The 105,608-nt window shown below is 41.6% G+C and overlaps 1 protein-coding gene across 3 annotated transcripts; it reads right to left on the minus strand.

The window, feature by feature from the left end:
* Window positions 1-15,816: 15,816 nt before the first annotated feature.
* fbln2 (fibulin 2) lies at window positions 15,817-86,661 on the minus strand. Of its 3 annotated transcripts, none has more exons than XM_029432319.1 (17): window positions 86,438-86,661; window positions 82,828-84,726; window positions 60,889-61,006; window positions 58,004-58,130; window positions 56,614-56,800; window positions 54,391-54,600; window positions 52,081-52,215; window positions 50,098-50,199; window positions 44,782-44,916; window positions 41,618-41,755; window positions 40,394-40,537; window positions 36,235-36,363; window positions 34,267-34,392; window positions 25,960-26,076; window positions 25,528-25,656; window positions 22,680-22,803; window positions 15,817-16,707 (listed from the first exon to the last, which is right to left on the minus strand). In XM_029432319.1, the coding sequence occupies exons 2-17, from the start codon at window positions 84,617-84,619 to the stop codon at window positions 16,347-16,349; spliced, it is 4,074 nt and encodes a 1,357-aa protein (XP_029288179.1). In that variant the 5' UTR covers window positions 84,620-84,726; window positions 86,438-86,661; the 3' UTR covers window positions 15,817-16,346. The 3 variants fall into 3 exon arrangements, with proteins under 3 accessions (XP_029288179.1, XP_029288180.1, XP_029288181.1); XM_029432320.1 differs by lacking the exon at window positions 86,438-86,661 and adding an exon at window positions 86,285-86,415; XM_029432321.1 differs by lacking the exon at window positions 34,267-34,392.
* Between the last annotated feature and the right edge of the window lie 18,947 nt (window positions 86,662-105,608).

Consider the following 105,608-nt stretch of genomic DNA (forward strand, 5'->3'; position numbering starts at 1 on the left):
GTTGTTAAATGGTGGGACTTTCCACGGATACCAAATGTGGGCGATTACAAGTAGTGAGGCAGAGCAGCGTCGTAACAGAGGTATGTAAACCATTATGAATGTGTTCAGGTCGAGTCTTATGTGCGTGTTTCGGTGGTGAGTCTAATAGATATTAGATTAAAATATTAAAGCCCAACCACGTCTCTGGTGTAAATGCTAATATTATCTATATAACATAAAACAGAGGGGGAAACAGAACATCAAACACAGGAAAAAGCTCAAGCACTCAATTAACAAACACATCATACTGGGCTCCACAAAGGGTCCATGCGCACTTGCACCAAAAAAAACAAAAAAACAAAAACATTACAAGATTCTTGTTTTCTAATCCTTTCTCTTACATTTGACTTTGCGCTGATACCTGTCAGCTAGGTAGCTAGGCTACAGTAAAGTGGGAATAAAGGAAAGCAGCAGAAGTGGGTGCAGCAAACTAGAGAGAAAACAAGAAAAAGAAGAGAAGGAGAAGTCGTTAAACTAAATCAGGATGAAAAAGTTGAAAATGTTCAGCAGGATGACATGCAAGCTAATGCAACGCATCACAACCTGAGGCGAGCTGGAGCGTCTCACAGTCACAGCTGATTTATTAGGCGTCGTGGCGGGAAATTACCGAGGTGGAGAGAAGGAAATCAACAGACTGACACAGAGACCCTGGAGAGCAGAGGAGGAGCAGGAGACAGCAACAGGTGCGTGTGTGCATGTGTGTGTGTGTGTGTGTGTGTGTGTGCGCGTGCGTGTGCGTGCATGTGTGAGAGGACAACCTACATTAAGCTAAGAAATATCATGATGAAAAAGTAAAAAAGCTTTGGCTGCTTTAATATTAGATACTTTAAGGCTGTTAGTTAAGTTTTATTGTAATGGTTACTTTCAGTGGTTACGTTACATTTATGAATAAAAACTATTCTGTATATGCCCTGTAGTGGTGGAATAAGAAGTCTTTTACATATAGCTTTTTAGTTATTTTTAGTTTAGTTTTTATTAGCAGTGGCGGGCCGTCAGGGCCAGCAAGGCCTTCTCTGCTGGCCTAAACATCATCAGAATATACATTTAATTTTTATATATCTTTCCACAAATATGTATTAAATGATTCCCCATAGTCTATTCTCTTCATTTCATAGCTTTCCTCTTGGTTGCGCTGCTTCCATCCTCAGATCAAGATTTGGAGGGCTGGTCTTTATGTTAGAGCTTTTATCCAATCATATTTCAGCCATAATGTGTTGCCAGGGTCCAAGAGATCTGCCCTTAGGCCTTCAGAATCAACAGTGCGGGCACCTGTAGCTTAAAGTGAACGGAGACAAAACTGTGGCGTTAACCAATCAGATTTCGAGTTGGGGACACTGGGGCCAGCTAGCAGGCATACGATAACGTCAGCACGTCCACGTCTTTTGATTGGATACACACTATTGAGAGGCAGAGCTATGCAGAGCTAGAAAACTGAACTTGAACGAGCTAATTTGTGTAAATTTCTACAAGCTGTTTTTTTTCAACCCACAATGGCTGAAGGAGGAGAAGAGATCGATTTGGTCGCAGATATAATTACAACGCCAGTTTCAAGACTAACGTTTCAAGAAAAGCTAGACATCGTGAGAAGAGAATGGCCAACCCCGATGCTAGCGAGACTATCACAAGGTTTGTCCGCCACTTTCAAATCATTAACTACAAGCGGTACCCCTGGTTCACAGCCTCCGAGAGGCACTGCACATTGTACTGCTGGGAATGCCTGCTATTTACAACTGATCGATTTGGTGTTTGGAGCCACACAGGGTTTGCAAACTTGAGTTGTCTAACCAAGGCAGCAACGAGACACCAAAGCACGGCTGGGCAATGGTGCTTTTGAAAACCTTTAGGGACACCCAAGTGGATCTACAGCTCAACGAACAAGTGTGCAGGGAAACGGAGCTCCACAACGAAAGGGTGAACAAAGATAGGGAAATGCGGATTAATTGATTATAAATGCTTCGGAAATATTAATATAACTCTGTTGTACTTGACTATGTTAAGGTGATGCAACGCCCGGTTATACTGTATTTCTGTCTAAATGTAGTTTCTAGAGCCATGGCGTCATAATGATGGTCTTAAGAGGTGGAATAATTCAGGTAGGACTGTGTAGGACATCACTGAAGGCCTAGGTGTGAAATGTACGGCCCGCCACTGGTTATTAGTTATAGTTATTGGTTAGATAACATTGGAGAAAGTGCATTCAGAATCTTACTAAAGTAAAAGTATAAAAGTATTAACACAAGGATGTGGAACTGTCCCTAACAATATCCAGCGACTACTAATTTGTCCCTCGCAATATTTTGATAAAAGGAAATAAACAAATTAGCGAGAGAGTAAGATAAACCATAAGGTGGATATCTATTCCGTCAACTACTACGGAGTATTAGAGCCACTGTAATAATAATAGTAGTCAGAGATTTAGACAATTAAGTTATAATATTATAACATTACGAAGGCAGCTCTGTCCTGCTTGTAGACACCTTTTCTGTATTGGGGACTGTGTCTCTACTTCAGGATGCTTTCCACTGAAAATGTGATACAAGCTGCATGTTATGTGGTTAAGTTTAACATGTTTAATATAAACCACACAATGGTGAGATTTACGACTGATTAAATGTTCTATCTCCAATGAAGAGCAGCGCACAACAGCTTTCCTAAACTGTCTCATCAAGGAGAGCCAACCTGATGTCACAGAAATATGTGAAACACACATCTGTTAACCTCTTAAACCCTATCCTCGGAAAAAACACCTACGATAACCCAGAATGAATCAGGAATAGCTCCTCAACCATAAGGCTTTTATACATATGACAAAGGTAAGAAACTAAGAAACTTGAACCCATTTATTTCCAGAATAAATGAAGATGCAAGAAGAGATGTTTATCATTGCCTAGTTATAATCTCCATTATAGCAAAGATCCCATGGATGATGCATCTGGATGTATTCTCCTACTCTTTCACTACAACTGGGATTGTACTTTTTTTTTTTTAAATACACCAAAATGCATCATTTGTGATTTAATTAAAAAGATATACTCTGGTGGTCTCTCCTTGTTTTGGCCATGTTGACTGTTTACTTTGAGTTTTACTTCAAAATAATTATGTATTTCCATAAAGCCATGTTACAAATAACATAAATCTCCCACAAACATAGTAATAAACATAATGAATATTAAGCGATATTCCTATATGACTGTAGAGCTCGATGCTGTACAGGCAGAGAAGGGAGAGAGACGCCCCGCAGCGCGTCGATGCTGTCAGTGCTTTGATACAGTTACCAGGTGGCCATGAACAGCCCGAGGTCCCGCAGTGAAAGTCAGACCACTTCAGTCCTTGGGTGCATCCCAAGTCTCTTATTTGATATTTTCTCACTCCCCGATCCTTGATGCTGAAGTCGATCTGGTCCTATATCTTGAAGGCCGAAGCAAAGCTCTTATTTCTGCTCTGAAGAGCACGGAGGGATTTCTGAGGAGCCATGAGCGAGGATACACAAGAGCAGCCTTCACAGTTGTTCAGATGTACAGCTTGATAGGCAACATTTAATACTCCACTCGAACATCTGGCACATTTTAACGAGATGATTTAATGTGGTTCCCAAACTTTTTCTTCAGGGCCCCCCTTTTGTAGATAATAATATTTTCGAGCCCCCCACTACGACACACGTACACATCATTAGCAAACTCCACTAGAATTTATTTTATACATTGTAATTCATAAAACGGCAACTTATTACAAAACAAAAATAAATAATAAAGTGACAAGTCACCTTTACAGTGGAATTATTAAAAGTCTAACTGTGTAATACTGTGTAACTTTTACTGCGTAACAGCATTTCAACATGTTTTCTCAACATTACATCTCTGGCTTTTAAAACTTCACCAGCTCCCTGAGAGAAAAAAAACTAAAGCCTGTACAATTTCTTGATGACACCTTTAATCACCACATCCAGTCATCGCCATCAATGAATGTGACGTGCGATATCAGTAAACAGTCTTTGTTACAGTCGCTTCCGCCACCTGCAGAGCCGCGGCTGTCTCGTCACTCGCCATTAAGCTGCTCCTCTATGGACAGTTTACATCATTAATGCGCCTCGTGATAGTATTATAGACAGAGGAATAGCCTTTAGCTCGCTGGCTGTTGCTTCATCAATCATTGTGGAAACCATATCGATAGCAGAGGGAAGTATTAAGGCTATAGTGTGCGGCTTTTTACAGTGAGCAACTCTGTATGAGGAGAGTTGAGCGTTTGAAGGCGCAGATGCAGCTTCAGTAAAGTGACTGCTGTGCGCGACAGTTTATTTTTTTTCCTGAAGAAATGAACTGGTTTGTCTTTGTGCTCCGGATGTGTTGTCTCCAAGTGGCGTCTTAACTTGTTCGGTTTCAAAGTGTCACAAGTATTTTCAGACGCACAACACACTGTGGTCTCTCCTCGTTACCACCGTTGTACTGGTGAAGCTGAAGGTGATATATGCCGCCTCATACTTTCTGGTCTTGGCTTGCTTGGGAAGCTGGCACATTTGGTGAAGATTCATCCTCCGCTTTGCGTTTAGCTGGGAGCCCTGTCACAAGCGTGTCCATGTTATGCTAGCAGGGTTTAAGCACGCCCCCCACTTTGGGAACCACTGCGTTAATGCATCATGAGTTTACGTTCATTTAATCCACAACCCGTTTGATTCATTAAAAAAAAAAAGTGAGGATATTTTGGAGTTTAAAGTTAAAAAGGTCAATTTTTTTATTTTGGTAATGTTTTACAAAAATGTAATTCTTCATGAAAAGTAAGGTCAAATTTTTATTTTCTTATTACTTCTTTTGAAAATTGAGTTATTTTAAAAAGTGATGTGATGATTTTTCTAAAATGGCATTATTTTAGAAAATCTTCATTCCCAGGCTCCTCCAACAATGTAACATACAGTATACTTAGGACATACAATTAAATAAAGTATTAAAATAAAATTGTGCAATAAAAATTATGCAAGAGACATAATTGTGAAAGTATGCAGGAATAACTAGAATATATACATATGAAATAGAAGATAACAAAGACTGTACATTTTGAAATACTCTACAGTGGAATTAAATAGTATACTGTAATACTATATACATGTGGATATGTGGAATAAACATAATGTAGTGACACTGCAGTGCTCAGGAGTTCAACAGTCCTAGGGACTGTGGGATCAAACCGTCCCGGAGTCTGCTGGTCTTGGTGCAGATACTGCCAAAGGACAGCAGACAGCAGCGGTGAGGACGAGGCGAGGCTGCGAGTCCTTTTCTCATTTCTGCCACTTTGTATTAAACCTAAACAAACTATCAAAATGTGCAGGGATCATGGATGTAATGTTGACAAGCTCTGAGTCTGCCCGAGTCAGACAGCTGTACTTCTTCTCCCTCTGTACTAGGAGCAGACTGCAGCTCCACTGACTCACAGGACTGCTGGAACTGTCAGTTAGCATGCTAACTTCAGTAGATACCTCTGCAACACAACAGAGATGTCAACACTGTTACCTCTTCACACTCTGTTGATAATGTTAGTTCATTGTTTTAATATCTTAAGTTTAAATTCTGGCATATTTTACACATTGAATCTTTAGTGATCCTGTGTGCCTTCTTCCTGCACCTCTGGGTGTAGAGCTCCTCCATGAATGGCTGCTCCGCCCTGGTGATGTGCTGAGCAGCTTTCACCCTCTGTAGACTCTTAGGGTTGAGAGTGGTGCAGCTGCCGTACCAGGCCGTGATGCAGCCAGTCAGGAAACTCTGGATAGTGCACCTGTAGAAGCTGCAGAGTGTCCTGGAGTCCATGTTGAACCTCCACAGCCTGCAGAGGAAGAGGAGCCGCGGTCTCGCTGTTTGTGTGCGAGTCCAGATCAGGTCCTCACTGATGTGAACCCTGAGGAAGCTGAAGCTGCCGGCTCTCTCCACTGTAATCCTGTTGATGGTGACAGCTCACTCTCTGTTGTTTCCTGTAATCCACAATCAGCTCCTTAGTTTTGCTGTCACCAAGGGTTGGTTTACCCTGGGGGAATTGAGGGAATGAATTGTGTACTGCAATTTCTAAGTACCACATAAAATTGAGATTTGATTTTTCATTTCTGAATATTGATTATCATCTGCACTGCTGTCTGCGTCCACTATACACATTACCTCACAGACTATAATATATAGATTTTAAATAGTTGCTTTCATGTCGGTTGACATTTCATTCTGTTGTGGGTTGGGGGAGCAGGAGAGGAGTTGGGCAGCACCTATTTTATACAGTATATGGGCAGCACTTAAGACTGTGAATACAACTTTACAAGCTTTAAACAGAGTTGCAAAAACATCTGCTGCAAATAATGAGCAGCAAACCAGAGATGAGGATATGTTTCCCTTGTTCCCCTTGACCCCTGATTTTAATACAAATTTAAATTGTCACAGTTAAGTTCTGACAGGGACTGATCATCAATAATCATTTAAACACATAACCTTGTTTCTCACTGCTACTAGGCTACTTTCTTTAATTGCACTTTACTGACATGTTCTAATAACAGCCTTCAATCACTAAGGGTTCCACAACCAGTAATCAATATTCTGCTTTACATGACTTCTATCCTATACAGCATATATATATATATATATATATATATATTTAGCCACTACAAGCACAGCTCCAAAATTTACTCTGGATTTCTTTGTAACTACAATTATACTTTTAAGTGTCCCTGACTTGTTTGTATGCATTATGTACAATGAATTATTCTGTAATTAGTTTTTGCTTTGAATTTGTGTCAGATTCACGTGGACGGAGACGGACTAATCTGCAGAGGCCTGGTCCAGAATCACAAAGAATACACAAGATTCCTTATCTGTGAAGGAGTTGGTTCTGTCAATCTGGGTTACAAAAGTATTGTGAGAAAGGAGCCTAAGGGGGAAGGATTGTGCGTCCTAAAAATCACCAGGCAGCCTTTAAGCCAGTAGAAACAGCAGAAACACATATGTATTCCCTTTCAAATGTATTATTTGGTCCATCACACATAACTGCTATTTCTTGAAAGGTGTGAATTATTTTTGGGAAATTTAAATATTTTTCTAGATCATCAAATTAAATATTGTTCAGTTCATGAAAACAGAATTGTAGAAGGCTAATTCCTTTATATTGAAATGATCTCTGAAGGAGGTATGTTCTAGAAACATGGTGTCAAATTACTATTCAAACATCACAATCAATCCTCCTCACCCCATGCAGTCCTAATCTAATCATTATCACTTCTTTTGGGAGGGGTTTGTTTTCTTTCAGGCTGCTACCATGGTTATTATTATTATTATTATTATTATTATTATTATTATTATTATTATTATTATTATTATTATTATTATTATCATTATTATCATTATTATGCTTGTTAATGCAGTTGTTACAGTTTTTATTTTAGTTTTTTATATTGTGGTATTTTCATGTATTTAACTAAATGAAATCATGGGATGGTTATAATGAAATTACTTATTCTTTAAAGGGCCTACGAAATGATAAACATGAATTTCTACTGATGATAGTAAATGTTATTTGTGGTGTAAAATGATGTGTTATTTATGACACAATGATCGCAGTATTTAATAAACCATGATTTAGTATGTCGACCACCAATGTTTACATTGCCGCTACCGGAAACACCCGACGCCGTGTTGACGTCACAAGTAGAATACAGTCCACCAGCTGAATACACAGACAGCCCGGCAGAAGCGGTAGATGTGGCGATGTCGGACTCTGGCTCGGATATATCGATAGAATCGAGTGACAGTGAGTCATCAATAGACTTGTTGCACCTTCAAGAAGAGGAGTTTATTGAAGAGGATGCCGGAGTCATGGATTTAGATCATGCGGGTGAGTTTAACGTGGTGGAAACAGAGCAGCTTGAGACACAGTATTAAAAATGGAGACACAGGCGGGAGCGAACATGCGGATGATGGTGACGGTGATCCTAGATTTGGCGGAGATCCTGTGCGGCAACAGAACACAGACAGGTATATACATTTGACTATAGTTCATAGAACTTCCCAAGATATAGTAAATACATCATAATAAAACGTAACATTGTCCTCGATCGTAAATAGATCGCAAGCCATCCTATATCGAGTCGATAGCTTGGTTTCCTTGAATTGTTATGGAACCCAACTAGTTGTCCGCAAATTGCTCCATCGCTAAATATTCAATTACTTCTCTACTTGGACACATCGACGTCTGTAAAGCTTGATAACTTGATTCTTTCTCGAAGTTTCTGCGGTTGAGGTTCTATCGTTGTGTCTGATGTCAAACGTCATATATTACGAGCTGTATATAAAGCATTAGCTATGAGCTAACAGACAGACCGGAGGACAGCGCTGTTTTATAAAGAATAGTCTGTATACTGACCGTCTCACGGCTGCCTATAGTAGCCGGAACACTTACCAGATGTTCATGGACGTTACGATGTCGTAACTTTACGAGACTTACATGAAACGAGTAACAAGTTGCTACTAGATAGATCCGACCTCCGTACAACCATAACAGGCTTATGAGCTGCTTACGAGCCTGTCGTGAAACACAGGCTTATAAATAGTATGAAATAAAGATGACGTTAATATTGGCCTTTTTTCTGGATATTGCATATTGTGTACATGTCCTTACCACTCTTCCTATGTACAATTAGGTGCACGTGTGAAAACTGTACAATTATGGAAGCAATTGAAGAGCTGCTGCCAAGAAAAGGATGTCATGGAGGAATTCAATGAATATGAGGGACATGGTGCAAACATAACCTGCATAACAGATCACCCAGGATTCAAATCAAAGTGTCTGGATATTTGGGTGTTGCAGACAGCCTACCAAAGGTATTCGAAGAGGGACAGACAACAAGCAGGTGATCATGCCACGTAATGAGTAAGTTACTTGTGTGCACAAATGTGTAGAGCTCAGAAACTTTGATGTATTTATGGGGAGTCGAATGGTCACTCTGGCACAGTCACAGAATAAATAGATAAATAAGCAAATAAGGTTGAAGTGATTACCATTGACATGTATTATGTCTCTATCACCTTATCGTGGTGGAGAGGTTTGTGTGACCCTATGAACCTGAGAGCTGTGTTGTCTGGAGCCTAGTGCTCCTGGTAGGGTCTCCCAAGGCAAATTGGTCTCAGGCGAGGGGCCAGACTAAGAATGGTTCAAAAACGACTTCATGAAAAAAAGGGAAAGGAAAGGAGAGACCCTGCCCGGAGGAAGCCCGGGGCCCCCGTCTGGAGCCAGGCCCAGAGGGAGGGCCCGACAGCGAGCACCTGGTGGCTGGGTTTGCCACGGAGCCCGGTCAGGCACAGCCCAAAGAAGCTACGTGGTGCCTCCCACCCATCCATCCTGTGGGCCCATCACTCATGGGAAAAACCGCTGGGGTGAGTGATGGTCAGGGACCTCGACGGACCAGACACGGGCAGCAGAGGCTGGCTCTGGGGACGTGGAATGTCACCTCTCTGTGGGGGAAGGAGCCGGAACTAGTGCGGGAGGTGGAGTGCTACCAGTTGGATCTGGTGGGGCTTACCTCTACGCACAGTCTTGGCTCTGGAACCGTACTCCTGGATACAGGTTGGACTCTATTCTTCTCCGGAGTTGCCCAAGGTGTGAGGCGTCGAGCCGGGGTGGGGATACTCACTAACCCCAGCTGAGCGGCGCTACGTTGGAGTTTACCCCGGTGGACGAGAGGGTCGCCTCCCTACGCTTTAGGGTTATGGGGGGAAAACTCTGACTGTTGTTTGTGCCTATGCCCCAAACCGCAGTTCGGAGTATTCGGCCTTCTTGGAGACCCTGAATGGAGCCCTGGAGGGGGCTCCAGTAGGGGACTCCATAGTCTTGCTGGGAGACTTCAACGCACACGTGGGAAACGATGGAGACACCTGGAGAGGCGTGATTGGGAGGAAGGGCCTCCCTGATCTAAACCCGAACGGTCGTTTGTTGTTGTACTTCTGTGCTAGTCATGGAATGGCCATAACAAACACCCTCAAACACCGTGGTGGACCCCGGTGGTCAGAGAAGCCGTCCGACTGAAGAAGGAGTCCTCCCGGGTTATGTTATCCGGGAAGACTCCAGAAACAGTTGCAGGGTACCAAAGGACTAGAAGGGCGGCAGGCTCTGCCGTGTCAGAGGCAAAGCAGTGGGTGTGGGAGAAGTTCGGAGAAGCTATGGAGAAGGACTTTCGGTCGGCACCAAGGTGCTTCTGGAAAACCATCCGGCATCTCAGGAGGGGGAAGCGAGGAACCATCCAAGCTGTGTACAGCAAGGGTGGGACCCTGCTGACTTTAACTGAGAAGGCCGTTGGAAGGAGCACTTTGAGGAACTCCTAAATCCGACTAACATGCTAACCCTCTATGGTAGAGGCAGAGCTGGAAGCTGATGGGGGACCATCGTCAATTTCCCTGATGAAAGTCACTGAGATAGTCAAACAACTCCACAGTGTCAAAGCCGCAGGGGTTGACGAGATCCATCCAGAAATGCTGAAGGCTTTGGGTGTTGAGGGGCCTAGGGTCCCTATTTAAAAAGAGGGACCAGAGAGTTTATGCCAACTACAGGGGTATCACACTTCTCAGCCTCCCTGGTAAAGTCTACTCCAAGGTACTGGAAAGGAGGGCTCGGCTGGTAGTCGAACCTCTGAACCTCTGAAGAGGAACAATGCGGATTCCATCCTGGTCGTGGAACAACGGACCAACTCTTCACTCTCGCAAGGATCCTGGAGGGGGCCTGGGAGTACGCCCATCCGGTCTACATGTGTTTTATGGATCTGGAGAAGGTGTATGACCGGGTCCCCCGGATGATAATATGGGAGGTGCTGCGAGACTATGGGGTGAGGGGGTCACTTTTGAGGGCCATCCAATCCCTGTACGCCCAAAGCGAGAGTTGTGTCCGGATACTCGGCAGTAAGTCGGACTCGTTCCCAGTGAATGTTAAATGTCGTGATTCCAAGTGAAGGAGTTCTAGTACCTCGGGGTCTTGTTCGCGAGTGAGGGGACAATTGGAGCGAGAGATTGGCCGGAGAATCGGAGCAGCGTTGTGACGAAAAGAGAGCTGAGCCAGAAGGCAAAGCTCTCAATCTACCGGTCGATCTTCGTTCCTTCCCTCACCTATGGTCATGGAGGCTGGGTCATGACCGAAAGAACGAGATCACGGGTACAAGCGGCCGAAATGGGTTTTCTCAGACGAGTGGCTTGCGTCTCCCTTAGAGATAGGGTGAGATGCTCAGCCATCCGTAAGAGACTCGGAGTAGAGCCGCTGCTCCTTTACGTTGAAAGGAGCCAGTTGAGATGGTTCGGACATCTAGTAAGGATGCCACTTGGGCACCTCCCTAGGGAGGTGTTCCAGGCACATCCAGCTAGGAGGAGACCCCGGGGAAGCCCCAGGACTCGGTGGACGATGGATGGATGGATGGATGGATGTATTATCTCTATGTATTAATGCCATACCGCCAGCTGGTGAGATTTTGTTTGGGAATACTTGGTAAGAACCACAGAATACCATCATGTGTCATTCAAAAAATCTGTGCTACGTTTCCGTTAAGTATCAGCACTTTATTAGTCAATAACAAAACACAATGTCAGTTCAGTGATTGAATCTGCTTCTATACAGCACAACAGCATCCCTCTTGTTTGGTTCTTCCACCGACTGCTGAGTGGAGCTGAGACTTTGAAAGTTTCCTCATCAACATTGTCTTGGCACAAAGCATTGAGTCTCGGTCAAGAGTTCAGTAACATATTCTGCAAAAAAGATGTTTTATAATCAAGCATTATATATAATATATATGTATGTATGTATGTATGTATATATATATATATATATATATATATATATATATATATATATTGTTGGGTTTTGAAGCCCAAAGGGCGCTGTGATAGTCTTTCAATTGAATCCAGTAAACTTCTAGTTGATCAAGATACTTATTTATTTAAAGTGATGATGACAGCATTTCAAAAAATACCCTCAGCCGAGGACACTTTCACACACCAAGTCCACAGTCCGAATCAATAAAGAGCCAGTTAGCTGTCTGTTGGTAAAAGTGAAAGTGGTACAAAAACATCATGAAACATTTTGCTATATTCTCTACAGAAGGGTGTCGTCGTCCCTCATTGGTCCATGTTGGCGCGGTTATGCCCCTTGGTGGGCCATCTTGTTGTGGCGAGATGGAGGTAGACCTGAAACTCTTTGAAGAGAACCTACAGTGCTTCACATTCATAACTAATATAGTGCTCATTATACATTTGTGCAGAAATACATGTTGTGCAATAATACATTTGATTGAGGTGGACGAGTACATGTGATAGTCATTAAATGTGACACAATACAATCAGGAGTTTATTTACTTCACAATATATATATATATATATATATATATATATATATATATATATATATATATTATGATGCTGACCTTTGGAACAACCAACTTGGATTGGAACTTGCAGTCCAGCTGACCTGACACGTGGTCGCGCCTGCATGGACTTGTGGTGTGTCTGTGGAGGGGGATCCGTCTGCACAGCAATTTCTTTCTGACATGTCTGAAATGTACAAAACACAACTTTACTAATAAAGGGTGATTGTTAAAAGTTAGATAGACTCACGCTTTTAGTCAAACTACAGAATAAAATGGGGAAGCCTGTTATAAACATTGAATCTATACTTAATTAAGCTAATGAAGCGTAATTAGCTAAAGTTATTAATACTACAAACAATAACACACAGATATTGGCTAGGGCCTGGTGTAAACTCGTTACATACAGTAGGCCTTGACTGATTATGGCTTTATGCTTGAAACAATAAATACAGTAAACAAGGCTTACCTTTGCTCTCTCCCTTTTAGCGAATGCATTTCGTCGTCTCTTTGGTGGAGGACTATGCAACTGCGGACGTGTTTGAATCGGCGTGCTGGCTTGTGCTGGCTGGGGTCTCGGCAGTATTGTAGGCACAGCATCTGCGTTCAACTTTAAATTATTTTTGAATCTCATTTCCTTGGCGAGCATAGTTTGTTCGAAACACGATCTCTCAAAATGCTGCCCACAAATCGTCGGTTTCATCGATGCACTTGTCTTGTCCATAAACGCGACATTTTATCATCTTTTGGCCACAGAAAGCTAGATTTGGAGACGGCCCCACATCCCCATAAAACACATCGCTTCACAATTATCCTTGGCGATCGATTGTTGTCCATTCTTTCTCATAATAATTGACAGCAGTCTTTGCTGGACGCTTCAACGCAGACGAACTCTGGCGGAAAATACTTTCTCCCTGTGTTCTACTTGTGACGTCATTGCCCGAACATTGCCGAAGTGGATGCTCTCGGCGCAACGATCGATTGTTGTTAGCGGAAGCCATTTTTATGTTGTTATGATCGTTATTTATTACGAATACATCATAATTAAAAATATATGGCACATTTCACAATAGATATGCAACCTCTATCATATACCAAGCCCAATAACACTGACAAAATATAATTTCGTAGGCCCTTTAATGGATTTAGTTCACTTTCATATTGTTTGTTTCATGGTAGTTTATTGGTCATCTTGTGCTGCGAAAAACTGGCTGAAATTCCCCATTATCATCCATCCTCTATAAGTAAGGCTGGTCCCTGAATACATATCAGCATACACCAGCCAAGACAAATATCATTTTAAACCAACAGGTCACCAACAACAAACTCCACCATAGAAGGGTCACCAGCATGACCAGCAAAAAGGTACCCACAATACACTCTAAATTGGTCACCAGAGAGACCAAATACCATCTTAAACCAGCAGGTCACCAACATACACCAGCAAAAACCACTAGAATGGGCTGTTCACCAGCATGACCAGCACATATGCAAGTTTAAACCAGCAGGTCACCAGCATGACTAACAGAAAAGTGACCAAAACACTCTCTAATCTGGTCACCAGCAAATTGACCAGCAACTATGCTTTTTCAGCTTTTGTCCACGCTGCTGCATTCTGTTTTTTTAATAAGGATTTGGTGAGTTAAAACTATTTCTCTCTGTGTCAATTAGCATGCTATTTCTTTGCTTTTCAAGCTAAATGTGCAGCCGAAATTCCCAGCAGCTAAACTAAAGTAGTGTGAATAAGTGTTGTGTATTTTCTCTGTGTAAAAGCAGATTAAAAAAGCTACATATATAAGCAGTGTTTTTCCTATTTTAATTTTGCAGTAGTGCGCCGCTGCTTAAAATATCACACGATCATTAACCTGAATAATCTCTTGTTTCAGAGTGCAGAGCTTTAAAGTGCGCATGCACCCGAACAACCTGCCACTGGACCTGCACACGCCTGTATGCCCAAAATAACCCGACACCATGATAACGAACATTATTTATTGAACATTTTTATTGAATATTTATTTATTCATTTGATTTTCCTGACCAAAGTCTGGCTGCCTGCTGTGTGTGAGACGACGGTGAGTATAAAGTCAGCAGTAACGTTAGAGCTGTGAACGCAGTGTCACAATGTATTTGTTGGTGAATAAATGCTTCAACTCCTCATGTCCCCGTGTCTTGCTTGCCACCTGCTGGTGATTGTGAAGAATGGTCGCCCGAAGTTAGCAACAACTCCGGCTCAGGCTCCCTTAAGGTGGGATGAGCTTTAAGGTGGACCAGCTATTCGCATTTTAGACAAGCAGCAGAGTTTTGGTCAGCCACCCCCAATAATGAGAAGACAAAATCTGCATTCTTAAATAGACCTCAGTGAGAGAAATGAGAACTTAGAACTGGAAGCGAGAGAAGCGAGGAACTAAATTACCCTAAGTTGAAAATGATCTCTTGAACTGAAAATCTGTTTAAAATCAAACCAAAGTGAAATAAAACAGGGAGAAATACTTATTTTCGTGAAATTTAAGTTTTGTTTAAAATTGTTTCAGGGAATTAATGCACAATTTCCCTGTGTGATGTTTGGCCTTTATGATTTAGTACTAATACATACATTATGTATGTCTACTACTAATTGTTTCACATAGAAGATGGAGACTCGCACCGATCGCAAACCAATCCCCGTGCTTCCTTCTCCGATTTTGATAAGTGTACATCCGTCATCAGCCATAGACTACATGCTCCAGTAATAAAGGCAAAAAGACAACAAAATAAATGAAGCGAACTTACATCCCATACATCTAAATCCCCAAATAAATGACATAACTAACTTAAAAATTGTATTTTATTATTTTCATGTAATTTACACCTACACCTAAAATTGTACACCTATCTTGGATTAGGCAGGATATGTAGTCTCAGATGTAGCCTGACAAAAGTACTGCTCATGGTGTTGATTTTATTAAGACACTTTATCATCTAAATGAAAATGTTGAGTATTCATATACTTTAAAATCCATATATATTTTCTAAATGCCTTTCTGTCTCACTCAAAGCCCTTTGGATGCCGTGTTGTTGAAAGATGCAGTGGAATTAAACTGTCCTTGCCTTTGTGGCGAGGCCTTGGTCTGTTTCACCAGTAGATGGGGATGTTTGCACACAGTTCACACACAATGGAAATGAGAGGAAAGTACCAGTGAATAGCGTTGACCCTGACAATCTAGATTTTCGATCTGTACTATTATTGCGCCAATGACAACAGTTTGCTCATCATGTTTTGATTGGTTTATAGATACACACGTACAGGCTGTGTGAGACTGATTCATTCCTGACTGCACAGGAATCTGTCGAGTGTATACACGATGCATGGTCTTAACCCTGAGATAATTATAACATAGAGAGATACAGTAATAAAGGAAAGAATATGACACATGACAATAAAATGATCAATAATAACGCTACATTAATATTTTCAATGCTGATATTTACCATACATGACTTGTTTGTTTTCTAGTATGAATTACACTGAACATGTGATCACATCTTAAAAAAATTAAAATACAACAAATGCTGAACAAAATGTACTATTTGAAGGATCTGTTACTTCTGTCTGACCACATTAACTCATTTGGGTGCTGGCTAAAGAGGCCCAATGTGTGGACACACATGGAGAACGTGGAAATATGTGACCCAGAAGTGTGCAGTGACGTGTGCAGCAGTAGACCCTAACAATGGTGGTGCATAAAAGCTAAATTACATTAGCGATAGTCAAACTGAAAAATATGTTAAATACTGTAAGTACAGATACGAGGTTTCTCTATGATTGTCACAGAAAATCTGAAGAAACAAGCAAGATCTTTGTCTTTGGCAACATTTTACAAGATATTTGAATAATGATTGATTGTGGGGGGGACATTACAAAAAGAGTCTGCACAAATAAAAGGTTTTCCCCATATTAGGTTTCTCCATGCTGTTACATAGCACTGGACGTGATTACGACATAGATCCTGGCGAGGAACGAGGTGAAGGTCCCCTGCCGCAGCAGCTTCATCTCCACATGTATCAGGAAGTCTTTGGGCTCCCGGACTTTTCGCTGCAGGTAGACAGCGCCCGTGTGGCTGTTCAGCTTTCTGGTACTGAAGTAGCCCTCCTCGTTTCCTTTGATGATGTTGATGACGATGTGGTCACCAGAATAGGCGGGGGATGGTCCGATTCGGAAGATCTGGGCAGGAATGATGATGTTGGTCTGGAAGCTGAGTTGGTAGTAGGTGATGCGGACTGGGGAGTTCTGACAGTCTAAGGAGTTACTGGGACAGCTGATCCGCTCACAGCGTCTGAAAATGAGTCCAGAAAGAGAGAGAAAGGAAGAGGGTTGATGACCATGACGATATTTGGAGGCTAGGTGTGTTGATAGACTATACACTTAAAACATTAAACATGTTCATAAGTGTGTTTTATTGGTCAAAAGAAATATATTCAGTGTATTCCTCCTGTCTAGCTTGATTGTGAGTTCTGCTACATTTGTCAATATCAGTGTAAAATAGTTTTTGTATGTTCCTCTAGTATTATGTATGTGCTGTGGTTTTCTAATGACGTTCCCATGCTGATATAAGAGTCAAAAAGTTATTTAAAGAGATTTAAGTAATTGCCTTTTGAGTTTATATTTATTGATCGGCTTAACTTCATTGTTAATACTATTATTATTTATATTATTGTAAATATTATTTATCCCTTCTCAAATCTTTCTGTTTTTAGTACTTGCATCTTAAAAATATTTCCAAAATCCATAGAGACACTGAAACATACACACTTTATTTTCCTCACATTTATGTTATTGTAATGGTCTCCTAATGGGCATGAAACAGCAAAACATCTATAGACTCAACTCTATAAAAATTGTCAGCTAGTGTAATAACAGATCTAGATCTATGAATGACTTGTCCCTTATCAACCTGCACACAGTCTGAGGTCCACAGGATGGAACCGGTTGGCTGTCAAGGTCCAAGGCTAAAGGGGACAGAGCTTTTGCTGTTAAGGTGTATATAGATATACATCTATATACATATGTCTTTTTTTTACTGCACTTTGTAATCTATGTGTGTGTGTGTTGAATAAGTATCAATGTACATTGTATTGTGTATTAAGTTAAAAAAAACAGCCATGTCTGTGCCCTTATATCTCCCTTGTGTTTCCCTTTGTTCCCCACTCACATGTATCTTCCATGTCCCCGGGTGTGTGTGTGTGTGTGTGTGTGCAACCTACACGGCTGCCATCAATCTGCTACCTGTTCCCGATTAGAAACCCATAATGCCTGCCTTCCCTGAGTCCCCTGAGCCATCAATGAACTACTCTCCTGACCATTTTCACAGGATTCAGTAGGGGCCACAGAAGGTGTGGTTGCCATGGCTCCACCATTGGCTGTCTCAGCTGTCCAGTGCCCAGCAACTTGCCCTCATCAATTCTCAGCGCCACAGAACTTCCACCTTATTCTGATCTCTAGTTGGCGGCTCCGAACATCACCCGTTCCTGGTTCCCAGTAGACGCACCAGCCAATACCCCACCAGAGCCCCAACGGTCGACCACACATTCTGAGGGCCCTGCCAGACCCACAGCAGCTGGCAGTCTCTGCCGACAGCCAGACCTTATGTATGTTACTAGACCTCTCAGAATTCTCACCGGCCACCTGCTCTACTGTCCTGTAGCTGGCCTTCTGTTCAGCTCTCCATGGGTCAAACCTAAAGCTGGGTCATCAGTTTCTGGCTGCCTTTCCTAACCTCAAGTCCACTGGTTCATCCTCGAGTGGGGTCCCATCTCTGTGTCCGTCCTCCAGTGAGATCCCACCTGCCCAGCCGGCCTCCAGAGTGGTCCAGTCATCCAGCTCCCAGCAGTCCTCTAGGGGGATGCAGCCTTCGTCAACGACCTCCAGGCAGCACACTATAGCGGTCCTATCTACCTACTACCCATCCTCCTCTTTTGTTCTGCACATCTGGTTGTATTTATGCCCATCCCTCAGATGTGCTCCACCCATCTTGTCCCCCCTCTCCGTCTGCCAGAGTTGTTCCAGTATTCTGGTCGCCCTCCAGATCTGCACCACCCATCGCCCCTGTTGTCTGTTCGCCATCCTGAGAGGCTTCGCCCTGTCCGCTACGCCCTGTCCAGCGCCCGGGCCATCCGGAGTGGTGCAGATGCAGAATCTGTGCAGCAGATAAAATTTAGCAATGTAGTAATAAAAGTTATTGTTATGGTAGCATCGCCGCATGTAGCATTGCTAGTCCCTATTACTACATAGAACTACAAAGACATACAGTAGAGTGAAGAAAGCAGGTGTCCTCCAGTAGCCACTTGCAGGGCTTTCCCAGTCTGTGTTACGATGCTCTGTGACTGCTTATCCATCACACATTAGAATTTACAGCCTGGAGTAAAGCTTGATGTAGCGCACCTTAACAGCTCATGCCAAAACAAGAGTACCTTGGACCCTGTTCCAATTAATCACATGGTGGCAGTAAAATAAGAGCGCAAGACGTTTTAATCTCATCCCGGTGTCCATGGCTGCCAAGTCTACTCATGAATGAAAGATGTCTCTCCATGCCGAGCCAAGCCATGTCACACTGAGTTTAATAAGGTATATCTTGATAACATTGATACGACTCCCACTGTGTGCTGAGTGGAGGGTGTGTCGGCTGTTTCTGTCTGGAGGGCAGACTGGGGAGAGCTGTAGAGACATCCCTTGGAAGCACCAAGCTGATCAAAGCCATCTGACTTCATGGTACTGCTCCCCTACCGTTCACAGCTAAAAAGTCCCTTCTGTGCACTACACTGCACTGCATGGACACGGATGTACAGTACTTCTCATTGGATGAGCACAGCTAGGGGCGAACTCAGGGGAAATCTATCGAAAAATAAAAATAAATAAAGTCACTGTGTAAATTTTTACTGAATAGAGCTTGCACTCATCATAATGTAGGTCAATGGCACCTCTGTACATTAGCTGTAAATTATGTTATTAATTAGTCAAGCAGGACTGCGCAGCTAACGGCTAACGTTAATAGTCGCTCCTCCTGCCAAATTTAACAAAGATTTGTTGTTCACAAACATTATCAGTGAAAGAGTACGATGTACGGCTTCTTCATAATTCATCATCAAAAAAATAGTGGTGTTAAAACAAATAGTGTTAATGAGTTATTATTGCTCGTCAACATTGCGTGGAAGTCTGGGACAGTGCCTAGGGGTTGGCAGACCGGGGTGGTGGTTCCCCTATTTAAAAAGGGTGACCAGAGAGTGTGTGCCAACTATAGGAGTATCACACTTCTCAGCCTCCCTGGTAAAGTCTACTCCAAGGTACTGGAAAGGAGGGTTCGGCCGGTAGTTGAACCTCTGATTGAAGAGGAACAATGCGGATTCCGTCCTGTTTCGTGGAACAATGGACCAACTCTTCACTCTCGCAAGGATCCTGGAGGGGGCCTGGGAGTACGCCCATCCAGTCTACATGTGTTTTGTGGATCTGGAGAAGGCGTATGACCGGGTCCCCCTGGTGATACTGTGGGAGGTGCTGCGGGAGTATGGGGTGAGGGGGTCACTTTTGAGGGCCATCCAATCCCTGTACGCCCAAAACGAGAGTTGTGTCCGGATACTCGGCAATAAGTCGGACTCGTTTCCAGTGAATGTTGGCCTCCACCAGGGCTGCGCTTTATCACCAATCCTGTTCGTGATTTTCATGGATAGGATATCGAGGCGTAGTCGTGGAGGAGAGGGGTTGCAGTTCGGTGACCTGAGGATCTCATTGCTGCTCTTTGCAGATGATGTGGTCCTTATGGCATCATCGGTCTGTGACCTTCAACAGTCACTGGATCGGTTCGCAGCCGAGTGTGAAGCGGTTAGGATGAGGATCAGCACCTCAAAATCTGAGTCCATGGCTCTCAGCAGGAAACCGGTGGATTGCCTACTCCGGGTAGGGAATGAGCCATTACCCCAAGTGAAGGAGTTCAAGTACCTCAGGGTCTTGTTCGGGAGTGAGGGGATGATGGAGCGAGAGATTGGCCGGAGAATCGGAGCAGCGAGGAGTATTACAGTCACTTTACCGCACCGTTGTGACGAAAAGAGAGCTGAGCCAGAAGGCAAAGCTTTCAATATACGGGTCGATCTTCATTCCTACCCTCACCTATGGTCCTGAAGGCTGGGTCATGACCGAAAGAACAAGCGGCCGAAATGGGTTTTCTCAGACGAGTGGCTAGCGTCTTCCTTAGAGATAGGGTGAGATGCTCAGCCATCTGTGAGAGACTCGGAGTAGAGCCGCTGCTCCTTTACGTTGAAAGGAGCCAGTTGAGGTGGTTCGGGCATCTAGTAAGGATGCCACCTGGGCGCCTCCCTAGGGAGGTGTTCCAGGCACGTCCAGCTGGGAGGAGACCCCGGGCAAGACCCAGGACTCGGTGGAGAGATTATATCTCCTCACTGGCCTGGGAATGCCTCAGGATCCCCCAGTCGGAGCTGGAGGATGTGGCCCGGAGAAGGGAAGATTGGGGTTCCTTACTGGAGCTGCTGCCACCGCAACCTGATCCTGGATAGACGATGGATGGATGGAGTTATAATTGTGTTGATGTTGACAGCCCTAGGTAGGCTATAACCTTTGCCGAAATGATGATGGATTGAATGTAGTGTTAAATGTTGTTTGATTGTTGTTGGAGTCCCCAGGGATCTAAGTACCAATTTGAATAAAATCAAAAATAAATAAATGTATTTATACAGCCCAATATTACAAATTACACATTTGTCTCAGTGTGCTTTACAGACTGTACAGGATACGACACCCTCTGTCCCTACACCCTCGCATCACACAAGGAATAACTTCCTAAAAGAAACCTAAAGGGGGAAAATGGAAGAAACCTCAGGGAGAGCAACTGAGGAGGGATCCCTCTCCCAGGATGGACAGATGTGCAATAGATGTCGTGTGTACAGGATAAACAACGTAGTACAAATATAACATCCATGTGACAGAAAAGATGATGTGATCGTATATAAAAAAGATGGATCTAGGAGGATGTCATAAAAGCTTCCGTGAGATACCATGTGGTAAATAGTGTAGGGGTGTACTTTTATCTGCTGTTCAGGTTTTCTATGGATCTATTGTTATGTGTAATATAAATCAAGATCACGCAGATTGTTAACATCAGTGCAGTAGAAATTTATTTTTTAATGTATTTGTTGCCGTTTGTGTAGTTTTGATGGCAGGTGAGGGGCAGATTTTTTTTTTTTTAAGATTATATTCTTGGAATCTTTGCATTTTTTTAGATCAACACAGTAAACTGTAAAGGGGGAGAGAGCGAGGGTGACATGCAGCAAAGGTGAGGACTCTGGTGGGGTTAGTGGTGTAAATCACAAGTTTCATCACAATGCGATATTCTATTGGTTCTTTGGACAGCGCGATGATATTTGCCGATATCACAAAGTCTGCCATGATACGAGAAATTATATAATTTGCATATATATTCATATCAACTCACAAAAAGCAACTCAAATTTGATTTGAATATGAGCTCTTTCAGATATTTAAATGAAAAACAATCTATTATTTTTAATCCAGTCCAGCTTGTCACTAAAATATGAATAGAGCTGGTCCACCTTAAAGGTCAGTCCACCTTAAGTTGTTGTTGTTACTAACTTCGGGGCTGAACACCTTTAATCAGCAGGTGGCAAGTAAGACACGGGAGCTTAGCTTGGGGCTTACTTACTCTTGGGAGGAGTTGTAGCATTTATTCACTGACAAACAAACTGTACACACACACACTGCCCATTCACACGCCAGAACCCCCAACATAATGGTGACACTGGTGTGAGGCGTACAGTGTTCCAACAATGCTGTACATCGATGACTGCAACCCCCGACATGGAGAGAACTCTGTTGTAAAGTTTGCGGACGACACCGCCATTATCAGATGGATTACAAACAACGATGAGAATTCTTATCAGGAGGAAATCAATCTGAATAACCTTCTGCTCAACATACAGCAAAACCATAACACACACACACACACACACACACACACACCCCTTTCCTGAAGCTGTGAGACTCTTCAACTCATCCAACGTACTCCACTATTACAATTGTTTAGTTTAGTTCTTTCTTGTGTAGCATAAAGGGACTACAACTTGAACCTCAGTGTTGTAGAATGAGAATAAATTAACCTTCAACCGTGTTTAATGTATTCTTGTATTTTCATGGTATTGTTGTTGGGGTGTAGCCAGCGATGTACGAGTGTCTGTGAATGTTTATCGTTTATAAAACAACATGGTGAGAGAAAAACATGACTCACGTGTCTGACACCTTCTTGTAGTTGTGAGGGCAGTCGAAGGAGAAACACCTGAAGCCTCCCTGGAGGTTAAAACAGCTCTGTCCATATGAACAATTGTGAGTACCAGTTGTGCATTCGTCAATATCTGAAATAAATAAAAGGGATAAACAAACTTACAGTGTTAAGCAGTTTTATTTTGAACAGTATCCTTTTTGTTGTTCAAATTATATCACATCATTTGGAACATGACTCATTCATCTTTAGAAACAGATTTGACAGTTCGACAAAACAATCCCAACTCAAGGTCTTACTTACTATTTTTAGGGCTTTATTAACTTTATTATATTTCATATTGATGGCTTTATTGGCATGACTGCATACAATGTTTGCAAAGTCATGTTATTACGAACTACAGGATAATAATACAAAATAAACAAATAATATAATATATACCTCAGATGACATTAAAGTTTTAATGTATGTATAAATACTTTTGTTTAAAATGGTTTTCCAAAGTAAAAAAAGTTTTTAAAAACTCAACTCACTACATATTGTTTTATCTTTAAATGTACTTTCTTTTTTTTTGTTGCATTATTATTTTCTATATTTCTTTAGAGGTATTACATGTATCAGTCTTTCCTCTCTTTTCCCTATTTGTTGGCTCGGGTGGCCTGAAACCCAAATAACAAATGTATAAATAAAAGAAAACAAAGCAAAACAAGTGAAATGTGTATGTATGTATATGTATATACAGTACCATGCCTCTACAGATGCATCCACACACACACTTACACACACATCCTACTCAACAGACTGCCCTGCACCTTCTCTGATACACACACACGTTTCTCTTACACTGTACCCAATGCATGTTTTGTCCTGTAGTGTTGAGCTGTTAAAATATGTTTTGTCTTGTTTCACTGAATACAGCGTTAGTGGTTGACCATCCATCCATCCATCCATCGTCTACCGCCTATCCGGGGTCGGGTCGCAGGGGGCAGCAGCTCCAGTAAGGAACCCCAATCTTCCCTTCTCCGGGCCACATCCTCCAGCTCCGACTGGGGGATCCCGAGGCATTCCCAGGCCAGTGAGGAGATATAATCTCTCCACCGAGTCCTGGGTCTTCCCTGGGGTCTCCTCCCAGCTGGACGTGCCTGGAACACCTCCCTAGGGAGGCGCCCAGGTGGCGTCCTTACTAGATGCCCGAACCACCTCAACTGGCTCCTTTCAACGTAACGTAATGTAACGTCAGTGGTTGTGAAACATACAATATTATCTAGTGAGATTTTCAGTGGAAGCTCAGGGGCCGATTTATATGGAAAACCTGCACTCTACCATGTTTGCTGTCAAATCTTTCACTATACTACTCTGGAAACTCTCGCTGTCTGTATTGATGAGCTCGCTCTGCACTCCTTGCAGGTTTCTCTGCCGATGTTGTGTCGATATGTATCAGCATTTGCGTATTAGACAGAGATTGGCTTTCGAATGTGTGACGTACCAAATGTAGCTCGTTGCCCTTCGTACGTTTGAGTCTCAGATTTTAGATAAGTGCACAGACGTCTCCCCCTTCAGTAGAGGAAAGTGAAAACACCTCTCTAGTTACACATTTTGTTCAAATACTAATCAGTAAAGTCAAGGTAAGATATTTTAGGGGACATAAAAATAAGAAAAACCTATTTTGAGAAGTAGCCATAGTAACATACATGGTTGGTGCGTGGCACTGAAATGTTTATTGCACATCATGTGTAATCTCAGTTCAATTGTAAAAACCGGTATGAAAGTTGAGACACGTCTGGTCAAAGAATAATTATCTCCATCACTCAGGATGTGATTAGTCCCACTGATGGAGCATGTTCTCTGAATAAAACTTTGTCTTCAATTATTGACACTTTTCCCACTGTGACTCGAGCTCTTAAAAAAAAATAACTGTGCACAAATACTGGATATCTGCGACCACTGGAATAAAATGGAGGCTTTGCCTTTTATTTACCTATTGCCATGGTGAATCATATAATCAGAGCTCCATTGATGATGGTGTTTAGGTTCAGGTTCTACTCACAGTTGATTGATCTAACTCTGATCAGGTGTTCTTGAACTGAAAACTTTCGCTTCAGGTTAAATCAACTCAGAGTTCAGGATTAAGCTCATATTTTCTTAAAGCTGCTTTCTGGAGCGCCCTGGTGCAGAGTAGACAACCTCTCCATCTAGGAAGAGCGGCACCACTGCCCGCTCTGCTGCAGACACACACTGCAGTAACAGCTTCTCCCCTGATGCTGTGAGATTCAGCAATTGTGCATCTCAGTGAACAATTTGCTGCTATCCACTGAACCGACTGCATTACTACCATTATCTTTTTATTGTTATTGAGGGCCCACTTAGCCACCTTAGATCTTAGATTGTATAGTCTTTTAAAATATATATATTACTGTATATATTTATTACTGTTATATTTTAATTGTGTATTATTGCTTGCTTTCGGTTTATTACTAGTATCTGCACCAGGACCTGAGTTCCTCATTTTGTTCCCTTTGACATGTTCTGGAATGACAATAAATGATCCTTGTTCTCATCCCTAAGTATATTCCCTGTGAGACGGGACTGTGACATGTGAGGCAGAGTAATGGCAGGCTGCTACTTTTCTTGCAGTCCTCCCCGTCTCTCAGGAGGATCGTAAGTCTCGAAATGTCACTTGCATATAGACAACCATATAACATGGCAGTATGTTAGAATTCACATATTGTTACATTTGTTAAACTAATTCAACCTCTTTTAAATAAAATGTGTTTATTTCTGTTAATCCCTCGCGTGCGCTTCCCTTATTTGCTGTGGTTTTACAGCCGGACCATAACACTGTTCACTGAGGTCTCACCTCTGCAGGTGTGTCCATTGGCGGAAATGACGTATCCATGAGGAGGACAGGCACACCGGTAGCTGCCAGCAACATTAACACACTGGAAGGTACAAAGGTTCCCAATGCTCTGGGAGCACTCGTCGATATCTGTTAAGAAACACACACACACACACACACACACACACACACACATCTCAGCAGTCAGATTAGAGCCCTGTGTGGGAGCTAAAAGCAGGTTCCAATAATGTGTGTGTGTGGTGTGTGGTGTGTGTGTGTGTGTGTACCTGATAATGTGGTCACTGAGTGTACCTCTGACATATGTTATACCTATAACGTTGTATTTAATAACGTGTTAGCAATCAGTCACAGTTACACACGGAGCAGAGTGTTCTCCTTTTAGATTTGCTTTGATCTCCACCAACTCTACCGAGTAACTTTAGTAGAAAATACCTTCACATGTGTGTCCGTCGTCTTTCAGGTAGTAGCCTTGGCGACAGTAGCATTGATATGAGCTGTAGATGTTGGCGCACTCCTGGCTACAGGGTTTTTTGTCACATTCGTTTACATCTAAGCACAGAAAAGAAAAACATTTTTTTTTTATTAGAATAGTTAACAAATCCTATGAAAAGAATACATTTAAAAATGTGTTATCTGATAAGCGTTAGCTAACTCAATACCCACTGATAGCCCCAAGCCCATTGATTTCTACAGAAGAGAATATTCAAAATTTCAAAAACTGTTAGTCAATTTAGTTTTCAGCAAACGTTACATTGTTGGTTTTGATATTTTCATGGGTTTCTCAACTTTAATGAAAACATAAATAACTGCCAGCTTCATCCTTTATGTGATGAACACAAATTCAACAGAAACAGAAAGGAGCACCACCGACAGAAACATCATCGGAAGAAAAGAAAAAGGAGTTGATGTAGTGATTTCAGGGTGAGTGCGCTGTGGAATGACCACTTCAGACATTTTGAAGGTACAATGATGATCATGTCGTTCAAACAAACATTTATAATAAGAAACAAAAACCTGAGGAAATGCAAAGCTTCACCTTTGGATTGTGAACAGCAACCATCACAACTTGATTAAGTTCCCTGAATAATAGCTGTACCGTAATGTGTGTAGCAGGAACATCCTGCTTGTTTTGATATTTTATCCTCCACAAAAGGATGAGAAACATGAATAGTCTTTGGCGACCAGAACCCATCGTGATGTCTTATAGTTTAAAGGGGGGGGATGAAGCTATAAGTAAAAGGGCTGGAGGAGGTGGTGATGAGATGAAGAGAGTAGTGGACTTGTGACTTAATCACCTGATTGAGAAGAAGTGGGAGGAGTGAGAGAGCGAGAGAATTGTGAATGAATGAAGCATAAAAGATAGTCTTCCTGATTGAACTCATGCTTAGCTTCATTGCAATCAGGAGAGACTTCATTCTGAATGAAAGAATAGTTTTATTGACGTGCACAGAAGAATAAGAAAAGTAAATAGACTTTGGCTACTAGACCCCATCGTGACGTCATATATTTAAAGGGAGGGTGGTCGAATAGGGAACCCACCCCCTTCCCCAACAAAAAGAAAGAAAAATATGACACAGAAATGCTTCGATCCCCGGCCCCTGCACTCAGCATGTCAAAGTACAAGATACTGAACCCCAAATTGCTCCCGATGGTCAATGGTGTGTGTGAATGGTTATCCCCACGGATGTGCGGCTTTGTATGGAGCCTCTGACTCTGTATGAATGTGTGTGAATGGGTGAATGACATGTGTTGTAAAGTGCTTTGAGTGATTACTTTTTTAAAAAGTAAATGTACTGCATTTAGATAACGCTTTTCCAAATTTTAAAATAAGGCCATGAAAGAGGTCATATTGATATGATGCGATCAATTAGGTCCCAATAGGTCTGAAATTATAACTTATGGCCGCAAACACTAATATTGTAAATGAGATAACGGCAAATAAGTTAACCATCAAAAATAGTTTTACGGTCAGCATGTACTAAATAATAAAAGCTCAGCAAGGACCAAACTAAAATAAAAGGTCATGAGACTAAACAGAAATTAAGGTCTCACGACCAATCTGGAAATACTGCATGAGGTCACGATGACCATAGATGGTAGCACATACAGCATGATAAAATATCAGTAAGCACCAAACTGAAATAATAGGTCAAGAGACCAAATTAAGGTCTGTAGAGAACAACTTCAACAGAATTTAAGGTCTGAGAACCAAATCCTATCACATCACTTATCACAGCCCTGGCACATAGCTAAGCAAGAGTGTTTAACTTTAACATCTGTCAATGTACCTGTATTGATTTCATTTAATGTCATTCAGAGCGTTATTGTTGTAATGTTTGTTTATAGTCAGGGTTTTGAATAGACGTACTGTTAAGTCAATGTTAGTTTATGCTTCACGCAGAGACAAAGCCTTGCAAGAAAAACTGGAAGCTAGCGGGCTGTAGAAACAGCAACAGGCCGGACACAGGAACTAAAGAATAAACTAACAATTAATTTTTCCAAATAGGAATACAAAGTAAAAAACACTGGGAAACTAAGACAGGCAGAACGCGAGGAGCAACGATCCGACTTCCACACAGGGAATGACGACAAACAAACTGACAAAGAACTCAAAGAACGGACAGGTATAAATACACAAGGAGCTAATCACAAGACAAGGCACAACTGGGGTGGGCAGGGACCCCCGACGCAAGAACTGGCACATACACGAGGGTACCGGTCGATGTCAATCCAAATGAATAGTGTTGCTTTTATAAAACGGTCAACAAGTATGGCAATATGAAAGTTATAGACATATTTCGAATTATATATTTTTAATTAATAAACATTAATGTTCAGAATAAAATAGTCCTTCCTGGGTTAGGGTTAGGTGGTTGCTTTGGAACGCTGGCTAGCATTAAATTGATTTTATTATTTGGCTATTTATGTGTTGTTTTTGTTAGGTGGACGTCTCATGCCTGAGAGGCGAGGATGTTGCTTCACTTTCTCCGATTGCAAATAGAGAGAGGTTTCACACTAGTGGCAACTTACGGCCACAAACTCTCAAATGTCATAGTTTCTGAAACATGATGCTTCAGAGGCAGTGGTTAGTATTTTTCTGGTGGCTGCTTCCTTGCATATTCTGGGCAATGTTGTCGATCCTCCTCTTGACGTATCTCTGCATGTCGATAAGCAGCCGGATATTGTACTGCTCAATCCACTCCTCCATAAAAAAGTCACAGAATCTAGACTAACATTTTTCACCACCATCCCAGAACCGTCCTAAAATACTTTTTTAACCGTCCCAAAGTGAATGTAAACTGTCCCCAAAATGTGTGCTGATCTCTGACTGAGTTTGTAGTCCTACTCGGGTTAGATGGCCCGGTACTGCGTGAACGTTCCACATTCCGGGAATCTTCATATTTTTAGTAATATGTCTCGCGTACCGTGGTAGTAACTATGGTAACAACATGAGATGACGAGCTCCGGTGTAGTCAGCGCTTGGCTCAGCGTGTCATTTTCTATGCAGAGCAGCACTAGTTATATTGGCAAAACCCCTGTTGTTCCGGGGAAGATCTTTGTTCTGTGTTCTGTGTTGGCGGAAGTGATCCCACCGTGATACTAAGAGTGCAAAATAATTATCCAAGAGAAAGGTACAAACGCTGAATCTGGGTGAGAAGACAGTTCAGATATGACACACTGAACATTTTTAGGTATTAGGGGAGTTTTATCACATGACCTCCATGCCGGTTCTCCTGCTATGGAGGAATCCAGATGGAGCTACGATGCTGGGAGCATGCTGGAGACGGAGAGGCAGTGAATGAACAGAGATGAGGCCCCCGCAGGTAATGCAGAAAATGGCGTCTTCCGTATTAGGAGATTCAATAAATGCTTAATTAGAATAGTTTTTGGCTTCCCTCTGGATACCAGCTCAAGTCACTTAGATGCCGAAAACTACCAGAACTTATAAAGATGTTTTTCGAAGTGGTGTTTTTGATAAGGGCTTATTAGATTCATGGTTTACCTTAAAGTGTTTAATCGGCAGAGGCCAGTATTGAGCGGCTTGAGCGCAAAATGTATGTAAAGTGCTGGTTAAAGATGTAGGCATGCTGCAACATGGAGGCCTGAAAATAATCTCCTGGAGTAGCAGATGAGGCTGCTTGAAGGGGAGAACAAACAGAAGAAGAGATATTTATCCTCCCCCTACCAGTAGGGGATCGGACACACGCTTGCTGCTACCAACGGAAACTGGAAAAAATGCAATGTGGACGTTTGCCATACCACAAAGATTTCAACTAAAGGACAGTTGACAGCAGCACAAGGAGAGCAGATTTTAAGTTTGACAGCAATGACATGATTGGCTGATTAAGAAGAAGCGTTAAGAGTGAGAGAGAATTGTGAATGAGTTAAGCATAAAGATAGTGTTCCTTATTGAACTTACGCTGAGCCTCATTTCTCAACCAACAGACATGTGTGTGTTTCTTACAGATATTTGTGTCTCACAACTGAATCTCAGTGTTTTTTATTTTAATTGTTTTAATAAACCATGCTAAAGACTCATCCATTGGAACGGAAACTAACTTTTTCCAACTCAACAGTAAACGTATCAGGAAAGACACCTTACAGCCAAGGTTATATTGCTCTCTAGCTCTGCGAAAGAGACGCTAACAAAATTGACAGCAGAACACAAGAGACTTAGTGACTTCTGGGTCAGTTTAGCTCACAAATCCATTAGATTCCACATTCCAAATGGATCACAGAGGAACACAAAAGGGATTTTCTTCTGTTGAGAGACTACATTATATGCTCAGAACCAGAGCATGTGAGGTGAGTGGGAGGATTTTGGATGGCAGATGGCAGAGTAGATTTTTTAAATATATAGAGTGTCGCATTATCTCCCGCTCCAATTTTCATAGGCAGTGAAAAGATGCTGACCAAATCTCTGCCATAAATTGTGGATGCATTCTTTATTGACTTAACACTGTATTTTCTTACTTTTTTTAAGCCAAAGTATGAAGTAAAAGGTTGTTAAATCACTTAATAACTTCAGCTGATGTCAATCAGCACATGGTTTCTTGTCAATTAATCCAACTACAATGGCTGTGCCATGAAGAATGATAAAGTATGAAGTTTCGGGTTAATGCATTGTTTACCCTGTGATTTTCTCACTGTGAAGGAATACATTTTTATATTAGACCTGTAGTTAATCAAAAGTGTTTAACCCTCTCTGTTACTATAAGCCGTATTGAATATTATATTTTGATGATAAAGGTCCTATATACGGCATTCAAAGCATTTTTGTAGCAGCAAACAGCCATTTGCTATGTAAAGATATAGTGGAGTAATGTTTACCTGAGCAGAGATGAGGTTGCGCTCCATCTGTGTGTATTGTAATCTAAGTTTACTGAGCTTTGTTAATTTAGCTGGGCCGGCCGCATGTACATGTGTGGCTAGCTAATGGCCGCCGCTCTGCTCATATACAGCAGTTACAGGTGATAACAACATCCCTCCCATGGCATTGTCAGGGAAACTGCTGTTAGCACCGTTTGCGCCTAGTCGCTGACTCAGCCGTGGCCATGGTGAGAACCGTGTGGAGACAATCCCTCTGCTCCGAATTACGTATAGAAAACCTTTATAGTGAGAAATCTAATGAATTAATATCGCACCCAACTATGACGGATCAAGATTCATCAGACACGGTGCTTTCAAGAACTTTTGCAGCCCATCTGTCTTGAAGACCTTGCCTGGACATGCTGAAACATCTCTCTGGAGAGCTGTGAGACTCCACAGGAGCTGAAGCAAGAAGGCTTTCATACGCTGCAAAAGTAGGCAAAGGTTTATCTGACTGTGATAAGAGTTGATGTCATACCACTGTCTCTAGTCTTTTTACGACTAAAGCAGTGCTCGTTCGGGATGTGCTCGTGCAGGTGTTTACGGTAGCAACGTTACAGTGTATGCATCATGAGTGCAAAAGCTGCCATGAAAGTCTTATGACCTAAATAAAGTAAATGGTGAACGGTGAAAAGAAGGGTGAATACCTGGATAGAGTTAAAATAATACTTTACCACATGCTCTTTGGTGGGTTATGTGCTTGCCAAATTACAGGAGAAGCTCAGACAGATTCAGACAAAGATGGTGAATGTCATTGTATCCTTACATGTGTTCAGTAATTTTGAACGGTATTTTACTGATACAGACACCAGCTCAGAGTGAGACTGTAACACTAGTGAGCAGAGAGTTAGAGAGGCTTGGATGCTGCCAGAAAAGCCGCTGACTAAGATTACTCTGAGCAGCATGCATGGGAATAAATTACAATATAATAAATTTGTGTATATTTCTCGCTTTCCCCCTGATGGTCTCTCGCTGCTGCACGGCGCCTGCACCGTAAAGGTACAGATAAAGGTGTAACGTGTTTAACACGATAACGTAATGGCACGAACTGGAGTGTTATTTTGTGAAAGAAAATATACCTAGATGTTCCATAGTGGCGGTTAGCGGACGTTTCAGCTCTGTTTTGTGGATTCTGATGTGCGTCTTTTGCGCATGCGGGAACCAAAGTCTGGCCGGGCGGAAAAACAACAACACTCACAAAAGCGGAGCTTGCAGATCAAACACAATACAGTGTAACTTAAGGAAGTAAGAGAAGAAAAGTTGCCCAGGTTGACAGAAAAGCTTCTATTTTTGATGTGAACCAGTTCAAGGCAGTGCCATCAACACCAACCCTGTAGTGGATACGGCTACTGTAGAATAATCAGGATGGCACAGTCTGCAGGTTCGATAGAGAGAAGCAGGTCGTTGTACACTTTCACCAAGGCAAGTGTCTGTGCTATGGTATGCCCTAAAACCTGACTGAAATATTTCCAAGATGTTATTTAGATGTAGGTAGGGCAGCAATTGACTGAGAATAACCTTTTTGAGAACCTTTGAAAGGAATGAAAGTTTAGAAATAGGTCTGTAGTTACAAGGCAGGGTTGGGAATTGTTTGTTATCAAGAGGGGTTGGACAACTGCATGCTTGAAGCAGGTTAGAATGGTACCAGTGGCCAGAAAGCTGTTGATAATGGAGAAGATGCTGGGGCCAGTAATGTCAAAGACATCCTTCATTAGGGCAGTGGGGACACCCCAATGTGTTTGAAATAGTAAAATCTGGATGAACAGACCAGCAAGACAGCAAAACAGCTAGATCACGGATCGGGTTTGGAGGATGTTTATTCAAAAAGCATCAATCTTGCCAGTGAAAAATTGTAAAAAATGACACTGTGCAGGAGACATGTATGTCTAAACTGGTACTGGGGGCGGGGCAAATGACAGCTGATGGTGCTGAATAAGACCTTGGGAGAGTTGTTTGAAACAAGGTCAGAAAAGTATTTTGCTCTTGCAGCCTTAAATACTTCCTGATGTTTGAGAAGATTGTTTCTTAAAACTTCGAAGGAAATTTGAAGCTTATCAAACTTCTTTTTATCAAACTTCTTTCTGATTTTCTGCACTCCCTCCTTTTTGGTGGTCTCATTAAGCCAAGGCAAACCTTTAGGTTTAGGCTTTTTCAGTTTAAGGGGAGCAACATAATTTAGAAAAGAAGAGCAGGTGGTGTTTAATAAGGATGTAAGTTCTTCAGTGTTGAGATGGGAAGGAGAAGCCTCAATAGTGCAGGTATTAGGGACAGCTATGAGAGCCTCGGAGAACTAACCCAGTAAAAGAGTTAATGTAGCGAAAGCAACGTACCGACAGATGAGGCTCTGAGTTATAGGCAGCGATGCATCCAATATAACAGCACACAGTTAAAAAATAAACTCAAGCTTTTGCAAATCTAGTGGCTCATTTTGTTTTTGTGTAGGCTACAGTTTGTTCCCTGGTGAAATAAGTTACTGTTATTACATTTTAAATAAATTATTTAAAGTTGATCATATGGCCTTAGAGTGGTACATTCCCAAAGGCGTAAGGGGATGCATCAGTTTTATACCCTGTTGTCTATCTTTTTAAATCTAAATGACAATTATCAAGGCATAAATCCAATGATCTGTTGATCTTTACGAATCCAGGCTCGAACAATAGCATAGCAATCGAAGGTCACATCGAATCATGGATTTGGAGAATCCATGACACCCCTCCCATTTAAGATATTTTATTAAGTTGTTTAATATTATTACTATTATTATGTGTTTATTATTAAACATTTCAATATAAATATATAAATGTAACTATAAGATGTTTAATGTATGGCCTTGTCTGTGTTCATTTAAAGTAGAGACTAGAGATCAGTAAAGATCATTACAGAGATGTATTTAGGACTTACAACTTAGTTTTGTTTTCTTCTAAAAGAAGATTGTGCCCCAAACTTAACAAGTGCAAATATTTCATCTCTAAAAGTAGTCTTTAATTCCCCGATATGTGAATCATGGTCCTAGTCAGCTATGCTCTTTAAAGCAGCACCTTCTCTTCAACACACTGAAGACTAACGGAACCTAAACCTGGAAACCATTATGTATGCGCTGTCATACACCTCCGCATCCAAAGAGATGGAGACTTGATTAAATTCCAACAGACAACAGTGTTTACTGATAACAAAGACTTACTAAAGAGGACATATCAATATATATTGTGTCCAAAAATATGTGAAGGTTGCATTTGGCTTTTGATGCCAACGCTCTCCCCAGAGGCATACCTCTACGCCTTAAGATCTTTAAGGAAAATAAGACAGTCCATGTAACAAGGTGGAATTTAAATTCTCGTTATTTTAGAGAAAAAAAACAGTCTAGCTTACCCTCACAGTTCTTGCCATCAAATGCGAGGGAGAAGCCGTCTGTGCATGAGCAGTGGTAGGAGCCTGGGGTGTTTTCACATGTCTGGCCACACAGCCTGCCAGGATAGCGCCAGCACTCATTTACATCTGTCAGTGCAGGAGTAGGAGCTATTAGACAGCAGACAGATACCTCTAGGCCATTCAGGACTCAATGCCAGTTCCCATTCAGAGACACAACCAGTGATGTGTATATTCACTTTTTCACCTTGTAAAAGCCCAACTCACACTAGTAACATTAACTTTCAGAAAATGTAGTTTGGATGTATGAAATTTCTGCAGTTTACCATGAAAATATACAAGACATAAGTAATATGTCCAATGTCTTATTTAAAAGGTGCCCTACAAGGAAATCAAAAGATATCTATTGCCTCCACATTGTTCTCACCATGGCGGTGGCTGAGCAGACGGCTAGCAGCTAAAAATGCTAACAGTGCTAACAGTGCAAACAACGGCAACAGTGCTGGCACCGCTAACAGTATTAACCTGAGAGTGGGTGCTACATCTGCACAACAACACAGATGATTCGGACGACGTTATCAGGCGGCCATTAGCTAGCCACATGTGCACAAACATGCATGAGCGTGCGGACTGGCTACATAAAAAAGCACAGAGAAGCTTGGATAAAAACACACACAGAGGGAGCGCAACTTCATTCTCTGCTCATGTAGACATTACTCCACATGTCTGTGGTTTTTCTCTACCTCCTCTCCACCTCTGCCACCTTACCTTAAAAATATGTTACCTTCTCACCAGTTTCTGTGCAAAACTATCCACCACCTTATTACAATGACCAGATTACTATATGATCCTTTTTAATTAACTTTAATTAACTAACAGGTTTCCTTCTTGGGACATTGAATATTTGTCACCAACTACATTCAGTCAGTGCAGCACAAAACTAATGCTGTTCATACATGATCTCTCTCATTCCTCTCATTTTGGAACACACCTCCAACCTACTCTTCATCCTACACAAACTGGTCTACTGCCTCCCCCTCATACAGTGAAGGAGGTGCATTGGTCAATCAATAACATATCTTACATATCTTGGTTTTACCTTTGCTAATTATTGCTAAGAAATGTCAACAAATTATGTAAAAGAGACGCTCTCTAAATGTTATTTTTAATAAAAAGCTTCATGCTATTTTTGGAAAAACAGATGGTGATTAAGTCTTGGTTATAATCACTGCTCCACAAGGGGAGAGAAACAGTCAGGTAGACACAAGTTTCTAGTGTTTTGACAGTCAGAACTTGCGGCGTTGTAAAGAACAGGTTGTGCATCCAGGATCTGTTTTGTAACAGTTCATTGACAGTCTTACCCAGCGGAATGATTTCAGTGTTGATCCTTTTCAACATATCCATACAGATCTTTTTTAGTTTTTTTAAAGCTGCTATGTGGAACATTTCTATGTACACATTTTAAAATGTATCTAGTGGCATTATGTTTTTTTGTAGAAAAAAAAAACAAACCCTGATGACATTTTAAACAATCTAAAAAAAAAAATTATAATTCAAAATATAGTGCATTATATTTAAAGAGCCACATATTTAGCTAAATAGCAAATCTTAACAGAAAACAATGAACTCGGTTTCTAATGGAAAGACCAACTCTATTGATTGTGACATGGCTGTTTTGGTTCTGAAAGGTCAGCAGGTTAGTTAAGTAGCTCACCTACAAAGATATGTGTGGATTGTAGTTTTAGATACGGTATATAAGTTAATACATGTTTTTCTGTTGTGATGATTTCTGACCGATTCTCCTGTTGTATCTGCATTCTCTCCAAACACCCATTTCTCTTCATCACTCATCACTCTATTGCCTAGTTCCTGTTTCTATTCATGATCTTTTTCCAGTGCCTGATCCTGACTTTGTGATATTGTTCTTGTGTACTCGTCATAATCTTACAAATCTGTCACAGCAATACCTACCAGTGCAGACTTTGCGGAGGGTGTCATACTGGTAGCCTGTCTGACAGTCACAGCGGTAGCTGCCAGGAAGGTTGTGACAAATCTGACCCACTCCACAACGATGTGTCCCCATCTGACACTCATCAATGTCTAGACAGGACAGAGAGAAAGAGAAAGCAGCTCAGTATTTGTTATTAAGTAGTGAAACAAAGTGGTGATACTGTTGTCAAAGCATTACTAGTCATTTTGAACACCAAGGGGAATGCCAATGTGTGTATGGACCCACACATGTCATCCTCATGTTTAGTTTAGTTTAGTTCATTAGTGTATGTAACAGGGTCCATGCGCAATACAACGGTTGAGCCAGAGTTATATATTAGCTATATGTGGTCCCTGGGCAGGAAGATCTTAAAGAAAACATCACAGTACACTACAAACATAACAATACAAACAATTTGCAAGAAAAACAGCATGCACAATTTACAAAACATCACTTAAAACAATATTATGGTGGCATCAGAAAATCGTCTAGGGACCAAAGTTTCATGGGTTGTTGAGATATTTCAGTCTGAACCAAAGTAGCCTAAAGCATTAATAGCTAGTGTGGCTACACATAATCAACAGATTAAGACAACAATCTTACTACAGTATTAGCTGTTGAGAAGCTTTTGATCAAAACACATTATCTTTATCAGCAGATGGAGTTTCCCCAGTTGTCATAGAATTGTTCAATTTTCCATTTCTTTCCCCGGAGCCTTTTAAGGACAGCTTAGTAGCTTTATTAATAGACCATCACAGGCTAAACATCATGTCTGAGGCCACATTTCCAAATGCTTAACATCTTTTTTGCTCGCTTTGATCTCCTCAACAATTAGCCAGCTGCCAAGTATGTCCAGCCTCCAGAGTACCGGCCACTGTCAGTATCCAGAGTGGATGTGAGCAGAACTCTTCTGAGCATTAATGTGAGCAAAGCTGCTGGGCGTATAACATCCCTAGCTGTGTACTAAGAACATGTTCCAAGCAGCTAGTCAATGTCATTACTGATAGTGTGTTCCCCCATGCAGTCACCAGACAGCCACCATCATCCCTGTACTAAAACATCTGCAAGTTTCAGTTTATAGTCTTAACAACTACCTGTGGAACTCACCCCCATTCTGATGAAGTGCTATGATAAACTGGTTCTCCAGCACAGCAGAAACAACATCCCAGCTAGCTTTGCATACAGAGCCAACAGATCCACAGAGGATGCCGTCTCCACTCATTCTTCACACACCTTTAAAATAGTAACTTACACTAGACTGCTGTTTGTTGATTTCAGCTCAGCATTCAACACAATAACCCCCAAACTGATTTGCAAGCTCAGCACTCTGGGCTCTGGATATTAGACTTCTTCACAATTGGACCAAAGACGGTCCAGATTGGCGGCCACACTTTCTCCACTCTACTGCTGAACACCGGAGCCATCCAGGGCTGTGTGCTCAGCCTCCTCTTGTTCAAGCTATACACCAACTTTGTTGTGCAGTTTGTGGATGACTATCATCATTGGCCGGATTACAAACAAGAACTTGACATTGTCATCTTACATCTCCACCCTGGTATAGAAGCTCAGAAACAGATCTATTTGAAGAAATGTTCTTCAAAGTTCTTGTTAACTTTTACAGAGGAGCAATAAAAAGCATCCCGACTGGAAACATTACAAACTGACATCAGTATGACACCGTCCGTAAAGTCTGCAACAGAGGGTATTGCTGTATCAGTGCTGTTGGATGTGCAAAGACTTTTCAGTGGATGATTAAAACCGCCCAGAACATCAATGGTTCTCATCTACTGAGCATTAGGGTTATCAGTTTGGTCTCTGAGCAGAGCTCAAAGAACATTAAAAGACAATACCCATGACAGCCACCCAGCCACAACCTGTTCACCCTGCTGCCACACTACACCACTCCTCCGCTCCCTTCACTGGCTATCAGTGGCGGTCCAAATCTGCTTCAAGACTCTGGTGCTGGCCTACCATGCTGTGAATGGATCAGCCCCTTGATACATACAGGCCATGGTCAAACCATACACCCCAGTGGGTTCACTTTGCTCTGCATCGGCCAATCAGCATTTATTTAAGTGTAGTTTTTCAGTTACACCACAAGACGGAGTATCCATTAAAGCATATAGATATGTGTATAAAAACTCAATTAAAATCATGTTTGAAAGATCTGGAAGATTTTAATATGTCTAAACTCTGTATGTGTGTCAAATTGGCTCAGAGATTACACTTTTTATTATCAAAGAAGTCAGGATATGAATCAGCGATCCCGCAGTTCCCGAAAATGTGTGTTGATTTTTGCCAAGTACTGTACCCACTTTTGGTACTAATGGTCTAATTATTTGAAGAGAGACTAAAGTCCAAACAATCAGAAACAGATTAAATATTACTTTGAAACAGAAATGTTTTAAAAATACCACTGAACACATTGGGAACAAGTAGCAGAACAGTTGCTCACTGGCCACTTTATTAGGTACACCTGTTAAACTGCTCATTGACGCAAATATTTAATCAGCCAATCACATGGCAGCAACTAAATGCATTTAGGAATGTAGACTTGCTCAAGACGACCTGGTGAAGTTGTAAACAGAGCATCAGAATGGGGAAGAAAGGTGATTTAAGTAACTTTGAACGTGGCATGGTTGTTGGTGCCAGACGGGCTGGTCTAAGTATTTCAGAAACTGCTGATCTTCGGGGATTTCCACGCACAACCATCTCTAGGGTTTACAGAGAATGGTCTGAAAAAGAGAAAATATCCAGTGAGCGGCAGTTCTCTGGGCGAAAATGCCTCGTTGATGCCAGAGGTCATAAGAGAATGGCCAGAATGGTTCAAGATGATAGAAAGGCAACAGTAACTCAAATAACCACTTGTTACAACCAAGGAATGCAGAAGACCATCTCTGAACGCACAACACGTCGAAGCAGATGGGCTCCAGTAGCTGAAGACCACACCGGGTGCCACTCCAGTCAGCTAACAACAGGAAACTGAGGCTACAATTCGCAGGGGCTCACCAAAACTGGACAATAGAAGGTTGGAAAAATGTTGCCTGGTCTGATGTGTCTCGATTTCTGCTGCGACATTCGGACGGTAAGGTCAGAATTTGGCGTAAACAACATGAAAGCATGGATCCATCCTGCCTTGTATCAACGGTTCAGGCTGGTGGTGGTGGTGTAATGGTGTGGGGGATATTTTTCTGGCATACGTTGGGCCCCTTAGTACCAATTGAGCATTGTTTAAACGCCACAGCCTACCTGAGTATTGTTGCTGACCATGTCCATCCCTTTATGACCACAGTGTACCCATCTTCTGATGGCTACTTCCAGCAGGATAACGCGCCATGTCACAAAGCTCAAATCATCTCAAACTGGTTTCTTGAACATGACAATGAGTTCACTGAACTCAAATGGCCTCCACAGTCACCATATCTCATTCCATAGAGCACCTTTGGGTGTGCTGGAACGAGAGATTTGCATCATGGATATGCAGCCGACAAATCTGCAGCAACTCCGTGATGCTATCATATCAAAATGGACCAACATCTCTGAGAAATGTTTCCAGCACCTTGTTGAGTGAATGCCACAAATAATTAAGGCAGTTCTGAAGGCAAAAGGGGCTCAAACCCGGTACTAGTAAGGTGTACCTAACAAAGTGGCCGGTGAGTGTATACTACCTGTCTACAAGAGCTGAACATTTTGACATTTGAATGGTTTCTGTAGCTTAAGCATACGGGAGGAGTCGACTTATAGACATGCGAGAGACGGAATAAGAAATATTACAAGAACAATGCTGTGTCAGCATTTGCACTAATAAAGATTTGGATAACAATCATGTTGAAAAATGGCGTGTATGGTTAACAATTCAGGGCCTTTTCACCTGCAGTTACTTCATGGTTATTTTACATTTATTATATATTTTGTCTGTATTTATTCATATTATGTATTCAATTTTGTACAATTCTGGTCGCCATATGACTGACCCTAACTGGCTGATATTAAGGCTCATTCTTCCTTATGGCATTTTGTAACTATTCATTTGAGCTGTTGTGTCTGAGCAAAAACAAATAGAATAGCAAAGCTTTCATCACTTCTTTCCGCAGTGGCCAGCCTCAGTCAATGCTGTTGCGTTTAAAAGGTCAATCTCACCAACACACTTGACTCCATCAGGGCTGACGTGGTAGCCGTGGCTGCACGTTATGATCTTCTGCTGGCATGTGTAGGAGCCCACTGTGTTGATACAGTTAAAGCCTGAGCTGCACAGCTCGCTCAGGCTGCTGCACTCATTTATGTCTGCAGAAACACACACAGAGAAAATCACGCCTAAAGACAGCTGAAAACATGACAGAGGAGAACGATTGTTGGAAGGTTTAATCCTGATTGACAGGCCTACTTCCTAAGTCATTTTTACAGAACAATTATGGAACCGTGTATTTACTTGTTGAAGTTATAATGTCTTTTGAATACATAGTAGTCCAATACATGGGGAGCAGTGTTGATGCAGCAGATTATAAACTGTAGATCTAATACATGTGTATGTAGTCAGGTGGATGTTTGAAAATGAAAATAGTGAAAATAAGAGGTAGTCTGAAAAATCTAAATAAACAGTTTACAAAGCTAAAGGAAGCCTTCCATCAGGAGTGATAGATCTGTAATGTATGTGCAAACATCTGCTGAGTAGTAAGGCTTGATGATTACTTTGCTTTGCATGGCTGAATATATCAGTGTAAAGGGGAGAATCGTGGGTATATATAGAACACATTTGTATTCAGATATCTTGAGGTGAGAGGTCAAGGGACCACTAAGAATATGGCCATGCCATTTTTTCCCTCGTAATAAATTAGCCTGATTTTGGAGCTTTACTTAGCCCTCTTCTCGACAAGTTAGCATGACATGGTTGGTGACAATAGATTATGTTTAGTAGATTCAGATGTTCACTCTAACTTTAAAACTGCTACAGCCTCTTAAAGACTGCAAAGTTAGTGGCCAGAGGGTTAAAAACATCCTTGAAACTAGCAATTGAGACCATAAACTCATTAGGAAATAGTTACGGAGAGAATAAATCAAGTGAGAAGATAGGGTTATTTTCTCACAGACTTCTACACAATCTGGGCTTCTTTTGCAACAGTGGCGATGCTGATGCTGGCCATTGAAGAGAATACAGTATTAAGACTCTTTTGCATTTTATTGGACACTTTTATGATATAAATATTATGGCTATAACTCATGATATCCCCCAGGAAAGCTTTTAATGTTTAACTCATACAAAAGAGTATGTGTCGGACTGTTTCTTGTCAAGGCGGAGGAACTTCTTGGAGTATGATCACTGTGAGGTTACCAGGCAACCAGAGAGCAGCACTGACAGTGTCTTACCGATACAGTTGCCATGGGAGTCCTGTGAGAAGCCGGTGATGCACTTGGGTTTGGGATTACACAGGAAAGAGCCCAGTGTGTTCACACACACAAAGCCCATACCACAGTTATGGCTTTGCAGAACACATTCATCAATGTCTGGAAGAAAGAACAGATAACATAAATACAATATCATCTTGACAAAATAGTCCATACTTTATTCAATTGTTAAGAGTTCAAATGTGCTGTCAACTCTCTGAGCTTGTTAACAGTACAGTAGGTGGCACTGTGGGTCAAGCACAGAGTAAACATGAGCAGCTTCCCAGAAACATCTCAGTCAATGAGGAAAGATTCCCCTCCTATAAAAAATATCACAACTCCGCAATCAACAGTTGAACAAAACTTCTTAAATGACAGTTATTGAATATCATGAGCGATGGATAAAACTAAATGGAAGGCTTGTGCCTTGGATTCTCTGAGACTCGTCCTGTGGCACAAGCGGAAGGTCTTAATTTGGGTTTTTCTCTTCCAATCATCATCAGAGGGATATTTCCAACATCACAGCAGAGACCTTTACTTCCTTTCATGGAGCGAATTAGTTTTTCCCTGTTGAATGGTCGACTAAATATCACCTTCATTATCTAGCTCATGGGTCGGCAACCTTTACTATCAAAAGAGCCATTTTGCCACCTCTTCCACCAAATAAAATGTGTCTGGAGCCGCAACACATATTTCATAACACAGCTTAAGTTGTATATATAGTTATACTATATTTGTTGCATTTATGAAATTACAGAAAGACAAAGGAAACTGTTGAGATTGTATTGTTATTGTATTGTTATTAGGACAACACCAAACTCTTAGCGGTATCAACTCAATTATTTCTTCCTGCACCACATCAGAGTTCACATACCTGCATAACAGCGCTGTCTGTTCAATATAATTTACATCACTTGACTCATCACAAGCGATTGAATATGCTTCAGCTGAATTGATGTCCTCAATTTGCTGTTTGGTGATGTTTGTTGGCATTTTAATGGCACGGTCTTTGTAGAGAGAGACATATCTCAAACTTTGTTTTTGAAGTCCGAAAATAGATGTTCTGATATTTTTAAGAATGCTTCTTTCATGTATTCTCCATCTGTGAATGGCTTTCCACGCCGTACTATCTCCTGAGTGGCCACAAAACTAGCAGCAGTAGATGAGTTTGAAAATTTCATTCATTTCTTGAAAGATTGCTCTGCTCTGCTTTCAGCAGAAGTGCAGAAATCGCTTTTTATCGCGCATCTCCAGCTTGGTACTTTTCAGCAAATGGTGTGTGTCTGTTCTTGAAATGTCTTTCGACATTACATTTTTTGTTGTTAGCTAATTTCTCGCCACATATCAAACAGGTAAACCAGCATCGTTGGCAGTAAAAGCAAATGCATCTGTCCACGCAGAATTTTTCCTCTGAGATATTTCTTTTTTTAGTTGTATCCATTGTTAGTTTACCGAGTTAGCCGGGGGTCAGAAACTCAAGATTAGCCACCTGCAGGGAAAGGCGCCGCGCTCGTAAACGCAGGAGAATGTGATGCATATTTTAGTGGACGAAATGTAAAAATTAAATTAAATGTATTTCAGTGTCACAATATCACCTCAAACTCCAAGATAAGAGCTGTTCCGTTTGAAAGATTGTCCACTGTGCAACAAAAAAATACATAAAAATAATGTTATTTATTTCCATGTTTTTTTTTTGTCAAAGCTTCAGGGAGCCACTGCAGATGGGTTAAAGAGCCGCATGTGGCTCCGGAGCCTCAGGTTGCCAACCCCTGATCTAGCTACATTGATTAGTCCTCCCTGGTGCAAAGTGCTGATGACAAGAGGCAGAGAGCTTCAAAGTGCTTCACCGGCCGCACAATGCTTTCTCTCTGGATTATTATGTTGTCACATACTGAACCTGGGCATCTGCTGAAGCACAAACATCACCACTGGGGGCCAAACACATAAGCATACATCTTAATGAAGTCTCGCTGACTGAGCTGAAGTCATAACCACAAAACATACACATTGCCAAAGTATGTTAGGAATCTAAGAATTAAAACTATTGTAAGTAATCCATATAACTCACATCAATCTGAGGATTTGTGTAGAATTATATTCATTTAAACAGGGATGGAGGGTGAAAATGAGCTGTCAAAATATATCCTGTTCTTGTTGAAGAGTCTCCTTGAAAATAACTATCTGCCATCAATAATGCCAGCACACTCCACGAGCCTCAACACATATTCATACGCTACCACTTGTATTCAGGGATTTGTGAGTGCTTAAGGGGAGCATTAAGGACAGATCCTTCTTGGTTTTCGGAGATACAATTAGAAAGAGCAATACAATTACGCAGCGCCTCAGTCTGAGCCAAGGGTGTTGGACTTGTGTGCTGTTGGTTGTTGATCCTCTTTAAATTGCCAAGAAATGGGCAACACTGAGCAACACACTCCAACACAAACACCAGCCTCTTGTCAAGTGCCAAGTTGTGTTATGAAGTGGAAATACACTGAAGGTAATGTTTAGGACCTCATAACATGAAGGCTGTAAAAACATATGAATGAGTATTATGGTTTTCAGCCAGATGTATTGCAACCCAGTATCCCCAGGAATCTTGTGCATATTGGACTAATCTGCAGCTCATGATTTATGTCTAGGTTTATAACCATGGTTTATATGCCATAATCGCAGTATTTTCCTAACCTTAACCATATTGTAGTGGCAATGCACAGATATTGGAATAAGTGAGAATTTGAAGGAATAATTTGACATTTTGGGAATTAAATTAAATAAGCAGATCAAAACTACTTTCATGTCTGTACTGTAAATATGGAGCTACCACTAGCAACCGGTTAGCTTAAAGACTGGAAACAGCTGTACATTACAAAGGGTGCCTGCGTCCCATTTCAGAAATAGTCTTCACTGTGAGTCTTGCTATCATCTTGCAGGATCATGCATGGGTCGCAAGTATGGTGTTTATAAGTTAAACATGTCAAAATGAACATAAGAGGAAATTATCTCAATACATTTTTAGTAATTTTAGTGAGTGTCATATTTCTGTAGCATTCAAAAACAGTGAAAATCCTGTGTTGCACATCATCAGCATTTCCACCGACTGCTGGGTAAATTGGCCTTATGAGATTCATTAGGAACAATGAACTTACCCTCGCAAACACTGTTCCTCAGCTGGTAGCCTGCAGGACAAGTGACCTGCAGCTCGCAGACAAATGATCCCACTGTGTTCACACAGTGCTCACTGGGCCGACAACTGTGGGTGTTGGTTGCACACTCATCCACATCTGCAGAAGAAGAACAACAACGGTGACTGTGAGTCAAATGACAGGGGGGAGAGGGGGACGGACAGAGGGTGTATGACTATGAGGTGGAGGTGAGGTTGATGCCGGACAGAGCCTGTACATATTTCTCCCCCCCCCCCCCAACTGGCTCTGAATGCAACCATGATGGAGCTCAATGAGTCAGCAGCAGATGGACGTCAGCAAAAGAAAACTTACAAAGGAAGTCATTCGTACATCTAAGAATATGAGGCATTCCAGGAAATTACATGTAATGCTTTTGCCTGCATGGAGCTGACCAGCTGTCATGAGAGTCTCAGACTGAAACACTTGCTTTAACATACAACTGAAAACAGTGTGTGTGTGTGTGTGTGTGTGTGTGTGTGTGTGTGTGTGTGGGGAGGGGAGCCCCACCCTTCGCGAAACAGAGCAGAGGAGAGAATGTGAATGCGCAAAGCAACGCAGTAGACACTGAAACGTGCACAAACATTAGATAAATAACACAAGCGTTTAGTTTATTTAAAAGTGAATATTAAAAAACACCTTGAATTTCAGTGGGGGGGGCACGGAGTTCCGTTGGGGGGGGCGCAGTGCAATTAACTGCTCCAAGCTATTATTTTTCCATAGAACGTCGTCCTCATACCCATCCATCCCCATCCCCCAATCATTGCCACTGCCCACTTCTTTAACTAAAATAATTACTGTATACTATAGAATCACAGATTTATTTAAAACGGAAAGAAAAACAAGTGTGAGTACATGTTTTAGCACTTAAAACAATGTGTTTTATCCTGCAGAAAGTGAAAAAAGAGGTGCAGTAAAGGTATACTGTAGATGTAATGGACATTTTATTTAGCCTGCATGAACCGATTTATGCAGCAGTTCAAAAATATTATACACAAAATAGATTCATATTCTTCCAGGCAATAATGGGGGGAAAAAACAAGTTCTGCATCTTAAAAACTCCAGGAGAATGTTCTCAACTGCGGTTACTGTGAACACCAGAAGAAAACGGCCATGAACTCTTTCAAATAATCATATAAACTGATGGGTTTAGTAGCTGTGTTGCCTACTGAATTACAAATTGCACAACACTGCTGCTGGGCTCATGCCAAGACAGTGTAGTTGGCTGCTACAGTGCCTTATCGTGCTTCCCAGTGAATGGTTAGATTAACTGGATGTGCTGATAGCGTTGGACTGGAATTATTGTGCCTGTATCTGCGTGTTTGTGTGCATGCAGCAGCGGGATTTGCAGATCATCCCAAAATATGTTGCATTCCACAGGGAACCTGACGAAAAGGTCTTCTACAAATCAGCATGAAGGAGCCAGGGCTGAAAAGCATATTCTACTTCGCTGCCATTGTATCTAATGGCAGTCCCTTGCTGAAATACCTCTCAACTTTCAAAGCTACAGGGAATTTGAATGAACTTGTGTGCCTTAGAACACCTTCCCATGAGAGCCGGAGGAGGAAAACCACTGATCTGAGGTTTTCAGCAGCACCTGGTGTGTGAATAACACCCTGCAGCTCTTTTACCCTAAGGTTTTTCACCTTAGAACACTGCACAAGCATCACCTCTCACACCACAGAACATAGTTTATTGTAACATATGTGGAGCGGCAGCAAACACATTCACATTACCCACTAAGATGAACAATTTTCCCTTTGTGTAGTGCAGCAGTGACTTTGGGGCCTGCCTGTTGCAAATGTCCCCTTTTTTTACCCAACCGAGACACATCTGCTGTCTCCATTGTTTGGAGGATATTTCAAGGGCATATCACCTCGTCCACCTCGTCCACCTCGTCCCGTGGGCCCTGCTTGCTGTCATGCATAGGAATGGACGGGACTGTTTGCGTATCGCCAGTGGTGCAGAAAAACGCCTTCCACTCTGGTGGCCAGCATTATTCGGCATTGAAAGAGAAACATTGAAGCAATCCAATACAAGGTGGAAACAAAGGCTATTTTTTTGAAAAACACAAATGAGTCGTTGAACAGAGTGGGGAGTGTGGGGGTGGGGGAGTGTTAATATCCTCCATATTACTATATCACTCCTCAGCAATCCCAGCCATGTAAATCTAAAGATAATGTTAGCAATGTGACCACAGAGAGGATAGTGCACCCAGGATGACTATTTAATGCATCGTCTCATCAATAGGTATGTCAGAGCCCTGATTGACTGTCTCATCCACACATTAACTATTCATGTGGAGTATAATGCTCTGTTCACACATCGCATTCTGGTTGACACACTGGAAACGTCACCATGGGAACAACTGTGTGTTAAGTATGCAGCTGAATACACTATAGAAAGAGAACAGAGCAGGAGCTGAGCATCTAATCACTGAAAGCTAAAAAGGCCTGTGGAGTCGACAGTATCGTAAATGAAATGATTAAATATTCTTCAATTTATACATTAATGAATTTGAGATCAATCCACTGCACCTGGCCTCACCCTGAATGGCACAGAAATGAGGGGTTTCCTATATGCAAATGACTTGGTGTTGCTATCAACAACAAAAGAAGGTCTACAGCAGAACTTCAACCTCCTGCATACACGTACACTTACAGTTAACCCAAAGAAAACTAAAAATATTATATTTCAGAAGTCAGGAAAACACACACGATTTATATTTGGACATCACTAAATTACAATATAAAAAAAAACTACACATGACCTCAACATAAGGTCCAAAGGAAGCTTCAACTTGGCTGTGAAAGATCTGAGACAAAGCAAAAAAAGCTTTTCATGATATTAGAGATATACATAATACATTTGAAATTCCAGTAAAATCTGACTAAACATTTTCCAATTTGTATTAGAACCGATAATTCTTCACGGCAGTGAAATGTTGGGAACAAAATGAAATCATGAAATTGACAAAACAATAATGCAATCTTTGCACACAGTTCCAGTAAGTACATCCTGCATGTCGGCAAAATACTTCATATTGAAAATACAAAAAAGAGCAATACAATTCTACAACCATCTAAAAACTAGTGACCCCCAGACATACCATCACAAATCTCTAACCTGCCAGGAGCTAAAGCCAGAGAAGCCCTCAGCCAGCTGGTCCTGAGGCTCTGTCCGGACAACCTCGGGACCACGACACCAACTTAATCAAACCAAACCAAATTATCAACCAACAAAAAGAAAACTAGATCACACACTGCAAGGAAACAACCAAAACATTTTTTTAAATTGAAATGTAATCTGAGTCTAATTGCTCAAGGAACAAAAGACTGGTGGTCCTTATTTTCCTTCACCCTACTCGCCATCCTTGTCATGCGCCACAACCTGTTCTGATCTCAGTTGTTAAGTAGTGCTATTTGCTTTGTTCCATTCCAGTCGAAAAGCAAAAGTTGACCACCCACAACTCAGACATGTGGGAACACTTTTGGTCTTAAGTCTCGCTCACTGAATGGAAGGAAATCAGAGGGGAAACACTAACTCTTATGCATCCAGAGGTATTTTGACTGACAGACAGATTAAATAAACTCTGCCAGGACTGCACTTCCAATGTATACACTCAGTCACAAGTGCAAGGAAATCAAAGTTTCATTGCAGGCCAGTACTAAAGCAGCATGTGATCTGAGAATTCATACAAGCCAACTATTTTCATGTTAATATCACTCATTTCTGTACACTCAAAAGTACATGTGGTGTAAGAAGGGATTTGCATAAGCAACTTCCTTTCTCTCCCAAGTGTTTTGCTCTGTTCCGAAATCATGGATCAATTCACCGACTACTCCAGTATTTCTGCAAGACTATCAATGGAGAACAGTTTTGGCATGGTAACAATTACATTCTTTATTGGAGGGAATTTTAATATCTTTGGGACTTTTTCCACAGTAAAATCTTAAATGCTTGTCTCGTCATTTTACATGGATTTTCAGCTCCAGCACAACTTTATTTGCTGCACAGGGATCTTATATATCAAACGTTCAATGTTCACCAGCGATATAAGCGACTCCTTTAGAGTCGACTCTTTGGATCTTTGGTGTCTTGGATAGCAGTGTTGTGTTATATCAATCAACTGTTAACATCAATGGGGGTAGACTAAATACTAGAAACACATCTCAGTATAATGCAGCAATATTCGACTATCTATACACAGAGCTCCGAGGGGCATTGTGGGGGTCCGGTCCTTGCGGGCCTTGCTCAAGAGCACCTCGGCAGTGCCCAGGAGTGAAAATGAATGCCTGTGCTAAATGTATTTCACCAGTGTTTCTGACTGTGTGAGACGCAACTATGTCACGGAAGGTGTATTGCTCAGAACCCAAGGAAGCACAGTTTGGAGCGTGAAGTTATTTGTGTAAGCAGTTCTTGAGTAAGCTGCAAGAAGCAATACCACACGCCCATTGTGAACAGGCATGTTTTGCATGGGCACCACACTAGTTTTGTAGAAGCTAGAAAAAGCAATATTTTTGGGACCAATTTAAGATGCATGTCTTCAGTAGGAAGGAACTGGAATTTTTGCTGACTAAAATAAAAATATAGCTAAAGCAATTGACTAAATGTATATAGGAAATTGCGTACTTACAGGAAATTATATATTTTTGGTTTATAATGAGAATTTATGATACCTATAATGCTAGCATGTGTTTCTTAACACATTTGCAAGCACCAGGCAGCACATGCTTTATGATTGTCCTTTAAACTACAACAAAATGCAGTGTGTGTGTGTGTGTGTGTGTGTGTGTGTGTGTGTGTGTGTGTGTGTGTGTGTGTCAGAGGTGCACTCTTGTGTCCAGTTATCACAGAGAACTTTATGATGGGAAGGTATGTCACACAGATGGGAAGTTGTTGTTACTGCAGCTGGAGCTGCCTCAGAGTAATTGGCAATGGTTGACTAATTGTACAGTCTCCACCACCAGGAAGTGGGATCCCAATCAGTCGATGCATTGTTTAGTATCACAAGACCTGAATTTTCCTCCATCAGTGACAGCATCCAATTAAAAAGTGTCCTGATCTCAGGAAACTGCTCCAGTGCACTTTTGTTCTGTTCTCATGGCTGTATGTGTTGTTGATATATACAGCAGTGAGTGGTGTTGTTGATGGGGTCGTGTTATTTGTAACTTTGTGCAAACCCCTGCTTGAGGAAGACAGCTTAAGGGATTTATACGAGGATTGTAAATCGCTCCAATTACAGCGAGCAGTGCCACGACAAGAAGGAACAGCAGCCCTTACCTTCACACACGCGTCCATCTATCATCAGCGTGAACCCTGGGAAGCAGGAGCAGCGTGCCCGGCCTGCCATCGCTGTACACTGTTGACTGCAAACACCATATTCTGCAAGACACAAAGATGCGAGCGGCATGATCACAATCATCTCTGGATTCCATACGACTACGCCTCCAGGACAGTCATTCACTCATAATGTCTTAGATTTCTCCTCCTTGAGCTGTTTCTCTGCTGTCTTGCTAATTCATTGCACCGTTCTCTTGCTCCCCGAGGCTCCCACCTTCACACTGATCATCACTCCCTAAAAGAAGGTGCCTTTCAAGAGCCATCGCATTCAACACAACATAATCCATTATCTCTGTTTGACAGCACGAGGGTCCTGCTACAAAGAGGCATGGGCAAGGAACTGTTTCCCAAACAATTTCTCACCAACACATTCCCTGCTAAAGTGTCAGATCGATACATTGATTAGGGTATTCTTATAACTAACATTTAGAGACACTTTAAAGGAGCGAGTAGAGACTTGAGGGTGTACAGTGCTGATCTTCTCCTGACTTGATCAACATTCAGCTCAGGAAGCTGCAGCAGCACAAACACAGCGGGTCAACTGTGACTGAACAGCTTATCACTGAGAGCGCATGCAGCAAGGCAACTGTCCCTGTTTCTACTTCTGTTCATAAGGGAATTATTTACTTCAAGGCAATCAGATGGTGCACATCATGTCAGCCCGTTATTTACTTCAAGGCAATCAGATGGTGCACATCATGTCAGCCCGTTCCCAGCCCGGCCGGCCTGCATGCAGAGCTGATTTGCAGAGCAGATGCGTCCTGCTTACTGGGCTCTGCACATAGAGTTGGAGGCTGGAGACACGAGTGACTGCTTGTACACTTCACCGCCTAATTAAACACTCTGAAAAGCTCCAAACACACATTACACATAGAGCTGTACCACACAATTTTAGAGCTTAGAACACTGAGGTCAAACATTGGGAGGGTCTTCAAAAAACCTGTTTTTATTGTATTGTATTGTTATTTTATTTTAATATTTTGCATTATTACTATCATAAATAGACTATGTAGGCTGAAAAAATAGCTTGACAGAACATTTTGTATATCTAAAACAATGTAAGATCCTTTGAAAGTCCCATATTGGTCAGATTCCTTTTTTTCCTTTAAAGCAGGTCTAGGTGCGTTATAAATACTGTGAAAGTATCAAAACGCTCAATCCACTGAGAAATACACACAGTCCACAGAAAATGTTCCTTTAAAAGGACTTCCGTAAGATTGTGATGTCACAACTACACTATATACATATACAGTACATATACATATACATATGCGGTTGCACAAGACCCGGAAACACTGACTAATCAGAGCAGACTGAGCTTTTCCAGGTGGGGGGCTTAAGTGTTTCAAACAGAGAGTGAATATAGGAACATTCAGACAGTGATGAAGACACCGGACCCCCACACTGTCCGCCAGGCGCTTTATATATAGTAGCTGCCCACTGCTCCTAATACTAGGATGGGTTAAATGCAGAGCCTAAATGTCCCTGTGTGTGTGTGTGTGTGTGTGTGTGTGTGTGTGTGTGTGTGTGTGTGTGTGTGTGTGTGTGTGTGTGTGTGTGTGTGTGTGTGTGTGTGTGTGTGTGTTGCTGTGTAAATGTGTGACGATAAAAGGAGGATTAAAAAAAATGTTTTCCACTGAGTCAGACAGGGATGGTTGAAGAGCAGACTGAGATGATTCACTGAGTAATATATGGTATTATTTTACCTGAAATTGTAATGTACTGCCCAGAATGACAACAGCATATCCAGGATGCCCATCATCTTGCTGCACTTCAACACGTGTATTCTCTTTTGTGCCTTAAGCAGTCTGAAACCTGTCTGAATCTAAACATCAAATATGATGAATGTGGATTTCTAATAGAAATGCACAGATGCTGAAAGTTTGAAAGTTTACAGGCTTTGCGGTGTAATGTTAGCATTACCTGCACATGGATCTCGGCGGACAGGGCGGGTGGTGGTTGCGCTGGATGTATTTGGGGCAGTGGTGGTGGAGGTAGTTTGTGTTGGGATCTCAGCAGGACTGTAATCTCGGACTCTGTTGTCCTCATCAGGACTCACTGCACATAGAAACACGACAACAGACACCAGGAAGAAAGTGTCAGTTAATGAAGCATGGAGGCTCACTGAAGGGGTTAAATACAAAATGGAAACATGTTAGTGATATATGAACGTTTTGAAAAGAATAATATTCCACATAATATCGATTTCCTTATGACAGGACATACATAATCTAAAATCAAGAAAGATTTTGATGAGCCTGTTTCAATGTCTCTCACTCAAGTGCCACAAGTATGATGATGAAATCTGTTGCTGGTCTAACCACAGCATCATAGTTAAATGATTATAGATACACATACTATACAAGTTAAGATTCCTGTATTTAATTAAGCTTTTACTGAAAGTAAGCAGTATGTCAAGCATTTTATCTTAGTAAAGCACAAGGTCAAACAGGACAACATTTAAAAACACTGTGAAGAAGACTACACATACAGTAAACACAACTCTAGCAGCCCACACTATGTGTCATCATAGCTGGGAGCTCAGTAGTTTAGCAACATTAAAGGCAATAGCATTTTTGATTGTGTTTCATGGATTGACGAGCTAGAAGTATCGATGCTTAATACAAATACTGTACGTCACAAACACACTCGAACAAATATGTCAAAAATGTTAATAATAATTAAAGAGGTTGAGTTATATATAGAGATAGCTGAAAGTGTTTGTAGGCTACGTTTTGGTAGCTTTGCTAGCTTGTCTACTTGTAGTCTAAGAAGGTAATCAGTGCAGAAGTGCAGAATACAAATGTGCTTTAAAAAGCTTGTTAACCAAACCTCCTTGACAAAATAGTTTCTATAGTTGTGATTCAATATGTCAATGTAAAATCTATGATTATTATTATTTTTTTTTAAAGCTAAATAATGGACCTCATGCAGCAACATTCTCTTACATTTCTCTTATATTTGCTGTAAAGAGAACAAATAAGAGAAGTCAACAAATCTGCTTTTAGCCAGGTGACCTGAATGATGAATTGATGATAAATGCATGTTATTTATGTTTCTCAAATTTAAAAATGATGTTTCCTTGTTTTGGAAAGACTATTAAGAGAGGAGCAAAAACATCACAAATCAATGGGTACTAACAAAATAAGACAAAAATAAGAGGACATTTGTTTGTATATCGCGTCGCGCATGTTGCCCGATAAGTTGTTGATGATGTCATGAGGGTCCTTTTCAGATTGGAAGACTTCCCATTTTTAAGGGAAAGCGTGTTTTTCAAACTGGGACTTTGAAACATGTGGTTGTTTACCAAAGACGGTATAATTAAAGATGCTAGGAAGTTTCATTATGAGAAATGTGAGATCCAGTGTTTTTGGATGAGGATATCTCAGACTCTGCTGCTCCAATTTTGACAGATTTGTTTTAAATTGTCTCTTGGGAGTCCCTCAAGTTTATGGAAGTGCAATACTAAATCCCTGGGATACCCCGTAATATTAAATGTGCATTCACCAGGTACCTAGACTGTTATTTACAGAATCCCAATAAATGAAGTTAATTAGTTACATTAGATTTGGGTGCAGGGCCACGCCTGTAATCACCTCTAAACACATCCGGCCTCCTTTGTCTCAGAATTCTGGAAGCACCCCCCCCCCCCCCCCTGTCCCTTCATCCATTCTCTTTCATACCTCATCCTAACCCTCATCCCTTTAATCTCTCTTCCCTTCTCCCCTCATCCCTTCCTATTCAATCTGGTGCATCCCTCTCCCATGTCTCATTCTAAGTACCATCTGGGTGCTTGTATTCAGATCGGGCAGAGACACGCCTGAGACGGAACCTCCACACTGCGTATCTCGCTCTGCCTGGACTTTAGTACATCATCCTGACCGATATAACAGACGACATCCCTTTACCTCCTTCACCCTCTCCCTCTTGCCTGCATCAGTCCTCAACATCTAATACCTGCGGGAATTCCATCTCTCTTTAAAAAATCTTTAAACGACATGATGTTGTGGGGTGCTTCTTGCAGTAAAGAGAAGTACTTCTCACTGCCATATTTCCGTGGACATTAAAATGCATGAATGATGAGTTTATGCTGAAAGTGAAAACAGAAATGTAGGGGAGCAGTGTTTACATGTCACAGAAACATTGATAAATTCAGAAATGTACGACCAAAGCCAGATGACTACAGTGACAGAGTTCATGTGTGAATTAACCTTCCAAGTTGAGTCTCAGTACCTGGTGCACAGGATTGTCCGTCCTGCTGCAGGATGTAGCCCTGGTTGCAGCCACAGCGGTACGATCCCCAGGTGTTGGTGCACGTGTGCTGGCACAGTTGGCCCAGGTAGAGCTGACACTCATCTACATCTTTCTGCTCCTCCACTGCGTTGGCTGCTTCACCTGTGGCACTGATGGCGAAGGCCTCCTTGGCGAACGTGCTGTCTGAGACTGGAAGGAGTGAGAGGAGGGAATCATTTATCCCAAACACTTACCTCTTAAAACTGACTTAACGACAGAAAACAACATCTACTCCTCCTTAACATTTACATTCAGAGTTTAAGTGAGTTATTATCGTTACAAGAAACCACAAGTAACAAGCGGAAAGGTCAGAGCCTTAGTAGGACCAAAACTATACTGCGCCAAAAAGCCACAGCACTGTGCATTAACATGTCACTTCATTTCAGACACCCTTATTCATCAAGGGGTGAGGGCCAAAACTATACTGCAGAAGTAATGGATCCAGTTGGGGCTTTTAAGAAAATATTTCTCAGTCATTACCCGGGGTGTAAATTAAGGTGCCTCAATGTTTGCCGTTTTAATTAAAAGGCTGTATAAACATATCCCCCATGAAAATAATTACAGTGCATGTCATCCAGATTTTCATCAATAAAACAAAGTAAAGACATCCGTCGTCATGCATTCTGAGAGAGAGAGAGGCTGTGTGTGTGTGTGTGTGTGTGCGTGTGCGTGTGTGTGTGTGTGTGTGTATGAGAGAGAGTTATACACTGATAGCATGGACCGTTTTTACAGCTCCTAAACCTTTCACAGCTTTCAGCAGGTTATTTGATTCCTACTTCAGAATGACATCATTCAAATTTCCCTTTAAAGCAGAAGGAAATTAGCTGCAGTCGATGGTTAAAACAGAGCCCATTAAAAAAGGGGTGGTATTAAGAGGAATTCCTCTGAAGTTGTGAATGAAATAACAGGCTAAGGCAGTGAGGAGACTGACCTTACCTCACCATTACAGTTGGATACAACTATTCCTATTAAAGAACAACCACAAAGGATGACTAATAATGAACTGCAAATGCATGCCGCGTGTCTGGGCCCAATATACCGTATAAGCTAGCTGAAAAGAGGTCTACCAAATTCTAAATCAATGATTTGGGGAGAAGGTCTCAGCTCTTGAGTTCGGACCTTTCCTGGTGCTTGTCTAAGAGGGATTCAATGCTCTAATTGCACAGGAGAGTACAGACAGTTAAACACACTCACACATGCAGTGTCATCCTGTAATGATTTAGTCTTATTTCTCGCCATTGATGAAAAGCATGCAAGTTCCTTACAGCTTCAAACAAGATACATTAGTGATGTTCAGAGGCCAGAGCACTGAACAGAAGTGTTCACAAACAAACTGCTTCAAACGAGGGTTTTAATCTAGAAGATACAAATTAGTATTCGTATACTTTTGCATTGAGGCGTGCTATTCGTGAACCTCAGCTTGAAAACTCATTAATGTAAATGTCAGTGGCATTAGGTACTTGATGGATTAGAGATGGAGGAAAACGTTGCTGGCACACGTAGAGAGACAGCTTGAGCTGCCATCTGCTCCCGATTCATCACAGCTTGTATTCATCTTTTCCCATTACTCGTAATGGTAACGTGACGCAGTCAACCAAGAGCATCATCTTGTGGGAGATCAAACTTGGCCTGTACTCTACCTCTGACATAAACTTCAATGAGGATAAAATAGTGGTAGCTCAACTCAGAACAATTCTTTATTCCAGTCCAATACACGTTTGTTGAAGGTAGTTTGAGTAAAGTAAAGTAAGTAATTTTGAGTTGGATGCCAATGTCGCCGTTTGATTGACAGGACTGTGCAGAATCGATCCCCGCCCAATCACTGTACAATACACGCCGGTAAGAGTTCTGTACGACTCAAACATGTAAACATGAGCAATGATAATATCACAAGATCCAGGCGGTTGCAGTTTTTATCTATTCTCTACACATACACCTTAGTGCAAGATGGGAACAATGATGCATTGATGTATTTTATGTGGAATATCATGGAAGCTTACTCAGCTTGTTAGCTTCCTCTTCACTTGCCTCCTGCATTTTTTATTTGCGCTGCTTTGAATCCATGGTGTGTTTGTAACAGACAGTAAATCCTAACACAACTAATGTGTATGATGAATGTTTTCCATGTCAGTGAAACATTGCAGTGCCGCGGGTAACATTTACCTTTCCTGGGCGTAGAAGTTGCTCTGGGCTTCTGCTTCCTCCTCAGCGATATCTGGCTGGGCCCTTCCTCGTCCTCGCAGCAGGTGAGGAAGATGTGACCGCAGGGGTAGCCCAGGTACTGGTGGGCATCGCAACCCCGTCCTTCACTGCGCACCCGTAAACCAAGGGCACAGCAGCTGCAGCACACCTGCCCATCCAGACACAACAGCAGAGCCTATAAGGAGTGTGTCACTGTGGTGCCGTCTCTAATCACCTCCTCTCTTTACGGCCCTCCACCATTAGGCATGTTTTATAACCAGTAGAGACAAAACAGCAGTTCATCCCTGTGAACACACTGCAATGGATTTCAGCTGCGGCCTCAAGCTGAACCACATGTCATGCAAAGAAAACCAGACTTTCACATTTTAAAACAATGACCTGGCACAATGGTTTGTCTCAGCTTTCTCAAGACGTGAACATCTGGCTTGAGGGCCTGACTACCAGGTTTCCTCTTGGAGAAATGGGGAATGCTATTAGAGCTGACTCTGAGCAAAAGCATGATTCCTATTTCCATATGGAAGTATTCACAGGTTGGAAGGACGCGTACAGATTTGGGAGATTTAAGCAGTTCTTTATTAATATATTTAACCTGTTTGACAATAAAGTTTGTTAGTCTGACCTTTACAAAAGGCTCTTTGTTGGCATAGGAATCGGAAATTGTAATTGTACACTGGCCAAAACAACAGTGGTGATCCAGGGGATGTTCAAACAGTTTAAGTCAACTCAGTTTTCACAAAGTTATGGTGGTAGTTTGAAAGGATTCAAAGTACTTGACTGCTGCCTATGGTCTGTTTACATGGTCCAGTTTAGTCATCTTGAACAATTTGAAAAAGTGAGTCATACCTGACTCACAAAAACTGTAAATATTCCAGTCCAGAGCAGTGGTTCTCAACTTTTTTTGAGTGGCAACGCCTCAGAATAATCAGGTTGGCGTCGATGCATCCTGTGACTTCTTTTCTCCCCCTGACACCGTGAAAATCTCACTCTCACAAACATACTCAATAAAATATATTATAAAGCAAATTATACCACTAGTAAGGTCTAAAATATGTTATTTCTATATATCTCTACAACTATTTAGGACTGGGTTTGGACCCCCAGGTTGAGAAGCACTGGTCTCGAGGAGGACTTCTGCCTTTAATCAACTCAGTATTTGTTTTATGGAGAACTTGGTGTGTGCGCCATCCACCCATGACATCATGTCTTTCAGTCATGGCTCACCAATCTTCCTCTTGCTTCCTCCCGGTCACTTTCCACTCAGTGCTATCTCATAAAGAAAAGCCATGGTGCATGCCTCAACTGTTATTAACATTACTCTAAGAGTTCTCAGGGTGGCGAGACAGTAATGTACCTGGTATGAATCATCTGTGCACTGGTCGTCCTTCACTTCACAGGTGTCCCCTCCTCTGGCTGAAGTCACACCTGACTCACACTGGCTCTCCTTTACAGAGCTGAAGCAGCACTGCTTCCCTGCAACACTGACACACACATGCACATACATGCATTTATATACAATACACGCAAATCATGCTTTTCAGTCTTTTAAACAGACCAGACTGGTTGATTTAAACTCAAAAGGTGGAGCCAGATAAACAACTAATGAACATGAATTGTCAGAAGAGAAACTCTGTTTGGTGGTGACAAGTGAAGACAAATAGATCTATGATTAAAGGTCAGTGAAGTTATTGTAGACTCACCAAGTTTGATCAAACTAAGGTCTTACAATCTTGACTTTTATCCATAGAGCCCTTATAGTTGAATCAGTGTTATTTGTAAGGGTTTGGATCCATTGCTGTGGATCTGTTGAGCACATTTTACGTATTGTTTTGTATTTATGGAGTATGATTTATGGACTCAATAAAAAGATTTCTTAGCTTCTTCTTTTTACCCTTGAGCTGCTGTAACAGGTGAATTTCTCCGGTGTGCGATCAATAACGTTTTTATCTTATCTTAATTTATCTAAATTTGACATCTTTCAGAGAGAATTCTGACTTCTAGGTCAGGCTCAAGGAGGGTAGTAATGAAAGTGACAGGATGGGTCTCAAACTGACCTGAGAACTGTTACTGCCCCCCACATTTCACAATGTGGCCTGACTAGTCACACGCAGCACTATAAACTCTGGAAACAGAGAGCAGAGGGACTGAGTTTCCAATGCAAGTCTTCACACCCCTTTCAGGGAACTTTTCTGTAACACCAGGAAAACTGACCTGTATTGATCTGTGTTGACTAACGGCCATTACATTATTGTTACATATTTTTGTACCATTTAATGCATTTATTATATATATTTACTCACACCTTCCCAAAGTTGAATGAAAATCACATGAGTGGATTCTGAGACATTGCCTGGATCCATGTTTAAAGGACAAAAAGTGACAACTACTTCCGAGTACTTTATATAGAGCAGATTCAAACTGGAAATTGTCTAACAGATCAACTCCATCTCCGACAACAGTGCGTTTCCATACAACCTCACTGCATTCTCCTTTACGTTTCGAGGGAAACATATTTTCTCCCGGATTATTGTGGCAGCTTTAAACACGTGGTTAATGTTGTAAATCGGAAACATAACACAACTACTTTAAATAGGCGTTAAGTCGACTTGTGAATTGACAGGGGACACGTGCCGGTCTCCTGGGTTGGACCGACCCGTCCTTTCACAAATTAATATCAAATTAAGAAACATATTTTTGATATGTCAAAAACAAACTTTAAAAAGGACAAAATAAGTTAGTTTCCAAATACAATGTGGTTTAGTTGTATGGGAACATCATCTTTAGGAGACCAAGCTGAACAGGTAGTTTCGGGTTAAAGTCATAAATATTTCAGTCCTGGTTGATTTGGTGACACCTGTTGTTACTGGTGGCACATACGTTTTAATAATTAAGGTCCCAGAATTGAATTTGAAATTAAACATGCATCACCCACTGAGGGCAGCAAACACACCTTGAATAACTGCTCTGTCAGAGATGCAACAGAAGAGGAGCAGCTGCTGTAAGCTCACTGTTTACATCGCAACAAAACAAACTGAGGGTGAAGAAGATCCAATTCCTTGCGTTACTTTAATACAGGAGACTAAAGTAGACTGTCAACAACTGAAAAAAGGCTGAAAAAAGGCAAAGCATGAATAGTATCAAAAGTGGGGTTTAATTAAAATCTTAAAGATTACAATTTTAAAGGGTAATTTAGTATTGCACCTCCATAATGTAAGGTGCCTTGTGAGAAAATCAAAGAAGAAGATGTGGAGATTGTTCAGGAGTTTTGGATCTAGTTCTATAGCTGGACCAGGTTATAAAGCTATTCTTAGTATACATACTGTGAGTCGATATGGTCAAACCTCAGTCTCTGTACATATTTAGACGGTCTTTCTCATGGCAGGGCACATACAAATCATCTTTAGGTCAAAGGTCAGCCTACAGAATGTACCTTCTCAGGACCATCTACAGCTCTCCCTGGTTGTCTCCCCGGACCCAACAAACCACAGCTGCAAGATCAGAGTTGCAATGAGCCCAGTGTGTTCAGACTGGCCAGGTCAGGGAGATGCTCTTACTTAGAATGTGTCAACTTTGATTTGAGGAGCCATCTCGGGGATCTATCTTTAGGTAGACAATTGATGGAAGGCCTTGTTTTAGGATAAATGTCGAGAGAGAGCGGCTGTTCTCCAGAATGGATGGTGGCAGACGATGTGACTGCATCTCTGCATTAGCTTGTGTTGTTCATGATCTGTTCTCCTTGATCAAGATCTAATAAACCTTCAGAGTAAGACATCACTTCAGTCTCCATCAGCTCCTTTGGTTTCCAGTTCTCTGCTCATTAAGATTTCCTTCTGAGAGATATCTTGACCAGAACCTGGTTCCTACATGTGCCGTAATGCTTCACAAATAACTTGAACATCTTTGATTAGACCTTACCTGCCTAATAAACATACATACATATATCCACACCTTCAGATGTAAAGCAGGTTTCTGATTAGGTCAAAACTAATCCATGAAAGCTTCAGAAGACTAACTGTATGTTCATATGTAAAATTGGTGTGATATCCCTTTAAAAAGTTGTAATGAAAAAGTAAAAAGGCCTAGCACTTCTCCTAAAAATTGGAATTGTGGTTGTTCCACTGATGTTTTATCCATCCAATGAAATTATATAAATGTTATATACATGTCTTCCTCCAAAACAGCTTCCAAATATGTTTGTAAAACAAACTGCAATCCACCACAGGAAAGTGGGTCACCTACCTGCATATGGAGTGCTCGTCATTATCCAGCATGTGGTTGCAGTGGTGCTTTTCTGCGGCCCATTTCTGGCCAGCAGCACAGCAGCTCTGCAGCAGGTCTTCAGCAGAGACACCTGGACCTACAGCAAAGAGACATGCAGGTATGCATACATCAGCAAACACAATAGTGATGGAATAAAAACACTTCAGTAGTACTTAGCTTAGTACTTCAGCTATCAAGCTCCTCTCCAGTGGAACCAGCTTCCAGTTTGTGTTCGGGAGGCAGACACACTCTCCACATTTAAGAGTAGGCTAAAGACTTTCCTTCCTCTCATGTGGCAGGTTGCCACTGATAAAGTTTACGTCAGGATCATGAATCGTGACAGCGCCTGCTGACCTGGTCCTGCTGGACACCGGGAAGCCTTATTGACATTTTCCTGGATTCATCCATACTTTCTCTTTTTTTTCCAACACAACATCATTTCTGTCAAATGTTGTATTTGTACTATTTTGTTTATCCTGTACACACGACATCTATTGCACGTCTGTCCGTCCTGGGAGAGGGATCCCTCCTCAGTTGCTCTCCCTGAGGTTTCTTCCATTTTTCCCCCTTTAATTTTGGGGTTTCTTTTAGGAAGTTTTTCCTTGTGCGATGCGAGGGTCTAAGGACAGAGGATGTCGTAACATGTACAGTCTGTAAAGCACACTGAGACAAATGTATAATTTGTGATATTGGGCTATACAAATAAATTTGATTTGATTTGATTTAGTAAATCCTCTGTGTCTGCACAGCTAAAGTGAATGGAACAGACAGAAGCCTGAAGAGGAAAGTGAATACAGTAAGCAGTCAGACAGAAACATATGGTAGACTGCACCAGGCCTCCAAGGCGCCTTCAAGATTTCTACAGCTGACTAAAGAGGAGCAGTCACGTCCCCAGAATACAGTAGCTCATTTTATGATTGGAAACTTTTTTACTCAGGTCTGGGGTATTCTAAAAATAGTTTTCATAAGTAGAATGGCAGTCCACAAATAGGGTTGTGAACAAGAAGTGTGACAGACTGTTAAAGAGCCTACGAAATGATATTTCGTCAGTGTTATTGGGCTTGGTATATGATAGAGGTTGCATTTCTATTGTGAAATGTGCCATATATATATATTTTTATTATTGATGTATTCTTAATAAATCACGATCGTAACAGGATAACAATGACTTCCGCTAACAACAATCGGTCGCTGCGCCGGGAGCATCCACTTCGGCAATGTTCGGGCGATGACATCACAAGTAGAACACAGCCGTCAATGTTTGTCTGCGTTGAATCGTCCGTCAAAGACTGATGTCAATTATTATGAGAAAGAATGGACAACAAGTGATCGCCAAGAATACTTGGCAAGCGATGTGTTGTATGGGGATGTGGGGCCGTCTCCAAATCTAGCTTTCTGTGGCCAAAAGATGATAAAATGTCACGTTTATGGACAAGACAAGTGCGTCGATGAAACCGACGATTTGTGGGCAGCACTTTGAGAGATCGTGTTTCAAACAAACTATGCTCGCCAAGGAAATGAGATTCAAAAATAATTTAAAACTGAACGCAGATGCTGTGCCTACAATACTGCCGAGACCCCAGCCAGCACAAGCCAGCACGCCGACTCAAACACCCCCGCCGATGCAGAGTCCTCCACCAAAGAACTGACGAAATGCATTCGCCAAAAGGGAGAGAGCGAAGGTAAGCCGTGCTACTTGTTTAATTAATTTATTGTTACAAGCATAAAGCCATAATCGGTCTCGGCCTACTGTATGTAACGAGATTACCCCAGGCCCTAGCCAATATCTGTGTGTTATTGTTTGTAGTATTAATAACTTTAGCTAATTACACTTCATTAGCTTAATTAAGTATAGATTCAATGTTTATAACAGGCTTCCCCATTTTATTCTGTCGTTTGAGTAAAAGCATGAGTCTATTGAACTTTTAACTATCACCCTATTATTACAGAGGTATTGAAACATTGGTGAATGAAGCCACTGACAAAACTGAGGATACCTGTATGATCAGCGAACATCTATTGAACATCCACACTGAGGAGGAAGCTGTGTGTACACCAGTAAGTATACAGACTGTACGTCATCTGTACATTACAGTTGTAGTACCAGTAGACCTGCACATGACGTTCATTGCTCTCTCAATCACTTAAACCACATCTTTTATTATGAATGTTATTAGATATTTTCTTTACACAGACATGCAATACAATTTCAAGCTGGTTTGAAAGATTTATTATTAAGGTTGTGTTTTGTACATTACAAGAAATTGCTGTGCAGACGGATCCCCCTCCACGGACACACCACAAGTCCATGCAGGCCCGAACACGCGTCAGGTCAGCTGGACTGTAAATTCCAATCCATGTTGGTTGTTCCAAAGGTCAGCATCATAATAATACACACACACACACACACACACACACACACACACACACACACACACACACACACACACACACACACTATATAATTCTTGATTATAAAACATCTTTTTTGCAGAGTATGTTACTGAACTCTTGACCGTACCTTACCTTTGGTAGGCTGTCTGCAACAACCAAACATCCAGACACTTTGATTTGAATCCTGGGTGATCTGTTATGCAGGTTATGTTTGCACCATGTCCCTCATATTCATTGAGTTCCTCCATGACATCCTTTTCTTGGCAGCAGCTCTTCAATTGCTTCCATAATTGTCCAGTTTTCACACGTGCACCTAATTGTACAAAGAAGAGTGGTAAGGACATGTACACAATATGCAATATCCAGAAAAAAAGGCCAATATTAACGTCATCTTAATTTCATACTATTTATAGGCCTGTGTTTCACGACAGGCTTCGTAAGCAGCTCATAAGCCTGTTATGGTCGTACGGAGGTCGGATCTATCTAGTTGCAACTTTTTACCCGTTTCACGTAATTCTCGTAAAGTTACGACATCATAACTTCCATGAACATCTGGTAAGTGTTCCGGCTACTATAGGCAGCCGTGAGATGGTCAGTATACAGACTATACTTTATAAACCAGCGCTATCCTCCGGTCTGTCTGTTAGCTAATAGCAAATGCTTTATATACAGCTCGTAATATATGACGTTTGACATCAGACACAACGATAGAACCTCAACCGCAGAATCTTCGAGACAGAATCAAGTTATCAAGCTTTACAGACAGTCGATGTGTCCAAGTAGAGAAATAATTGAATATTTAGCTATCGAGCAATTTGCGGACAACTAGTCGGGTTCATAACAATTCAAGGAAACCAAGCTATCGACTCGATATAGGATAGCTTGCGATCTATTTACGATCGAGGATAATGTTACGTTTTGTTATGATGTATTTACTATTTATTGAGATGTTCTATGAATTATAGTCAAATGTATATACCTGTCTGTGTTCTGTTGCCGCAGAGGATCTCCGCCAAATCCAGGATCACCGTCACAATCATCCGCATGTTCGCTCCCGTCTGTGTCTTCATCTTGAATACTGTGTCTCCAGCTGGTCTGTTTCCACCACGCTAAACTCCCCGCATGATCTAAGACACCGGCATCCTCTTCAATAAACTCCTCTTCTTCAAAGTGCAACGAGTCTATTGACGACTCACTGTCACTCGATTCTGTCGAAATATCCGAGCCAGAGTCCGACATGCCACGTCTGCCGTGCAGTCTGTGTATTCAACTGGTGGACTGTTCTACTTGTGACGTCAGAACAAGGCGTCGGCTGTTTCCGGTAGCGGCGATGTCAACATCAGTGGTCGACATACTAAGTCGTGATTTCTTAAATACTGCGGGCATAGTGTCATAAATAACACATCATTTTACACCACAAATAGCATTTACTATCATCAGTAGAATTTCATGTATATCATTTCGTAGGCCCTTTAAAGAGGCGGTGTTCATGTTCATAGGCTGCCACAGCCGGCAGGGCAGGGCAGTATGGTGGGATATCTCCCACCATACTTTTGTAACGATGATTCAGGAGTGTCTATCGACACTCCTGAATCATCGTTACAAAAGATGAACGACTGCGTTGGAAAGTATTTGGAGTCAAAGATTCTATACAGCCAATCAAAAACTCTGACGTCATCCTTACACACAGTGGTGCTCAGCTAACATACTCACACTAACAAAGGTCACAGGCTGATATTTAGCAGGTATAATATTTACCATGGTCTCCATCCTAGTTTAGCATGTTAGCATCCTAATATCTGCTAATAAGCACTGAATACAAAGTACAGCTGTGGCTGATGTGAATGTCATTATTTTTTGCATAAAATCTAAATGTTGACCTAATGATGGCGGTAGATGAAGAAGAGCGATTAGTATTACAGAGGGATTACTAATGTCGGTACCAAATCTGTGTGCCAATCTGTTTGGTAGGTAAGGTATTTCACTGGGAAAACTAAAAACTGGTTGAGATATAAAGTGACGGGATTAACAAAGTCGATATGATTCACCCCTTGGAGACATTGAGTTTTGACAGTACCAAATTAAATTCCAATCCATCCAATATTTGTTGAGATATTTCAGTGTAATATATTGGTGGGCCGAACGACCGACAGACACCTCCATCCCTAGAGCAACTCTGCCTAGCCTAGAATCTACAAATCCCAAAGAGAATGTCTGAATTAAAACTCTAAGATTAAAACTCTACATGGAAACTAATGTTTACACTTTGTAGAAACTAGAAAACTTAAGAGCCAGTGGCCATATGAAATATGGCTCTTGGAAACAAAAGGTGGGAAACTAAAACTGAGGGCCTTAACGGAGACCGAGAGTTGTGTTCAATTATTCAAGAGACTGCTATTGTTTGCTGAGGAACACTGACACTATCATCAAAGGGAGAAAACTGGGACTTTACAATACTAACAGAACCAGAGGCTCTTCCAATTTCACAACTCAATGAGTTTAAATAAGAGGTTTGGGGAAAACACTATGTGGAGCAGAGACATTGTTGCATTCACTGACACTAAGCTGATGGGGCATCACTATGAAAATAATATTGGTTAATGACATTAGATAGTCTTATGAATGGCTCCGTAAATTCAATTAGCTACCATTATTAACTGGCCATTTTAGTCATTTAGTGAAAGAATATAAAAATAAAATACCAATAATGGCACTTCCTCAAAATCATTTCCACTTTGTCATAAACTTATTCAGAGGAAGAAATGCATCAATCAAATGTCATCAACAGAGGGAGATGAGCCTAAAACATCTGTTACCCAATAAATACTCATAATTGAATTAATGCATTTCATACTTGTAAACCACATTTCTGTTAATGCTTAAAGCTTTTTAGCTTCCAATTAGCCGTTTTGCAGAAAACCATGACGACATCAAGATCACAGTGATCACTGACAGCAGTTCCCACAGAGACGTATGCTGCATGTCCACTGCATGGTACGGCACAGCTCTACTCGACTGTACTCACTATTTTTTGGTTCTCCATTAACAAAGGTTGTAGATAGTGCCTGGTAGTTATTTCAGTACCACCTCGCACGAAGATCAAAGCGAGCTGAGTCAATGGAGTTAAAACCCTGCAGACCTCTGATTGGTCGGAGAGAATCGTCACTAGAATGACACAAACCGCAATTTCTAAATAGCCAAGCTATTTAAATCCGCTGAGAATCAAAAAAAAAAAAAGAGAGAAGAGCACCTGATACCAAAAGTGAGTCGATAAATTAATCAAATGTTATAAAAGATAAAAGGTTTAGTTTAATATCGTTGAAGATATGAACCTAACTAAAAAAAACAGTAGGTGGTAAAATAATTCAATAACTCTCATACACACGATGCTAATCCCAGACTGCATTGTACAGGAAGGCTTGTAATAGATCTGCTTTGATCTTCTTTTTAAAAGTTATTTTATTCTTCACTGCATTTTGTTTCATCTCACTCCCGAGTCCTTTAAAGCTCAGTAAACAATCATTTAAAGCAAAGGCTGTCTACAGCTTACTGTGCATAATTCATAAGCACTGTCTTCAGAAAATAGTGTCGAGTTCAGAGAAGACAGTAAATGCAACTTCTTATTTTCCCCCAAAACATTTGTGTTTCACGCTGTAAAACATTATTCTTGTAGAATGAATGCCCTTGCACTTTAAAAAGACTTTAATATCAAACACAGTATTATCTGAAGCTGAAGTCTCAATGTGATCTGTGAGATCTCTCTCTAATCCCAACCAGAAGGTTTAAGGAACATGTCTTTTCATTATTACAGCAGCTCTGAGGACAAATGAATAAATACAAGAGGAAAATATTACTCACACAACATCTCTACGGGTTTGCTTTTCATAGATCTTCTGAATGTTTTAAGGAAGTAAAAACATTCTCTCAGTTTGAGTTTGTACAGAGGAAAACTGTGGGACTGTATTTGAAGTCACGACTGTCCAGGTTCATTATTTCACACCGACTCTAAATGGTAAAGTTGGAAAAAGTGTAATTCCCACTGTTAGGTGAAATATGTTCTAGGAGTGCTTGCTAACAGTGTACTACATGTTATTAAACTGGTAGTTTAACTACATTGTGCAGTAGCTTGACTCTTTTACTGTAGCTAATGACAAAAGGGAAAGCTATGAATATATGTCTCTGTTTCCATTGTTTGTTAGGTAACTATAAGGCTACTACTGACAGTAACTCTGCATTGGACCCTCCAGCTCAACCTAATGTTTGGCATTTGGCAAGCAGTGTTGAGGAAGCTACTTTGAAAGCGGAGCCTTGCATGCTACAATTTAATTCACACTGGAAATAAGTTGAGCTTCGCTCAGGAGAAACATCTAGTTTGCTTAACAAAAACTACTTAGAAATGTGATACAAAACTTTAACAAAATATAATACTAAAAAGTCACATGTATCCACACAGGTCATAAATAAACTAAGATTCTTTTTTTTAACTTGCACCTGCTAACTTGAGCACTGGTCTAAGAAAATGCACCCGTCTTACTTGTCATTTTTGTAACATCTGACAAATACAATCATAAACTAAATCACTCTTCAACTTGCACCAGTATGAAAAACTTGATCCCTGGTCTAAACAATGGGTCTATCTTTTTACATGTCTGAGCAGAATCAAAGAGGTTCAACTACAGGAGAGAAGCATGCAATGGTATAATATAATGGCCCAAAATAGTTTGTAGTTTCAGTAGTAAACTAATAAACGTATTAAACTATTTGAATCACTATAAAATGTAGTTGAACATTATGTCACAATGAGCGACACATTTCACGTTGTCATTTTAATTCATTGCAAATATAACATTTATTTCCCACTTTTTTCTCATCATCTGTGGAATTATTGGACATTGTAGTCAAAGTTGCGCTGACCTTTGCCAATGCAGCAAAATGCAGTAGGAGAGGAAGCCGTGATGATGGACATTGCTGTGCGGACCGGTATCGAACTCTGCAGCTTGCAGACTTCAAACTTCTCAGAGTGAGCGTAAGGTTTTACACTAAGCCAACAGGTCTGTACCTGTCCACCAGAACTCTACAGGAACCTATGCCAGGATCCTGTTTGTGGAGTTCAGCTCTGCCTTCAATACCATCATCCCGGGTCTGCTGCAGGACAAGCTTTCCCAACTGCACGTACTTGACTCCACCTGCACAGAGAATCAAGGAGTTTCTGTCTGACAAGAAGCACCATGTGAAAATGGGGAAACACGTCTCTGACTCTCGGACCATCAAAACTGGTTCCAGTCAAGGCTGTGTCATTTCCCCTCTGCCCTTCTTGTTGTTGGTGTACAGAGGTACACCAACAACTGCACATCCAGTCACTAGTCCGTCAAGCTCCTAAAGTTAATGGATGACACCACCCTTATTGGACTTATCTCTGGTGGGGTTGAGTCCACCTCCAGGTGGGAGATTGACCATCCGGTGACCTGATATGGACAGAACAACTTATGGCCCTGACACACCTCGCCGACGGGCAGCAGTCAGCCAATGTCAAGACTTCGGTGAGCATCTGTCGTGAGTTTGTGCGGTGTGTCCCGCACCGATGGCACTCGTCTGTGACTTTTTGGCCTATTCAGAATGTTGAATCGGCAGCGGAGCCAGTTAGCGAGAGAAATCACTCTGATTGTCTTTTCAGCTTAAGCGCAAGTGCTGTTTGGGCGTTTTCTTTGTGTTTGATTGAGACCTTTTGGCCAAGCGAGGCAACAGTTGGCCTCCATAGCTATTTCTTTGACGTCAGATTGCCGTGTCTGGACCTTTAGGTGTTTGTGGACTTCCTGGGCTTCATCATCACCTAAGACCTTACCAAGAAAGCACAGCAGAGGATGTACTTCCTGCAGCAGTTGAAGGAGTTCAACCTGCCAAAGTCAATGATGGTGCACTTCTACACTGCCATCTTTGAGTCTTTGCTCTGCTGAGAGGGTGATTGGCTGAAATATGCAGTGTCTCTCTGGACCAGTACGCCTCCAGGACCATGAGGAGAACAGAAAAGACTGTGGCCGACTCCTCCCAGCCCAGACAATCTTTTTGAGTGATTAAAAAAAACTGACTTAAAAAGTTGACTCTAGTCTGGTGACTGTTGACCTCACAAAGATAGTTTCTTCCCGACCACAGTGGGCTTCATCAACAGGCCCCGCTGACTCGATTTATTGCACACCCCCCTATCAATATTTCTGGACATCCTGCACTAAATTGTCGTATCTTTTTCATATTTTTATTATAATTGTTCTATTCTATATGTCCATGTGTATTTATTTGCTCTTAATAACGTTAACACTAAGGAAAATTCCTTGACAGTGAACTTGGTAAACATGATTCCGATTCTGATTTTACTGGACAGTTCTAGTGTCCCAATGTAAAGGGATAACATCCAGTGGAAATTCAAAATTCAGGGGAAAATTTACAACTTGCACAAAATATTTGCATTGGCAGCAAAAAAAAAAGACTCCTGATATATTCATAGGTTGTTAAAACTCCTGTTGGCCAAAACACATAGAGAGAAGTAACATTTGTGGGATGAAGGCATAAAGGGATGTAAAACTGCATGTTCTTACAATCCTGGCTAACATACCAGATGAACCAAGACAAAATAACACTGTCTCCATATTTGAATAAAACTAAATCCTTCTTTCCTGTTGAACTTTGACGTAAAACATGATGGATTCCATCTTTCCCGCCTCTGAGGGCTTTCTATTTAGACGTGTTTATTTGTGCAGCCAGAATGAATGGATCGACCGGCAATCAAGGCATGCAGGGAGTGTTGTTTTTACAATATAATAATACGAGCAGGCCAGAGCGAGTAATGGCTTAGAACAATGTGAGGATGCTAACTGCCTCGGCTCCCACTGCTCCGGCACAGTCACAAGCTTTCCTCGCCCACATAGAAACAATTTATCAATATGCTTTGTAATCAAATAAACAAGGCAGTGTGGCACTGACTCACACCTTCACAACAAAATGAGGAGACTGTCAAAATTATACACTACATACAATGCAGCAGGTTGGCAGGAATATTCTTCAGTATTCAGTGTCATATTGGATCTCAAGTTGCCAAAATACAGAGTTTTTGTGAAGGATGAACAACAATTAAAAAAATGTTTGACCTTTTCAGTGCAGACCTTTAAACAGACACTTGAAAGCCGCAACAGCAAATAAATACATAAAAGTATTGTTGTGGTGTTTCCTTTTAAATTGGCATTGGAAGATGGGTTGTTTCTGGTAAGGCCTTCTTCCATGGTTGGCACTGTTGCAGTTGGCCCGAAGTGCAACAATTATGTAGTTTAGAAAACAATGAGGCTGCCCCGCACAACCTGAAAGGCAGTGGATGTTTTTCTGCTTCAACATCATGGTTACACTTGGTCAAAGTGTAGAATATGTTAAAAAGAAAGCCAAGTTCATTACTTGCTAACTTTGGATTAACTTTTAAAATAAACGCTGAATCAGAATGACACCGAAAACCTAGTGGAGAGAGGGGGGCTCCTCTCCAGTCCAGTCACTTCTCAGAACCAGGTCAAGTTGAGGCTAAGAGCTACTCTCAGGGAGACGGAGTTGATGCGGCAGCTTCTAGCTTAAGTGAGCTCCTGGTTGGACAACGGAGCATGTGGGCGTATGGAAAGACGCAATGCTTGGCTTGACGTCAAGGCTGGAAAATGTAGGTGTTTGTGCTCCATTCTTTTTTAAGGTAAGATAGAATACTTTCTTCATATCTAGCCTGTTTGGTGTGACTGAATTGTGATGGACCTGCTATGCATAAGGTGAAAAGTGAGAGAGAGGCAACTGTGCTGTGTGGATTCTAATGTAAGGCATTGTTTTTATGTGGTTGTGTGCCTTATTGTTAATGATATTAGCTTTGGTGATGCGTGTATAGATAATCTTGGCTTGCATCCATGTGATCTATATTTTAATTTGCAGTGAGTGAAAAACTGTTTAAGCCATTGCAACCATTTGTTATATTTCTATTTGGCAGCCACTTTTTAATTGACAGGTGTGTTTTCACATAAACATTGCTCTTAATGTTGCTTTAAAATCAGCTGCTTGCTGTACAAATAGCCGGTCAATCAGAGCATTGTTGTTGAATTTCTGTATCTCCACCATGTCACCTGATGAACATTCATGACCAACAGACCTACTTTTGGAAGTCACACTTATTTAAGGTCAGTCCGAGGATTGTTGAATTTCCTGAATCTATACAAGGTTTTAATGTGAGCACATCGATATGCATGTGTCATCTGCCTTTCTTCTCACTCAGCCCCCCAGGGTCCCATCCGTAAAGCAGATGGGAATATAATGTACTGTAGGCTTGAAAGGACCGTCCTTAGACCGAGTCAGGGCTTTCCCTAAAATATGTGGTTTTACTAAAATAGAAAAAGAAAAGGCCTATACAGTACAGCACCACCTTCTTCTTTGTCTCACACTACAAGCCAAAACTAGAGTATTTTCCACTCACCCTTTGCTTCTTAAAAGAGGTAGAAGCTTTGCTGGTGCTCTCAACAATAATTGCTCTTTGCCTAGAAATGCTAATCTCCTGCAATGCCCAGCGTGCCCATCCGGCCTCCCACCACCAGTCAGACACCCGTCAACAGCAGTCTGTCCACCCTGGGCCCAGCTCCAGCTGCCTCGTGAGAGATGTTGGCTGCGGTTTTTTTCCAAATATGAGACAGCAGGGCGTCTCAAACACAAAATCTAATTCAAATGTTCTGAATTAGGCCTCAAAGCTTTATTTTACTTTTTGATAAAGACGCAAGATAAATGAGGTCTACATGTGATTAAGCTTTAAATGTAACATCACAAAATGCTAGCATGCTAACACGGTTCATAAAGACATTTGGCTGGTATAGGAACTCTAAGCTTGTTCACAGCAGAAGAGTAATGAGTAGTATCCTTTATATTCTGGGACATGCTCTCTCTGTCACACTTCATTATGCTCAAGGCTGCCAGCAACAGGCAGGATCATTCTGGTAGGAATCCACCAGCAGCAGCAGACTGGATTAGATCTGAGCTGTGGACCAGACATGGCCTTGAAAGCAGAGTTTGAAAGATCTGCCCTCCAAGTCTCACTTTCAAATCGACCTCTCACAACTGTCAAATTACAGCAGCCCCACCAGGGAGAGCTTTAGTCCGAATGTTGAAACCGGGAAATAAATCATTTTAAAACACTTTTTTTTTTTTTAATGCATCTTGCTTGTACTACCGACGTTTTGTGGTTTTAGACGGAACTGTGAAGAAGAAAGGCAGGTAAGGAAGGAAGGAAAGAAGGAAAGGAAGGTAAGGATAGAAGGATGAATGTAAAACTATCTGTCTGATTTTAATGAAACTTAGTGGAAAGGGGTAGCAAGGGCCAAGAAGCAATCCATTACATTTTGGAGCGGATCCGAAACACTGGACAGATACTGGCATTACTTCTGTTAACATTGCAAGAAAGGGCATTTGTGCTGCATTCATCATGATCATCGGAAGTTTCCGAATGGGAAAATTGACACAAACGTCAACTCAAGTCGAAACAACAACTCTGAAACAGATATCATTGTGTTTAAATGCTCTGACCAATAAAATAAATACATCTTCTTTGTAGTGTCCAAGTTGTTCCCACTTAATGACTTAAAGCTCATCACACGCCGAAGTCGGAAGAACAACTTCCCAACTGGGGAAACGAGACCATTTTTTATATTATTTCAATGTTTTTTCACCTCCGAGATATAAAAGGTGCCACATCATTTGTGTTCTGACGTACCCGTCTACATTTTTGAAGAAACCCAAACCTGACATAACTTATTACATAACCACATGAAGAAGAGTTTAAAAAAAATAACACTTTGCGCAGCGTACTGTACAAAGACACATTAGCCCAAGGCTAATATTCATAACATGTGTGGGTGTGACGTAGTCTATCGGGTGGTGTGGCACGTAGATCTCCCTTGTTCGTGTGCTAAAATCTAAAAGTGTGTGTGCGTGTTAAAACCAAAACGTGTGTGCGTGTTAAAACCAAAACGTGTGTGTGTTTATTCTAGTAATAAATATTGCAAAATCCATGCTGTGGCAGAACGTGACACTGGTGACGAAAAACTTATTACAAGAGGGCTTGTTGCTTTGATTATTTTCCTTTTCCCTAATTACCTCCACGCTTCCTCAAGAAGAAACAAAGATGTGTTTGTACTCGATAGCAGATCCAAGTGTTTGTTGACTCTGCCAATGTTTAAGTCCCACAAACGAACATAAATGCAATGTTTTTTTGCATGATTAGCTGCTTGATGTTTCACTTTACATCTGGCAGGCGGCATTGTAAGAAACGTGACTGGAGTCATAACAAAAATAGGGAGCCAGGGCCGAGCTATTTCTCCACATTCAGAGATAAGGAGAACGACCCCGGCGACAGATGAGGACCCACTCTACATCATCATCCGCTTTATTTAGACGATTTGCTTCCTGCCAACGAGTCCGAGCAAGTGGCTTTGACATTGGCTGAGAACAAAGCGGGAGATACCTCACGAGCGAAAGCTTTCACAGATCCACTTAAGATATGTAAAAGAAAGCCATCAAGCTGAGTTATATGCAAGAAATAACAGGAGATGAGAATCAATATCATCCATTATTCACGATATCTTTGCCAGTTGCTTTTAATATCGACATCTTAAAAGAAACTCTCCCCATTGTTGTGAATAACAATAAAAAAAGGGGTCTCAGATTTTCTACCCAGAGCAGAGCTTTGTTCTATTCAGAGCAATAGAAATAAAAGGAAGTATGTTCTTTAGTGCGTCTCACATTCTGCTCAGACAGTACAATACCAATGGGATCAGTCCGAGTTAGTATCAGTGATTTTTTTCCTCTGCATAATTTAAACAACCTTTTGGCTTGTGGAACGTGCACTGCAACACCAGCATACTGCAATGTGACATTTTCTTGGAGGGGCCATATTTCTTGGTCGCCATCAGGTTATGCTTTGCTGCAGAGAATGCAGAATTGTTTTGGTGAATGGGGTCATACAGTAGTCCTGGCTGAACCTGGGGCGCAGACCTTCATAACAGCAGTATTATCCAGGGACAGCAGGATACAAGAACTGTTGAAGCTGGAGAGGGTCATAATGACTCCCCAAAGCAGTAACAGAACCCTCCCATTTAATGCTGTTTTCACACCCAGACTTCAAGTAAAAAAATAAAAAATCCTTCAGGTAACTTGAAGACCTTGTGCTAAATTGGGGGATTGGAGGCAGCGCAGACGTAGGACACCTGAGGGACATCCATCTTGGAGCTGATAATCAGGTGGAGCTTCCACTGACGTCGTAAATAACTGGGATTGTGTCTCTTTGGTCCGTTTGCCTTCGAGTTACTGACATCCATTCTCGGGTCAAGTCAATACTGTAGGCAACACTATTGGAGAGCATGATGATTTGTGCCTGCTGCTGAGCCAGACTTCATTGTTTTCCCCTCGACCTTGAACGTTATAGTCAATATTTCTGTTCCTAGCACACCAATTCCCACAAGCCCAAGACAGGTTAAAGGTCACTAGCTTTTTAAATGCTAATAATCGAAGGGTTCAAATTCTAATTACAAGTATTGCAGTGATACAAATTCATCTTAGAATATGGATAATGAGCAATGGAAAATAAAATTCACAATTCAGTGCATACCTTAGTTTTGGGGTGCATTTTGGTTTGTGTTTGGTGCAGCAGGGAAAACCACAGAAACTCCCAACATGCATATTCTCAAAGTAAAATAAAAATGTTTTACCATATATATATATATATATATATATATATATATATATACACATATATATATATATACATATATACATATATATATATACATATATATATATATATATATATATATACACACACATATATATATATATATGTGTATATATATATATATATATAATATATATATATATACATATATATACATATATATATATATATGTATATATGTATATATGTATATATGTATATATGTATATATATATGTTTCTAACATATATCTTCATCATTTGTGCATATGCATGGTGGGATAAAGTTATAAATTAAAAGATCTAAAAGACCTAATAAAGTAGTTCCATATCCATGAACTGGTGTCAAAGTCACTGCTCCAACTGCTGACCGTGTTGGTAAGCAGACCAGCCTACAATACCTAACTTCCTGAACACACCGGTCACCTCATTTCTAAATAGTTTTGTCTGTAAGTATGTAAGTGGAGCCCTGTTTTTTGTGTTTTTAGCCATAGCTGCGAGCGTCACTCGTGCCAACTACCCAATTATTCCAAACAACTCGGAAAAATAACATTCTTCACCCTCTGTGCACCAGAAGCTTATTCAAAGAAGTCCTAGCTCACAGCGAGCGTGAACAGAAACTAATCAAGCTTCTGTGCGTCCCAACATTTGTTGAAACACTCAGTAAACTGACTTTCAGTTGAAGAAAAATGTCCAAATAAAAACCATTAAAACATTTCCCCTGTTTCAAAATGACCCCCCCCCCCCCCCCCCCTCTCAACCTCCAACTCTAATTAATTTGCCATTTTGAGTCATTATAAATAATCATTATAAATAATCAAATGCAAACAGCCCCAGACTGGTGTCGGAGGAAGCATTTGTGTGATGAAAACCAGGCAGCAGAGCCAAGGAAAAACTGCAAATGGCTTTAGTTATTTTTAGAATGTAAAAATAGTAATTTGCAAGTTAGTTTTTAAAGGTGACCTTGTCTAGATAATTATACTTTTTTAGAATTAGAAACTGGATTGAAGGCACACAGATCCAGGTGTCTGTTGGGACAGGAGAGTTTGTCTTGATGACGTGAAGCTGAGCCTAAAAACACTCAATGTGTTTCTCTAAGATCCATCTTTGGTTTGTGTGTAGAGATCTGTGCTCCCTAACTTTCACCGTGACTGATTTGTTGGCAAACTGACACTGAAACTCAGATAAACCACTTACATACAATACATACCCAATTTCCCTCTGGGGATCAGTAAAGTATTTCCGATTCTGATTCTGATACAAGGTATGGAATCATAGGTCTGTCCCGATAAAAACATTTCTATCTTGAGTGCTTAAAGGAAAACAATAGTTGGGGAGAACAGAACGTCGCTGTTTACAGCCTGACTTCCGAAATCCCAGCGACCGGACGGCCTTATCAACCAAGTGTGTCGCAGTGTGCTCCAAAAATCCATCAGAGTTTCAAATAATTTTCAATGGAAAGTATCTAAAGATTTTCTTCGATTCAGCAGCTACCCCGCTGGCGGGACAACACCTAACTGGAGGTACTGTTCCGCCTGGGAACCTGGATATGGCATACATCCCTGATTTGACGTCAGAACAGGGGACAAATATATAGATTTATAGAAAGATATATATATTTCTGATAGATGGAGCAGGAGAAATGGACAAAGAATAGTCTTTTCTGACACTTTGGGGCTCAAGACACATTCCAAATAATACATCACCTATAAATAAATGAAATCAAGATAAATTCAAAGTATTCTAACTTTGTCAATAGCTACTTTTCATCCTTCTTACAGCTCATCAGTATAAATCTTCCACTAATTTCATGACTGTGGAACTGAAGTGTCATGAAGGGAGAGGATCCACACACTGGAATAAACTGACTCCCGTACAATGGGGATCAGTGATTGGTGGTTGGGGTAAGCAAATTCACAGCTCATTTGTGTTCTGGTCGACTGAACGCTCTACAGCCCTCTCATTCCCTGAACAGTCAGTCCGGAGAGCCGTGTGAGAGCACATTCACTGTGACGTATTGTCGACTGTCTTTATGGGAGAGGAGTTCATGTGAAAGAGCCACTGGATTTGTCGCTTGGCTTTTTCAAAGGTGAAAAAACAAAACAGGTCTTGAAAATCGTCAAATCTAGCGAGAGAGTCGCTACGTCGGCATCACTGCAGTCTTAGCAGGCACTAAGTACACACTTGACCCTAAATATGACTATTTGGACAGACTGTCAGTCAATGGCATGAAGAACAAGTAAACACAGTGTGAGTTCAGGCTCTCCATGTGGTTTGAATCCCTTAATGTATGAGACAAGTGCTTCCACATGACACGACTGTGAGTGATGTGATGTAAGATAAATGTCCACTCAGCCAGGAAATCCAGTTGCAGTCACTTCAGCAAGCATCTGATACAGCCTTTCATTTCAGTCATCTTATAGATGGTTCTGTTTGAACCCATTGTGCGATAATTCCTTTGAAGGGTTAAATCATTTATGTCACTAATCCAGACGCCTCTTTTAGCGTTTGCTCTTGTATACCCCGAAGGAAACCGTGTGATTATAGGTGAACAGATGGAAACTTTTGTCTTGCATTCAACACATGCACAGCACCTCGACACCGACAGCCTGCTAGAGGAGCCCTCTTCACAGAGCTGAAAGAGATTCTGTGGAAATAATTATGTGAAATGTCTTTTTGTCTCTTTGGGGTGTAGCAGCAGAGACAGCCCTGAGCAGTCCAAATTGTGTGAATCATATCCCATGACCATCCTATCTGTCAGGGCCTAGGAGTGTGACTGGCATTTTGATTGCAGTTTTTCTCAGGGGACTTTCTATGGCCTTGAATCTGGATCCCACACAGTGTTTGTGGAGGCACATTGGATCCAGTGGGGGTTCGATTTAAGGAAAAAACATGTTTTCTGCTACGGAGAATGATAAACAGCTGTTTCCTTAGTTGTGTATGTTATTCTTAAAGGTGCAATAACTAATGTTTTACAGCTCTATAGCAGAAGACCATTTAGATTTTCAGTTACTCTACACTTACTTCAATAGGAGCTGAAGTTTCAGGCCTTTTAACACCAGGCTGTAAAGTGTATAGGAACAAATAGTCCCCATGGATTGCTAGCAATAACAATACATGTTGCACATACAGGTTGGAGGGTGATGTTTATCCTTGTGCCTTTCCAAATCCTGCCAGTTTATATTGATTACTTAAATGAGTGCGTTTTATTTCCTCATGTGATTGTGGGTTAGTCTTATCTTATTTTTACAGTTATAGTTCAGAGCAGTCGAGGCAGCGAACAGAAAGTAATCTCACTGTTTCTGTCCCCCTCTCTGTCTCCGTTACAGTTAGTTTCATAGGGAAGTCATTTTGAGACACCTCGGGTTATTACAATTTATATTTTAAAGCCTGCAATGCTGTTTTTCTATACTGCTCTTAACAAATGTATCGAGCTAACAGGATTTAACAAGCTAAAGCTGATCAAAGTCTATAGAAACCTGCTTTTATATAACTTGTGCCTGAATATAAGAACACATTCCATCATTGCTACTGTAAATTGTATTATTTGCAGTGCTAAATTGGCAAGCGTACTTTCATTATTTGATGTGCCACATCCATCAATGTCGTCTTTCTTGTCACAGTTACAGTACATGCTGATAGAGAAAGACGTGCCTGTTTATTTTTTAAAATAAATGCAATCAACATTCAAATTAAATGAAGTTTGAAGGATTCCTAAAAAGAGCCCAAAGCAGGCAGATGGAATGCATGGGAAACTAAGTGACACACCATCCTCAGACAGCTGTTGTCATCACGCCTGAGTTATTGTGTGACTCACCTGAGTGCAGGGACAGAGAGTGTGAAGCAGCTACCTGACAAATAAATCATCCTTGTTGGATTGACCAGCCACTCTATTATCCTGACAGTTGTTCAGAATATCTGACTGGCTGAGTGTCATTTATACAACTCTCAGGCAGGGGACAGGTGAAGTACTGTACAGCAAAAAAAAAAATCCTCTCCTTCAAACAAATACACAAAGGGTTAAACACTGGGGATTTGAGATTACTTGTTTCATCAACAAAATATACCTGCACTAACCTGGGATAAAGGTTTGTGTCAGCTTGTTCACATACTAAAGACTATACATGCTAGCACATGTAGCATGTCTTGTTTTTATGTAAAGTCAGCTAACTGCTATATATATATATATATATACACACACACACACACACACACACACACACACACACACATATACACATATATATATATATATATATATCTATATATCGATAGATATATATAGTGTGTATGTATATATAGATAGATATATCTATATATATATATATATATATATATATATATATATATATATATATATATATATATATATATATACACACTATATATATATATCTATATATCGATAGATCGATAGATATATATAGTGTGTATGTATATATATATATATATCTATATATATCTATATATATATATATCTATATATCGATATATATATATATATATATATATATATATATCGATCGATATATAGATATATATCTATATATATCTATATATATATATCGATATATATATATATATATATATATATATATCTATATATCTATATATATATATATATATATACATACATACATACATACACACTATATATATCTATATATCGATAGATATATATATATATATAGTGTGTATGTATATATATATATATACACACATACACACTATATATATCTATATATCGATCGATCGATATATAGATATATATAGTGTGTATATATATATATCGATCGATATATATATATATACATACACACTATATATATCTATATATCTATCGATCTATAGATATATATAGTGTGTATGTATATATATATATCTATCGATCAATATATATATACACACTATATATATATATCGACAGACATCTATCTATCTATATATATATATATATATATATATATATATATATATATATATATATATATATATATATATATATATATATATATAAAGTGCAAAGACCTGCCAAACTATTTCGACCAAACATTTAAATAGTAGTCCATACAGTTCAATACAATTCATCAGAAAGTCCTTTATGCTTCACTCTAGCATCTTTGTATATAACAAACTATTTAATTAAATCTATAGCCAGTTCAATACAACAATATGCTAATAATCTAGCAGCTGTACTGTTTAAAATAGTTAAAATTAAGACTTTAAAATCCAAGACTCACTTCTAAAATAAAACCATCTGAAGGCTGGAGGCTAGAGAGAATTTATAACCAAATCCAGATTCTCAAGTTCTCCTGTGGGAGTGTCGCGGCAACGTGCAGTAAAACAGTGGCGAGGTCTAGTGAGTGAGTGAGTGAGTGAGGGTGGTGACTGGTGTAAGACCGCTGTGAGAGGATGTTCACCACAGGAGGAGTGTTTGACTCCCTGCTACAGACAGACCCTGGGCTCACTATTTATGTTCCCGTTCAGATACCTTTGGACCGCCGGGTGTCTCCATTCCTTCTATGCGCTCATGACATATGGCCTGGCTTAATATTTAGAACAGGACGGAGAAAGGGAGCATTGTTCTGTGAGCACAATGTTGTATAGCTAAACATTAGGGAGACCAAGTTTTAAATGATTTATGTAGGATTCAAAATGGGGTACTAAATGCTGGAGTGCAGAAATAACTCTCAGAGCTTAAGCAATATAATTAGGATTTATGAAGTGCTACAGCATGCCACACAAGTATGTGCTATTTATAGAGACCTGTTTTAACCTTTTTTCAATCTCAAAAATCACAACAGTTCCTTGGGAGTGTGTAGCGCTGTGGCGCCGCCGCCCCATATAATGGGAAGATGAGGTGGTTGGCACCGGAAAACTTTAAAAGTGATGCTGAAGAACCAGGTTAATAAGCAGGCGGAGCGCAAAACAGAGGCGTTTATTGAAAAAAAAAAAGGTTACTACAATAAAAGGAAAGAATTCAACAAAACTAAATTAAACTGAAGCAAAGAGAACACCAATCTCTGCAGCCACACAGCAAGCTGCCAACGCCTCCCTCCCCGACTCTAATGAACAGCATTTCACCTTCTCAGCCTCACCGAGCTGGAACCTACCACCTACACCAGGTAAGTGTAGCGTGAGCTGAACACAGCAAGCATCCAAACACACAGAAACATTGGACTGTGCAGTCCAAACATTCTGTAAAAAATGACCCACCTTTAATAAAAACCCAAAAATAAAGCAGCTTCATTGAATTTTAAACCACAAATCTATTTAGCATGAAGAAACAACTTGTCCATCACTAACGATATGAATATCTGTTATGTTTTCCCTCCTCACAGTTCAGAAAAACTAAAAGGGAAACTATCATTCTTGTGATTTTTTGGGAAAAATAGTTTTATATTCTTATGTACTGTACAATGAAGAAATCAACAACAAAATACTAATCTTCTCCAATTGTTTACCATTGTCCCCACCCACAAGGTCTATAAAGAACATCAATAGATAAGAATAACATAATAGATACAAACTGTGAATAACTTAATGGTAGCACTGTCTTTAATGCATTATAAACATACTTATAATGTGTTATAATCTGTTTATAGCACATCATAAATATTCATAGCGCTTTATAACCATAATCATTACACATAAGAAAGCATTTCATAATGGCTTATAAAAAGGTCAAGTATCATAATACTTCATAATTGCTGGTCCCTCCCACGTCTACAAGTCATTACAAACATACTTAGAATGCCCTGTATGATTATACTGCATACAGGACAGGATTATAAAGTATTACAACTATTGGAATTATCATAACGCTATGATCCTTGAGAAAATAAAGTCAGTGAGTTCCCAGCACACATGGGTGTCATAGTGAGTGCTTCATAAATCAACTCTAATGTAGGACAGTATGCAAGACTATGTGCATGCTTTACACACGTATTTCTCACATGTGCAGTATTTGTTTTGCAGTACTTTACAGACATCGGAAAACAAAATCAGGTCTAATCCTGGTGGATGTTTGTGCACAAATGGCCTCAAAGAGAGAACAGAGAAACAATGCTTTATATGTGTACGTGCGTGTGTGTGTGTGTGTGTCTTTGTGATTTGTGTGGTGTATAAATGATTTCATGAATGACGGCTTAAAGATGAAAGATGACTCAACACAAGTGTTAAGCAGACACAAAAGCACAGTTAATGTTGGGGAACAGTTCCTAGTGAAGGAGCAACCCTTTCACAGTGCATATAAATAGAACACTAAAATAACAAGTATAGCATGACTAATACTGTTTGTTTTTTTACGGCAATATCGATATTATGGATATACAGTGTACAAATTCAACTGACAGTATCAGATCTCTCTAGTGGACAAAAGATGCAATAGTGACTGTTTTGAAATTACCTCAAATCAGGTTTGCAGTATATTTCTATACTGAAACCTCTTGTTACTCATTGGCCAACATAAACTGATCTAACTCGAATAAAAAATAAAAATATGTTGTGTTTATGCACTGAACGACAACCGTGTTATTCCTCATTGTCTAGCCTGCAGCAGGAGGGAATGTAATGTAGAGGAATATTCAAGCAATATGTTTCCATCAACCCTCTCTGTTTTGTTATGACAACTTTTATACAAAATATTTATATATATTTTGTGTTCCTTTTCTAAAACAAGATTTGACACCTAAATTGACAACCATAATATAGTCAGTTCATGTAGGTAACTGAAATCACTATCTTGCAAAAAACTTGACTTACCTCCATCAGGTTTGACGAGCAAAACAGGGGGGTCTGTCCTCTCCTCTTTCTGGTCTTCACTGTGAAGGTTAAACAGCCTCTGAAATGGCTTTCTGCTGGGCTCACTGCTATTGAGCTTGACCCTTACTGGTGGGTTGGTAGTGTTAATATTAAGGACCATGGGGGTTGTCAGGTACTCGGGCCTCCTGGGGGAGCTGTTGCTGGGCTCGGGTGTGGTCTTTTCATGGCGGCCAGTTGGGTCGCTGCTCTCTGACTCCTCATGGATTATCTCCTGTTGTGCTGACTTTATCTTGTCGGGAACATCCCATCCTTCAGGCCCAGTGACACTATGAAATGTTACTAGTTTTTCCTTCTCCTCTACCTCTTTGTACGGTGAGATTGTCCCCTGTAATTCTTCTTGACCATTTGAAATTGCCTCGGGATGGATCAGGCTGTCTGGGATTTTCAGCATGTACAGTGGAACGTTCACTTTATCTTTTCGTCTCTGCTGATTGGTTTGACTGTCCGTACCTCTCACTGGATGACTAATGTTGATCTGACTCTTTGAACCTCTGGGCGTCACACCATCTGATGCATTTTGGTTATGAGTCTTAGAGCTTTTCTGATTATGAACTGCACTCTCTGGACTCATATGTGGAAACTCTGGGTGTTTTTCACTCCCCAATCCCCGGCTTAGTGGAAATATGACACTAACTGAACTTTTGAGTGCATGCAATGGATTCTCCAAATCTGTCTGTGTTGTCAGGTCACTGACAGAGACACTTTGAGCACTTGTTAGACCCTTTGAGGGCTGCCAAGAGGTAGTGGCGTCCTTGTGCATAAGTGGCCTGATAGTCGTCTGCTCTACTCTCAGGGGACTTTCTGTCACTTCTTCTCTGTCTGCGGGGTGGACATGAACTATGTGTCGCTCTCTCAGCTCCAGCTTGCTTTGTCTGTCGAAGCTCAGAAAAGCAGAGGTTCTGTCAGGTCCGTCAGAGCCTCGAGACACAGAGATGACCTTGTTGGAGGAAGTGGACTGGGTGGGCAAGAAAAGAGATTGCGGGTTGGTCTCTGGAAAGTCTGTAGGATTGTAATCATAATCTTCTGACTCCTTCTTATCCAAGGGCGACGATTTGAAGAGAGGAAGATTCCCATTAGGAAGAAGGTCATGGGGTATTGAGAATTGATCCATGCTCCCTTGTTGGTCAAACCTGTAGAGGTGACTGTTGTGCCTGCTGGCTGTGACCTCCCCTGTTGGTGCAGGTAACATTGGTTTAAGGACCTTCTGCGGGTCACAGTCTGACACAGGGTAGCACATTAGCTCCCCTCCTTCGTTGGGGCAGTGGCAGACCCGGCAGGGGTCAGTGTGGAACGAGTGTCCGGCCTCATATTTTTGCTCGTCGTGGATGCAACCAACACGTTCGCACTGCATGCAACTGTCGGCAGGCTCTAAAACCTCGATGCAGTTGGGCGGTATTTCAGGACAGCTAAAGAAGTGGCAGCTGATTGGGCCCCCTCCTGTGGGGCAGGAGCACTCTGTGCTGCCATAGTCAACAAAGTAAGACTCTCCCTCAGTCACCTTGCCATTCTTGAAGCCAGCATTGATGCAATCATAGTATTGGTAACCCTCACATGTGCATCCTTTTTGCAAGCATGAAGCGCAACAGCTGCCACTCTCCAGCACTTCTTCGATGCAGTTGTCCAGCTGGGGACAGTCCACACCGGTGCAGTCACGCTGACACAAGCAGACACTCAAGTAGAGAAAGAGAAATGTACACTTTAGCAGTGTTACTTCAGCTTTTAGACCAGCCATGGCACCAGGTGTATGTACGACAAAGAAAAGAGAGCAGGTATCGTACAAGGTCTTCAGTTTATCTTCAAGGATTCTGGTGCATTCTGCCCATGTGAACCATCTCTACTCTGCAAGAAATAGGAAACAGAGAGAAAGACAGAGGCTTATTTCACAAAATGAAAGCAGACCAACATTTGGCTCAATAGTTGAGCTCATGAGAGTCCAATTATGACCGTCGACTAGTTGTCTTAACATTAAGACTATGTACTCAGCTGCAGTACAGTGTTTTCAATCATTATACAGACTGTCATGATGAAACTTGAAACCTGCCCAAGTCTTCCATTTCTACCACATCCCTGATTTTCTCCATAGGAACAATTGCCCCAACAATCTCAGTTACAATCAACCCTACAGTGCAACTGCTGAACTTAGAGACTTCATACTGAGTTATTTGGGAATTGATTACACTTGGAAAGTACATTCCCTGAAGAAATGAGTGAAGTTGAGACCAGTACACCATCTCCTTTGACAAATGATTCTTGTTCTAAATTATGTGTATAATAAGAGTTGCAGTTTCAAACTCAAAGTGACTGCTTTCACACAGCTCCATTCTAGAGTCAGTTCATTAGTACATTTCTGTGAAACGCAGAAAAAATAAGAATCGACTAAAGAATCAAAGCCTCAAATTTAACATAAATATTTTTATTTTTCTGTTTTTACACAAAACTACACATTATTCTATTTGCTGAAATGTTTTCAGCCATATTTATAGTAGTTCTTAGCATTTTATATAACTTTCTATAAATAATATAGCACATGTTTTCACTTCTGGTTAGATACTATCTGCATTTCATTGGCTTGTACCTGTACTCTGCACAATGACAAGTTGAATATAATATACTATAATATAAAAAGGCAATCAGCATATTTTCCCATGGCAATGGATCCTGGATAGCTTCTAGGTCATCGCTACACGCACCACATCAAACTCAAACTGCTCTACTCCTGGGCTGATATTCATGAAGTGTCTATGAAGTGCTGAATTCAACAGCAATCTGTCACAAATGGTACCGTCAGAAAGCACTACATCTGCTCTAAATCTGAGTCATGAGCAACAAATAAAGAGAGAACCAGAGAATGACCTTAGGAAAAGTTCACACATTTTACTCATAAGTATTCAAAACTGCTTTTGTTACCTCTGCCATGCTTTATACAGAAGGATCCAAACACATGGAAAGCTTGACACCCTGAGAGAATGTTGAGCTAAATGTATGCATTTCTGGAGAAATAACTATCATTCTAAATAACTAACTAAATGACTTATTAAATAAATAAATGTTTGTTATCAGTCTTCTCAAACCAGCAAACTGAACTGTAAAACAATTGTGTTTGAACATTAAAGCCTTCACCCTGCCCTATAATAAAGATGTTTTTTTGGTTCTTTCCATACCATTAAAAAGGCTGTTTTTATATACATTACAGAGTCAAAGCCAAGCAGTTTGAACCACAAAAAAACGTTGTGCAATATATTAGACCTAAAAGACTAAATAAAAACTTTGTATCTGCTTAGTCAAGTATTTTGCACATCAACCATAGCGAGCTTTCACTAACTCATCCAACTTACACACTGATTGTACAGTTGCAGTCAGCAGTGAGGACACATTTGAATTCCTCAATCGATCTTACGTTTTACAAAGTAGCCAACTGAGTAGTGAGCGACTCGACGTCTCCACCATCGCATCCGTGCACCAAACTGCATGTTGTAACAGGCGAACATAGCTGGAGACACTTCTGACAGTGTAACGAGGAGAACAGTTTGTAGAAGCCGGTTTGTGTTACCTGTCGTGGACGGACTGATGGGCTGTAGAGCCGCCGGCTGCCGGTGCTCTGAGCGTCAGTCTTCAGACTGTCGAGGCGCTGCTGGGACCACGCAGGCACGACACACCCACTGCACTACACGACACACCCCGTTACACTCACTTCTTTCCCCCTAACTTTAACCTAAATTCGGTGTATCCGCAGCTCCTTGCGCAGGCAGGCAGGCAGTGTTGGGGGAAGTACGATAAGTTTGTTCTGCCGGAGACTCGGAGCAGAGCAGCTCCTTGGGGCCGGCCCACACACTACAGCAGGGACCGATGCAGACATGGATTTGACTTGTTGAGCTTTAGCCATGGACAGGCGTTGATCAAGTTACTAAAATGACTGTATTGTAATGATATGTTCAAAGTACAGGGTGCAGAAAGCTATTTGTGCAAAACAAAATAACCAAGAAATCCCAAAGCAGACAGTGGGGGTTCACAAAATACTAATACAGTAGGCATATAGTCTAACGTACAAAACATAGCAATGTCCTTAGTGTCCTCGAAAATAGAAACTAGTTGGCAGACTGCATTCACAACATATCGGCAAATCTGGATTACTTTCCTGCTGGGATTTAGAAAAACAATTGTTACTATAAAGAAAACCTGGTTTGGGTATGAATGAGTAAAAGACTGCACCTTTTTAAATAGATCTGAGAACAACAAACACTATAGACTCCTTGTTTTACAAACATCAGTTCTTCGTGGAACTAGTAGAGGATTGGCCAAACTACAAGATACACTCCTTAGACATGTCTGCAAAACCAAACCATGTCACACAGGTAAAAACAGTATTGGGATTTACACACTGTATTTTCTTAGCCCATTGTTATTAGTGAAATTCAGAAGTGCTTGTAGGCATTTTCTTATTTACTTTTGACAGGCTAAGTGTTTCCTCCTGCTCTCAGTTTGTATACTGATATAGGCTTGGTTCCCAGCTCTAGCTCTGCACACAACACACAGTCATGAGCATCTGTCTTCTCATGTAGGCCTAGATCTTGGCAAGAAAGTGAATGAGTGTTTTTCCAAAAAGGTTGAACCATTCCTTTTAAGAAACAGGTGTTCACATTTGAACCTGGAATTTGGAACCGGTACTCAACGGTTCCTTTTTTTCGGTAGGCTACTGTACTCTCTCTGTAAAAACTAAAATGTAATTTCAGTTGTAAAAACATAAGTCAAAATGTCTCAATTACAATGCTGTTATTTATGTAGAACATGGAATACACCATAGACATAAAACCCATCCTCTCCATTCCCAAACCGCCCCTAAAACTCCAGCCTGTCAGTCTGTCACCAGGGCTAAGCCTGAGGAAGTGTTGTGTGTGTCTCAGAGGAAGCACATGTCAGATGCCTGCACTCTATTAGATTTCCTTGAGATCCACATTGTTGTCCCACAGAGTAAACTTTAGCTGCTGTACACTGCTGTGTTTTTAAGGATCTTGCATAAACCTCTTAAATGTAAGTATGTAACCTTAGCTAAACAAGAGCCCTGCCCTCACATCTTTACTCACGCTGCTGTCTGTCTCCTGCTAGTTGCAGTCCATGTATGATACAAGGCTCTCTCAACTACTGACAAAATAACAAATCTCCTTCTAAAACAGGCCTGTTTTTAATTAGCTCTTTGATCCCACACTCAGCCCTACTCCCTAGAGAGATAAAGATCCAATTCATTCAAGTGAGACTCTGAATTCACATATTCTATCATACATTTTCACCTTTCAGCGGGAGCATGACCCTGCAACAGAAAATACCTGAAGAGTAAGTAACCATCTTGTATCTCACGTTCACGACACTCATTCCTCTATTTGAAGAAGTATCATAAATGTGTCCCAACACAGCACCTCCAGAGGGTGTCTGAGTTCAAAGAGTGTAGTAGGAGTGTTGTTTGGAATGAAACATGGCATGCTAGATGTTTGAATAGACTCACTCCTCGTGTCAGAGTGCTGTGACCTGATCAGCAGTGGACTCCTCCCAGCAGCTCGTATAAAGGTCCTAATGAGGGGCTGTCAGGGTCTGGGGTGAAGTGGTGGTTGGTGATGTGATGTTATCGCAGATAAGACCACTGCCAGAGGAGTGGTCCGACTTTCAACTAGAGATGAGAGATGAGGTCAAACAATAGAAATAGACTGACATTCAGAGTGTTGACTGTTGAGGTCTGGGGCAGTGGAAGGACATGTCAAAACTTGCTTATTGACCTACATTAGTTATTTCTGCTGTACCGTTTTCACATATAAAAATGGACTTTGCTGTGACAGAACAACTCCCTGGAGTTAACTGTAGTTTTGTCCGAGGTTGCACACATGACAGTGTGAGATAACAAGATCAGAGAGGGGTCGCTATGGTGTAGTGAAGGAACTTGGATGTTGCATACACATAACAGGATCAGGCTCAGCCCTGCTATGAAACACTGAGGGGGACTCGACAACGCATGGGTGAGATTTGTAGAATCCCAGTGTGATCTCTGGGGAAAGCTGCCAGATGCAGACTAGTCTTTGAAATAGCAGGGGAGGCCTCAGGGACTCAGACTTCATGTGTGGGGTCACCAGGGAGCATCTGGTTCAAGACACACTGGTGTCCCTCTTGTATGGTTTATTGAAGAGAGGCCATTTTTTAGTTCCACTTGGAAATTGGCTGCAAGTAATATCTCAATACTGTACATACAATATGACCGACATACTAAAGATTGCTCAGGATGGGTATCAGTTCATTACAATTTTAGGAACATTTAAGTCTACAGGGAAATGGAACAATCTTTGAATAGCTTTTGGTTTTTAGTTTGGTTGGAAATTTAAATTACGATCGCCTTTTTCTCCAAAACAGCTGGAGCTTGAGCAAAATTAGATCATAATATGTGAAAGATGTACTTAAAGTTAAATATTTAATATCATTTGAGCAGCTGGAATGAATGTTATCAAGTAAAACGTCCTGTGTTATGGCTTCAGTCAACAGAAAACATCATAGTTCCGTTGAGCAGATGCTTAAAAAAGGGGACCTCAAAAGGCTTTTCAGTTTGTCTTATGAGACTCACAGTTTCAGAAAAAGGGGTTTGGGGAATAACTTTTTAGAGGTTATGTGCTGGGAGGTGATTATGTCATGCCTCAAGCTTTCAAGACATGCAAACACTTCATATCAATTAAAAATGCATTCATTGTACATTCACTGTACACCTGTCCAATGGTTTTGTGGTGTGCATGACTTATTTGGGAAAAAGTTACAAAAACCTTCAGATAACCCCACAACCCCCCCCCCCCCCCCATGTCAGAAATGTGTGGGAGGAGGGGGTTTCAAAAACTGTTTAACGATCCAACAAGCACTTCAGCACACTGAGGCCCTTATTTATTTTCACATAACACCTCTTTGTCCCGTCATGTAATGTGTTTGTCGTCCTCCTATGATTAGGGGACAAACACATGCTACATTATATCCTTGTTTTGTTTGTTTTTTCACTGTAAATGCAGAACTTTTGCCATACAAGAACACACAACACAGGATGTTGCAAGTACATACAACATACCACCTCCGTCTGCTGAGCAGTTCACACAGAGGTCACAAATATCCTGTTTGGCTGCAACTGAAATGATTATCATGCAAATAATCTGAGTTTTACATATGTATCACAATTGTGCTTTTTGAAAATAGGACACTGTTTATCATGCACCGTGTTAGTTAATTCTATCATGATGCAATGCACAACTCCTAGGATGTCTCAACTTACTAATTTGGGTTTGTCCTTGAATGGCACAATTTAATTGCGGGGGGAAGTAAACTACAGTGAAACACGATGGAGGTATTAAACTTCTGGAATGTTTTTTGATTCAGTCAGTGTGTTGCTGGCTAAAACGTTTATAAAAACATGAATAAATGCATGAAATTACTTCCAGACTAACTAAATTCAGACGGTAATGTGTACTGAAAGAATGAATAGAATATTTGGGGAACATTTCTTCCCATCACAGACTGACTGTGAAACCAAAGGTTTTGAAAATATCTGCCTCTCTCTGAGCGACTATGATTTGTGCATCATGTTGCAATTAACTTCTGGCACCAGCTCAACTGCAAATAGTTATTTCCTGCAGAACACAGAACGTTGAGGTACTGATCCTCTGTAGTTAGTGTAGAGTGGAGTAAGATGAGCCGATTTGTACTCATGTTGTCCTTGAGGCAAGGAACAATGAGACAGGAGCACAAAGAAACTACCCTTTTACCAGAGCGTCTCATATCCATTGAAATTATAAGAATGCTTGTTTGACAAAGGGCCCTAAAACTGTGACTTGAGAAGAAAAGTGTTCATGTGGCTCAACTTGTCCCAGGTTAGGGGTAGTTGAGCCATCTGGTGGTAAATTGACCATCTGACTTTTTAAGTTTAAAGGTTCAATGTGTAATTCTGAGCCACCTGCTCCAAAGGAATAAGGGGCAGTATTTCATTAGTATTGCATTCTAATGTATTCTTTATATTGTGTATTGCATTTACTCCTGTGTAATGCCTGTCAGTCAGCCAGTGACTCTGCTGTCTGATAATCTTCAGGTGGAGTTGATCATCTGTGTTTACTGGACACTGATGTTAACGAGGCTGTAGTCCGTGTGACTTTACGTTAGTTTGTTTATTCTAAATCCAAAGTGGCAGAAACTAGAAAACGACCGCATAGTCGTCTCATCTTCTCAGTGTCGGCGCAGCCAGGAGAGCAACCTGCCGGGGAGGAGAGAGGTCGGCAAAGCCGGCACCCGACAGCCGCCTCCGTCAGACGGAGCTCCGCTCAGCGGTCAGCAGCCGGAGAGACTTGAGCTCAGCAGAACCAGCTCCAGCCCTGCAGTCACAGCGCTGCTGGACCTGTGTAGTGGCAGCAACAGGGAGTCTGCAGTTCCCCGGTGCTGTGGCTGAACTCCAGCTAACTGCTAACTGAAGCTACGCTGTTTCCCGGTGAAATTAACAAACTACAAAACCGACACAGAACATGGCTGTAATATTTACAAGAGAGTCAGGCAGCTGTACTTGTTATCTCTCTGTACTGAGGCAGACTGCAGCTACACTAACTCACTATCACCTCCAGAGGAACAAGTGGTATTACAGGCTGGACGGAGCGCAGCTAGCTGTTAGCATGCTCACTTCAGTAGATATCTCTGCAACACAACACAGAGACGTCATAACGTCATCACTGTTACCTCTTCACACTCTGTTCATAATGTTAGTTCATTGTTTCAATGTTTTAAGCTTATATTCTGGCATATTTTACACACTGAACCTTTAAACCAAAGCATAATTGATCTCCTTTTCCAAATAATCTTATTTATTTTCTTAAAGCTCTAACAAATCAACCAAATCTAGTTCAATATTCAGAATCTTTTAATGTTTCCAATTAGATGAAAAAAAACTTTCTGGCTAATTAAAACTTTCCAAATAGGGCAAATGAGGATTATATTGCCTTGTGTGTTTGTCAGTTTGTGTGTTACTGGCTGACTTGTCTTGTTTGACAGCCCAGTATGTTTGGATGGAGTAGAGTGAGTAAAGAGCATTGAAAGACATGCGCTCTCACTGCTGCCTGTGCCAGTCAACAGGATGCAAGAGACTTGTTTCCCCTGTGCACTTATTGAGATTAATAACTTGTTATTGACTACTTAAGACATGTTGTATGTTTGGAAAGCAGAGGTGTGTGGGCATGTCTTATGTACCTGTAAAACTTCCACCTGGATTTTACATTTTTAAGAAGGATGTTTCTTTATATTGGTGATTTCTTTTGTGGAATTCAAATAATCGTACCCATTCAGTTAATCAGCTTCTGATTTCATGAAATATGCATGGGCTACCAGCAGGCGCTCGGCAGGGAGCTTTGGTTTCCAGGGGATGTTGCTCGATATGGAGGCATCCACATTATACGTTGCTCCAAATTGGCTCCCTGTGTCTTTACACTGCAGCAAAAACTCAGTCATTGCATTACAGCTCAAACGTTTTAGACTGTGAAACTCTGAAAACAGGAAGCACACATCACCTCAAAGGTTCCTTTGCCCTTTGAACTCGTGGTGTATCTGAAGGCTGGCTGCAATAGCGTTGATTGAAACTCTTTTGTTGACAGCAAGACGCACTCCTGTCGTGAGCCGATGAGTGGACCTTGGAGTAGAGTGAACATCCACGGCCTCTGTTTTCATCTCTTTCGTGCTGATGGATGCCAACACTAAGCCAGTGGACAAAGCCAGCTTTTAAACATGAAAAACAAACCCAAGTAGAGTCTGTGTGCAACAGTTCTCTGTGGCACAACACTTTGACCTTTACCTTGAGTTAAAAGACAGATCAGTAAAAAGATATTGCTGTTGGACAGGCTCTGTAAATGTCAGACATTATCCTGTTTGCTTTGGAAAATTCCTCCTCACGGTGTTCAACAACCTCATCCAATTATTTAACTGCATACTTTACAGATGATACACGTATTAAACATAAAACATTGAGTAGAGACCTCCTGTTACATGATAAAAAACATAGAGCTGTGCCATTTTAGCTCATTTGTAAAAAAACAAAAATCTTTGCTTTTCCCTCTGTGTTTTTTTTCTCCTATCATTTCATAATAACAGCTATTCAAATGAGTAGCCCTTGAACGTTGCAAATGTCAACCCAATCAACACTGTATGTCAACAATGCACCATTGTTTTTATGCCTCCCCAAAGACCAGTTGAGAAAGCAGGGATTGTGTTTAAATATAGGACCAAAGATCTCTTCCCATATGGACAGCAGATCCACATGAGCTGGCCTTGAGCACTACATCTCTGTCTGCCAGAGAGGATCCAGCAGGACTTACAGGGAGAAACAATAACATATTTTCTTAAGGCTGCTGTTGTAAAGAGCCATGTTATTACACTAGCATGTGATGATCATGTTGCATCATTTTTTTTCCAAGCAGCATAACATTAACTCCCCAAAAAGTATGTACTTGCCACACTGGTCCCATGGGCCATCCAAGGTATGTGTTAAATTGCATCCCGGATGAATAAAGGGCCGAATTAGACAAACTGGCTATGAGATCCCTGCACACAAAACTCTGTCTGATTACAATTACATGTAAGGACTGCTGGTAGTAAATGTGATTTCAAAACTGTTGTTGTGATGTCTTTGCTCCAGGACTGAATAAAAAAGGCTGGGAAAAAATGGCTTTAAGATGACATCATGAACCCAGGCAGCCATGTTGAAGGTCCTCAGCTAAAAACACCGATCATCAAACAATTATCTTTGTTATCTCAGCAGGATTAGGTAGATGTGGTAATGATACACCAGGCACCCTTTTCTATATTAGTTAGTTGGCTAACAGTATAGTCAGCTAACCACACAATCATTTTGGAATAAGCAAATGGTTAATTACTGGGTTAGTTCACCGAAATCACAAAAACTAAATTTATAATTCTACTCACCACCTCCAGTGGTATCTAGCCATGGAGATAAGTTAAGTTTCATGTGCTCAGGCTTTATCATCAATTATGTGGATAAAAAGTCATGTAGTTAATGTTTTGTTGAAGGAACAAACAAAGACGTAACTCTAACGCCCACATGACCTATACTTATCTAGAATGCATCTTTGATGAAGGCATGGTCATATTTAACAACAAAATAATTATTTTGTGAATTCTTATCATTTTAGCAGAATGGCACGCTGAAATCAAGCACACGCTAAAAAAGCCGGCCAACCAACGCATTGCATCACTTTACAAAACTTCTCTGACTGAGTGAGGAAAAGACAGTCCATAGTCGGCTTCATTTTGCAACTCCCGCCCACAGTGTTATAATGTTGCCATGGATTCAATTAGTTACACTGCATGGTACAATTAATCCCCAATTTCTTTCTCTATATTTGTGTAAATGTTGGCATATTGACACCATTTAAGGTATGCTGAACAAGCTATGATCAGTTCCTGTTTGATCTGTACCCGTGGATGTGCACACAACTATCACTGGATTACTTTGAAACTAAAGAAAACTTTCTGTTGATTCTCAGTTCTGGAGTTATAGGAAGTGTGTTTTTTCTATGATGAGTGAAGTGAATTTATGGGCATTTATTCACAACGGTATCAGAGATGATTATATTCGCTTTCATGTTACTGTCTTTCCTCTCTACTGTTGCACGCAGTACAAACTCCTTTCAAGTAACTTTAGAATCAGAAGCATTTTGGTTTCTGCTTGTAGTCTGTTCTTGTAGTATTGACCAAACCAACATTTGAGGTGGCTTTGGTTGCTTTTGGACTCCAAGCGCGGAGGAGGAGGCGGTGGTGCTGCTGGGACCAGTGGGCTCTCATGTACAGGTCTGAGCTTGGAGACGTGGAAGGTGGGATGTACCTTCATGGTCTTGGTAGCAGTAGTCGGACCGCCGTAGGGCTGATGACCCTCTGTATGGGAACGGGTCCAATGAAGCGAGGCGCCAGTTTCCGCGACTCCACCCGCAGTGGTATATCTCGAGCCGACAACCAGACCTTCTGTCCGACATGGTAAACTGGTGCTGGGGTCCTCCTCCGGTTGGCTCCGATAGCATAGCTTGCACTGGACTTCAGGAATGTGGCGCGAGCCTGGGCCCATGTGCGGCGGCAGCGGCGGGCATAGGCGAGCGCAGAGGGACAGGTAGCATCTCCCTCCTGACTGGTAAACAGAGGTGGTTGATATCCATAAACACATTGAAAGGGGGAGAGTCCGGTGGCAGAACTGGTGAGTGAGTTGTGGGCATATTCTACCCAGAGAAGATGTTGGGCCCAAGCACGGGGGTTGTGTGAGGTCACACACCTCAGTGCCTTCTCCAGCTTCTGGTTCATGCGCTCCGTTTGACCATTCGACTGTGGGTGGAATACCGATGACAGACTGGCGGTGGCCCCAAGAAGGTTGCAGAATTCCTTCCAGAAGGCCGCAGAGAATTGAGGGGCCTCGGTCACAATATCCCTGGGCAGACCATGGACTCGAAACACATGTTCCAAGACCACCCGGGCAGTCTCCTTTGCAGTTGGCAGCTTTGGGAGGGGCACGAAGTGGGTCATTTTACTGAAGCGGTCAACGATGGTGAGAACGACAGTGTTTCCTTCAGATTGCGGAAGGCCCGTAACGAAGTCCAGGGAGATATGGGACCAGGGTCGCATGGGCACTGGCAGAGGCTGGAGTAACCCAGCTGGGGGTCTTGTGCTGGTTGCAAGTGGGGCAAGCTCTAACAAACTCCTGGATATCTTTCCTCATCAACGGCCACCAGAAACGTTGGGAGAGCAGATGGAGGGTGCGTGTGATTCTGGGGTGACAGGCCAGACGAGAGTCGTGCCCCCACTGAATCACCTGAGACCTCAGATCTGCTGGGACAAAGAGACGGTTAGAGGGGCATGCACTGGGGCTCGGCTGGTTCCGGATGGCTTCTCTGACCTGCTCCTCAATGTCCCAGGTCAAGGCAGCAACAACACAGGGGCTTGGGAGTATGGTTGTCAGCTCCTCATTGGATGCCTCATCCTTCTGAAACATCCTGGAGAGTGCGTTGGGCTTGATATTGCGGGAGCCAGGACGGTAGGAGAGCGTGAAGTTAAAACGGGTGAAGAATAATGACCACCGACGCTGGCGGGAGTTCAGCCTCCTGGCTGTCTGGATATAAACCAGGTTTTTATGGTCTGTCCAGACCACAAACAGAACTTTAGACCCCTCCAACCAGTGGCGCCACTCCTCGAGGGCGAGCTTGACGGCCAGTAGCTTGCGGTTGCCGATGTCGTAGTTGCATTCTGCTGAAGTCAGTCTACGGGAGTAAAAGGCACAGGGGTGCATCTTGCCATCCTCTGCTGCTCGTTGGGAAAGCACCACTCCAACTCCTACATCCGAAGCATCCACCTCCACCACAAACTGCCGTCCAGCAGTCAGGCATTTGGAGAATAGGGCCTGAGGTGAAACGAGCTTTGAGGGTATGAGAATGAGACAGACTTGGCGTGGAACTCGCACTTCTCTGCCTTCACGAAGAGAGAGTTCTCCAGCAACCGGCGTAGAACCAACTGGACATGGTGAGAGTGTTCTGTCTGAGTCTTTGAAAAGATCAAAATGTCGTCAAGGTAAACGAACACAAACTTATTGAGCATGTCTCTGAGGATGTCGTTTACCAGCGCCTGGAACACTCCCGGGGCATTGGTGAGACCGAACGGTATGACGAGATATTCGTAGTGTCCTGTTGGAGTGTTGAACGCAGTCTTCCACTCGTCACCCTCTCTCATCCGCACCAGATGGTAGGCATTCCGCAGGTCTAGCTTGGTGAACACTGTGGCCCCTTGCAGCAGTTCAAAGGCAGAGGAGAGTAGGGGTAGAGGATAACGATTCTTGACTGTAATGTCGTTCAAGCCCCGGTAATCGATGCACGGACGGAGAGAGCCATCCTTTTTTCCGACAAAGAAGAATCCCGCTCCCGCGGGGAAAGATGATGGACGGATTATGCCGGTGGCCAGTGAGTCGTTTATGTAGTCCTCCATGGCTTTTCTTTCTGGGGCTGACAGCGAGTAGAGACGGCCCTTCGGGGGTGTGGTGCCAGGCAGAAGGTCGATGGCGCAGTCATATGGTCTGTGTGGTGGCAGAGACGTGGCCTTGGACTTGTTGAACACCTCAAGTTGTGATAACAGGCAGGAACATTGGATATGTTGGGGGCGGTGCTGGAAGCTCCCCGGTCAATTGGCAAGATGGCTCCCTTTAAGGAGGTCCGATGGCAACCCCTCCCCCACTCGCGTATTGTGCCTGTTTCCCAGTCAAGTTGGGGGTTATGAAGACGGAGCCACGGAAATCCAAGGATGAGTGGTTGGCCGGGTGATGGTAGGAGGTGGAACTGGATGGACTCCTGGTGGTTTCCTGACAGCAGAATTGTCACAGGGGCCGTGATGTGAGTGATGGTGCCGAGACGGTGTCCATCCAGGGCTCGTGCAGGAACGGGTGGAGGGAGTTGTTGACGGTTCACGCCCAGTTGCCGCGCGAGCTCTGTGTCCATTATGTTTGTTTTGGCTCCGGAATCCACTAGGGCGGCCAGGGTGTGAGTTGTGTCGGAAAGTCGAAGGCGGAGCTGAAGCAGGGGTTTTCGGATGGGGGGAGACTGAAGATGTACTGAGCTCACCCGGATCTCCCCTACACCTGGTGAGCTGTGGCTTTTGACGGGCAGGTGGTGACACGATGACCCTCGCCACCGCAGTAGAGACAAAGGTTTGAGGCTAGACGGTGCCGTCGCTCCTCGGGGGTGAGGGAGACGCGACCAATCTCCATGGGCTCAGGTTGATAGAGTTGGCTTTGGGGCTTGACAGGCGGGGGGTGGAACGTGGAGGACTCCCCCCGAATGCGGATGGCTGGTTGACTCAGACGCCCTCTCTCTTCTGCGGGTCTGGATACGCCGATCAATGCGAACGGCAAGGGCAATGGCATCATCAAGTGTCTTGGGCTGCTCATGAGAGACAAGCTCGTCTTTAATGTAATCCGCCAGGCTGTGGAGGAAGGCGTGCACCAGTGCCTCGGAGTCCCACGAGCTGCGACTTGCCAGGGTACGAAAGTCTATGGAGAAGTCTGCCACCGTCCGATTGCCCTGGCGGGTGGTCAGCAGTGCTTGTGATGTTTCGGTTGTTGTTGAACCTAAGTCAAAGACCTTTAACATCTCCTCTTCGAAGGCACTGAAGGAGGCACAGGCTGGGGTCTGCCGGTCGAACTCTGCCGCTCCCCACAACCGAGCTCGGCCGGTGAGATGGGTAATGACGTAACCTACCCTGGCTCCCTCCGTCGAGAAGGTCCTGGGCTGTAATGCGAACTGCACTCGGCAGCTGGTCAGGAAGGCTCGGATCTGCTTCGGGTCACCGTCAAAGCGTTCCGGATGGCCAATCTTCGGTTCTGGAGGCGGTACTGCCGGAACTGCAGCGTTGGACCCTGAAGCAGCTGGAGAAGACACAACAGCGGGATGGAGTAGGGCAGACTGTACTGGAACAGACGAAGCAGGAGTGGCCGCATTGGTGAGTAGCAGCAGGGCTTGGGCTAGTAGTTGTTGCTGCTGTTGTTGAATGTGTTGTTGCTGCTGCTGGTTAAATTGTTGTTGGCTGCCGAGTTGGAGCAGGGAAGCGATATCGCCGGTCATCCGATTGATGTCATCCGATTGATGTCTCCCTCAGTGCGTTCCAGTCGCTGTAGGGCAGACATCTCAGTCTCTACCTGCATGCTGGTCTGGGCGTGCGCTGGGTCCATGATGGTCAGATCGTTCTGTCAGGACAGACAGACGAGGACCCAGGAGCGCAATTTCGAGATCAAGGATTTATTGAAACACACACACACACACACAACAGGACCGAATGAGGCACGGCAGTAGTACAGTTCAGGGATATTCAAAACTCGTAGTCGTAAGGCGGAAGGCAAGTCGGGTTTACCGGGGCTGGAGATCAGAGTAGTAGTAACAGGTCCGGGATCACAGATCAGGAGTCAGAGTTGAAGGCAGGCAGGCAGGCAGGCAGGCAGTGCCAGGCAGGCAGGCAGGCAGGCAGGCAGGCAGGCAGGCAGGCAGGCAGGCAGGCAGGCAGGCAGGCAGGCAGGCAGGCAGGCAGGCAGGCAGGGTTCCGATGCAGGCTTGCAGACGATCTGACAAGTGTGGACTGAAAAACAGGGCTTTCTATACAGGGCATGATGAGTGGTAAATGCAGTGCAGCTGGTAGGTTAACGAGGGTGGAGCAGAGCAGAGACAGGTGGAGGTAATCAGACAGAGTAGAGAGAGCAGGGAGCAGAGTGGCACATCATTGAAAACAATTAGTGGTGTTACCAGGCAGGGAGAGGGCTCATGACAGTTTCTGCATTATACAGTTGTCCATCCATCCGTCTCCATTGCTACTGCAGTAGCATGTTTGAAACAAAATACCACGACCATGTCTAAAGGCAAAAGTGTGTATCCAGGTTCCCAATGGCCATAGTCGCAGGCAGGGCAAAAATCGCGCTGAATCTTGTAAGAGCACAAACAGTCAGTCTCAGAGGCATCCACGGTGTTGCACTGTTCACCCAGTTCAACACTATGGATGCCAGTGGATGAACCCTTTTGACGCCTTAAGCTACATCTTGGTCACAGTAGCAGGAGGCTAAACAAGGTAGCCCAGATCCATCTCCACAGCCAGCCCCCTTCACTCTTTCTGGGAGATCCTTCTAGACCATTTATAATATGTTATCCCACCAGGGTCAATCTCATCCTCTTGAGGATTATGATGCAGGTAGCTGGTGATTGTTTTTCACTGAGGCAGTCCAAAGAGAGATCCATGGCGCAGAGCTTATGCATTCATGCCTGGATGCCATCTGGGCCTGGGGCCTTTCCTCATCTGCAATGGCTCAGCTGCCAGCAAATATCTTCCTCTGTACAGGGAGGAGCAAGTACTGATTCCACAATAGATAAGGCTCTCATATGTTCTTTTTTTACGTGTCTGACTGGCAAATTGCGTTAAAACATATGTAGAAGGAATCCAGTATCTGAATGGTTCATGTGCTGGATTTGATTTGGTCCAGAACTACAAAAACTGCTTTGTAGCATGTTCTCAGGGTGCATTGTATGGGACCCCCTACGGAGCCCCTGTAGGATTTACTGGAAACACAGCTAACACAGCAGCTACTTAGTGTCCCACAACTTCCTGTACTCTTTGTAGACTGAGAAAGCAGAGACATACAGGAAGTTTGTCGAGGCTTTTCTCTTATTACAGTGCTATCATCCCTACAGAAATGCCTTTTCTCCCAGATGACATCTGCTTTCATTTTCAACTCTTTATTCAACTAAAACTTGATATATCTTTAACTCTATCTCTATCTCTGCAATATGAGAAGTTATGACGCATCAGGTAAGAAGTGTGGCACAAAGGGAAGTTCAAATGCCCAAGAGGATGTGCTCAAGAAGGCCAAAAGTGTTTGAAGCGTTCATTTGCTTGATCTTTTCCTAAAAGGTATTCAAGCATCAGCAGTGGCTTTGATATCCCTTGTAAAAGTCCCTGACTGTTCCTTTATTCTAGCCATTAGAAGGGATTTTTCAAAGATGGCAGGAACAGCAGGGTGCATGTGCTGCTTTTATGGTTCAGGGACAGTGTGGCAGCTGAGTCAGGAGCTGACCAACTATGTTTAATCCCTCTTTCAGTCTCATACGGGAGATAGAGAAAGGAAAATTTATGTATATTCATAGCTACAGGAAGCCAGACAGGAAACGACAGGCAACTAATTTTCTTTATTAAAAGAATATAGTAAAATGTATTTACTGTATTAAATCATGAAATTACCGTAATATATCATCAGAAATGAAGAAAACATGCTTAATTGAATTACTGGCTTCTCCAAAAACAATGTTACAGCCACTGTGATCTTCTTTGAAATTTCTATTTTGGTGCAGAACGTTTGTTTTTGCCTCTGTGATCCTTGGATTCTACCCAAACCTCTGCATCTGCCATTATTTTCAATACATCTAGATCAGGGGTCTTCAATGTGCTGGTGCATAGTTCACTTCTCTCCTTTCCTCCACTCTGTCTCTGGCTGTAGGTGTACGTGCACGTCTGTGTGTGGGAGCGAAACAGCGGAGGAGGGGATGTGAATGCGCAAGGCAAGAAAAAAAACAAAAACTTATATATATATATATATATATATATATATATATATATTTTATTTTAAACGGTGCGCGATCTACCTGCACTTGCGATCGACTGGTCAACGGCGACTGCAACCATCACCTCCATCTGCAGGTTCTGGCAGACAGCTGAGACAAAACTTCTGTCCTATTGCCATGTGGAGACCTCAGCGAAGATCGGAGATACACATGCACCATGATCTTTCAGTTAACATGCAAACACATTTATAGCTGCCTGGGCAGATAGTTTAAAGCTGTGTTTCTGTTTGGTTTGGTTTGGTTTGGTTTTCTTCTCCTTCTCCTTCTCCTTCTCCTTCTCCTTCTCCTTCTCCTTCTCCTTCTCCTCCTCCTCCTCATCCTCCTCCAGACCCTGTTGGACTTCACAGACTTCAAGATGTACCAGAAGATGATCAAGGGCCGTCAGGACACTTTCCTTATACACAAGCTGTGTACCAGAGATGCTTCTTCCTCCTCCCCATCCTGCACCTTCACCACCAACTCCTGCTCCTCTCCCAAACTGAAAGCGACCCTCCCTATTTCGATTCCACCGGCAGTTTCTCACCAAGCAGAGTAATGGAGGTCTGAAGAATGCAGAGATGCTCCACCTGAGACTTCTGTGCCTCACTTTTCCAGCCATGCTCCCTAAAAAAGACGACCAGTTTGCACTTTTACTGTTTACTTTTGATCCTTTGCACTGTTCAATAAAGTTCATAATTATCTGCAGTTATCAGTTCAGTCATTTCAGTCCACAAGAATTAGCATAAAAATTATTTTTGGGATCCGAATAAATGAGTGTAACTTTGGATGCTATTGTCTCGTCACACGTTTCTAATCTTTTTTATCTTTTCTATTTGAGTTTACCAGCAGATTAGTTACTTTCTGATAAGTCACCCTAATGAATGGTTAATAGGAATTGCTTAATATTTTATAAATGCTCATGTGTCTCTCTCTTTCTAGTAAATTATAAATGTTAATAAGTTAAAGGGTCTTGAGTTTTTCCCTTTCTAATAAGTCATCAGAAAAAGCTTGTCAATTATAAATAAAGGAATTATTATAGTAATCCATTAATGTTGCAGTTGTAAATGTTTTATTTCTATTAATTCATATATTATGTTGGATATCAATAACAAATGGAGGTTCCAACTAAAAGCTAGTGAAGACAATCCTCTACCAAACGATGCGTTACATTATTATAATTTAGCAAAACAGTTACAATAAAATACCTCCAAGTAACAGAAAGTCTGCCACACAGCATATCACATACTGTAGTATCCAAAAGTATCACCACGTTGCACAAAGTAGCATCTAATTCATTGTTGTCTTTAATTCTCAATGAGTTTTTAAAATTTATTTTCCCATATTTCATATTTATTATGTTATTTTATTGTGTCAATCAGTTTGTATTCAGAATTGTTTAAATTCTGAACAAATCTATATATAAAAACACATAATATTATGTGCGTCCCCTAATATATATAGTAGGGGTCCCTGCTCCATCTCTCCATCAGTTTGGGGGTCCTTGGCCTGAAGAACGTTGAAGACCCCTGGGCTATGCTATATTGATATATCTGAGATTTGAAAAAAAGACAAGGCAAATTCCTTGTATGTGTAAATTTACTTGGCAATAAACCAAATTCTGAATTGATTCTGACCAGTGTTCAGGCAACTTTGTGTTGTTTTTAGACTTTTATTATTATTTTGCTGAGCGATAAAGTGCTGCTTGAAAAAAAAAGTGCCGCCCCCCTCAGCCACCACTGCTCGAAAGCATGAATGTTTTTCCAAGGATACACCATGAATAAAACTAATCTGAATTAATGGTAACAAACTACCCACTCTGGTCTGGACTTGGACCAGCAGCAGACGAGATGCACTCTGGCTGCTCGTAGTAGCAGAGCTAACATCTATATCACTGCTGCTGATTCAGGCTGTGTGCTTAAAAAACGTGGATATTTTCGCCTGAGTTTCTGAACGTCGCTCCATTTATAATAATGTGTTGCATTTTTTACTTTTTTGCACTTTGTAGTTCTCTCCTCTGCTTTCCTCCGCTCTGCCTCTGACTGGAGGAGTGCTCGCACGTGTGTGTGTGTGTGTCGGGAGCGGAGCCCGGGCGTTCGCGAAACAGAGCAGAGGAGAGAATGTAAATGCACAAAGCAGCAACGCAGTAGACACGGAAACCTGCACATAAAGTAGATAAATAACATAAGCGTTTAGTTTATTTACTAAAAGAGCACCTATTCAATGTGAAAAGTGAGTGGTGAAAAGTGAGCGCCTCATACTTGTTCCTTTGTTGGCTGCTCGTTTATCGTTGCAACACTTAAGAGTGCAAATTGTTTCACATTTCTGAGGCTGCTGTGTTTAACACCAATTAAAGTTTGAATGTCTGACCCATTTCTGATTGGCTGCAGTCTATGACACCGATTAAAGTTTGAATCTCCAACTTCTTCTCCGTTCTACCGTTGCATTTGTTTATACACTACTGAATAAAATGTCTTTGTTTGCTCCCTGGGTACATGGCGTATTAGGGAAATTGAAGTTAAAAACAACAACAAAGACATATTTTAATAATATGTATTATTATTTAGAAATGTAATTATGTAACTTAAATCTCATAGAAATTGAGTTTTTATAATAACATAATATAGCAGTCTAAATCTAGACATATTCTAAACATTTAGAATTTAATGTAGCTTCCGGCTACAGAGTCTCGACTCTCGTCCTGATTTATTGCAGGCACGGAAGAGACTTACAATTGAAATACTTTAGTTTGAAAGTCGTGCTGTGTGTCACGAACAAAACGCAAAGTTTGTGTACTTGTAGGCTACACAAATCAATGGATTACGCTTCGTAACCATTTCACAAACTGCCGTGAAGTTACACATCTAATGTGAGCCAGAGACTCAATGATTTAAAACATGCTACCAGGAGTAAAACTACAGTGAGGTGAATTGTGATAAGCGACATGGAGTCTTTAAACTACCGGAGACTTTGAAACTAATGGAGAATGTCGACAGCAACTGGTGTAATTTTAAGCAGCAGGTCCAACTGTCCATTGCGTCCATAGACTGTAATCACAGCCAGATGCTGGGAATATAGCGTTACTACTAACAGTAGCAGGCCCTCAAGCCATAAAAGTGTACAACGTGTCACGCGTTCCACCCACTATTGGTTTGTTTTCATTTGGTTTTACCGTGTCAGTAATTCTCTTATCATTTCAGATCCTGGTTCATCCTCACTGCCTGCAATCAACTTATTCCCCTCACCTGGTTTCCACAGCCCATCTCCTCACCTGCTTCTCATTCCCTCATTAGTTCTCTCAGAGGATATATACCAGGTCTCTCCCACTTGTTCCCTGCCAGATTGTCTTGTGTTTTCCTGCCAAGTTCTCAGGCGATCGTCTAGTTTACCTGTTTTCCTGAACTGTCCATTTTGACCCTGCTGCCTGCCTGTTTCTGGACTCTGATTCATCTGCCTGCTTCTTACTGGATTTGTTTTCCTTTTGGACTGATTTACTGGTTTTTGACCTTGCCTGGATTACTGAGTAAACTGAACTATATTGTGTTCTGCCTGTCTCTGTGTCGTGCTTTTGGGTTCAGGTCTGTCGGTTCCAGCGAACCTTACACAATGTATGAAAACAGATGTTCTCATGGAAGATTTTGAAGGGAAAATGACTTTTATGGCACTTATTCTTATCTATATTGTTAATTGAGCTTCTGCAGTGAAGTGTGTTGAGTATTTGGAGAGGGGCGGGCACGGTCGACGTGAGTGACAGGGAAGAAGATGTGCACGGCCATGCAAACAGCTGGAGGAACAGAAAAAGACACTGAGATGCAACATATCAGTGAGAACATGCCGTGGCATGTAGGTTCCTGTCCACTGTTCTACTACATCAGAGGTGAGACAGGATATACTACAAGCATATATGACGGTCACCTCAATGTCAAGAAATGTAAGAGAAGTGATAGAGACACAGTTTTGGAATGGACTTGTAGAGTGGTTCCCAACTGCTCCAGCATCAGGGTCATTATTCAAGGTCCATACATAAGATAACTTACTACACATTCAATTTTATTTCACAAAATGTTAAACATGTGGGCTTAAAACACAATGAAATAAAATGTATTGAAAATGCAATTACGTAAAACTTGTAAATTAATAGCACTACAATCAAATAAGTGCAAAGTAAGGCTTAAAAAGGAAAGCCTGATAATGGGCCAATTAATACACCAATAATAGTTTGCTCGGTGGTCTCTATAACGACCGATCAAGTCCCTTTACTTCAAGTAAAAGTGTTTTTAAATGATTATATTTTTATATACCTGCCCTGTTCGTGAGTCACTTGCGGCCCATTCAAGATGGTCCCGTGACCCACCTTTGGACCGCAACCCACCAGTTGGGAACTAGTGGTGATTATCTATTATTCAAATGTCCATGAAATGGCACTGACATAACTCCTGAAGAAAGCTGCTGACAGTGTCGGATCCCTGCCTCGCTCTACTCAGCTACAGAGCATCACCTCTCGGGTGCCGACTGTCACCTACTGAGCTGCTGATGAATTGAAAGCTGTGTACTACACTGCCGAGC

Source organism: Cottoperca gobio, chromosome 5 (genome assembly GCF_900634415.1).
Source record: "Cottoperca gobio chromosome 5, fCotGob3.1, whole genome shotgun sequence".
Classification (NCBI taxonomy): Eukaryota; Metazoa; Chordata; class Actinopteri; order Perciformes; family Bovichtidae; genus Cottoperca; species Cottoperca gobio.

Excerpts from the sequence above, each read along its gene's own strand:
- fbln2 (XM_029432319.1), bottom strand. The coding sequence starts at position 84,619 with ATGGCTGGTCTAAAAGCTGAAGTAACACTGCTAAAGTGTACATTTCTC. Across the intron at positions 34,393-36,234 it reads CCTCCGCAAAGTCTGCACTG|ATGTAAATGAGTGCTGGCGC; the intron begins GTAGGTATTGCT and ends CTGCACTGACAG. Across the intron at positions 26,077-34,266 it reads TGATGGCAAGAACTGTGAGG|ATGTAAACGAATGTGACAAA; the intron begins GTAAGCTAGACT and ends TTCTGTGCTTAG.